The sequence below is a fragment of the Carassius carassius genome, chromosome 12 (genome assembly GCF_963082965.1).
Source record: "Carassius carassius chromosome 12, fCarCar2.1, whole genome shotgun sequence".
Classification (NCBI taxonomy): Eukaryota; Metazoa; Chordata; class Actinopteri; order Cypriniformes; family Cyprinidae; genus Carassius; species Carassius carassius.
The window spans coordinates 19211951-19333048 of record NC_081766.1 but is presented as its reverse complement, the minus strand read 5'-3'; the positions used below and the strand labels follow the sequence as shown (position 1 = coordinate 19333048).

The following is a 121098-nucleotide window of genomic DNA, read 5'->3' as shown; positions in this document are numbered from 1 at the left end:
TGTGTTCAAGAGGGAGATTTCCAGCTCAATTTCTTGTGATCGGCGTGCTTATTTTCCTCCACTGTCCCTTCAGTAATTCATGCAGTTTCTAGAAACTCTTTTTGTTTCATATCACACCGGGATCACGTTATAAGAAACAAAAAAGGGAATACATTAAGTTGCCAAAAACATCATTTATTGTCATGATTGTTGATTAAAACTAGTGTGTTTTTGTACTCTTTACAGAAACGATGAGTCAATTTTTTTTGTAACGCTGAGTATTATTAGATTGTCCAACAAAAGCTTATGTATATTTTGATCATATCATTTTTGAACTGTATTAGATGTTACCAATTGTAAAACCTGATTAACATCAACATGTACTTTGAACTCAGACTTTATGTCAGGTGCTGATGATATAGCTAACCTCTAAGACACACAAGTGTTTGTGTACGCTCACAACTCCCACCAAACACGCAGCTAGCACTCGAGCTTCCACTGTGGTCCACTTGTTTATGACATACTTGAAGCCATACATAAACAACCCAAGGAACTTGTTCTTTTACGATTCCAAGTGAATGTTGAGTTTGCATCACACCAGTCAATCATATGATTAAGAGCAAAAATGATGAAATAGTTTACCAACTGCCTTATGAAATATACATTTTATATTGTATGGTCCTTTTGAAAAATAAATTAAATAAATGCAAACTTTGTCGCTTCTTTTCCATCTTTGTAGAAACCCAAAGGCCTGTTTGAGGTCTAAGTGATGTTTGTCTGCGGTTTGACAGTTATTATTTTTCATTAAAACTAAAACAATTGAAAAAAAAAAAACATTTTCGTTGAGAAATTTTAAAAAGTAAGAAAAAACGTTATTTTTAGCTATTTGCCATAGCAACATTTCTCATTTTATTTTAGTTTGATGATGTGCTAAAATTATAAAAACTAAATTAACTTAAATAAAAAAACATGTTAATGACATAATCCATAAACTATCCAAAAAAAATCTATTTCTCCAGTGGAAAAGTCCATCCCTTGTTTTCATCTTCCATAAAAAAATAAAAATTCTCACTTGTAAACAATGCTTGACCCGTGCAGATTTCTCTCCTGATTCCACTTTTTCACCGGAGAGAGCAATTTTAATTGGAGATGACTTTGAATTTAACACATATCAATGATTTGTTTCTTAAAAACATGCAGCTTTTCACTTCACATGACAGTAACTGATGGACTGGAGTCGTGTGGTTTACTTGTGGATTTCTGCAATGTTTTTATCAGCTGTTTGAACTCTCATTCTGACAGCACCCATTCACTGCAGAGGATCCATTGGTGAGCAAGTGATGTAATGCTAAGAAACAAAGTCATCCACATGTTGGATGGCCTGAGGTTGAGTACATTTGGAGCTAAAATGTGCACTGTGGCGTTATTACGCTCAGGGCTTTTCATATCAGTCACATGGGTGCGCTGTTTCCTTTGCTATTATGTGCACTGTAGTAGATGTAAAATTCTCATTTCATCTCATCTAAATGTTCAAATGTGGATCAAAAGAAGTTGCACCATGTGACAAGTTCAAATACCAGTGATAATGTATGTGAAGTGGATATCGTTGTAGTATTGATAAAAAGGTTGTTTAGATTTATTAGGTTTGTGATTTCACAGGAATGAAGCACTCTGTTCATATTCCAGGTCATTGATCCAGAGCAATAAAGCCCTAACAGAAATCAACAGCACAGTGTGCACTGTTTATTTTGATTTCTTAGAAACCAGTACATTCAAAGTATTATAGAGAGACGAGGTCATAAATATGGCATTCCTGATGTCTTGTATAATACTGAGAACTATGAATTAAATTGTGGGGAAGTCGTGGCCTAGTGGTTAGAGAGTTTGACTCCTAACCCTAGGGTTGTGGGTTCAAATCTCGGGTTGGCAATACCACGACTGAGGTGCCCTTGAGCAAGGCATCGAACCCCCAGCTGCTCCCTGGGTGCTGCAGCATAAATGACTGCCTGCTGCTCCGGGTGTGTGTTCACAGTGTGTGTGTGTGTGTGTGTGTGTGTTCACTGCTGTGTGTGTAGGTGTGTGCACTTTGGATGGGTTAAATGCAGAGCATGAATTCTGAGTATGGGTCACCATACTTGGCTGAATGTCATGTCACTTCACTTGAAATGTCTGATCTGCCCTAAAAAAAACATTTAATATATGTATATACATAAGTATATTTCATCGCATTTATTTATTGATTTCAGGTATAACTAATGATAGGTACAGTTACAGACAAGAATCACCTGGAAATCTGCCAGTTTCACTTCTTCATGATGAAATGACAAGTTTTTGTTTTGTTTTTTCACAAAAAGCTGATTTAAATGTCAGCATACCTCAGTGACAAGTCTGACAAGTACATTGAATCAAAACCAAAACTAAAAAACGACACAAAATTACTATAAATTTAACAAAAATGTAGAAATATAAACAATTAAGATTATTAAGAACTACAATAGTAGCATCTTTAAAATAAAATCTGTTTGTTTATTATAAAAGTGAGCACTTAGTTGCTTCCAAAAATAAATAAATAACATGGAAATTGCTAGTGTGTTTTTATAAATATTTGATTATCATAAACCTCGGTATAGATGTATAACTCAATTTAATAAGACCAATGAAACAATAGAATAAAACTTAGATAAGACTCATTCCTGAGTCTAGAGGAGTCTTAATTATATAAGTGTGGCTTATATAAGTGTATAGTGTGTGTGGCAGTCAACATCTCCACACAAATCAAACAAACGGCTTCCATAACCAAAGCACTTCTTACTGGTCCCATGCTTACTAAACAAAGGACACCGTACAGGTGACTTACTGTTGTTGCAAAGTAAACCTAAATAGGGATAATGGCACCTTCTTAAAATATAAAAAACAGAGAACAGTAAAATATGAGAACAGTTTTGTGTACTGTATACACGCCTGTATACGCTGTGTGGGGAAATAGCAAGCAGGTTATTATAAAGACTATTGTTGTTGTTGTTGATGTTATTATCTTAATTAGAATTATGGCAATGTTAGGAAGAAAAGGAAGATTTAAAATGAAAATTAAATTAATTTGTGTAGCCTTTTTCCTAATTATTATCACTTCCAAACCAGCTTCAGAGACAACTGACACCCACAGTCAAGATCAAGTGAACAAGTTTAAGGTGATATTAGTAAAGAAGTTTAGAAAGATAGACACCAATATAAACTACAAGTAATAGACAAATATAAACTATAATGAAACATTTGGAAATAATATTACAATATATTTTATAAAATAAAAAGTAAAGAAACGTTTGTTTCCTTGACAAATGTTTTTAATCTTCCTCTCTTAACACACTTTGATACTCTTATACAAACCTAACAATAACTAAAACTGCAAATAAAAGCATTCATTAGATTAATGGCATATCTGCTGGCTGTATCATCAGCAATGTTAGCTTTCAGAGGCCTGAATTTGACTGATGAAAATTACTTAGTTATGTTGTCAAACTGTGTGTGTGCCTTATGTAAGCCATTCTCAACTGAAAAAGTTTGCATAGAGGGATCCTTTGAGAGAGGGCAGGAGGAGGCATATCTGTCTACATAATCATGTTTCTTTTTCTAAGTGGCTGGAAACCATGGAGACACAGGCTAAGGTGGAGGTAGTTACATAATACAGATTTCCAAAAGAGGAAATAGAACAAATTGCTAAATCATAACTCCTTTTTTTTCAATGCCTGCAATATCTTTGCATCTTTGTATCTAGGCCTATTTATTTACAACACTATAGAACTCCAAAGCATTCACTCCAACTCCAAAGTATAACACCTAGAATATTTATATAGACAGTGTCAGTTCAGGTCAGTTCTGCATTAATGAATTGCACTGTGTTCTGGTTGCTGGGGGCAAGAACTGTGCAATCCTGATTAAACTTAATAATGGCTGGTGACATACAGCCAATCACACTCACTGCATGTTCACAACAGCAACGCGTTTATTTTATATAGGCTAACTCCAGGTACAACATAATACATCTTTTAGAAACGGTTATTGAACTTGTACAGTGTCATATTATAAGCACGTGACGCCGAGCACTATTTCTCCCTCCCATCGTGCTGTCGTCATTAGTGACGCAGCACAGTTAAGCGCGCGGACTTCGGTGTCGTCTGTACATTTGGTGAACGGCGGTTCTTTGGATTCATAAATACTGTTTTTCCAAGCAGAAATGATGTTCTTCATCCTTAACAGACAAATGAAATCGGTAAGACATTTAACTTAAGTTGTGTTTTAAAATGAAAGTGGTGTTAAAGTTAGTCGAGCTCGTGAAGTGTTCCTGTTTGTGTTGTTTGAGGAGAAGCCATGCTTTATTTTCTGTTCGCAGTTTTATCTAAACGTTTGTCCTACATCTTGAGGTAACGTTAGAGCAATAAAATATTCAGTTTTATATCCAGACGACATATGGTTGTTTTGGTGAATGGCTCAAGAATCAGCTTCTAACATTAACTGCATCTCTGAAACGGATCGCTTCCACAGATTAATAGCACTTTAACCGTCCAGACCGTTTAAAACCATGACATCTTCAATTATCGTTGAAGATGTAATTTGGTTCAGGATTAAAGATGAACCAAATCTGGTTCTGTAGAACTGAAGGAATTTTTTTATTTTATGTTTTTTTATTTGCAGAACGACAGCCTCAGTCACCATTTAACTTAGCCTGTTAATTATTTGGAAAGTGAATATTTAACGTTGCTTAGGCCGTCGTTCTGCCTAAAATCTCATCTCCTTTCAGTTCCACATTGGCGTTATGGAAATTTTGGGTGAACAAATGACGCAATTTTCGTTTCGTTTAAGCTAAGGTTAACCATTTAACAATACCGCTGGCTCTTTTCACGTATTCCTAATTCATTAATCACATAAATATGTAATACCTCAGTAATTACACGATATCTTTGTCACATGACCCGCTGGCCTACGACAGACCCAGTAACGCGATGTTTATAATGGCAGACGTTTATATCTGTTATCAGTTTGGTTATGTTAGGTCACGCGTGTGTGTGTTTGTGTGTGTGTGTGTTTCAACGGGACTGGTTTGATCTAGACAGAACAGTTCCTCCTCGCGCCCCGGGTAATGTTAGCGTGTGCTGGCTCGCGCCTTCAACAAACAATAAACCCGGAAACATAAAAACCATTAGGATTGTATTTTCTTTTTACATTAAATGTAACGTTACTAGCTAAGATTTAGAAAATCAATTTGTGTTTTCTTAATAATGTTGCAATTGTTTTTCCTTACAGTTAAACAAAGTTGTTAAAAGCAATAATATTTACTGGACCAAACATAATATAGATATGAACCAAAAAATACAAGTTGGTGGTTACAATTTTGGTACAAAAAACCCAATCAGGCTTCCCACAGCCTTGAAAAATATGCATTGGGATTTTCCAGGCCTGGAAAAGACAAGGGAATTTCTGTAATCAATACAAAACTTTTAGTCAAATACAGTTGTAAAATATTTGTAGAATATATGGAAATCTAAACTTACTGGTAAACCTAAACAAATTAAAATTAGTGTGAATGCTGACTATGGCAAAATTGAACATAATAGTTTTTTTTGTGCTGGCGGTGTTGATGTTTTTGTAGAAGCCTTTTATGATTACCATGGCTGCATTTATTTGATCAAAAATGCAGTAAAAACAGTAATATTGTGAAACTATTACAATTTAAAGTGTGTTTTCTATTTTTTTGAATATGGTTTCAAATGGAATTTATCCCTGTGAATCTTCAGCAGTCATTAATGGAGTCTACAGTGTCACATGATCCATCAGAAATCATTCTAATATTCTGATTTGAAGCTCAAGAAACACAAGTATGTTTATCTTTATCTTTCTCTTCTTCAGGTCATCATGTGTAATCAAGCTTGTAGTACTTGTATTCTTTAACCGACTGAGTGACATTAGACACAATCTGTGACGGGAAGTTTGAGTTGCTGCAGCCACTGCTTCTTATCCAGAAACATCTGCGTGTCGTACCCTCTGTTAAAAAGTGTCTTAGAGCAAGATTGTTCTTCTGTTATACCTGTTTGGTAAGTGTGTCTCCAGACCAGACCTGCATGGAATCTGTGACCACAGAATTTTACAGAAATCTGTGGGGATTTCTGCAGAATTTCAGAGAGCTTTTCACATCCCCCACTCCTCACATGTTCATATTAAGCATTTAGCTAATTTAGCTTTAATATGTGTAGCATTCTCAGCTCAGTTTAACACATTTTATATCATATTTAAATCCATTTCACAGATATCCCCACCCAGTCATTGCATAACATGTGGTATAAAACACTACAGATTCCATGTGGGTCTTCTCAACATGTGCTGTGTTTGTGAGTTAGGGCTGCACGATATTGGAAAAAGCTCACATTGAGATATTTCGTTTTCTGCTATATATATTGTGATATTAAAATAAAATCACCAGATGACTCTATTAGCTCTATTTGAAAAAAATAATCTAACAGTATCAGGTACAGAAATTGAATAATCAAATGTGAAATAACACTGGATAGTCTTCACTGTATAAACTAAATCTGTGTTAAAGCTACAAAAGTGATTTTTTTTTCCTCTGTTTTGTTGTTTGATCATTATTCATGAGACAGAGCATAACAGGAACATTAAACTGCTGTGAACCAATATACTGTTACACATCCTTTTTTCTCAATTGTTTACCTTCACCTAAGCCATAAGCAACTGTGTTTAAATGTGACAATTTTCCACGTAAGTGTAATGTCAGGTACAAATAGACAAAGTGAACGGAATTCGTTGTTCATGTGCATCTGCATGGCTCTGTGTGTGAGGACAGAAAACCGTGTGTGTGCATAACAGAGCTCTATTTTGCAGCTTCTTGTGCTCAAATGGTTTAAAATCGCTTGAATGTTTAAACTGACAAAAAGACATACATTTACAAATGATGAACCTTCATTGTATGATGGTTAAATTTGGTACTTAATCCACGAATTGCCTGCGTTTCAATCCCTGGTACCTGGTCGATCTGGATTCAAGATCACAATACTAAACTTCTCACATCCTGTGATGTGAATATTGCGGATGCGCACGTCTCGATATAGATGCTGAAATTATATATCGTGCAGTTCTATTGTGAATAAAAAGCAGTCTTTTTACTGTTATTGGATTTTGCTATGTTTACCTCCTTGACTTTGATAGATCCATCAAAATGACTCCCAACGGATATTTAATATTTGAAGACGAGAGCTTCCTTGATTCTACTGTGGTCAAGATGAATGCTTTGCGTAAAAGCGGCCAGTTTTGTGATGTCAGACTACAGGTAAGACCCACCCCACACACACACCTTTGTTTCAGGAAAAATAAACATGACCATATTTTTACAAATGTGCTGTACACTAATGGTCAAAAGTAGTCATTGTTTTTGTTGTTGTTGTTGTTTTTCTTATGCTCACTTAGTTTGTATTTCTTTGATCAAAAATACATTGAAAACATTAATATTTTGAAATTATTTTTTTTATTACCATTTTCTATTTTAATATATTTTAAAATGTTATTTATTTCTGTGCCATTACTCCAGTTTTAAGAAACATGTTCTATTATCCTCAGTGTGGAAAACAGTTGTGCTGCTTAAAGAATTAGATCACTTCAAATTAAAATTTCCTGATAATTTAACACCTCCATGTCTTCAAAAATGTTTGTCTTTCTTTCCTCAGTCGAAAAAAAATAAATGTTTTTGATGGGCTTTTATGTTTTTCTGGAAAACGTACCACAGAAAAATTAATAGAAAGTTTAAAAGAACAGCATTTATTTGAATTAGAAATTATTTGTAACATAAATATTTTTACTGGCTCTTTTGATCAATTTAATGCATCCTTGCTGAATAAAGTATTACTTTCTTATACTTTTGAACTATAGATAAAGGCTACAGATCTGTACTTACAAAATACTTTATAATGGTTTTTCTGCAGGTCTGTGGACATGAGCTGATGGCCCATAAGGCTGTGCTGGCCTGCTGTAGTCCTTATCTATTTGAGATTTTCAACACTGACTCTGAGCCACCTGGTGGGGTTTCACTGGTAAAATTCGATGACCTTAACCCTGATGCTGTGGAGATCTTGCTTAACTATGCCTACACAGCCCAGTACGTATATTTATCTTTATTCCTAACATCTTTTTTTTACATATAGACCCTTTGCAACCACGTGACGATGCCATGACAGACGGCAGAATCACTGGAAGCACAAGCTTAACAGAAGTAGACAAGCGGGTAGTTTCAGTCAATTTAAAATATATAACACTAAAATTAATGGTTTCTTCTATTGAACAAGCTTACCCTTACCTTCTTCCTCTCTCCGTTTTCACGGACCCCATTAAATTGCAGAGTCTACCCACACGATCTGTACCACTATGTGGTAACAGGGTATCCCCATACACTGGTGCTGATCTCAAAACTTTTAAAAGTCTGGATGCTTACCAGTTCTTTGTAACGTTAGCTGGCTGGGTTACAGGTACGCAATGCTACGCTCACGGCGGGGGAGGTACCTCATAATGGCAAAAATAAGACATCAATCTAGGGTTTATTTTGTATTTTTAACATCTATTCTTTACTTAAGTAAAGATTTATATAACACGTAGCCTATGTTTTTAGAGGACATGTTCATTGTGGCTTCCCACTTACCATTGTTCACTGGGTGTGCCAATGCAACTTTCTAATTCAATGGATCTATAACTCTTTATACCAAGTAACGTTACCACCTCAGAAAATATTTGGCTAACCAAGTACCACCATAATGACCAATATTAAAGTACAGTAGCGTAGTAAGCCTAACTATTCAGCTACTGCTCTGCACAGTTAAAAAAACGAGGCAGTTTTATTCCATTTTATTACATGAACGAACACAAACTTGTACTTGTTTGGCTTGCTGTCCGTCCTACAGCATTGCTCTTCTGCCGTCCGTCATGGCGTTCAGAATTCGCGCGAGTAGAGTGTGACATCACGTGCAAAGGGTCTATATTTTCAACATTGATTATTTCAAGGACACACAGGTTTCATATATTCTCAAAATCTCCTGTTAACAGACTGAAGGCAGATAAAGATCTGGTTAGAGATGTGTATTCTGCAGCAAAGAGGCTCAAATTGGAGAGGGTCAAACAAGTATGTACAGTTATTTACATGGAGGTTCTCTCGTGTATACACTACTGTACAGTGCCCTGATCTCCTGAATCCTGTTTGCAGATCTGTGGAGACTACCTACTAGCAAAAATGGACTCCCAGAGTGCCATTTCATACCGCAACTTTGCTAGTTGCATGGCTGATGGGCGGCTTCTGGGAAAGATTGATGCTTTTATACAGGACCATCTTCAGGAGATCTCAGAACAGGATGACTTCCTTAAACTTCCTCGACTGAAAGTATGTAAAAATATATATATTCTATAAAAATACATAAAATATAAACGTTCATGTGAGTTAAATACGTTTTATATATGTTATTTGCATTTAATTAGTTATGATACAATATGTAATTGTGTCTGTATAGCTGGAGGTTATGCTAGAGGACAACCTGAACTTGCCAGGTAATGGCAAACTGTACTCAAAAGTGATAAGCTGGGTGCAGCACAGCCTGTGGAAGAATGGAGATCCCCTGGAGAAACTGATGGAAGAGGTCAGTATTATGGCTTTTTCTGAACCCATTCCTTTCACTTTGCTAATGTCTCCTACACTGTTCAGTGGTTGACTCAGAGTTCCCCCCTTCTCCTGCCCCCAGAGTTTTTCCCCTTAACCTTGTAAATTTTGCAGTACGTGTTCCTCAAAATACTGAAAAACTGGTATTCCAGGTGAGCCAAAGGTTAGGTCCGTTTTCCCCACTTTTCTTTCTATCCTTGTACTGTATTTAACTGAATTGTCTTTGTAACTCAACATTTTTTCTCACCAGCAGGGCATTTTGGGCTTTTGTTAATTTGATTCTAATAACTGCTCCTCCCTATTGATTTCCCCATCTCTCCTGTAGGTTTATTAATTCACATCAACAGCAGAGTTGTCCAGCCTTGAAGAAGAATGCAAAATCCCAACCATCAATCATACTTAGTCAACATACCAAAAGCCATGTGTTCCCATCTGTGCCCACTGTTCCTGAGAGCCTTGCAACTTTTTTCCAATCCCACTGTGCTGCGATCATTTGTTTAGATAACTTTTTGACCCAAAGCGAAGTTACTTCCAATAGGAATGATCTCTTCCAGCAGTTTCCACAATGATAGTGACCGTAGAAATGTGAAAGGTCATGGCTCCCTCAAGGTCCAGGCAGCACACAGTTTGTCAAAGACCTCCCTCATAGCAGCTGACTCCACTGCTTCAAGGAACAAGGCATTGCTTTGTTCTTGTTATGGAAACACCCACATGGGTCTTGTTGGTGTTTTGTTGTTGCAGGTGCAAACGCTGTACTACTCAGCAGATCACAAATTGCATGATGGGAGCCTGCTTGAGGGGCAGGCAGAGGTCTGCAGCTCTGAGGATGACCACATCCATTTTGTGCAGGTACATGACTGGTTTTCAGTCCTCCCTTTACAGTACACTGCATTCTCTGCTGTAGAATAGCATGGCTCCCATTTTAATAAGTTTCAAGTGGTTTGCTCTAAAAGGGAGTTCTGTGAACCACCACTTGTCTTAGCTGTCTGTGCACTGTGAAAGCCCCTTTAAATGGTGGCATTGGCACGGGAGGTAATGGGTGTAGCCTTTGGAAGACTGTATGCATGCAGTAGAGGTAGGCGATGAAGTTTGGGAAGGTTTAGAAGTGCCTGGTTTGGTTTTGCAGAAGAAGCCTCCTCGAGAGAGAGACGAGATGGGCTCAGGTGCCTCTGGCAGCCTCTCTCCCTCCAACAGCCAGTTCAACAAGCACGAATGGAAGTATATTGCCTCAGAGAAGACCACCAGTAAGTCTATAGACCAGCTTTTATGTCTTTCTGAAACTTTTTTTTTTTTCTTTTAAAGGTGTCTGTTGTTTTATATGAATATATTTTAATATGTAATTTATAATTAATAATTCTTATTAGTGTTTACAGTTTTTATTATTATTATTATTTTATAATGTTTTCTTGAGGTTCACTTATAATGTCAGTGTGATTTTTACATTTAAAGAATAATTTAGGAGTAATAGGCTATTTTCTATCCTGTTTTTGAGTCTCTGCAGAACGGTCTGTTTTTAAAGGTGGGGCGCATTCAAGACTTGCAAGTTAATGCCCACTGCTATGATTGGCTAAAGATTTGTTTATTAAAATAACAGATGGGGTTGCACTTTATTTTACAGTACGTGTACTAACATGTACTTATAGTGTACTTACAATGTATTTATCTAAGAAAGTTCTGGTAATACAAGGTAACTACATGGGGTAGGGTTAGGTTTAGGGGTAGGTTCAGGGTTAGTACCTAGTTATTACATAGTTATTGTAATTACTATAATAAGTACATAGTATGTACATGAGGAACAGGACTGTAAAATAAAGTGCTACCACAGATGGACTGCTGTGAAGTACTCTGAAAATAACATGGGTCATTTGGATTAAAAACCTATAAATACTCAGTTTATATCAAACATTCTGGAACAGACAATGCAGTAGTGGTAAAAAGCAGTGTTTCCCATTCATTAACTAGACTGTGGCAGCCTGTTACATAATAAACCTGTGATTTATTTATTCTTCTCATATAACCATAAGTTATTTAATGTTGTGTTTCACGCCATTGTTTTGGCAAGTATCCGTCAAACAAATTAAACCCAAAAGCGAACAATATGAATTATCAAGTATGTTTGCACTGCTTGTTTCAAAGTGAAGCGCGCACAATTGCACATGTGATCAGCTTGTGATCCGGTGTTTTCCATGTCTCAGGGCAGCATGGATTGACAACAAATCCCAACAGTAAACTGATGTTCTTCTCTATTTCTAACATCCTCCAAGCATTCGTGCAGCTTCTGACCTGAAAGAGAAATTGATTCACTACATGACGCATCAGGGCTCGCATTCGATCTAGAAATGTTAGGATCACAAGGAAGGCAATTTAAAGACTTTTATTCACAACTTACACTGCAGTGTCTTAAAATCTTGTAATGTCATCTGTACTGTTGATAGAGTAACCCTGTGTTTGCGTCTCTAGTATTTCCTCTCCACCTACTACAAGTGTGTATCAGTGGGCGGGGCTAAAGAGGCAGTGATGTAGAAGCAGGCATAAATCTTCTCCTGTGGAGGCGGGGCTTAGCCACACTATTTCGTCATAAAGTGGCACAATCAAAAACAATGCTTTTTCTGAGCTTGGTTTTAGGGCTGTAATGGTTGCCGTTCGGTGTTAGTGCACGTCACACTATTGCAAGCATAATACAAAGTTTTGTATACAAGTGTAATAACAGTTATAGCTGCAAATTGTTTTATTTAGATTATAAGTCTATTTTAATTCACAAATTACCTCAAACACCATACACAACGTTTCCTTTTAGACTGGCAGGTTTGAGTGCAGGAAAATACAGTTTATGCATTCAGCAGTTTAAATTTGTGCTGGGCAATGGACCTTGTTGGGAATGTGCCACTTGCTTGGCAGCAAAACAGTGAACCGTGTCTTCACCGGACGCTACACCGCTGCTTCGCAACAGGTTTAGTCTGCCTAGTGTCTACACACTTTGTAGAAGAGCACGCACTGCGAGCACAGTACAGTTTCCATGCTTGCTTGACTCACGCCTGGTGCTGAAGTAAGCGCGTCTGAAACGTCTCGTATTCTCAGTAGTTCTGAGACTAAATAATTTAACTTCTTGTCAAGAGAAAAGTGAGAGAAGCAGCAGTTGTGAGTGGGGTGGCCAACTCGAGCCCAGCACCTGCTTAATTGCATTAAATATTTTTAACGCTTTAAACTGAAATAGTTAATCGCCTGCGTTAACGCGCTAATTTGGACACCACTAATATATATATATATATATATATATATATATATATATATATATATATATATATATATATAATCAACACCACGTCACTGGCAGTTGTTGGTCCATTACCACTGCGGTGGTTAACATCTGCCACTGCCACAGCCCTACTTGGTTTCAATAAAAGCTGTTTTTAAACTAAGGAGAAAGATTTGAGTTTTGAAGCTTACAGGATGTTTTTATAGTTCATTGACCATATGTCAAAAGATCAAAGGAAATTTGATTTCTCAGTTCATCACCCCTTTAAAACAATTGCGCTGCTTTATATTTCTGTGGAAACTGGTATTTTTTTCTGGGTTCTTTGATTAATAAAATGGCATTCATTTATTTAATTCATTTATAAATTAATAAATTCATTTATTTTTAATGGCGTCTTCCAAATCAGCTTCACAGTTGCATATTAGCATATTAGAATGATTTATGACAGATAATGTGACACTTAAGACTGGAGCAATGGCTGCTGAAAGTTCTGTTTTGCCATTACAGAAATAAATTACTGTTTAAAATATTCAGATAAAAAGCAGTTCAATTTAAATTCTAACATTTCACAACAATACTGAATATACTGTATTTTTGATCAAACAAATGCAGCATTGGTTAGCTGAAGATACTTTTTTCTTCTTTCAAAAACATCATTAAAAATAATTACATTTTCCAAACTTTTTGCCAATAGTGTATTCGGTTTTAAAACTCAATTAGTCTTTTTTTTATTTTATATGTATGTACATATTTTTTCTTTCTTTTTTCTTTTTTTGAGTTGCATAAAGCAATTATTAAGCATGTATTAGTGTATTTATTAAATTAATTGGATGTCAGGGTGCTAAGCCTTTCTGTCTGCTCATTTCTAGACAACACATACCTGTGTCTGGCTGTTCTGAGAGGTGTGCTGTGTGTGATCTCCCTGCACGATCACACCAGTCCTCGTACTTCCCCATCTGCTACGCCATGTGTTCTGAAGAGCCCGAGCTTTGAGGCCCAACCAGAAGATCTGCAGGAGAAGCTGTTGAAGCCTATGCATTATGCTCGCTCAGGCCTGGGAACTGCTGAAATTGATGGCAAGCTCATTGCTGCAGGTATGCATGCATGCCTAGAGATTGATAAAGTGGTCCTTAAAATAAACTAAAGAGCTTAGTTGAGTTATAAGGCTAAAAATACAATAACTTATGATTAGCTTCCAATTAAAGTATGTTACTCCGCTTCATTCAGTCTATTTTGCAGATTTTTTTTACATACCATTTGGGCCTTGTGGGTTCATGCAAATTTTGCAAAACAAACATTCAGAGTGTTTATATTGGTGGAGCAAGAGAAAAACAAATATAAAACGAAAGCACCGCATATGTATCATCACATAAGATGGGAAAGAGAATCGTCATGAATGGAAATCATAAATGGAGTTAGGTGTGGAGATCTGATGTGCATATTGTTATCTGTCAAGGTGGCTATAACAGAGAAGAATGCTTGAGGACTGTGGAGTGTTATAACCCAAAGAAGGACTGCTGGACTTTCATTGCCCCCATGCGCACTCCACGAGCTCGCTTCCAGATGGCTGTCCTAATGGTAAAGAGAATACACAGTTTCTAATCCCGAAGCAGCTGTGGTGCATCTGCCGTTAAACCTAAATGAATGTTTTTCTCTCAGGGTGAACTGTACGTGATGGGTGGCTCCAACGGTCACTCAGATGAGCTGAGCTGTGGAGAGATGTATAACCCTAAGGTTGATGAGTGGATTCAAGTCCCTGAGCTCCGCACTAACCGTTGCAATGCAGGTAGGCCTTACTTCCTGCTAAACAATTTACTGAATATTTGTGATGGTTTTAAGCAAGCTTTTTCTATTCGGTCCTGAAGGCTGAAAATAAAAATAGGGCATTAAAGGGGTGAATAATCTCTCCTCCTGTTTCTTCTCAGGTGTGTGTTCTTTGCAAAACAAGCTTTTTGTGGTGGGTGGATCTGATCCATGTGGCCAAAAGGGCTTGAAGAATTGTGAATCCTTTGACCCAGTGACAAAACTGTGGACCAGCTGCGCACCCCTCAACATCAGTATGTCTATTAAATTTTATGTTCTGAAATGACTTTTGCAAAACCCTAAATGTGTGATTCACCTTGTATATTGTCTCTCTTCTGTGTTTAGGGAGGCATCAGGCAGCAGTCTGCGAGCTAAATGGATTTGTGTACGTGATTGGTGGTGCTGAGTCCTGGAACTGCTTAAACTCAGTAGAGCGCTACAACCCAGCAAACAACACATGGACCCTGGTGGCCCACATGAACTTGGCCCGTCGTGGAGCTGGTGTAGCTGTGTATGAAGGTAAAATGAGACTCGTGTTTAAATGAAAAATGCTGAAAATGTACTCAACCTTAGGCCATCCAAGATGAAGGTGAGTTTAGAGAGAACTTTAATGTTACATTACTTGCTCACCAATGAAACCTCTGCATTGAATGGGTACAGTCAGACTGAGAGTCCAAACTGCTGATGAAAACATCACAATAATCCACAAGTAATACGCATGACTCCAGTCCATCAGTCCATTTATATCCTGTAAAAAGCTATGAAAAAATGTTAGTTAACGAATATTTTTTGTCTCCGTTGATGAAATGAACACAAAAAAGTCCATCTGCCTTTGTTCTCTCGCATTAAATTTCTCCGACATATTTGTTTAGAACATTGTTCTCTCGCATTAAATTTCTCCGACATATTTGTTTAGAACATTTTGGAGCATTTTCGCTTGTAAACAGTGTTTGATCTGTGCACATTTCTCTCCCGATTGAGGCAAGACAACTGCTTCTTTGGAGGAAGCAAGATTATGGATAGGAGATTCATAACTTATCCAAAAAATGGTTAAAAACATCTTTAAAAATGAATTTATTACAAACACACAGCTTTTGTGTCACTGGAGTCTTGTGGGTTATTGTGATGTTTTTATCAGCTGTTAGGACTCTTGTTCAGATGGCACCCATTCACTGTAGAGGATCCATTGGTGAGCAAGTCATGTAATAACATTTTTTCCAAATCTGTTCCAATGAAGAAAATCATCTACATCTTGGATGGCCTGAGGATAAGTCAATTTTCAGCTAATTATATTCCGCCTGTTTATTCTGGCAGGGTTATAAAGTCTCACTGTTAGGAAAATTACTGAAGCTTGTCAGATTCAGGGCTTCGCTTCAATTAAGTAATTTCCAATTGCTTCCAGGGAAACTGTTTGTGGTCGGAGGATTTGACGGCTCTCACGCTCTGCGTTGTGTGGAGGTCTATGACCCAGCCAAGAACGAGTGGAGGATGTTGGGTAGCATGACATCAGCACGGAGCAACGCAGGGCTGGCTGTGCTGAACGGTGTGCTCTGTGCAGTCGGGGGCTTTGATGGCAATGAGTTTCTCAACACCATGGAGTTGTATGACCCAGAGATCAATGAGTGGAACCCGTTTATAGAGGCATTAAGCAAGATCTGAAGGGTGTCGGGATCTCTCCTGTCCTCAAACTGACACACATTGTAATGTGACTGTGTTTTACTGATGTGCTGAGGAGAGAGACTGATAGATGCTTATATTGGGTTGCCCAAAGCAACATAAAGCTTTTGCATATTGCATAATAACTATGTAAATATTTTTTTCTTTCTTTCTTTCTCCTTTTTTATCTTTTGCTATCAAAGCCATTACCTGGAGTGATATTTTAAGATGGTATGGTTAATGTCATGAGAACAGATTTATTCGATTGTTATAATGTGACCTGTGTCGAAGGTGCATGACACAGTGCTTAAGTTCATCATGAATTATTTGACATTGATTTAGTGTCTTGCTTATTGAAGATGAGATCTATTTATGTATAGCGGTAAAGTCTTTGACAACAGAATACTTGGCTCATCTTAAATGGAGCCAAAATGCTTCAGTGGGATTGTATCTTATCTTTTTATAGCATTTTATAAAACTTATTTAAGTGTCTAACATGTACACCTGACAAGTGTACATTCCAGTTATGAATGAATTTGTTCCGCAGACTTGTTTTTACCAAGATTCTTATCTTGTATTCTAAAAAGGCCAATGATGATAATGCCACTTTTAACACCAATTAATGTTTAATCTTATTAATTTTTGTATTTAAAACTGTTAGACCTGATTTCTTAATGATTAATGATTATTTTTGTTTTGTTTTTTGGTACAAAAAAGGTGCAAAGATTAATAAATCTTTTCAACTTTGAGTGAATTGAGTGTCAACTTTCATCCTAACATGTCACTGGCTAGATATAGATTTTGTTTTAATTGTTCTGTAGAGTAAATCATTTGTTTGATATTTTGTCTTTCCATCAAGGTTCTTAAACACATTTACTTTTAACTTTTTAAATCCATTAATTCCAAAGATTCGTATACTTGATGAGCAAATTACCATTTTTTTTCAGATCGGATACCTGTGCAGTTTAAAAAAGATTTATCCGTAGAATTTCTATACTTATGCGTGTTGACCTGATCGTCACTCTTGGGTCAAACACAATCTGTTAAATATAAATATACTTCATTTTAAAGAAAGATAACATGAAAAAAATACATAAAAACCTAATGACAAAAATAATGTTATAAATTAGGCTATTGGATAATTAAGCAGCAAATTTATTCTAGAAATATATGCTAGCACAATTTGATAATATAATATGAATACTAAACATTTGGTGAAATAACGTTATTTAGTGGGGAACAAACGAGATTGAATAAGTGTAGGACTAAATCTGGTAAAGATGTTACACATTGCTCTCTGTATTGTAAAATAGATTAATGAAAACAAGTAAATCTATTTATATATAAATATAAACTATACAATTAATATATATTTCTTTTAAATGTATACACCTTTTTCCTGACTTAAAAATGGGCACCGCCATTTGTAAATTCTATGGGTACAATAACTGAGATTTAAAACTGTTAAAAGAAATGCTCACTATCCTATCGCACAGATTTAATAAATACGCATCAGTAACTCTTTCCTTTGTGCGTTGAACTTATCTATGCGGATCTGCGCACTGGGACTCCGTGTTGTTTCAAGCTCATCATTCTGAGCACGGGATGCGCATAAGCGCTCTGAGCCGCTCTATATGGGCGCCTTTAGTATTATAATACTTTTCTGTGCAATCAAAGATTATTAAAAGTCTTTCTTGTTCTGTCCTATCTATCACATTGCTGCCTTTATTACTGTGCTATACATTTTAAAGAAACGTCTTTTAGATTTTTTACTGTATAAATGTATATACTTGTTTTTTCATGAATGTATTTTACAACAATACAAAGAGTGAAATTGTACCAGATTTTAGACTTATTCACTTTTATTTGTAAATAAAATATTTCACTATTTTATACAATTATTGTCCACCCATGATTTTTCTAGAATCTTTTGCTGCTGAATTATCCACTAACCTAGTTTATAACAGTATTTTTGTCATATAGATTATCATTATATTTTTTTCATTAAAATGAAGTTGTTTATATGTAGGAGATTGTGATTAACACAAAAGAGTGATGATCAAGTCAACAGAGAAGTATAGAAATTCTACATTGATTTAAAAAATAAAAACTGTGCTGGTATCGGATTGGATCTGTATCAGCAGATACTCATAATTTAGTTATCGGATGGGATCTGAAAAAATGGTATCGTTGCATCCCTAGTTTCAGTTCAGATGAATCCTCTTTGCTCAAGCTGCATTTGCATCCCATGGGTGAAAAAAATCCTTCTGTGACTCATTAGTAACTATGCAGACTGTCAAGAGAATGAATGTCAATATTCCAAACTACAAGCAGAAACTGAAATCAGCTAAACCAGTAAAAAGACGGTCTAATGAAGCAGAACATCGATCACTGATTGAAGTGTTTTGGAAGCAGCTGCCACCGATCTGGACGAGCTTGCAAAGACTAACATCATACATAATGTGCATCCCTACCAGGACTCATTTAACTTGCAACAGTGACAAACCATTGTTCACTACAGAACTCAGACAGCTCCATCAGGCCAAAGAAGATGCCTACAGGAATGGGGACAGATTCTTGTATAAACAGGCCAAATTGCACTGATAAATGATCAGAGGGGCTAAGAGGAACTACTCCAAAAAGCTGAGAAACCAGTTTTCTGCCAGTGACCCTGCATCAGTGTGAAAAGGACTGAAAGACATCACCAACTACAAGACAGCATCCCCCAGCACTGTAGAGAACAAACAACTAGGCGATGATTTGAATGAGTTTTATTGCAGGTTTGAAAAAGCCTGTCTCACACCCCACACCCATTCTGACCTTCTCTCTATGGATCTATTAACATCTCCAGCAACCCTCCCTCCCTCCTCCTGCACTTCAGGTCTGTGAAAATGATGCGTGGCAGGTCTTCCTGAAACAGAAGCGAAAGAAAGCAGCAGGCCCAGAGGGTGTTACACCAGCCTATCTAAAAACCTGTGCAGACCAGCTAGCCCCCATCTTCACACAGATCTTCAACAGATCACTGGAGCTGTGCAAAGTCCCTTCCTGCTTCAAACTCTCCACCATGCAAGAATTACAGAACCTCAGACACTTTGATCTTCTGAGACATACAGTAGACACACGGTGCATTAACATACAGACATCTGTTCCAACATCTCACTGAGAGAAAATGCGGGAAAACACCTCTCGCATGTGCACTGGTTCCCCCTCATCCCCTTCCCTCCCCTCAGCCATCCTTTCCTTCAGCTCACTCAGAATGGTCAATAGCAGAATATAATGTTCTACATGAATGCAAGTTATATTTACAGTCATGTTGGTGTCATTTGAATTGTCTTTGGGCGACTGGTACAATGGTCTCAATTTTACAAGTAGACTAAAAGGTGATAAAGATCCTAAGAGTTTAGAGATATTTTGCTCACTGTGGGTGTGCCCTTTCCCAGTGTCTTTCATGCAAAATGCCTTTTGCCTCACAAGGTGATAACTCTACATGATCAATGCAAATTCCAATTGTTCCGGTCTCCATCTCGGGGGATGTTTGTCTTGGTCTGAGGTATTTAAGGAAATGTTGCAAGAGGATCAGGGCGATTCTGTAGCCAGAAAGCTTGTAATATGGTCTATGTCTCGTCACTCCATATTATGTATTTTCCTGAAGTCAGAATCTTTGAGAATTTGATGTCTTATATTTATTTGATATCTCTGATATATTTATTTGATATCTCTGAATTGGCTATGTAATTGGCATAATACTTACCTGACTGATAATAAATTGTTACATTTGATTTATTCTGTCTTGCTCGGAAATTATTTTCTCAAGTAGTTTAAGTGAAGGCGTGTGTTACCGCAAATCTCCGTCCAGGGTTAGTACACACTAAATCTCAGGTTAGATGGGGCATGAGGCACATCAGGTGAGATTCTAGATTCCTGACTGCTTGACTTTAGTTAAATTGTTATGCAGTTGCTGTGGGGTGTTAGACAAAACACTATTGGAGTATTAGCATGGTTTGGTCATATTTCTTAGTACTAGTCATAACCACTGATTATTGTCTCACTATATTCAAGTTGTTATATAATTCGATTAATTATAGAGGGCTAGGTAAAACACGATTGAAATAGCATATTTCACAGTGCTAGCCATAACCTCTGATTATTGTTTGAGCTTTAACTAAGTTGTTACATAGGTGACAGTAGGGTGCTAAACAGAACCACTATTTAAAGAATGACAAGCATGAGGCGGTCTATTAAATAGTTAGTATAACCTCTGACTAATGATCCGACTGTAGAGTTTGTGATCGTGGGGTACACATACATCGGCTGGCGTGATACACCCTGAGCGACATAGATTCTTAATGAACGAGTAAATATAAAGAATTTAAAGAAGTGGGAAGTTGTGGCCTAATGGTTTGAGAGTTTGTCTCCTAACCCAAAGATTGTGGGTTCGAGTCTCAGGCTGGCAATACTACGACTGAGGTGTCCTTGAGCAAGGCACCGAACCCCCAACTGCTCCCCGGATGCCTTCCTTGGACCGAGTGTGTGGACCTTACAACCATCATCCCCATCTCAAAGAAATCGAAAATTACAAGACTAAATGTTATAGACCTGTGGCTTTAATATCAGTGTTCATGAAGTCATTTGAAAGACTGGCGCTGGCCCACCTGAAGGAGATCACTGAACCCTTGCTGGACCTCCTGCAGTTTACTTACTGAATAAACAGGTATATTGATGATACAGTCAACATGGGACTGCATTATATCCTACAACATCTGGACAGACCAGGGACTTATATGAGGATCCTGTTGGTGGACTTCAGCTCGGCCTTCAACACTATCATCCCAAACCTTTCCCTTGCACTCTTCACATTCAGCATCATGGACAGTCATTCGAGTTCCTGGGCACCACCATATCTCAGGACATGAAGTGGCAGTTCCACATAGACTCCATTATCAAGAAGTCCGAGCTGAGGAAATTCAACCTACCACAAGAGCTGCTGAAACAGTTCTTCCCTGCAGTCACTGAATCCGGCCTCTGCACTTCTATAACTGTCTGGTTCATAGATCTGCTATACTGTTATTTCCTGTTTACGTTTCCTGTTTTTGTTTTATTTATTTTCTGTGTCTTGTCACTGTCATATTATTTGTGCTGTGGAAGTTTCTCTCGCCAAAACAAATTCCTTGTATGTATAAACATACCTGACAATAAAGATCTTTCTGATTGTGATTCTGATATTCACATGATTATTGCTTTTCTTCTTTGACATACAATAGGCCTACATATATTAATATTCCAAAGAACTTCTATTCCAGTTATTTGTATTTAGAAAAAATGATTTACTAATTGGGAAATTTCTTCTTTGCTCGATGATTAAACTTGCAATCTTTTTTTAGATTTGCCCTTTTAAATAGAACACACAGAGTGATAAAACACTGTATAACTGTTAGTCATTAACTTTTCAGTTTTCTTTTTTATGAAACGTGACTCACACAATATATACTTTAAATGTGAAAGTAACAGGTTCAAAAATCATACTAAGCTCACATTAGGACAAAAAATCCATCACATCATGCTAGATTTTTTTGTGTCAGTATATAATAAGTCACATCTACACAGTAGCACAGATGTAAAGATAAGCTCTCAGAATGCTGTGTACGTGTGGTGCATGATCTGCTTGAGCATTTTCTTCAGGCTGTCATGTGATCCGCAGTGAATACAGCGTTCCTCTGATTAAGGAAGTCACACAATACATTGTAGCAACAACACACCAACAATTTTCTCAAATGATGGCATGGTGCCCAGGCACACAGATTTGGCTAAAGAGTTCCTATAACCCCCTAAACAAAGCAAAGTGTTGGAGAGGATTCACATATAGAGCACCAATCACCACAAAGCACATTTTGTACTTTCATCTCATTGGCTGAGGAGGCATACTACAGAACAGACTGACACTTCTTTGGACAACAAGATGGTTTTGTGGCTTGATCATGAAGAACATTCTTGCATGTCCTTAACAACATTAACATGTTATAAACTAAACAGTCAGTCCAGGAACATGATGCATTTCTTGAAGACAGATGGCTGCAGAGGATCAAATAGTTTAGAGAATCTTGTTTACAACAGAGAATAGTTCATCAGTAGTTTTGTGTAGATGGATTAAGAAGAAGCATTTCCTGAAGTTTCCTTTTCTAGACGCTGAGAGAAAAATGAGATCAGCAGGATGACTTTATTGGTCATAGATGCTGTATTCTTATGTTCTATAAATTCTATTCTCTATCTGTGTGTATTCATGCACACATACTTGTATTGTGGTTTGGGCATAATGATTTTTATATCAAACTAATCATCCTTTCACCCCACCCCTAAATCTAACCATCACAGAAAACCTCATAAACCATGTTTACATTGTAATACTCATGTCATTATACACATTTGTGTCCTCAAAAACCATGTAGGATACACACACACACACACACACACACACACACACACACACACACACACACACACACACACACACACACACACACACACACACACAATAAATAATCTTTCCATTGATGTATGGTTTGATAGTATATGACAATATTTTCATATATACAATTGCAATATATACAACTATTTGAAAATCTGGAATCTTGAGGGTGAAAACAAATCAAAATATTGAGAAAATCGCATACAAAGTCCTTGGCAATGCATAATACTAATTTTTGATTAAATATTAAATGGGACATGGCCAAAAGTATGCAGACGCTCAAACACAATACTGCTCATTTCATAACCATGAATAGTAATCTGTGCCTTTTCTGCCGTAGCTTCTACCCTTTTACTAAAAGGTTTTCCTCTGGATGCTGGAACATTACAGAACCATTGTTGTGCTGGAGCAGAAAATGAAATGGCCCTCTGCAACTGTTGCTATACCAAGCTGGAGCACACAATTTACTCAAACATAAATGAATGCCATCACACCGATTAAGAGGAGCAGCCAAACCTATATTGCACACAAAAAGAGGGCATCAAAACTGAAATCAAAATGTGAGAAAGCAAAGAAAAACTGCACAAAATGTTTCTGACTGCAAAAGAACTGATGCTCATGAGTTTGCCAGTGTATGGAGGCGTTAATCACAGACAGTGAATGCAGCTCCTGTTCTGTCAGTGTGTCAAAGCATGAATGTCGAATTGTTCAGCGCAGTGCGTGTGGAAAGAGCCTGACAATGTTTTCAGCCAGCTCTCCGAACACTCACTTACACTTTTTTTTTAATTTTCCTTATCTTTACATTCAGATTACGTATGCTATCCTCACTAATCTTTAAGAAATGTAATACTTCACAAGATGCTTTTAAAGTTTAAATCCATTTTCATGCTGTATTTTATAATGTTGCGATGCTTTAATTCACTTATTTTGTTCTTTGTTTTATTTTTTAGACAAAATAGTATTAGATTTTATTATTGGCCATCATTGATTTTTGATACTGATTTGAAGCACTAGCGCCATCTGCTGAAATTGTGCTGTTGTTACTCCACTTCAAATTTTTACAGATTTTCTGTCACTTTGATACATTTCTCAGATCAGAATTGAAATTCTCAAAACTACCTGTTCAATTCTCACTTCATTGTGTCACTTGTGCACATCAAAAAAGCAGTTTCTCATTTCTTTGAACAAGTTGCAAGCAAATGCTTTGGTACATCCATGCAAATGATTATTACAATTTATTTATTTATTACAATTTATTTACAATTATTACAATACAATTCTCTGTTGTTTCCTACATTATCAGTTGCTAATGTCATGTTGCTCAAAATGTATTATATAGTTTTCTGTGCAGTAGTCTTACTCCCCAAAACATCGGGTCTTTAGTTCATTGTATAAGTCATTAAATGCAAAATGGTTAATCTAGTTGTCATAAACTGCCAAGCACACTTTTTTTTTTACACATTATTATTAGACTTTTTGTCAATTTGGCATGAACTGTGCAAGTGAATCTTTACTAATGAAGAGAATGTAGATGATAAACCAATGATAAACCATTTCTCTGAAATAGCTCAAAGGTTCATCTCATGAATCTTCAGTTGGAAAGCTTATACTGTATAGACAGAGGACAACACAAGAGTTACACATTCTGAAAATTGACTTATTTTCATCTTTGTGCCCATATTTATTTTTCCATTTCTATATCACAGTGAGCTAGTTTTTTTTTGTTTTTTGTTTTTTACAGTATTATAATTTTTTGGGACAGACCACTAGTAAAAGTGTAACTGGGAATTCTATCCAGTCTCTTTCAATCAATATCCCACATACAGTAATGTGTAAATTTGTACTTTTGAAATGGATATATGGCATACATAAGCATATGGCATACTGTTCAATACAGTAACTGTCATCCAAAATGTTGCCATAGTTTACATCATAACATCTCTCCAGAGTACACTGTTATATTGACAACATTACTAAGCAATTTGACTGTCTTATCTGTAACCTATGACACAAGGACTTGTCATTCGATGGCACTGACATGTTCATTGACACAGATATTTATTTTTGTGCGATTAAATAAGGATTTTGAGCAGGAGACTGGCTTTTGCAGGTAATCCATGGTGTTTTGCTATTTGGACGAGTTGTTTTGAGAAATGCACTTACTGTTTTGCAAATTGTGAGTTTGATTCGAGAAATGTACCAAAGCGACTGAGAAAAACTGTAAAAGCAGTGTGTCATAACACAAAGTGTGACACCAGCATTTGCATACATTTTTTATTTATTTTCCAAAGAACGCTGTATACAGTTTTTTTTTCCAAACAACAACATGAACTCAAATGTATGCCAAGGAAGTCAAACTAAAATTACTTCATGCTCTAAAAAAAAATGAAGCGTCTATGAAACTATAAAAAAATGGGTCCAAATGTACAACTTCAAATGTTTTTTATGAAACGGTACTGTAATAACTGTAACAATGTTGTCAATATACATTTTTCCAGGTAGTTATTCTATAAAGTGATGTAGGTATGTACGATCTCCGAAACATCTGACGACCAACACAGTAGTACAGACTAGTGACATGATAAGCCATCACATTGTACTGGTCCAGAGTGGCAAGAGGCAGCCAGTCATGTTAGTGAAAAAATGTTGCTGCTACAGGAGTGGTGTGTCTGAAAATGCACTTACAGCTCTGCAAACGTCATTGGTCAAGTCTATATTAAAGGACCGTGCCACTGGCTACGAAAGCCACGTTCTGACAGAGTCTCTCATGAAGCACTCAGTGAGATTTCCTCATGCTGTTACGGATGCAATATCCATTTTTGTAGACTAAGATTTTGGCTTGCTGAAGGCAACATGGGAGTCGTCTTGACTCAAAAAGGACTGAACATGTAATAATGAAATGATTGTGTCAACTGAAGGGGGGGGGGGGGGGGTCGGGGGGGCAAATCCACACTGGTTTGACTTCCATGGCCCTCCCGCCCCACTCCCAATGATCAACCTCGGTCTCGTTCCCATACAAAAAGACAATAAAAAAAATCCAAGTCAAAGCAGCCACAGTTATTGAGGAGCTGGGGCTCCTGAGACCAGTTTACTCCAAATGAGGAGGAACAGCGAGAGAAAGACAAAGAAACAGGGAGAGAGAGAAGAGAGGATGAACCATCAGTCTGTCCTGGGTCAGCTCAGACCCTCGCGTCTCACTGGATTTATTTGTGCTCCTTCGTTGGAGCAAAGTATAACTCCATGGGCTTGTTGACTTTCCAGTACTTCTCGCTCACCAGCTCCAGAGAGAACGAGCCATTCAGGACCTGTGAGGGAGAAACAGCCACTGTCATGTAAGATGTCAAGATGTTAAATGTTAATCATATCACAATCTTTGTCCCAATGTTCAGAATATGATTGTTTGATAATATTGTGCAGCGGCACCAAACTTACTGTGAACTGGTTGTTTGCGGTAGGGATGTAGATGGTGTACTGTTTTTCGCTGGCTGCCTCTACATTGATGGGGCTTCCCTCTGCGTTTTTGCGCATTTCCTCCAAAGCCAATCTGACAGCCAAGTATTTGGAGAGGTGGTCCACTGTGGCATTCCCCGAAGTCTTAATGTACCTGGTAACAAATTCCACATTTAAATTAAGACTAAATAACAAAATGAACCAAAGAATCTTGTTTAAAACACAGAGCTAAAATGACGCTAAATTATTTAAGCAAACCTAATTGAAAGAACCGGCTCACCTTGTCTGCGCGGCGTCTTCTTTCTCCATCAGCGTCGGGTGAGGGCGGAACACCAGCTCGATCTCGCTGCCCCCGTCCAATGCCATGTCTCCTCCTCCGTTCTCTGTGGCATTGTCCATGTCCAGTCCAGAATCGTCTGAGGTTTTGATTCGTTTGATGCTGGGTCCGGCCTCTTGGTTACTGTGCACTGATGCATTGCTGCAGTGTGAACTGTCCCCATTGTCCTCTGCCCCACTGCCATTTTCAATCTGGTGCTTCTTCCCCCGCTGAAGTCTACAGAGCCCCATATGTTCCACAGGTGGTAACAAAAGCAGATGATGAAGAAAAGAAACAGCTAAATTAACATTCAGTCCACAAAAATGACAAAAGAAGGAGTAAAAACCTAGTACTCAAAGTCGTCAATCGTACATAACCAGCACATGACAGCCACAGATAAGAGATATAATAACACTAAACATGTCAACTAAATTCACAAAAGTTTCAGACATCTGACCTGTTCATGGCCTGGATTTTTAGGCCCTCTTCAATACTGTGGCTGAGCGCCTGCTGGTTGTTGTGCTTGCTGATGCGGGCCAACACTCTCTCCTGATGGGCTTCATACTCATCTCTGCTGGGGTAGATCTTACTGATCAGGGCGTCAAAGTTGGGGTCTGGACGGAGGGAGCGCTTAGAAACCAGCTTCTTCCTGCACGTTGGACACTCCTTATTCCTGTGAAGGTAAAGTCAAAAAAAGGCATGAACCAGAAATTGTGAGCATCTTTTCATCTCTATTGTGACATATATGGCGACGATCGTCGTGTCAGGACCACTGCCCACGTATCGACGAGGACACGAAAGGTTCAGTAGACTTTTTGCTTTAAATGAATGGCTGTTGTCATGGTGTAAAGAACAGAAACTGCTATTTGTTAATAACTGGAATCTTTTTTGGGAGCGTCCTAGGCTGTTTCGCGCTGATGGATTACACCCCAGCAGAATCGGAGCGGAGCTGCTCTCTGACAACATCTCCAGGACACTTCGCTTCATGTGACTAGTAAGACAATTCCCTAATAACTATTATGATGAGTTTTGTTCCACCCGCTTAAATGATAAAAGTACTTGTGCTGTAAAAACTATTAAGACTGTGTCTGTTCCCCGAATAGTGAGGTCAAAATATAATGTAGGATCTAGAAAAAATCTCATCGTAATTAAACCAGAAAAATGTAAAGTAAATGAACAAAAACAATTTTTAAAGTTTGGGCTCATAAATATTAGATCACTCACACCCAAAGCAGTTATTGTAAATGAAATGATCACAGAAAATAGTTTTGATGTACTCTGCTTGACTGAAACCTGGCTAAAACCAAATGATTATTTTGGTCTAAATGAGTCTACTCCACCAAACTACTGTTATAAGCATGAGCCCCGTCAGACTGGTCGTGGAGGAGGTGTTGCAACAATATATAGTGATATTCTCAATGTTACCCAGAAAACAGGATACAGGTTTAACTCTTTTGAAATACTTCTGCTAAATGTTACACTGTCAGACATGCAAAAGAAGTCTAATGTATCTCTTGCTCTGGCTACTGTGTATAGACCACCAGGGCCGTATACAGAATTCCTAAAAGAATTTGCAGATTTCCTCTCAGACCTTCTAGTTACAGTTGATAAGGCGCTAATCATGGGAGATTTTAATATTCACGTTGATAATGCAAATGATACATTAGGACTTGCGTTTACTGACCTAATAAACTCCTTTGGAGTCAAGCAAAATGTCACCGGGCCCACTCATCGTTTTAATCATACACTAGATCTAATTATATCGCATGGAATCGATCTTACTGCTATAGATATTGTACCCCAAAGTGGTGATTTTACAGACCATTTCCTTGTATCGTGCATGCTGCGTATAACTGATATTAACTATATGTCTCAGCGTTACCGTCTGGGCAGAACTATTGTTCCAGCCACCAAAGACAGATTCACAAATAACCTGCCTGATCTATCTCAACTGCTATTTGTACCCAAGAATACACATGAATTAGACAAAATTACTGACAACATGGGCACTATTTTCTCTAATACATTAGAAGCTGTTGCCCCCATCAAATTGAAAAAGGTTAGAGAAAAACGTACTGTGCCATGGTATAACAGTAATACTCACTCTCTCAAGAAAGTAACTCGTAGTCTTGAACGCAAATGGAGAAAAACTAACTTGGAAGTTTTTAAAACTGCATGGAAAAACAGTATGTCCAGCTATAGACAGGCTCTAAAAACTGCTAGGGCAGAGCATATCCACAAACTCATTGAAAATAACCAAAACAATCCAAGGTTTTTATTTAGCACAGTGGCTAAATTAACAAATTACCAGACGCCACCTGATTCAAATATTCCACCAACGTTAAATAGTAATGACTTTATGAATTTCTTCGCTGATAAAATAGATAACATTAGAAATACAATAGCAAATGTAGATTCTACAGCGTCTAACACTTCAGTTTCATCCATCGCACCCAAAGATAAACTGCAGTGCTTTACAAATATAGGACAGGAAGAGCTAAATAAACTTATCACTGTATCTAAACCAACAACATGTTTATTAGATCCTGTACCCACTAAATTACTAAAAGAGCTGTTACCTGTAGCCGAAGAACCGCTTCTCAATATCATTAACTCGTCGTTATCTTTAGGTCACGTCCCAAAACCATTCAAGCTGGTGGTTATCAAGCCTCTTATTAAGAAACCAAAACTAGATCCTAGTGTACTGGCAAATTATAGGCCTATTTCAAATCTTCCATTTATGTCTAAAATTTTTGAAAAAGTTGTGTCTGTTCAATTGAGCACCTTCCTGCATAAAAATGATCTGTATGAAGAATTTCAGTCAGGTTTTAGGCCCCACCATAGCACAGAAACTGCACTTGTTAAAATTACAAATGACCTGCTTCTTGCGTCAGATCAAGGCTGCATCTCATTTCTAGTCTTACTTGATCTTAGTTCTGCGTTCGACACCATAGATCATGACATACTCATAGATCGATTACAAAACTATACAGGTATTCAAGGGCAGGCTCTAAGATGGTTTAGATCCTACCTGTCCGATCGCTACCATTTTGTTTACTTAAATGGGGTGTCATCTCATTTATCATCAGTAAAATATGGAGTGCCACAAGGATCCGTCCTAGGTCCCCTTCTATTTTCAATATACATGTTGCCCCTTGGTAATATTATTAGAAAATACGGAATTAGCTTCCACTGTTATGCTGATGATACTCAGCTATATATTTCAACGAGACCAGATGAAACTTCCCAATTATCTAAGCTAACAGAGTGTGTTAAAAATGTAAAAGATTGGATGACAAATAATTTTCTCCAATTAAATTCGGATAAGACAGAGATATTAATTATTGGACCAAAAAACACCACACAGAATCTTGTAGATTACAATCTGCAACTAGACGGATGTACTGTTACTTCCTCTACAGTCAGAAATCTGGGTGTTATATTGGACAGCAATTTGTCTTTTGAAAATCATATTTCCAATGTTACAAAAACCGCATTCTTCCATCTTAGAAACATTGCCAAGCTACGAAACATGTTATCTGTTTCTGATGCAGAAAAGCTAGTTCATGCTTTCATGACCTCTAGACTGGACTATTGTAATGGACTTCTAGGTGGTTGTCCTGCTTCGTCAATAAACAAGCTACAGGTCGTCCAAAATGCAGCAGCTAGAGTCCTTACCAGGTCAAGAAAATATGATCATATTACCCCTATTTTACAGTCTCTGCACTGGCTACCTATTAAGTTCCGTATCAGTTACAAATTATCATTACTTACCTATAAGGCCCTAAATGGTTTAGCTCCTGCGTACCTAACTAGCCTTCAACCACGCTACAACCCATCACGCACCCTAAGGTCACAAAACGCTGGACTTTTGGTAGTTCCTAGGATAGCAAAGTCCACTAAAGGAGGTAGAGCTTTTTCACATTTGGCTCCCAAACTCTGGAATAGCCTTCCTGATAATGTTCGGGGTTCAGACACACTCTCTCTGTTTAAATCTAGATTAAAAACGCATCTCTTTCGCCAAGCATTCGAATAATGTATCTCTTAAATTGTGAGTGTAGTTGCATCTGCATTTTTATTCTTTAGCTTGGGTTAAACTAATTTTACTTTGTTGGATCAGCAGCTATGCTAATGATGTCTCTATTTTGTTTCTATGTTTTGCCACGGGATTTACATCCCGTGGTAACTAGGATTTACACAAGCTCCAGTCTGGATCCAGAACACCTGAGAAGAGATGATGCTGACCCTCAGAGGACCCCAGATGATGCTAACCTTGAATCAACAAACAGAACTAACAATTATTGCTACATGTGTAACTGCATCCTATAAATTACTATTAATTAATAATATTGATAGTTCATCATCTAGCTGACTACGTCTTGTATTATTATTATTATTATTTTTATTTTTCTAAAATCCTGTCAAACGTGCACAAACTACTAGCTACTACTAAATATTGTAGAAACATAATTTTCTGTAAAGTTGCTTTGTAACGATTTGTATTGTAAAAAGCGCTATACAAATAAACTTGAATTGAATTGAATTGAATATGTGAGTGAAAAGGCTGCTCGAAATAGAAAAACAATGTAAAGATCAAAGGACACTTTAAAAAAAAAAAAAAAACAATGATGTGAACAAATTAAATACATATGTAATATTCCATAATCCCATTTTGATTAGGTCTTCATTTCATTACTTTAATACAATCATATTACACCTGGGGAAAATGATCCAGTGATACTATTGTGTACTCTTTCACATCCCAAAGAAAATGTACAATATCACATATATAACACAAACCCACCCCGATCTGAGCGCAGTGATGATGCAGTCGGCACAGAAGCGGTGCAGGCACTCCTTGGTGGTCATGGTGTTCTTCAGCATGTCCAGGCAGATGGGACACATGAGCTCACTATGCAAGCTGCGCGGGGACACGGCGATCTCTAAACCATCCGTGATGGCCTCCTACGGGAGAACAACACCACAGAAACTGCTTTGAGGGGTCTGACACTAAACTACATATCCAAGAACCATCTCATGACAGGGTTTCACTAAGATACAGTCAGAATAGCACTTGAAGAATCAGAAGGTACCAACTGTGGACAATTACTAGTGAGTGAGTTTTCTCACCTGTGGGGTTCTCTGTAATTCATAGAGACTAAGCTCCCAAGTCTTACTGAGTGGTTGAACCCCATTCGTCTGGACCGTCGTTTGTGTCATCTTTACACACCGTGTGTCCTTCACCTCTGTGAAAAACTGCCAAAGTGAACAGAATTGACATGATGTGCAGAAACGAATATCAACATCTACTTTATTAGAGTTTTGGTGAGACACTGACTCAAAAGAAAACAATCATTGTGTATTAAAGTCAAAATTCATACATCATTAAATATGTTCTATTCTGAATTCAGACAAAACCAATTTCAAATAGCATTGTTCAGGACAAGGACAACATCAACTGACATCTGACGTCTGTCGACGTTGGTTTAAACTGAAAGATGCCACTTTATTAAGTCCATTTAGCCTCCATCTGTGTTTACTTTAATCATCAGCTCTGCAGTTATTTTTTTTTTTAATTGTTGCATTTTAGGTCATCATACTACAATAAACGACGAATCTAACACTGCAGAGCTAGCAGGCTACAATTAGCTCCTGAAGACACTTCTAACTCTTTGTGTCAATGAATACACAGCTCATCTACCTACACGAACAAAGCGTCTAATGCACGACAGTGCCTGCTCTCTAACAACAGGCAATCATTAAAGACCCCAAAACAAAATAAACGGGAGAGAAAAAATAATGCGGAAAGGTTTTATCTCCTGCGCTGTCATGAAAACGTAGAGCTAACGGCTAACTGTCTCGGCTAATCCAGATGTTGTATTTACAGGCTCCTTTAAATCAATTATGAATACATTGTCGGCGAGCTTGTACCATATAATACCCTTTGCGCTAATGTAAGCGTCAACTTCGACAACAACAAAGCATCTTATGCTGCAAAAACGCAGTTGTTTACATACTTACATCTCAATGTTGTGAACAGTCTCCTGCCAGCGCGTTCTGCCGAGCTCAATATGGCGGATTCAGTGGGCCTCAATGAACTCTGGGAAATGTAGTATTATCTGTTTAGTTGTTAACGGTTAACACTTGCTAACACTTCAGCGTGCAAAATGACATTTGGGGCACAGTTTCATTTTCTTTCAGTTCACTTGCATAAACTACACGTCATGTTCAACTTTATTACTAGTTAATATTTAAATATTATAATGTTTAAAGATAATTAAAAAAAACCTAGCCACCAGTCCAAAATGTTTCCCGAAGATGAATGGACCACAGATGGTCTTATTAGAGTGGCTTGGACGGACCCGATAGCATTGTGTTGATGTTTAACCTGATCATCCTAGAATGTTAAATTTTATTTATTGACTAGCCTTTAAGGTAGAACAAAATGGAAATCCATTTCTGCCACATAAAACAAACAAACAAACAAACAAACAAACAAAGTTGTTTTGGTTAAAAACAAAAATGTTCACATAAAAAGTAAAACATGAGATGCTAAATCAAAATATGAGATATGTCATAGGCTAATTTAAGCAGTTAAAAGTCGTAATTATGACAAAAATTTCAAATCTAAATACCCGTCAGACTTATTACATAAAAAAGTAAATAGAGATAAAAAGTCTAAATAATGAGGTACTTATGATAAAAAAAAATATTATGACTAAGTCAAAATATGAGGTATGCCATAATTATGAGATAAAAAGTAAAAATGTTATGTCAGTATCAGGATTGTTATTATTATTATTAATTTTTTTTTTAATCTGGCAATGGGTTTCCAAACACAAAACACCATGGAGATTAAAATTTTCCAAGTACATTTACTGCAAAGTTTGCCTCTAGGGGGAGTAGAGTAATAACATAAGCGTCAGAGCCCTTATAACTTGTAAACTTATTTATTTGTGTGTTTATTCATTTATTTTGGTTATTTTTATATAGAATTCATCCTGAATAGCAACACACAAAATACATGTGTGAAACTTTGCGTCGACTCTTCTTTGTGCGCATCTTTTTTAATTATTATGAGTAATTCCAACCAGAGGACGCACCCCAGCTTTATTTTCTTCGTTTTGTACTTTGTAGACGATCCCTAGAATACATTGGCTGATTAAAACAAATATGAACTAAGTTCTGTTCTACATTATAATACTTTTTAAATGAACATTTGTCTGTCATATCTTGCCAGACGGTTAAAGGCCTATAACCTACTGCCTTCTTTATGTAAAAATTTTCAAAATAACTTTTTGTTGTTGCTGCGATAATAACTGTTTTTGAGGTGTTTATTAAATACATTAAGAAACCAAGCAGTTTAACGTCAATACAGTGCTGTATAGAATGGCCTGAGCTGAGACAGAGCTGAGAGGATAAAGCGGGCGGCGCTGCAGTTTGAGGAAGTCTGAGATGCTCGAGTCACAGTTTACTCGCGCTCGTCATTACCGTTATCTGACAGTCAAAATAGGCGCTGCGCTTCAAAACCGAACCGGACAAACGGGAAAACGCCTCCGCTCGAGACCGCCGCGACAAACCACTCTGCACAATGGGAGCATCCTCATCCAGTCTGTTGGACGAGAGTAAAATAAGCTACATACGAGGTAAACGAGCTTTCATTTGGCACTATAAAGTCTGTGGACCTAACGATTGCATCTTATGTCTAATGCTGAGACCAATAACCACTAAATTGTTATGTCATAATATCAGTTATTGCAGGCAACTGAATTCCAAGAATAACCTTACCCAATAATAACTTTACGAAACACATCAAACATGGGTTTGAGAACTACTGTAGTGCAGGAAATGTCATCCGTTTAGGTTACACAGTTGATGCAGAGTGCACACCCTCCCAAACCACACGCCCACCACACCTTTAACCCACTTATGAGCTGATCATCATGCAGTAGCTGTTTAATATTTCCATTTCCACATGACTAGTCACTGCTCTGCATTTACATAAATCAATGGGGCAGGTGTGACCTAATGGTTACAGAGTCAGACTTTTAACTCAAAAGTTAGGGGTTCGAGTCTCTGTATTGGCAGGTATTGTTGGGGGGGGGGACCCCAAACTGCTCCCTGGGTGCTGCTGCAAAAAATGGATGCCCACTGCTCCGGCGGTGTGTGTATGTTCACTACTCACTGCTGTGTGTGTGCTCCTGAATAAGTTAAATGCAGAGCTCATACTCAGAGCAGAACATACTTGGCTACACATCATGTCACACAAATCACGTCAAATAATGAACCTTGTTCATTTTGTGAACCTTGTTGTAATGATACAGGTTGTAATTAAAACAATAGTTTCCAAAAATGGAAATTTCCTAAAAGTTTATGTAGGCCATCCAAGATGTAGATGAGATTTTTCTTCAACTGAAAGAATTGGAGAAATTTAGCATTACATCACTTGTTTACAAGGTCCTTTGCAGTGAATGGGTGCCGTCAGAATAACAGCGGATAAAACCATGTCTACAAATGTTCAACATCTTGTGAGGAGAAAAGCTGCATGCTTGTAATAAACAAATTCAATTAACGTCATTAATGTTTTCAACATCAAACTGGCTACAATACGACTCCTCTAACCATAATATTGCATTCTCAAGTGAAAAAGTCGCCTTGTCTGATAAAAAGTTGTCTTGGATCATTTACAAAATAAACACTGATCAAGCATTATATACAAGTGAAAACAGTACTAAACATATATGTTGGTGGATGGACTTTTTCACTGGAAGAATTATGGGCTCGTATTTTGGCCAGAAGCAATGGTTTCCAGTTAAAACGGCTTAATGATTGATTTATTTCTTCATGGACTGGGTTCGTGTGCATTACTTGAGGATGATTGTGATGTTTTAATCAACTGTTTGAACTCTCATTCTGACAGCACCCATTCACTGCAGAATTATGTGTACTATTGGTGAGCAAGTGATGTAATGTTAAATTTCTTCATATCTTTTCTGATGAAGAAAATAAACTAATCCACATCTTGGTTAGCCTAAAGGTGTGTAAATTTGAGCAAATTTTCAGTTTTGGCTAAACTGTTCCTTTAATATCTAAGAAATATCATATAAACAACAGTTGTATTGTTCTAAATATCAGCATATTCTTTTTATTTTGGTGCAAATTTAGTAACTTAGGGCCTCCTTTATGTATAAGTGTCACTAACTACTATATGACATACAATGTCCTTATTGTGTACATGTCTATAAATATTTTTACATTGTACTTACATTTAAAAATACCTGCATGTAATTACAGCTCTGTAATCACATCTATAATTACACTGTTGACCCTACCTTAACTCAATATTAAACCTAACCATACCATAAATCCTGTCCCTAACCTGACCTGTATCCCACCCGAAAAGGGTTTTGCAATATACTGTAGCATGAACACAATAAACACTCTGTACCTGACAATTATTTGTGACCCTGGACCACAAAATCAGTCTTAAGTCGCTGGGGTATATTTTCAGCAATAGCCCAAAAAAAAAAAAACATTGTATAGGTCAAAATGATAGATTTTTCTTTTATGCCAAAAATCATCAGGATATTAAGTAAATCATGTTCCATGAAGATATTTTGTACATTTCCTACCGTAAATATATCAAAACGTAATTTTTGATTAGTACTATGCTTTGCTAAGAATTAATCTGGACAATATTAAAGGCGATTTTCTCAGTATTTTGATTGTTTTGCAAACTCAGATTCAAGATTTTCAAATAGTTGTATCTTGGCCAAATATTGTCCAATCCTAATAAACCATACATCAATTACTTAGCTTTCAGATGATGTATAAATCTCAGTTTCGAAAAGCTAACACTTAAGACTGGTTTTGTGGTCCAGGGTCACATATAAGTACGGTAGGTAAAGACAGTTAATATAAAGTGGGTCTTTCTAATGTGTCTGACATGGAGACTGTAATGTAAGTATTAACAAAATTTCCATTTCATATTCATATACAAGTATGCATTCCACTGCTCTTTTGCCACACTCTCACAATCACTGATATATTACCTTTGTGAATGCACTGAAGTGTGTATGTGATTTCACTGGAATGTCACACATTCTGAGCGCATATACTGCAGAGAATGGCTTTCCTTCCCCTGATGGGGAGCACAGCTGTTCCTGCATAATGGGGATTGTTTTGCTCTTATTTCATCTGGCCAGCAGTGAACAGAAAGTATTGAACCAGAGTGGAAACTCATTCCAACATTCACTTCTCTTTATTGTTCCATCTTTTCAGCTGAATATTTAGTCCCAATTTTTTGCTGACTTAAAGCATTATGAATGCTGGATAAAAAGGTTGCTGTTAAAGTTAAAGTAGTTTGCATGGGAGCTTTGGTTTATACGTTTAAAAGTGGATTTCAAGGGAGTGTAATTGAACGAACTGCACATAGTTGTTCTAGGAACTATAATGTCCCCAGTTGCAGTGATATTAAGGATGCCTAATACAGGTGGACTGATTAAAATATTATATTATGATCAAAGGAGTATGATAGACTAATTATAAAAACTGACATTGTGACATCACATTCATGTGGTTCAGCTAGTAAATTATTAGCAGAATAAGACTCTGGGTTATAAACTGAAACAGAAAGGGCTTCAGTCTTGGAGTGAATAGCTCCCTTGTGCTACAAAAACTCAAGTTATTTGCCACGTCCTCTTGGCTTTTTTGGGGGGGGCCCTGGCATGTATTTAGTCAGTGCTGTCCAATGTATACACATGCAAGTTAAATGAGGACTCCAGGATCACTCCAGGGTCTGTGCGATGTTAGAATGCTGTATGTTTGATAACATTAGTTTTTTGTTTCATAACAGTTCATTACATGGCATTAAACGGTCATCATTAAGATGAAAACTTATTGACATCAAGCAGTAAAGGGGTGTGGGCTGACGTAACAGATGGTAAAAATCTAAACAGCTCCAGCATAAAAGCTGCACAGAATGTGTCCTTAATTATGATGCGCTATTCCCCACTCCCTCCTCCACTCAACTCCTTAAACATGTCATGGATTTTGGCGCTATCTAGGATATATATATAAACTTTGTAAAAATTTAGTTGTAAGATATGTTTATAAGTTTTTTAATACATATATTTAAATGCATGTATAGTTATTTTTGCAGGTGCGTAATCATCAAATCAGTGCATCATTTTATTTGACCAGCTAACTTTACAGTTAGAATGGCATCCTACTAACCTTTAAAATTACATTCCATAATAAAGATAATTTATTAGTCACGTATATCAGAGATTTAGCACAGTACCACTTTGTTAAAACTTGAATGTTTGTGAACTGTGACTTCACCAGTTCACCAGATTAATAGATGACGTATTGCTGATGAAATGCAGTTGGAATCCAGTTTGTGTTGCTGTTAAGTCATCACATGAACTGATATTCAGATTATTTTCATAGAAAACCTTTTTTTTTTTAAGCTGACTAGGTTATAAGAAGATTTTTAGTCCACATTCAGTGACGGCACTACTTCAAGCATGATGGACTCAGTTTTAAGCCGCCGTCTGTGCCCACTGAGGTTTATGACACCTTGCTGAGGTGTCTTATTCAACTTGAGCAAATTCTTGTGAAAGGAATCATATGACTCAATCATTCTCTGTTCCTTGTCCCCTTGCTGTTATATTGGCAGCAGGTATTAGAAGATAATTATACAAATGTGTCCAAACACCTTGAAGATATGCAGATTGCCTTATCCTTGTCTCTATTAGAACACATTCCTATCACACAATGCAGAACGCTCCTCATAAATGAGCTACAGAACCTGCCAAGATTTGTTTAATTAAAAAAAAGAACAATAATAATATGAATAATAATAAATATTAAGATTCCACCAGTAAACACCAGATTTGCTTCACTTTTTTTGGGAGAGAAAAGTCAATGGTGCGTTCTTGTGAAAATTGAAATGTGGTTTCTGATGGCTTTCAAGTGGGTTGCTAGGGTGGTTTTGAGTAATTTCTAGGTTGTTTCTAGGTAATTTCCAGGGTGTGTGTGTGTGTGTGTGTTTTAAAGGTATTCTGTGTGTTTGCTGTGGTGTTGTTTGGTGAATGTCATAGGTTGCTTGGAGTGTTTTTTTTAATGCATTGCTTTGCTCTTTCTAGGGGGTTTCGGATGATTGAGAAGTGGCTTTTAGGGTGCTCTGGGTGTTTGCTAGGGCATGTCTAGATGATTGCTAGGGTGTTCTGTTGTTGTACTGTTACTATGGGGTTTCAGGTGATTGCTGGGGTGTTGCTGGGGTGTTCTATGTGGTTTTCACTGTGTTCTCGGCTAAGGCTTTGCAAGGTGATTTCTAGGGTGTGTGAGTTGTTTTTTAAGGGAGTTTACTTGGGTGTTGCTATGTGGTTGGTAAGGTGTTCTATGCGGATGCTAGGGTGTTTTAGGTAGTCTGTATAATGTTTGTTTGTGTGGTGTTAAAAGTGATTGCTCTGGTTGTTCTATGTGTTTTTAGGGTGTTTGCTAGGGTGTTACTAGGGCATTGCTAGGGTGAGGTAGCCATTTGTTAGGGTGTTCTGTGTGTTTGCTAGGATGATTCTTGGCTGGTCGGTAAGCTATTCTAGGTTCTATATGTTTTTTAGACTGTGGTCTAGTGGTTATTTATTGGTCCTTTTTATTGATAGTTACTGATAAATCAAAAGAGCCCACCCAAATCTTTGTGAAATTTTGGCTCAGATCCTTCCTTCAGTGTATATCTCAAAGAGTGTTATCGTCCACCAGGTGAAAATCATAAATTGTGCATACAGTGTGGAACAAGAGGTTTAAGAAGTTTTGAAAAACGTGTTTTTGGGTGTGTTTATGCTGTTGGGAAGAGTATCAGTCAGTGAATCATTTTAAAGTTGGGAGGAACAAGAGCTTCATTCTGGGACCTCATCCCAAACCTCCAGAGGAGAACAGCTCAACACTGAGAGATAGTTTAAAGGGAAAGTTCACCCAAAAATGAAAATTCTATCATAAATTACTCACCCTCATGGCGTTCCAAACCCGTAAGACCTTTGTTCATCCTCGGAACACAAATTAAGATCATTTTTTGATAAGATATTTCTTTCTGACCCCACATTTGTGTGTGTGCGTGTACTGTCTGTTTTCTTTTTTAATTTTAGTCAGAACCAGCTCCTGCGTCAGCAGCATCACACGCATGCGTTGAACACGCATTGAATACTGACACAGAAGATAGATTGAATAAAGTTGTTATTTTTGTCATTGTTAAATCTGTTATTAAATCTGATTTTGTATCGCAGATTTTCGCTGTGGCCTCAGACTTATATATATTACTTGAGTGATCAGCTTGCTACATTACAGTTTGGATTCACAACTTTTAATGGTTGAAACATCCTCCCTCACAAACCCACACTGACAGAATAATATAGCTCCTACAGGAACTTCTCACATTTGCCGAACCACATGCTATTTTTTTGTTTGGACTGGAGGGATAACAGAGAGAGAGAAAGAGAGCATTCCTATCTGATATGTTAGTTATGGAGCTGCCTGTCTCCCTCGTTGGGCGTTTCAGGCTACAGATCTTTTCAGCAAGCCAAGAGGTGATGGGAAAAGCAGGCTCTTCTCTGCTAGCCATCCAAACCACTGGACTTATAAGTCAACATCAACAAGAATAATAAAAGTGGTGTTGCCTGTAAAACATTATAAAGTGCTGTAAAACAAGACAATAAAGCATAATTAGCTGGCTGTCTACAAGTAGCTTGCATTAAAAGTTCCAAAAGGGGGTTTTCAAAGCAGTGCCAAAGAACCATTTTGGGTTCCCCAAAGAACTTTTCAGTGATCAGTTCTTAAAATAACAATTTTTTTTTCATCATAATGTAAAGAAAATTATTATAAACTAAAGAACTTTTCCAAGAAAAAAACAAAAGTTTCCTTTAATGTTAAAGATTTTTCATGGAACCATTAATGCCAGTAAAGAACATTTCTTTTTGAAGAGTAATGCGCTAGAAATATATCCTACATCTTTTAACTAGGATTATATTTACAGCTTTCAGAGATACTGGTACTGAAAAATGTTGTAGTTACATGGCACAGAGAAAGCAGCAGTTCAATGCAAACACTCAGTTTACTTATAAATTCTGCATCTTACTGTCATTTTTATAAATGTCATGTTTTGGCAGCATCTCAGGGTGTAGGACATTTTGAAATATGCTGATAGAGAAAACCCTTTTTCCAGTCCCATTGTGAGGACTGTTTATACAGGGAATGCAAAGCACTATTCTTTCCATTTTCAGTTTCAGAGGGTAGATTAAATCTTTGGCCTCAGCTGAGGTGTAAAGTTTATATTGAACCTTTCGTTTGGTTTCACAGCTGCCTCGGATGTTAGCAGCACAGTTATCAGGAAATGACATCACATATAACACATAAAATATAGATGCTTTATTCTTTTTCTCACTAAGCTTTGGGTTGCATGATTGAGTGTTTGATATGTTTTTTTTTAGAAACATTGTTTTTGTTGACCTCAAGGGATTTCACATCTTTCTTTCGCTCCGCTCTTTCCTGCATCAAGGGAACACGCATATGTAGGGCTAAGGATAAGGGACATATAAAACAACAAACTAAAGTCCCAGACACCATCCTCTGTCAGGATACCAGTGATCAGGGGAGAAACTGGAGACGGGGGCTATTTAAAAACTAGTTTGTGTGTGGGGAGATGAAGGAAGTTTAAGACCAAAGTTAAAGTACAGATGTGCAATAGTCTGCAAAACAGTTTGTATTTATGAATTGCACAGGGAGACACAGATCTGCTTAATTCATAATTGGACGTAATACATTTAACATGCTGTTCACCAGTGACCATCTGCCCCCTTATATGTTGTTGTCTATGTTGACATTGATATACATATAGTTTGGTGTCTGTAAGACTGTTTTTTTTTATTTCTTGCAAGAAATTAATACTTTTATTCAGCAACCATTAAATTGATCAAAAGTGAAATTAAAGGGATAATTCACCCAAAAAATAATTACACCCTCACGTTGTTCCAAACCTGCAAGTCCTTTGTTCATCTTCAAAACATAAATTAAGATATTTTTATGAAATCCAAGAGCTTTCTGACCCTGCATAGACAGCAACAGAACTGAAATGTTTTATGGACCCAGAAAGGTTAAAAGACATTGTTAAAATAATCCATATGACATCAGTGGTTCAACCAAAATGTTATGAAGCTGAAGGAAGGTCTTACAGGTTATGACAGAGTTTTCATTTTTGGGTGAACTATCCCTTTAAGACATTTGGAATGTTTCAAAAGATTTCCATTTCAATTAATTGAACTTTCTATTCATATAAATAAGTAAATAAAAATGAAAAAAAAAAAAAAAATCCTGAAAAGAATAAATGTTTATTAAGCATCAAATCAACACATCAGAAACGATTTCGGAAGGATCATGTGATACTGAAGACTGAAGTAATGATGCTGAAAATTCAGCTTTGCCATAAATAACATATAAATCAAATATAAATAAAACCTTGGTGAGCAAGAGACTTTTAAAAACATAAAAAAGCATACTGACCCCTAACGTTACTTTCCATTTTGAGTTTCAGATGGTAATTTAAATCATTATCACCATATGATTTCATGTTTTCCTTTGTCTTTGGAGTGATAAAAGCTGTTTGTGCATACAGAAGATCTGTAAATTTACAAACATTTAAAGTCTCAAACCCAAAGAGATATTCTTTATAAAAGTGAATGCACAGCCACGCCTTCCTAAAACGGCTCATTTGAACACGCCCCCACATGTCTATGTCACGATGTGGGAGGATTTGCATAACACCGCCCAAATGGTCACACAAAGAAAGAAGGCATAACTTATATTCTCGCTGTAGTATTGTTGCCACCGGCAGCATGTCGTGGAGACGCTGTGTTTTTCGTTGCAAAAGCTAAACTACATTGTTTGATCTTCCAAAAGAGGACACAACTAGAAATTAGTGGTAAAACTTTATTTACAACATTGTTCCAGAACAGTTCAACCCAAATATTCGAGTGTATGCATCATCGTATTTTACAGAGGAATGTTTCCTGAACCTGGTAAAGGGCGTAACTTTTCTGTCACATGCTTGTGGTATTCAACCAATCACAATGCGCTGGATAGCTGGCCAATCAGGGCAGGCCACGCTTTTCAGAAAGATGAGCTTTGTAAGAATCAACGCGTTTCAGAACGACGGGGCATAGAGAAGCAACATTAATGTACAGTATGTGGAAAATAATGTGTTTTTGAATTGTTTATACACATTGCATTACTCCAGATACACAAAATAATGATGTTTTAGCAACAGCATCATATGACCCCTTTAAACCTTCCGCTTGATGTCACAGCTGCCTCGAAAGTTAGCAGCCCTTGGGTTCACAGGAAGTGACCACTTCACAAATAACACATACTATTTAATAATATTACACAATATTACTGTTTAGTTCAAAGATTTTCATGTTGTCTTCTTAATGATTACAATTAGATAGTTTTCTTCTAGAAAGACAAAAATGTTCAGGTGGAGAAAAAAGCTTTTTTCAGGTTCAGGTTTTTCCACCTGAACATTTTTGTCTTTCTAGAAGAAAACTATCTAATTGTTAATATTACTGTTTTATCATAGTTTTGATCAAATTAATGTAGCCTTGGTGAGCATAAGTGACTTTTGTTAAAAATATTGTCATTACATATAGTATATAGTATAGAACCGTATATATACTACTGTTCAAAAGTAGTATATGTAGTGTGTGTATATAACTATAATAAATGATTCAGCTTTTTCTCTCTGGTTTCTTGATTTATCTGCATCAATATATCCTGCAATTACATTGGACCTGTAATAGGCACCAATTATATTTAGCTATACCAATTACCAAGAAAGGCCCACTGCCATACAGAGATACCACTATCACTGGTAGCTGTTTGAAATCTCAGTCCAGATGAAAGGATGCTGAGGACAAACATAAAGACTGTGTATTAATTTTTCCATAAAAAAGCTTCCTGGGATGTGTATTAGATACATCCTCATTTTAATACACTTTTGCTCTCTTGTACTGTTCCTCTTTGTGGTTTAAGCCTGTAGAAGATATAACTGGCAGTGGTCATTCTTAAAACCTTCAAAATTCAGTGGATTTAGACAGTGGCACAATATCAAAATGCTAAGTGCATTATTATTAGTACTGACTGCCAGTGCTAGTGTTGTGAACATGGTAAGAGTTGTGCTCTTATCACAAGTGTGAGTTAGTGTGGTGTGTGTGTCCTCACAGGAAACCACTTTTCATGTCTGTGCCCTCCTCAGAGCAGCTGTCTCTTCTCTAACTCACTTAATACAATTCAGCTCAAGTCAATCCAATTTTATTTGTAAAGCATCTTTAAAAACAACTTTACCCCTGAAAGTCCCTGAAATCTAATACTCTAATAACAATGAAAACTCCCTTAAACAAGGGGGTGGGGGTTACAAGGAGGAAAGAAATCTGCCTCAAATAAGCAAACTTTCAGAAATTCTGTTTTAAAATAACTGGTTTTAATTTTCCTTTTGTTCAAGAAGTTACAATACGTTTTCTAAAGATGGCAATTTCTCAGCATTTGAAATGTGACACACTGTGATCCAATAAGAAGTAAGCAACAGTAATAGTGTTAGTAGAGTAGATTATTTTGCAGTATTAAATGTAAGCTTGTTTGTGTTTTGATGTAGCTTGCCTATTGCTTATTTTGAGATGTAAACAATATATTGTGTTAATTCAGTTTTTTAAGGATGATGGCAAAAGTATTCTGTTTTTTTTTTTTTGCTTGTCCTTGTCGTTTTTGTATTTCTACTTTATATGCTAGTGGGTGATAAGAATCGATTATTGTGTTTGTATAATTTCATATTCAACTTTGCTCCCTTTTAACACAGGAATTGTCACTCCAAGAAAGACAGAGTGTGTATCTTCTTTTTAATTTAATTTAATTTAATTTAATTTAATTTAATTTAATTTAATTTAATTTAATTTAATTTAATTTAATTTAATTTAATTTAATTTAATTTAATTTAATTTAATGAGAGATTTATGTGAGGAACAGGGAGACTTTAATCCGATCAGATCACTGAACAGTCAGTTATGAATAAATCGTTCAGTCCAATTTTTTAACCGGATCAAATGGTTCAAATGAACAGGGAAGATTATCCGTGACTAATGATTTCTGTTACTTTCTCACACAACTCCACAATGATGACAAGATGCCAACAAGTTTTAGCAGATGAGATCAGCGATGGTTACATGTTTACATTGGCAAAATATCATTCAGGTAAATGTTCAACATTAAAAATGAATTTTCCTCAGGCTCTCACTGAATCTAGACTCCACAACATCCCTTTTTGTAATCCCAAATCAATTGTATGATATGAGTCATTATGGTGACCATAGCTGGACCATAAATCAGTTGTATTCTTTCATTTTCTAAAGACTTAGACACTGTTTTGCAAAGCAGTGGTAATGGTTAATATAGCATGTCTAATGTGCCCTGCAAATTACATATTATGTAGCTGCTGCCAGTGGATTCATACAGACAATCAAAATTTCGGACTATTTAGTCCTTGGCAGAAAAATGTTTTTCCAAGGAAAGTCAAAGAATATTTCCCATTAAAAACTTGGAAATTGGGATCCAAGCCCAAGAGCTGTTGCAAATAAAGTTTTGAATTTAGGTTGCTCAGTGGAAAAATGCTGATCTATGCCAAGTCATTTTGGCATTGCAGTCAAGTGGTAAAGATGGCTCAGTCTTTAGGAATGAGTCACAGACTTTCTCCTCCCTCGATAAAATGCATGATCTCACTGAATTAATTTGACACCCTTCAAGACTGTAGATATTGTGATATGTGTTATTTTACAGTAAAAACTTTTATTGTACTTTGGTCATGTCATCCATTCTTAGGGGCCGTTCACATATCGTGCCTAAAAAAGCGTGGAAAACGCTAGGAGCGCTGCTTTCTCCTTCTGCAAAGCGCTCGGGCAGAAGTGCTCCTGAGTCGTCTGCCGTTGCTAAGCAACAATAACGCGCTCTCTCCATGAAGACAGCGGAAATTTCAGCAAGGGATAAATGGATTTGCAGCACAAAAAATCGCTTTCAATAGAGATCGGGATCGTTGCGTCACGTTGCAATGCATTGTGGGAATCGCGGTACGGAAGTAGATGTACTGTATAGTACGCATTAGGTAATGTTGGTCATTTGGTCATTAATTTTGATTATTTTTGGGAAAATGGTTCAGTATTGCTGTATTGTGAACTGCTGTAATCGGTCTCATGATCGACGGGGCAAACGCCTCGTGAATCATATTAGTTTTCAACATTTTCCTAACGTTACTTGGAAAAAAAACACAAGGTGTCTGAAATCACCAAGAGGCATCAGATGGCTTGGGTCGCCGCTGTACGGAGGAAAACCATCACCTTCAATAATATTATAATACATAGTTATGATGAGACATGTTGTGTATTGTCTCTCTCTCTCTCTCTCTCTCTCTCTCTCTCTCTCACACACACACACACACACACACACACATTACGTTTTCTCTAGTTTTTGGCCAGTGAGTCAGTTTAGTGTCTGTATTTTTGTTTAAAAAATTTCTTTTGACCCAATCCTGAACTTATTTTGCTTTTTGATATTTTTGTGCTGACTGTATTTACAAATTTGAACAACTTGTTTAAAAAAATAAAATAAAAAAACTTGAACGAACTTCAAAATAGGAAGTTAAGCGTCTTGTTTTGGTAAACGGTGGGTTGTGTCTGAGGTGAATGTTCGTCAATATTATACCAGATTACAGAACAACCGGATGAAAACAGTGGATATATGATAGGTGAGTAATTACTCCTGAAGTGTAACAAACCCGCATAGACAAGCTTCATAGCTCGCAGAATATGAGAAGTGTGTGTGTGTGTGTGTGTCACCACCGATGCTTGGTTAATGTTAACATTTCCTTAGTGAGAACGATTGTTTTCTCCACGTTTAATTTGCAGATCCATTTGTGAACTGCAGGTGAGCCTCCAGTGACTTTAAATTTTTTAATTGATCGGAGGTGTAAGCGCTCACTCCACAGACCTGGTAGGAGAAATTATCAGGGAAACTGAGGCTTGGTAAACTTTCATGTGTTCATAGGGATCGATTCCGCCTACAACCTCTTTTTTTTTTTAAGTAGCGTTGTTTGGCTTCATTATTAAGTTTGTCCGTATAGGTATAGGCAACTTTTTTTGTCACGTTCTATAACTTTTTCTGGAGACCTGCTATTATCTTATTACAAACCGGCTTTGCGTTGCCTCTAAAATGGCCGCCGTTACCCACAATGCACCATTCCATGACATCTACGCCCGAGCTCTATAGCTCTGCTATTAAATTTATTTCAAAATGCTAGTATTAATTATTCAATCTGTGCATTTCATTTATTACTTGTAAAAAAGATGGCTAATCTATTCAATTATTATTATTTATTTATTTACCTATTACAATTAATTTGAGATCTCTTGGGGTCCTAACAGAGACCCGATTTCGAGGGAGAACCTGATTTGTCACAAATAAGAAATGAGAAGCACCCAAAGTGACAAAAAACAGGGATTATAATAGCCATTATCGTGAATATCAAACAATATCAAATATACAACTAAATTATCCACAGTCCGTTGGCAGTGGCTGTATCCAGATATTAATAAACTAGTGCACTTGAAGAAGTAAATGAAAACGAGTGAGCAAAATCCTGTGAAGGTCTGGTCTGAGGAAGGACTATCAGACTTTCACTGCCTGTGTATTCACTTTAAGTGTACTAATAAATGTATAATATGACTGAAAACACTGTGGTTGTCCCTTCAAGTCGTGCATAACATTAGTGTAATAGGTCGATTTCGAACATAGCTTTAGGCTTAGGCGTTTAAGGCCTCTATCGCGAAAGGACACATGCACACGGTGTAAGTTACACAAATGTTCAGAAACAAGAACATTTCGATTACTTTGTTCTAAACTTGAAAGTATTAACTAACATTAACAGCAAACCTTGTGATAATTAGTATTTGGCTAACGTTAACTGTCTAACGTTAACGTTAGAATGTTGTGTTACAAACTACTATCAAACTCACCACCGATTATTTAACGTTAACGTTAGTGGTAACATTAAAACGAATATCTTCCCATTTGGGGTGAAACTTGTAGAAATACACATCTATAAGATATTGAATAAAATTGTATATCTCACCTGACTGGTTCTTGTTGGTCTTGCTCATCCTCAAAGGCTCAGAAAATGAATTGGAAAATGAGTGCGGGCTGACGGTTTAGCACGTCCTGATTTTGCTGAGTTAGATGTGTTCCTAGGTCAACATATTTTGTTGACCCTGGAACAACATTTTACTCCAAAAAATGAATTCTTGACCATATCTCTACACCTTAACCATGAGTTATCCCTAAAATCAGAGGAAATGATAGATGAATGACACTGATGTACAAGCACCAAACAGAGATTTTAAGCGTAAACTTCACAAAATCTATAAACTGGTTCTTCAAATCTGATTGGTTAATCAAAATGTTGTTCCAGGGACAACAAAGATGTTGTCCCAGGAACATGTCTCACTTGGTAAAATCAGGTTCTGCGATGGTTTAGATGACTGGTTGCCAGGTATATCCCGTGCGTTTCCGCTCTTTATGTAATTAGTGTGTTTAATAGAAAGCAAAATAATAATAATAAAAAAATATAATGGGAATTGATTTTATCTATTTACCTAGCCTATATTATTGACATCTACATCTCTACAACTACCTCCCACCCACAAAATTGTTGTCTATAATTTATGAGATTAGTTGGTTTTGTGTCAAAATATGGCAACCATAAAGATACACAATTAAAAAACACCCACATAAAACATTAAACTTTTTTTTCACTATATGCTAAATGCCTTAATATATGTGTTACCTCCTAAATTATGTATTATAAAATTCATTATAAATAAATATATAATTAATAAATAAAATTTATTGTCTGTTGGATTATTACTGTCATAAATTTAACAGTAATATAAGGATTACTGTAATTATTTTCCCACTCTATTGTTTTTTTCAAAGAATAGCATAAATTGACAACAACTGTCCTGTAAATAGTTTCTAAGACAAAGCTGGAAATACAGCAAAAATACTGCAAAAGTTATAAAATTGACAGCAACTTACTGTGAACTGTTTCTACAGTAAGCTTTCTCTGATAATACAGCAATAATACTGTGAAAACAACAGAAATCGTTTACAGTGTATACTACACTTAATATTCATAAAAATATGGCTTAATCTTGATCTCGATGGGTCTAGTCTTGATCTGGATCTGGTTCCTGAATTGTTAAGTCTTGTCTGGATTTGGGTCTTGAAGGGTCTAGTCTTGATCTGGATCTCGATGGGTCTAGTCTTGGTCTGGATCTGGTTCCTGAAGTGTCAAGTCTGGTCTTGATCTGGATCTCGATGGGTCTAGTTTTAATCTGGATCTGGTTCCTGAATTGTTAAATCTTGTCTGGATTCGGTTCTTGAAGGGTCTAGTCTTGATCTGGATCTCGGTGGGTCTAGTCTTGGTCTGGATCTGGTTCCTGTATTGTTAAATCTTGTCTGGATCTGGGTCTTGAAGGGTCTAGTCTTGGTCTGAATCTTGGTCTCAAGGGGTTAAATCATTGTTCTTGGTAGGGCTGGGCGATATGGACAAAAAGTCATATCCCGATATATTTAGGCTGAATATCGATATACGATATATATCCCGATATTTTTTCCGCAAAGTGAGAGCAAATGTTCTGTCAAAGCCAAATATGACGTCACAAGTAGTTTTATTGAAACCGGCCATTTCAGTGAACAGTTGCAAAATCAACTGAATAAATAGTAAACAGGTTTCTTCACCTGGTTCATAATTAAATGCTCAGCTGTTCAAATAACAATAAAATTAAAAAAAATAAAATAATAATACTGTATAACAATAGGACAGGAGTACCTTTTTTGAAATCAAAGCTCCATAAGGTGCACATTTAAATAAAAAAAATATCTTAAAAATAGCCTATAAAATAGGCTATTAAAATAGGCCAATCTTTTTCCTAAATAAATATATTTAAATGAGAAAAGTACAATATAAATTTTTTTTAGTTTTACAACTATAATGGCTTATTAAAATCAAAACAGATTTTATTCTCCTTTCTAACAAATCCACAGATGCAAATAACGAACATCACAAAAGAATATGACAAACCCTAGTAACTTAAGGGCAGCATTTACATATAAAGAAAGAACAAAAAGTGATCAGTTTAAGAACATTTTTTTTAAACATCAGCCTGAGGTTACCTTTTCCTTTTTGTTAACTCAATTTCTTATCTGAACAGTCTCAACCAGTTGCATAAGAAACAGATTATCAACTCAATAAACATTTCCCCCTCTTTTTTTACTTTGATAAACAGTAATGCTGTCTTGAGGTAGACATTAGAAGACAGACAAGCGTATCCTCCTTCGTTTAAAGATTTTGTGCGAGAAACACCAGCCTGTCAACAGCATCCGGCTTCAGAGATGCTCTGTGGCAGGTCACGATATTGCCACTACAGCTGAAAACCCTTTCGGAGGGTGAACTGGTAGCTGGTACCAAGAGATACTTTTTTGCCAGGTGGCTCAGAGATGGAAAGAAAACTTCATGATCCTTCCACCACTTGAGAGGATCAGTGTCACTCTCCACACTTGCGGACTGCAAGTAACTTGACAGTTCATTTTCAATAGCCTCCCTCTTGGTTGGTGCAGTGGTGGTGGCTGTGCGCTTCTTGAAGAAGCTTGCCAGTCTCTTAGCTTTTGGTGCTACTGCTGCTTCTCCATCTGCAGGCTCAGACACAGTGGGCACACATAGGCAAGGCGGTTGACAGCTGCTCTGATCAGCCAGTAGCGTCTCCACCTCCAAGACAGCTCTGTGCTTTAATGCATCGACTTTTTCACTTGGGATGTAGGTGGCCCTGAACCGAGGATCCACAAATGACGCCATCTCCAAAAGGTCAGTAGTGGCTGGGTCAGAATATTTGCTGTTGAGGTACTCAACAATGCTGGTCTTGATCGATTTACAAAGCTCGCTATCACCCTCTTCACATGCCAGGAGACTTTCGTTAAAAAGGTGCAGCACAGGTTTCACATATGATAGAGTGACGTACTCCTCACCTGATAAAGCATCAGTAAAGTCCTGGAGAGGTTTCAGGACCTTTTGGACTGCTTCTAGGACCTCTAAGTCCTGCCAGGTAGGGACAAGATGCCTGGTCTTTTTGTCATTAGACAGGACTTTGGCCAGTGCTCCTTCCTGCTCCAGGACTCTCTCTATCATCTGCTGCCTGGATCCCCAGCGTGTGGCAGACTCGGTTATGAGTTGGTGACTTGGCAGACCCAGCTGAATCTGGACTTCAGCAAGATGTCTCCTTTTCTTCCAGCTGTACGAAAAACAGCTTACAATTCTTTTGCACAAAGAAATGGCCCGGGTGACACGCTTGTCATTCATGCCATGTCCTGTCAGAATCATAAATAACTATTAAACAAATGTGCTTATGCGAGAAATTTGACTCTGGTTTCACTTTAACACATTCATACAACTAATCCAAAATCAAGCTTTAGAAATATTCTACATTAATATTATTTTCTTGTTTCATAGTTTATTTTTTTAATCAACACCAGTACTAATCATAAATATCAAATATTATATTTTTTTCTGAATTTTAATCATGTAAGTGATTTTTATGTATTATTATTTTTGTATAATTTATAAATGATGACTCTACTGTATGTACATTTACTCGTGTTCCGTTCTTGTTGTTGTTCTTAGTATTTAATATTAATGCTATTTTTTAATGCTACTTCATATTTCTACTCCACTAAAAACTCCACAATGTCTAGGCATATGTGTCAACATTAGTTTCTAGTTACTTTGCAGTTTGCTATTTTCAATCCAGAGAAAAAACTATAGTCTATCATAATAGCTAAATATATATGTTACCTTGATGATAACAACAGGCTAACCAGCATTTTAAAGTCATAATTACCTCACCTTTACCAGCTGTAACATTAAAGTGGTAAATACATCAATGCATCACTAATTCTTATCCAATAACGGAAACCTAATAAAAATGGTTCTGAAATCTACCATTCTGTTTTCATCTCCCAGTCTTGAATGGAGTGAACTGTCATGCTCATGTAAGGCTCACACGTCCTGCTCGACCACATATCGCTGGTCAACGCAAAATGGGTCACGTTAGCGAGCCGGTCAGCAAGGCTCTGTCTGATTTCAGTGTACATTTGTGGCAGTGCTTCTCGTGCAAAGTAGTTGCGACTGGGAAGCTCATATCTCGGGTCCATAGTTTTCAGTAGCTTTTGGAATCCGATTTGTGCCACAGTTGCAACGGGGACCATATCTTTAGCAATGTGGTAGGACACCGCTTTAGTTATATTACACCACTTGACACTTTTCTTTTCATAAGGCACATTGCGGGAAAATTAAGTTTGCAGTGAGCTTTGTTTCGGGGCTGGAGCTTTTTCGGGTTGTCGATGGCTTGCGGCTGGGGCTTCTGCAGCGCGCAGTTTCAAAGACTCTTCGTACTGCAGTTTGTGCCACTGTTTTAGGTGGTGAAAAAGATTTGTAGTGCTTCCACCCCTGGCTGGAACTTGTTTATTGCACTCCCTACAAATAACGTGATGTTGTTGCTCATCTGATACTTTGAATCCGAACCATCTCCAAATTACTGAGCCACTGCTTTTTCTTTTACTAACCAATTCCTCTGTGCGCTCCGCAGACGTAGTTGCTTCCTCCATGTTTGTTGAAGAGTGGCTCTGTGCCTGCACCCCCCCGCGCTGGCGCGGGGAGCAGCACAAATTTGAACTATATCGATTTATGCGATATGGGCTAATTCCATATCGCGTCTAAAAATATATCGATATATTTTTTATATCGATATATCGCCCAGCCCTAGTTCTTGGTTTTGGAAAGTCTGGTCTTGACAACACCTCTGTACTAAATTTAAATATTTGTAACTAAACATTTTTCATGAGAAAATCACAGTTAATTATTTTTAAAAAATATATGGTAACACTTTATTTTAAGGCGTCCTTGTTATACATGGTCTATGTACTTATAATTATAATAACAAATAATTATGCATAATTACATGTAAGTAACCCTAAGCCAAATCCTAACCATATAGTAAGCACATGTAGTTGATTAATATTACTCAGCACTTAAATGTATAATTACACTTTAACAAGGACACCATAAAAGAAAGTTTAACCATTTACCTTAAATGCAATATCAAATAACACACTACAGCTCAAAAATAGTTCTTAATTTGTGCTTTAGTATGATAGTCAATCCATAAAAATAAGTGTTTAGGTACATCACGAGTGCACATTCAATGCAGTTAAGCATATTTCTTTTTTACAAGGATAATCTGATCTTTCATGTGTTGTGCAGGCCGGACAGAGGCTGAGCTGAAGAACTTTAGTCCTCATTACAGACGGCAAAGCTGTGTCGCCTTCTTTTGCCACCTGAAGGATGAGGTGGAGCAGCACAGAGCAGGACAGGCCCAGCTCCTCAAACAGAAGGTGAAAGCATAGCTATCTGACACTGAGTACATCAACTTAAGTGATGATTTTTGTGCAATCTCACTTACATTATTTACTCTCACTGACACTAGTACTGTATGTTTCACTTCTAGGAGCCTCTGCAGGCCTCAGAGGTCCTGTACACGGACAACGTGCTTTACTTTGATGACAACAGAAAGTGGAGAGAGAGATTTGTTGTGGTCCGTGCCGACTATAGCTTGGAGCTACATGATAACCAGGAGGTTTTAAGTTATCTTCGATCATTTACACATAAAAGGCACTTTTTCTGACAGAACATTCTCATGATGCTGTAATATTTTATGCATCTAGTCATATACAAAGGGAACCCCTGCCCGCCACAAACTCCTGCCAACAGGGGGCACCGTGTTGACCTTAGAGGAGAAATACACTGCTTTCGTAGACAAGGCCTTTCCTGATCCTAATGGTGAGTATTTGTCTGGTTCTCCATCCTGATCTCTCTCTTCTCGTTGGAATGAGTGTTTGTGTGTCATTCAGGTTCTAAGGAAGAGCCCTCCGTTCCTGTGGTGGCAGTTCCCGCTCCATTTCCTGTGTACCTGAGTCTACCTTACAGGCGAGACTCGTACTTCTGTTTCCAGCAGGAGGAGAAGCGTGCCTGCTTCGTCTCAATCCTGAACGACTGCATTCGACATCAGAACCAAGGTACCAGATCACCACTGCCTCGGTCTCAGAGTGCACTTTTGACTTGGCATTTGTAGTCTATGATCAAATTTGTGAATTATACCCCAAGGGGAAAGATTCCTACAGAATTTCTGTTTGCTCAGTTTGAAAGTACTTCTTGAATCTGTTCTGACTAATTCTTTGTATGGCCAACCAAAAGCAACACGCTATATTACAGTAGTGAGGCTGATGAGAGGATACCTCAAGCTGCATCTGGCAACCTCTGCTCTTGCATCAGTTTACTACTGTTTTTCTGTGGTGGTCATGGTGATACACTAATAATATCCAGAATTGCAATGCTCTCTTCCTGTGTACTCGCTGCTTAGCGGTTACACTGCCTCTGCAGAGCCTTATGTGTGCAATAATCTTCTACTTCGTCACACAACTGCAAAAGACTCCACTTTCACATCTTCATGGTTCATGTAGTGGGTGAGAGGAGAGATAACCACTACACAAAGCAAAATCAAACTGATGTAAAGACCATTTTTACAATAAACATAACTGTACTCTGCTTTCATCTGCTATTGTAATTCAGATTATAAAAGACTTCGAAATAAGTCTAACAATTGAAGGTAGGCCTATCATTCCTGTTTGGGATGAGATACACACCAAAGTTTACTTGGTAACACTTTATTGTAAGGACCAATTCTTCTGCTTATTGGCATTTATATTACTAGCATATTGGCTGCTTATAAGTACTTATGAAGCACATATTAATGACATAGTGAATATGTGTTCTCTATTCTAAAGTGTTACTGTTTACTTCTGGGTTAAGGGTCAAATCATAAACCCTTATTGGGAGAAATAATCAATTATAAATTGATATCAGAAATATCAATACAGTAAATCTTGGTCAAATGAATTAGCATAAGTATAGGCCAGATAGACTTTAGTTTAGACTTTTCTGTATACTTTTCTTTATTTTAGAAGTAAAATGAAAGTGTAATCTCTTTTTATTTGTAGTTTAAATTAAGTATACTAATAGTTGAATAAGTGTCTTTTTTTGAAAGGGTATTCTTTTGAAGTTAGTTTATTTTATCTACAAACAAGATAAAAGTAGCTATTTAGAATGACACTATCTTAAAATATGTCAATAATAAATAATATATATATATATAATAATCTAAAACTATTAGAGCTATTCTCTTCCCTCTGTTATGTCTCTGCAGATTATCTGAAGAGCATGGAATGTGAGGTGCAGGCTTTCCTAAAGGCCATTCATTTTTACAGGCAGGAGAAGGGTCACTATGAATCATGGGATATGCTGGTGGGCACTGACTGTCAGGTGGGCCTCCTGGTCTCCATATTACTCACAAGCATGTTTTGAATGAGTTTCCAGAAAAGCAGAGTCCACTTGTTTTGAATGTACCAGATGAGTCATGATGAAGTGTAACGGAGTAATGCACTGTGATTAACACAGGCATCAGACTGTGGTCAGCAGGCTGCTGGAGTCGGGACAGAGCTGCCGCTCAGGGATTTAGGAGGGTCATGCTGATAACATCCTCAATGGACTGTCATTTCATGCTTGACTGAAAGTTTTAAATGCATGCTTTTGTAACCAACATTTAAAATATGTTAGATAAATTATAAATAGGCAGAATTATTGAAATGATAATTTAATATTTAAAAATTTACATATTTTATTTAATAACTTGTTTAATAAGGTGATACTACAGAAGGACATGATCATCAGAAAAAAATAAGACAAATGTTATTGCTATAGGAAAAATGTTATTTCAATATTTTTGCGTTCCCCTAAGAAACTTAGTACTCGCTCACAAAACGTTTGTTTACTCATTACCTTTCTCATTGTCGTTGATTTGAAGCAAAAGCAAAGGAACTTATAAGTTACATTACTTTAATAAAGCAATTGAAACACTTTAAAAATTTTTAAATAGGGTTATTGTAACCTAATACTTTTTTCCAAAGTAAAAAAAAAGTGACGTGACATACAGCCAAGTATGGTGACCCATACTCAGAATTTGTGCTCTGCATTTAACCCATCCGAAGTGCACACACACAGCAGTGAACACACACACACACCGTGAACACACACCCGGAGCAGTGGGCAGCCATTTATGCTGCGGCGCCCGGGGAGCAGTTGGGGGTTCAGTGCCTTGCTCAAGGGCACCTCAGTCGTGGTATTGCCAGCCTGAGTCTCGAACCCACAACCCTAGGGTTAGGAGTCAAACTCTAACCACTAGGCCACGACTTCCCTAACCTTCTTAACACTGCCTTTAAATTAGCACGCACTTTTGTGTTCCCTCAAGAAACTTTGCATTGCCTCGCAAAACTCTTGCATAACTTCCCTAGTGAGCACCACAAAATATTGATGTGTTGTTCCTTACAAAAATTCAGACCAAAGCTCCTGTTGTTATAAATCTTTAGATCACATCAGGGTCTTTCACAGGATGTCCTGTAGCTAGCTACTTAAGGAAACACCTCTGCCTTCCTTTAACTATTGTTAAGTCTAATTTTGAATGCTAATTTAGTGGACAAGGTGTTGTTGTTTAAGAAAACTGAATACAGGCACAAAAAAAACTATTTTACAATTAGTCACTATCACAAAACAAACCCTGACAAGTTAATGAGGTAATGTACTTAATGTTCATCTTCTTAACAAATAAATAAATAACATATTGTTACATAAATTATGATATTATATCACGCCACCATTCATCTTGATCATTATTAATAAGAATAAATGTTTCTTGAGCACAAAAAAAAAAAAATCAGCATATTACAAATGATTTCTTACTGTAAAAAAATGTAGCCTTGAGCACAAGACACTTCGTTCAGACACATTACAAAATCAAATACTCAAACTTTTGAATGGTATTGTATAATACTGTATAAAATAGTGTATATACTGTTTATTATTATATCATAAAAAAACAGTTTGGTCAGTTATTTAGCTGTCATTTTACAAATATGGCATAATAACGGACTCAACTGCCACGTCTGTGTGTGGTGGTTCTGTCTGTTGAAGACTGCTTTATTGCTATGACATTACAACAACTCAGTGATTCAACACTGCTGTTCCTCCATGAGTCAGTGCCATGTGGGTGTTTTGGGTCTTGACTCAGTCTGGTATCATCTTCAGTAGTGACTCCCTCTGCCTCTCTGCAGGTGCTGGCTAACCTAGTGATGGAGGAGCTGCTGCCATCACTGCAGACCGAGCTGTTGCCCAAGCTGAAGGGAAAGAAGCCGGAGAGGAAGAGGGTGTGGTTTGTGGTCAGTGAGATCAGCCTCTGCTCCTCCTGTTTATTCTTAGAACTTTGACACGTTGTGTGTTAAATGTCACACTCAGGCAACAATTTTGCTGGTCCATTCTGTATAATAATTTATACCATGAAAAATAATTCTCTTTCATGGCCTGTGCCAGTTGGAAAAGGCCACTGCTCTAAAAAGGGACTATTAGGCAACAACAAAACAAAGGCAGCTCTATGTTCATGATGAAGTGGGTTTATGATGGCCATATTTAAGGTGTGAATGTGTTTTCTATTTTTTTCCTTGCGTGGTTAGACTGTGGAAGCGACGTACGAGCTTGTTCATGAGCAACTGCGAGAAGGTTTGGAGAGTTTGAAGAACGAGTGCAGAGAAGCCACCAAACAGCAGGAGGCACTCATTCGCTCAGACATGGACCAGATCATCAACTCGCAAACATTCCTGGAAACTAAACTGCAAGGTACGAGCAGAAAGTCATAGAGCAGATTTATTTATTTAAAGAATCTTACCAACACCAAACTTTTGACTCGGATAATTACCGTATTTTTCGGACTATAAGTCGCACCTAAGTATAAGTCGCATCAGTCCAAAAAATAAGTCATGACGAGGAAAAAAACATATATAAGTCACACCGGACTATAAGTCGCATTTATTTAGAACCAAGAACCAAGAGAAAACATTACTGTCTACAGCCACGAGAGGGCGCTCTGTCTTCAGTGGTAGACTACAGGAGCACTGAGCAGTATAGAGTTTCTATGCAGCATTTTTTCTCTTGGTTCATGTCAAATTAATTTTGATAAATAAGTCGCACCTGACTTAAGTCGCAGGACCAACCAAACTATGAAAAAAGTGCGACTTATAGTCCGGAAAATACGGTAAAAAACAAACAAACATATTAACTCAAAGCATTTCAAGTGAAAGCAGACTTAGGGGGAATAATATCATTGCTTTATTATTTATCAGTTTTATTGAATAATATTCTCCTTTATATGCTACTTATTCTTTTTGATGTTATGAATAATATGTTTAAAACTAATCTAGAGAGTGGTAACTACATTACAATTTTGTGAAATGAGTAAAATCTTTTCTAAATTATTCAACTAATGAACTCGGACTTCTTTACCATGATAAAATCTTGTTTAATGGCCACCAGTGGGAGTGGAAGCATATGGCCAAATTAAATATAATTACAATTTTATTAATATATTGAAATATTCTTATGCATGTAAATGTAGTAAATGAGACATACCAAATATTTTTGGTTGGTATTTTGACTCACTTTCTGTCTGTGTTAAGCTCTTGTATCAGAGCCAGCCGTGAAATACTGTTCAGAGAGCGTGGCTCCATACCTGACCTCAATCCTGGAGGAGCTGATGGGTCCGATCAGCGCAGGCTTCCAGGCCATGAGGCTGCTGTTGGAGGACGAGCTGACCCGAATCTGCAAGGATTTCCCTCAGGGGGGAGTCACGGATGAACTTCAGAGTGTAAGAGAGTGCAGGACATTTACAAATAATACAACACTCTGCCACATGTGCTTAAATTGAATATTTATCATGTAGCCAAGGCTACATTGCACAACCCTTGAAGCAAATCAGGTTTTCCCTTTGAGAGCAAAGTGAAGTGTTGGACAGCAGAGCTGACGTAATTAAATCATGTTGGAACAAGGATCATCTGAACTCAGACTGCCTTGAGGTCTCATGAGTCATGTCTGTCCGTTTGCAGGCTTTGCAGCAGCTGGGACGTGACCGGATGGAGGACTGTTACCAGCACGTGAACGTCCTGAAGGAACAGCTCCAGGAACTCCACAACCGCTTCAAGTTCTCCAACTCGACACGAGTAGTTCACGGCACCCAGAGTCAAATGCAGCAGGTGGGCGTCATCTGCAGCTTTTAGAGTGACTGGGCGTTGGTAGGCTTTTAGACGCTTTATGTAATGAAATAGTTCATCTGGCCTTCTGACTCAAGTGTAATTGCATCTTTTTCAGAACTTAGAAATTACTCCTGGAATCATAAATGTCATATAGACTGCTCCACCAAAAATGAAGTCAATGGAGAGAATTGCCTCATCTTGTCATGAACTTTGGTTCCCTCTACAGGTCAAGGGAATATAAATGAACTGAGGCATGCCTGTTGTTTCTTCCACTCTTTTTAGTTGATGGAGAATGCCGTGCACACATTTGAGCTCCTGCTTCAGTCTGCCTTAAAGGATAAACCTGACAAACAGGCCTCAGTCACGGAGAAAGCCAAGCTCCGTGTTCTCAAGGTTGGCTTTGCCCACATTTACAAAGCGTAGACATTAAGCAGTACACCATCTTAACATTAGAATAATTCGAATAAATGTGACATAATCATTATGGAAACATTTGCTTTTTTAGCAATTTGACTATGACAGCAGCACAATAAGGAAGAAGATTTTCCAGGAGGCCCTGGTTGACATCACTCTGCCAGCCATCAAGAGAAACCTGGCGCCTGCCTGCAAAACTGTAAGCACTATTCAGTTTTCTTTTGGAAACTACAGTTATTCTATCAAGCTCTGTTTCTTATTAAATGAATGACTTCATTAACTAAAAAGAACCAACCAATTAAAGTCAATTAGTAAACTTTTACTGCACTGTAAACACTATTATTAAACTCTTTCAGGCTACTTTTATATGGTATTCTGTCCACGTTTGGGTTTCTGTCCTTGCTGAGAGTATTATGATGTGTTTGTGCCTGTTAATGCATTTGGTAATGTTCAGCCTGTCATGATTTAGTTAGATCTTATTGCACAAATGTAGTGGAGAAAATTTGTGTGAAACTTTTTTCTCTTTTTGCAGGAGCTTCAGAATTTCGAACAGTTCGTCTTTGCTGATTACACAAACTTCGTTCAAGTGGAGAATGTCTATGAGAACATACTGCTCAACCTTCTGAATAATGAAGTTAACAAAGGTACAGTAAACCTTTTTAGCTGTTTGTTTTTGAGTGTTTGAGACACATAACTTATTCGTCTATGTTTTTGCTGCACAGTGGTGAAGGAGGCAGCCAGTCTGAAGAAGAACAACCTGTTTGCTGACAGTACTGACCTGCAGTGTGTTAGTCAAAGCAGCCTGGCTGACAGCCGCACGCCGCCCCTCTCTGCCCCCTCCAGCCCACCACGAAGACCAGCCTCTGTGACTCTCTCTCTACAAGCAGAGCAGAAGATCACCTCTCGATCAGGAGGATCCGTCAGTGAAGACACCCCTCAGATACATGATGCTTCAGTCATTCCCACAGTGACGATTACAGTGTCTTCTCCAGAATCTGTGGAACCTGCATCACCATTACATGTTTCTGAAACAACTCAACCAGATGTCCCACCAACATCACCCATTCCAGAGGTCTCAGAGACTGACGTTTCCTCAACCAAACCAGAAACCACCTCCACTGCAGAAGATTCATCTGCTTCACAACCAGAGACACCTTCTATGACAGCGAAGGATGAAGTTACAGAGGGATCGTCGGTTAGTACAGACCGAGCAGTCTATCTCAACTCAACAGCTGAAGAAACTCTCGTTTCTCCCGTTATCGCCTCTGAAACTCTACATTTGGAAGCAGATGAAGAAAGTGAAGGCGCAAGTCCTCCTAAATCTGAAGTCGAAGAGGAATGTGTCCATGTTGTCCAACCTGACGTTAACACTGAAGTTCTCCCAGACGTATGTGTTGAAGACAATGCTGTGGATAACAAGGCGTGTGAGGGAGCGCCTTCTAGTGATGAGGATAGAAACGAAACGCAAGATGGTCCTGCCCTGGATGCTTCTCCTCCTCTAGACTCAGTTCCAGAGGGTCCGGCAGGGGTCGCTGTTGTTTTAACATCAGAGCCGGGGAACCAGAGCGGCGCTGAGAGCACGGATTCACCGGAGGAGACCGCGGACAGTGTGCAGGCTATCAGAGATCTCATCATGGAGGTCATCGAGGTGGAGGACACAGTGAGACCTTGTACTGAAAACAAGCCTTAAATTGCTCTGAGTGATGATGCCATGTTTTTATCAACTATCCTGTATGTTTCCATGTAATATTTCATATTTTTAGTTGCAGCATTTTATACACATTTACTGTTTTTAATAATAATCCAATTGTTGACATTGTTTTGAATTTTTTTAAATATTTTGACTGGCATGAAAAACCAAGTGCCTATGTATTCAGTCTTTTTGTTAAAAAACAAACAAACAAACAAAAAAAACTATATACATATATATATATATATATATTGAGATGGCTGTTTGTACTTGCAGTTTTTGTTCTTTTTCAATACTTAAATTTAATGGTGAACAATATTTTTTAATTGTGAGAAATTAGAGGACAAAAATTAGAAGCTCTACATTTCTAGATGGTACACAAATGTTGCTGGACTGACTAATTTATTAATGTATATTACTAGTCTGTACAGACAACTTATTCTTCATGGTGAATAAAAGAAGATTGTGCTTATCACTAAACAATTATTTTGTACCATGCTGTAGAGACACAGTACATTTGTACATATGATTATAACAGTGAGAGTCTGTTAAATAAATGTACACAAAAAAGAGACAGTTCATCAGTGCATCATTTTAATTCTTAAAGCTCAGTTCACATTAATCTATCGAAGCCATTTCTTCCACTGAATAAAAAATAAAAAAGGTAATTGTGACTTTTTATCTCACAATTCAGACTTTTTTCTGACTCGCAATTGTGTTATAAAGTCAGAATTGTAAGATATAAACTTGCAATTCTGAGAAAATTTCAGCCCCCCTCTCAAAAAAAAAAAAAAAAATATTGTGAATTTATATCTTGCAATTCTGACTTTATAACTCACAATTGCGAGTTTATATCACGCTATTCTGTGAATGTCTTGTAAGATAAAAAGTCGCAATAACCTTTTTTATTTTTTATTCAGTGGTGGAAACGGGCTTCCATATTAATCGGTCAAACTCACAGGATCATTATAGCAGCAAACGCAAGATGTTGAGAGGCACAAGATAGCTAGAGTGATCTAGCTACATTATCAAGAAGCTGCTAATGCAGTTTATGCATTTATGCGGTCAACTCTGGTCGATGAGAATAGGATAAATCCGTCAATCAGTAACATTTTAACTGATTATTATTTAGTGAATATGAAGATGAGAACATAGTCATTCATGTTCAGTGAATATACTTTAGATTATTAAAGTGCACTCCCTGAAACCTAAAAAAAGGTGTACAAAATAAAGACTATTCTGAAAACTAAATCTAACTCTAGTCATTAGTAACTCAGTTTTCTTGGTGGAAGCATGAAGCAAATTAAATTGTACTCTGTATGTGTCTCTCTAAGATCGTAAGAAGTCTTCAATCCAAATTAAGTCAACTGAACAGCAGCACTTTCTTCATAAATAATAATACATTATATTAGATAATGTAATGTACACAAATCATCGGTTAAGCGTGATAACATGTTATGCTTAATGGATTATTTGTGCACATTCAAACAGTAAGAAAACTCAATTTATAAACATTTGAATATAAAATAGCATTTTGCATTCATATTTGAATGTACATGAACTATTGATCTTTTCCTTAATGAATAATTAAAAGTTATTATAAAGCATCACCAAGCATTTTACTGGGGTCTTGCTATTAATCCTGCTTTTAAATCCAAGGGTGGGCTAACATTTTCTGGAAGAGATTGGTTGGTTTGAAGCATTTGAGTTTTGTAGGAGAAAAAGTTGTCTTGTAGTGACTGGTTAGATGCTTTTATGCAGAAGCTCTATCTGGTGGAGCTGTAGCTGTGGAAGAAAGGCTCAACAGGACGAAAGTCATAGGAAGTGGCAGGACGGAAGTCATAGGCAGTGTCAGGACGTCCGTCGGCTCCATTACTGAGGAAACAGATGTGAATCAAGTGAGCATAAACTGTTACTGTTAACATGTTTCCTCTAAGAGGCACTAGATGGCCTTCTTCCATACATATTATCAGGAGAGATGGGAGAAACATCATTCAGCTTTTGTATTGTCATTGACATTAATTCACCAAGGCCTGCTTTCACAGACAGGGCTTAGTTTAAACTAGGATTAAGCCATAGTTCAATTAGGACAAACTGAATGCACTAACAATATACTTGAATAAGAACAAGATGGAACTAGATAAAAAAGTTTGTCAAGACAAACTTTAAGTTGGCTTGAGAAAGCCTGACCAGAAAGTTTGAAAATGTGAAAAGTTTAAAGTTTAAAAAGATTTAAAGGTTTTAAAAGTTTAAAAAAGAAAGTGATTAAAATATTGCTACCATTACAAGCAAGTGACTACCATGTCATTAGCAGGATTAGCAAAGTTGTTAGCATGTTGCTAGCATGATTAGCAAGTGACTAGCATGTAGTTAGCATGATTAACAAGGTATCTAGCATGTCACTAGCATGATTAGCAAATGACTAGCATGTCGCCAGCATGATAAGGAAGTTACTATCATGTTTCTAACATGATTAGCATGTTGCTAGCATGTCTCTAGCATGTTTCTAAAATGATTAGCATGCGACTAGCATGTTGCTAGCATGTTTCTATCATGATTAGCATGTTGCTAGCATGTTGTTAGCATGACTAGCATGTTGCTAGCATGATTTTAGCATGATTAGCATGTTGCTAACATGACTAGCATGAGACTAGCATGTTGCTAGCATGATTTTAGCATGATTAGCATGTTGTTATAGATAGATAGATAGATAGATAGATAGATAGATAGATAGATAGATAGATAGATAGATAGAAACAGTCCGATAGATAGATAGATAGATAGATAGATAGATAGATAGATAGATAGATAGATAGATAGATAGATAGATAGAATAGTCAGATAGATAGATAGATAGATAGAAATAGTCAGATAGATCGATTGGAAATATTAGATAGATAGATAGATAGATAGATAGATAGATAGATAGATAGATAGATAGATAGATAGATAGATAGATAGATAGATAGATAGATAGATAGATAGATAGATAGAAACAGTCAGATAGATAGATAGATAGATAGATAGATAGATAGATAGATAGATAGATAGATAGATAAGAAATATTAGATAGATAGATAGATAGATAGATAGATAGATAGATAGATAGATAGATTAGAAATATTAGATGGGTTTGAATGAGTTTAAATTGATTAGAAATAGTTCATAGCAGTGAAGCTGGATTAAGTCCAATGGGATTTGGAGCTTGGCTCATCTGAACATCCTGTCAATGAAAGTCTATGGGATTTTTATAATTTTTAATATTCATTTGAATGAAAATCATAAGTTAGAAAAGATATTTTCTTATAGTTGCTAGCATGATTAGCATGTTGCTATCATGTTTCTAGTATGTTGCTAGCATGTTTCTAGCATGATTAGCATGTTGCTAGTATGTTTCTAACATGTTTATAGCATGATTATCATGCTACTAGCATGTTGCCGGCATGATTAGCATGTTGTTAGCTTGTTTCTAGCATGATTAGCATGTTGCTAGCATGTCTCTAGCATGATTAACATGTTACTAGCATGTTTCTAGCATGATTAGCAAGTGACTAGCATGTTTGTAGCATGTTTGTAGCATGATTAGCAAGTGACTAGCATGTCGTTATCATGTTACTAACATGATTAGCATGTTGCTAGCATGTTTCTAGAATGATTAGCATGTTGCTAGTATGTCGCTAGCATTTCTCTAGCATGATTTGCATGTTGCTAGCATGTTTCTAGCATAATTAGCATGTTGCTATCATGTCACTAGCATGATTAGCAAGTAACTAGCATGTCGCTAGCATGTTTGTAGCATGATTACCAAGTGACTAGCATGTCGCTAGCATGTTACTAACATGATCCTAGCATGTTTCTAGCATGATTAGCATTTTGCTAGCATGTTGCTAGCATTATTATCAAGTGACTAGCATGTTTGTAGCATGATTATCAAGTGAACTAGCATGTTCCTAGGATGATTATCATGTTGCTAGCATGTTTCTAGCATGATTAGCATGTTGCTAGCATGTCGCTAGCATGTTGCTAGTATGATTAGCAAGTGACTAGCATGTCGTTAGCATGTTACTAGCATGTTGCTAGCATGTTTCATGTATGATTAGCATATTGCTAACATGATTAGCATGTTGCTAGCATGTTTCTAGCATGATTAGCATGTTGCTGGTATGTCGCTAACATGTCTCTATCATGATTAGCATGTTTTCTAGCATGATTAGCAAGTGACTAACATGTCGCTAGCATGTTTGTAGCATGATTAGCAAGTGACTAGCATGTCGTTGACATGTTACTAGCATGTTCCTAGCATGTTTCTAGCATGATTAGCATGTTGCTAACATGTTTCTAGCATGATTAGCATGTTGCTAGCATGATGAACATGTTTGCTAGCATGTTTCTAGCATGATTAGCATGTTGTTAGTATGTCGCTAACATGTTTCTAGCATGATTAGCATGTTGCTAGCATGTCGCTAGCATGATAAGCATGTTGCTAGCAGGTTTCTAGCATGATTAGCATGTTACTAGCATGTTTCTAGCATGATTAGCATGTTGCTAGCATGTTTCTAGCATGATTAGCATGTTGCTAGCATGAACATGTTGCTAGCATATTTCTAGCATGATTAGCATGTTGTTAGTATGTTGCTACCATTTTTCTAGCATGATTAGCATGACTAACATGTTGTTAACATGATTAGCAAGTGACTAGCATGTTTGTAGCATGATCAGCAAGTGACTAGCATGTCGCTAGCATTTTACTAGCATGTTTGTAGCATGATTAGCATGTTGCTAGCATGTTTCTAGCATGATTAGCATGTTGTTAGTATGTTGCTAACATGTTTCTAGCATGGTTATCATGCGACTAGCATGTTGCTTGCATGTTTCTAGTATGATTAGCATGTTGCTAGCATGTCGCTAGCATAATTTTATCATGATTAGTATGCGACTAACATGTTGCTAGCATGATTAGCATGTGACTAGCATGTCGCTAACTTGATCAGCAAAGTTATTAGCATGTTGCTAGCATGACTAGCATGTCTCTAGCATGTAGTTAGCATGACTAGCAAGTGACTAGCATGTTTCTATGCTAATCCAGGTAAAACCAGTTGATGCAGTTAGAAACCAGCTAAGACCAGCGTCACAGTGGCTAAAACCACTTTAAAACCATGTTAAAAGCATGTTTCTAACCTTATTATCAAGTTACTAACATGTTGTTAACATGTTTCTATGATAATCCAGCTAAAATCAGTTGATTCAGTAAAGAAAACCAGCTAAAACCAGCTAAGACCACATAAGGCCAGCGTGACAGTGGCTGTTTAGCAAGTGACTAGCATGTCGTTAGCATGTTGCTAGCATGTTTCTAGCATGATTAGCATGTTGCTAGCATGTTGCTAGCATGATGAACATGTTGCTAGCATGTTTCTAGCATGATTAGCATGTTGTTAGTGTTGCTAACATTGTTCTAGCATGATTAGCATGTTGTTAGCATGATTAGCATATTGCTAGCATGATTAGCATGTTGCTAGCATGTTTCTAGCATGATTATCATGCGACTAGCATGTTCCTAGCATGATTAGCATGTTTCTAGCATGATTAGCCTTTTTGCTAGCATGTCGCTAGCATTTTGCTAGCATGATTAGCCTTTTTGCTAACATGTCGCTAGCATGATTAGCATGTTGCTAGCATGTTTCTAGCATGATTAGCATGTTGGTTGTATGTTGCTAACATGTTGCTAGCATGATTCGCATGTTGATAGCATGTTTCTAGCATGATAAGCATGTTGCTAGTATGTCGCTAACATGTTTCTAGCATGATTATCATGCGACTAGCATGTTGCTTGCATGTTTCTAGTATGATTAGCATGTTGCTAGCATGTTTTTAGCATGATTAGTATGCAACTTAATAAGTTTAAGACGGATTTCAGTAAGTTGGCTTTCTCAAGCCAACTTAATTAACAAACAAAACCGAGATGAACTCAACAATAAAAACAGCCAAAGGCATAAAAAATAACAAAAATAAAGTATAAAAAAAAAATGAAAAAAGCTTCCCTAAAAACATTTACATGTCCAAAATACCGCAGTATAGTATGTGCCACATATTGTCCCATGCAATTCCAAGATTTTAACCAGTGTAAGCTTTTAACATACTGCATGCTATTGGCCACTGGCAGGAAATATTCTGTGACTGTGACATACAAAATATTCATGTAAATCTGAAGAGTCAGTGTTTTTATAAAAACATACTAAGACTGAACAAAATCAACAGTGATGTTTCATTTTACTCAATGTGCAGAAGTGAGTTAAAACAGCAGAGGTGTGCACCTCCACACGCATTTTACCCTCCTTCAGGATGCACAGAGGCAAAAAAGTTCTGCAGTTTTTAGAAAAATACTGTCCGTTGGCTCTGTCTTCCTCTCTCTAAACTAGGGATGGGACGATAACCGGTTTTATTGATAACCGTGATAAAATGTGCTGAAGGTTAGTAATATCGTTTAAAAATGAATTATCATTAAAACCGTGTTTGATTATCGCGGTTTTAATAACTCACTATTAAATCATGTCCAGCCAGCAACAGTCTGACGCAAGCGCAGCGCACAATGTTTTTTTGTTTTTTTTCGAGAAGGAATGGCGAAAGTCAGTGACTTTTCTATGCTTTTCTATGCTTCTACACTTTTCATTGTAAGGAAGGAAATGCCACAGAATTTAATCTTTCTTTAAATTAAGTGCATAGAGTTGCTTGTTTTATTAGTTGTTTGTTGATTATTAAATATAAAACTTGCTGAAATGTTTTCAGTGTGAGCATCAACTATTTTTGAACACTTTCATCTCGTTTCAACAAAACCGTGATAATATTGATAATCGTGATAATTTTAGTCACTATAATCGTGATATTAAATTTTCATACCGTCCCATCCCTACTCTAAACTAACAGGTTCAAGCTTACATCCTTTAAATTATGAGCTGTTTGCCTTGCCCCTATGTGCCCACATTACATTGTGCTGTTTTTAGCCTCGTATGACCTCCAGTAATCAAACACAGCTCCTCTTAGCTCACGCACTCTTAACACTCTGCTGTCTAAAATATGTTGTTTTCCTATTGGCATGTCAGATCTGTCAGACTGAATCTGAGCAGCAGGTAAAAGGGATTCCTCTTGGGGGCCACCTGTAGGTGCTCTAAGCCTCTGTTTTTGACTAAATTCCTTGAAAGCAAGTTCTTTAGAAAGAAATGCACGCTTCCAGAGTTCATGGTAATCATCTACAGAGCGAGAGCTTTTATTGTGCCGAGAATTTATAGCGGTGCGTTATCGGAGTTCATTTTGCGCTTCAACTTGGTATCATCACGTCATTAATTACAGGATGATATTAACACCCAAAATTGAATTCACAGTCTGATAAGAAAATTCGTATTTATGTGAATATAGTCTACGATTTATGGCCTGTGATTCGTAGCGAGCACATTCCTGTCCAATTATGAGGCAGCCTGTCACCTCTTCCTGCACGGGGCTCCAAAACAGGGCAATAAAAAACTGAGTGGGGATGGGATTGACAGCTCATAGGGAGCAAGGTCAGCCCTGAAGTTCTAGGAGGGGAAACGGCCAAAGGTGTTCATAAAAAAAAGACCTTGTTAACCAGACATTGTTTCATAGCTCAGAAGAGTGTGTTTGTACAGGAAACGGGTCTCGGCTCTTTTATAAAAGGACATTCCTCCTCCTTTTTTCTCCAAGTTGTTCTCCATCCTGTGCTTTGATCTCCCGTTCCTGTCACTTCTCCGGTTACATGCCCCACCTTGGCTGTGTCAAATCAACAGCACCCCCTTTTTCCCCTTTCTTCATCCCTTTTTTCTATTTTCCTCCTGCGTTCTCGTTCAAGCTCCCCAAGGCTTTAGGGACACACAGTGCCACACGGCTTGACTAAAGGTGGATTTGTCAGTCTGATGCGTGCACACAACAGACAACCACAGAGAACTGGTTTTCCTCGGGGACATCAGAAGTCTGTCGGCAGACAGTGTGTCCCGCTGGATTTGGGCATTTTGAACAATCAGCAATTGTTCAAAAAACAAAACAAAAACATCAACAAAAAAAACACTATGCATACATTATACACATTATGTTCAATATTCAAAGTGGTGTCACTTTTGTCTTAAACATTTGGAGTCAGTATGATTTTTATATTTTGTAAAAGTTTTTATGTAGTATTGAATTAAAAAAATTAATTCATAAAATTCATAAATTCATTTATTTTAATATGTAATTTATTCCGATGATAGCAAAGCTGAATTTTCAGCATCATTACTCACATGATCCTTCAGAAATAATTCATAACATGCTGATTCGATGCTCAAGAGACATTTCTTATTATTATCAATGTTGAAAACAGATGTGCTGCTAAATATATTTTTGCATACATACATACATACATATATAGGATTCTTTGAAGAAAGTTTAAAAGAAGCAATTATTTAAAATGGAAATCTTTTTAAAATAATAAATGTTTTTATAGACACTTTTTCACAACTTAATGTGTCCTTGCTGGAAATTAATTATAATAAAAGTATTATTTTCTTATTCTAAGTCATACTCAAATACAATAACACATAATTTCTGCCATACAAACAATGCAAATTACTTTAGTTAAGCAATCTTGGTTTTATTTATATATACATTTAAGAATGAAACTTAAACTTTCTGATAATGCTGTGCTATTTTATTACTTCTATACCAAGCAACCCTACATGGGAATCCTGATAGACCACTTGAATTCATCAAATACCTGTCTCTCAGGTTGGCATGTGAAGTAAACAACTCCTAAAGGCCTGCGTTCACACATATCGCTTCACAAGTGTCTTAAGTAAAGGCTGAAACTCTATTTGATTATTATTGTAACCTCTGTCACTCAAAGCTGCCCACTCAAATTAATCCATTCATCCCAGGACCCTAATGTTGCCCCCCAACCCTCAGTGTATATTTGAAATGTATCGCTTTACAAAGAGCTGCTGGAGAGCTCGCCCCTCCATCTGGATCCCTGCTTCTCTCCTCATCCACATGACCACCCGTCGGCACTCAGCGCCCCCAGCCGTCAGTCTGCAAAGTACCCAGATCCCCACCCAGCCAAAACAAACAGGCCAACGAGGAGCACATTCTCCATACAAAGCACACGTCCAGTGAAATAGATGGCATCAAGTATGCACTATCAGGGCAAGTGTAGACTACAAGAGTATGTATGTACTATCAGAGCTGCATATCGAACACAAGTGGGGGATCCGTTTCCTCACAGATCAGCTCTTTGGCAGGCTGAGAGAGTCAAAGTGAGCACTGAATTGGATGGAGAGGTGAAATGTTATTTCATCTGTATTCGTGTGTCTGTGTGTGTGTTTGTAGAGGAATGTGAACAATATATCTGGCTGCATGGGACTTAAAAGGAATGTTTATTATTGGGCCAAAAGAATGTCGCTGCAGAGAGCAAGAAAACGTCAGAGTATAGAGCCTGGTGCTTTGTTGGCCAGCTGTGATCATACTGTCCAAATGATTAAAAGAAAAGTACAAAAGCTGCTAAAATTGTTTAATGTAGAAGATTTGCTGTTTTAAGAACACCTAAAAACCAGTCTTATTATATAAAATATCATGAACACATCAGCAGTGTTTCATATGCCAGTGCTATTATCAAGGTTTCTTAAAAAAATTAAAAATAAAATAAAAAACTGATAAAAAAACTTATATATATATATATATAAAACCTTAAATAGGATATTTTTTCTAAAACACACTGTTTGGTATCATAGGGTACGTAAAAAAATATGAACTACTGCTCCGCAATCATAGCCTAAAACAGCTACTGTACGAATGCAAACAGCCTGACAAGCTTGAGAAAGACAATCCAAATCTGTTTGACTTTCTTTTTTCTGTGCAACGTTAAAGAAGATATTTTGAGAAATGTAAAGAAACATTCTTCAAAATATCTTCTGTGTTCCGCAGAAGAAAAAAAAAAGTCACATAGGTTTGGAAAGACAAAATTGAGCATGAGTGACGCATGATGACAGAATTTAATTTTCAGGTCAAGTACCCCTTTAAGATTTCTTTATGTAAATAAGGCTTAACTTAATCATTAGGCATTGATATGTAAACCATATATTAATGAGCATCAATGTTGTGACATCATTAATGTGATATCATTATCATTACAAGGGAGTGTGATGCGTTTCTATGTTATGAAACTTACAATAAATTTGGTCTTTTTTTTCAGTTTTTGGTGAAAAACTGCCTTCATTCATTATTAGCACTGTCAATTCAGTATGTTAACTGACTGAGATTAATTATAGATGGTTCAATCATTTTCTTAGAAAAATCATTTTTTATATATAATTCTTTTAGTTGAAATTGCCAGCACTATTAATTAACAAAATACAGTCAAAACAAAAATCTTTTCACACATGTATATAACGCAAGGAACGCTGACGAGGGTAACAGTGTTGAAGTCTCCATTCTGAGAGTGGAACTGGCTGTAGAAGTCTGGACTGAGGCCTTGCTCAGGGGGCATCATACCGTCTGCACACACACACACACACACACACACAGTACATAGAGCAAACAAACATATGAGACAGTGACCCAGCAGAGCCACTTCCACCCAGCCACTCACCTCATCTATCTTCCTGACAACCTCTCACTACGACAATCCTTTGATGACACCAACTCCAGCATCACAATCCCCATGCAAAAGTCTGGAAATCTAAATGTAAGGCTTTAACTTTCTGTGTCTGTCAAGTTGTGGCAGAGCATGTCAAGCAAGTGGTGTTAGCAGACAAGTGGTCTCAGCCATGTTCCTCCGTGGGGTATTTGGGGTGTAATCTGTGGTTTCTAACCAGCGCTGTAGAAGATATCGGGCTGCTCCAGGGCGTCCGGGTAGTCTCCATACAGGTAGGGATCGGCGTCCTCCATCTGTCTGCTTTCCACCATCTCAAGCCACTGTGAGTTATGCCAGCGAAACTTCTCACTTTGGATCTTCTTTCCCCACCCTTCATCGTACTCCTTTGTAGAACACACACAAACATGTATATTTATTCACCGGAGATGTGTTACTACCCTCTAACCAAAATTATTACACGCAGCTGTGCAAATTCATCCATTTCAACTTGTCAAAACAGCGCTGCCACTCAGTATCTCAGTGCCAGCTCAACTTGAACTCTCCACAAGAGATTTCCAGTGAATATCTGAGCGAGAGGGTCAGGCCTGGCAATCTACCATTTACCGCTGCACAGACTTCTAACACCATCTGAAGAAGATTGATTTCATTCCACAATGAGGGCTTCTGTCTGAGCAGGGTTTTCCCTATAGGCTGTTGCCGCTGATGGTGCCACAGAGAAACAGAGCTCTGGCTGAATCCAGTGAGGTCAGTTATTAAAGGTGCAGAGCCCACAGACACAGCGCCTCGCCCACAGAGCCATGCTTTCTGCCCAGTGCATGTCAAGTGTGCCACTTTGTTTACGTCAGCCTCCATCTTAAAGGTGAAGGTGAAAAGGTGAAGTGACATTCAGCCAAGTATGGTGACCCATACTCAGAATTCATGCTCTGCATTTAACCCATCCAAAGTGCACACACACACTGTGAACACACACCCGGAGCAGTGGGCAGCCATTTATGTTGCAGCGCCCGGGGAGCAGCTGGGGGTTCGATGCCTTGCACAAGGGCACCTATGACGTGGTATTGCCAACCCGAGATTCGAACCCACAACCCTAGGGTTAGGAGTAAAACTCTCTAACCACTAGGCCACGACTTCCCCATTAGAACAGGAACCTGTTCTAATAAAACTGAATGAAGTGTGACTACATAATCAGACCTCGGTTATTTAGGTGTATAACAAATACGAATCAATCAATTCACATATACACTACTGTTCAAAAGTTTAGGGTTGGTATGATTGCAGCTGTAAAGAGTCATTCTTTAAACCCTTTTGCAAGGAGCTTAAAGTTAACATGAAATCAAAACTGACTGTTGCACATTTGTCCAAATAAAAAAATGACTTGGCTTCTTTGGCTGACATCGCACACTCATATTTTTCAAACCACAAGACCATTTTCCAATCAATTGCTGATGGATAAAAGTCCTACCTTACTTTTTTTTAGTTGAATATCCTGCTTCAGCATCACATTATAGAAGCAAAATGTGTAGCAAATGTTAGCCTTTAACTTATAAGTTCATGTGGGCGTTTCTCATGAATGCCTTAAGTTTAGCCAGCTCTGATAATATCCAGTATTCGGTAAAGAGAGCATAATTTTGCCATGACTAACCTTACAAGAATCTGTTTTCACTACATTTTAAACAATATAAATATACTTGTGTAGATCATTCCCTGAAAAGATTTTTTTATTTTTTTTACATTGCGTGATGTTTTGGGTATATTACTTGAAAAAAGAAAATGTCACACAGCTTTGGAGTTACAGGGTGGGTAAATTATGACAAAGTTTTTATGGGGTGTACTATCCCTTTAAGAAAATGAGCTTTGTTAAATGCTTAAACTTAAACTAGACAAAGCATTTCACTTTTTTTTATTAGTGTAGCATTAGCTCTGTAGGCTGAGGCAACGGAGGGGTCTGCTGGAGCTCAGAGCTCAGAGCTCAAGGCCAGCTCTCTGTCCCAGGGTCTAAAGGGCCACAGAGGCGTCCTGCCGCTGCCTGCTCCGCTGAATGAAAATATGGATTAATCAGCCGAGGCCCCCTGTGGCAGAACCTGAGTAAATAAGCCCTGTTTCTCTTTTCTCTGCTCTGTCCATTCATCATGTGGACAGCAGTGCAGAGCTGCGCGGGAGCCCGGGGCTAGAAGCCCGCTGCAAAGCCCAGAGGGCCAGTGAGAGTACACATTCACACAAACCTGCACCCACGATTTTAAAAGGAATACTTCAGCCAAAAGAGAGCATTCTATCATCATTTAATACCTTTGGATGAACTATCCCTTCACTACTCCATTACTAGAACATTCCTAGCAGTGGACTATCAAAAAAAAAAAGTAAAAAAAAATTCCCAAAACTGCCAAAATTGTTTCCTTTCTGAAGGTATAATCATTTACCAAGATAATCTGAATTAATCAATTAATTAAGCTTGAGATGGCGCAATGCAATATATAAACATTTTACAATTTATACTTATTTATAAAACTTACTTTGAAATGACCTTATGTGGAAAAAAGCCTTTTTCATAGAACGGCTGATGAAAATGTACATCCGCATACTTGATATCAATGTCAAACATGTCAGTCTGCTGAGCCAGAGCTATACATCTGCACTTTCTCTGTCACCACGGATACAAACCAGATCCCACACGCACGCTTTCATGTGGCCGAGGCTTAACGAGCAGGCTAATAAAGTGAATGAAACACTTCCCCAAACAATCCTGCCTCTTAAGGGTTCACCACCAATTACTGCTATCTAATGTCAGTGAGTGAGCATTAACTGCAAAGATCTTATCGGCACTGTAAACACACATGGTCAGCGTTGAGCAAGAACACACACACAGATACACACACACACACTGAAGTCTCTGATTTGGATTTGAGTGCACATATGTAGTGGGGTATTTTGTGGAAACTTACGGCAATAATGTCCAGAGTGTTGTCACAAACCTGCCGGATCTCCGCATTTTTGTCATGCATAAGGTCGATGAGGTAGGCTGGGGCCTCTTTGAGATACAGTTAAGGAGTTCACAATTCAGTTAAATTATTGTAATTGTGTCGCCTCAATTACCATTATTACAAGTTTCAATAAGTGAAAAATATTTGCATCTACATCTAAGAGAATAGTCTTGATATTTTATCATGCCATGTAAAAACCTGCATTGTCTGCATTTGAGTCCCACTGGTCTGGTCTTAGGCAGTCTGATATTGGTCTTGTATTGGTATTTTACTGTAAAATGTCTTGTCAAGCAACCTTAAAAAAGTGCTTTGTGACGGAACATCAAAAATAGCATTTAATATGTCTGAAATCAATCAACCTGTTACAGTGCAGTCAAACTTTGTCTTTTTTTCTCCATCTGTCTAGATGTGAAAATAATCAATACTGCAGCTAAATGTAAGATCAAATTAAGACTGAAGGACTCAACAGTATCAACGCAGCTGTGAACACATTTACAAAACTTCTGCACAGATAAACATACACAGAAAGGATACGAGTGTCCTTAATGATGACATCTCTGGTGGCCTGTTGGAAGACCATCTGGTAGAAAACATAGATGATCTGACACACTAATTCATCGTCTTCCTGTTGGGCTGATAACAGCAATACAACCAGATCAAGAACATTCACGAAATAAATCATTTTGCTTCATCCGAAGGATTTAATCAATAATGTTTCCTCACAGACATATTATTATATGATGGCACAATTGTGTCCTTATCATGAGAATATCTGCACATCAGCATTAAGCTGTAATGCGATACGGCAAACCAACAAACATACACACTCCATTGCAGCTGCGCAGGCATTTCCTATCCAATGGTGCCTGTTCATGTGAGCTGACGTTCAAAACCTCCTCCGGTGGACCATGTTTATGTATGAAGGCTCTCGTGAGAAGCTGCCATTTGGGGAAAGTATCAACTTTTCCTCTGAAATGATACAGAAAGCTCCTATGGAGAACTGTGCAGTTGTAGCTGCCCCCTCCTAACTTTAATAAAAGCCTTTATTTCAATTTCGATCTGGCTCAGAACGCTCTCGTCCCTGGGGTCGAAATTCCTCCAGAAGAATGATAGCAAAGAGGCTAGCTGCTCCATGGGACCAGAAACTGAATACCGCTACAGCAAGGAGCTGTACAAGCTTTGCACAAGCTACAAATAACATCACAGAGAACATGTCAGCACCTCTTCAGATGAGAAAGAGCCATTGAACGAGTATATGAACACAAGTGCTGAAACGTTGTGTATAAATAAAACAATACCCAAGCATCTGTCAATGCGGCGTTGCCACATAATGCTTATCGCGGGGAAAACAAACGTCAGATTTGTTATTGCATTGTTGTGTTCAAAGTTATAAAATATTATATGTCAAGCAGTGCAAAAACATTTCAGATGTTGAATTTCATGTAATTGTGTCTGGAGCGGGAAAAAATAGGCCAATTTTTCTCTTTGAGAGGAGCTGTATATGTTGGGACGGACGGTTGCTATTGGCCTATTGGCTATCCACCTCTTTGGCCCCTTAAACGTTTATTCTTTTCATGGCAAGGAAGAGCCCCGCCATCAAGCATTTATTGAAATCAGGGCTCACATTGAGCAGAACCAGCAAATCTGATGCATGCCATGAACCTGGTGCTTTCCTGTTCCTGAAAACACTGTCACTTTCCAGCACATAATGCATAAAGCGAGAACCAGCCCTCCGTGTCCCACGCAGCCATGGGCTGTTTATTTATTCTGATTTATTCCAATTTAATATTAGTTTAGTCTAAATAAACTCTTCAAAACTCATTTCATCAGATCACATTAGGGAAAACAAAGCATGCCAAATTGAAATCTGGTACTTGAGTGGCTACAGACACGCAAAGCACGAGGGCAGCTGTTGCGATGCGGCCAAACAAAAGTAGAAATCAAAACAGCACTGATCTTTTCTTCTGGAAATTATTTTTATGGCTAGCGATAATGAAAAAGTTTTTACGTTGAGAGGGTTTGAAGATCCGGCTGTTTCTTTACGCACTCATGCTCTGGCTCAATGAATGAATGTGTTTAAATGTTGGGCATTTAGCAGCTCAATAAGACCAGGAATGATGCCAGACTTAGCCAGCATGACGGCACAGGAGTCGTCCATTGACACCGTACCCATAATGATCACCACCTCCAGCATCAGGTCATCCTCTACTGAGCCTGAAACAGAGGTCAAAGGTCAAATCTGAAAATCATAATGAAAAATGGTATTTCGTACTACTCCAATAAGGAATGCCAATGGATGGCTTACAACCAAAAGTTGGGCTGTTTTTTCACACAATATTGGATAACAAGAGAAAAATGACCAAAATCTTGTAAAGTTTGTGATCTAACATCTACATAAGCATTTTACTATATGCAGCAGGCTGCATATTAGCTTTCCATTTCAAATATACCCTGAAACACCTACACAAGGCTTTACCTGGTTTGAGGTGGTCTTTGAGGTAGGGCATCAGGTTGTACTATTTCAGCAGGAGCTCCCAGTCCAGGTCAGGTATGGTGAGGTTTGCCATTGTACCCAAGCACTCAATAACAAACTCTTCATCGCCCTCCCGCTTGATCCGAGCAGCCAGATCACCCACATAGTCCTGAAGGATAAATGACAAAATATCTTTAGGTGTTTGTTCATTTAGCACCATTTCAATTTTGCTTCATGAAATTACGAATTAAAAAAAATTTGGGGCTATCAGATATATAAAAGAATAATAAGTTGTAATTATTATAATTACCGGCCACACTATGTATTTTTGATTGATGATTAAAAGTCTAAGTCAATTCAACAATGCCAAATGATGCTTTTATGTTTTAAAAGTTTATAATGTGTAACTTGTGGCTCTTAATTGAATGGCAGGATATTGTATTTACACTGAAGAGCTGTTTCGGAGGTCCATCGTGCTGTGAGATGTTCCTGATCATTTTCATCAGCAGCGGGTCCTTTAGTTTGAGTGCTCTTTTCATCAGCATCTTCAATCCATTACCTGCAGAGCAAAACACAAATAACCATGTCACCCAGAGACTGATCAGACGTTTGAGCAGATTTCATGTATTATTTATTACAGAAGAGCAACAGTTGTTGCTGATGTGTGAAAGCATGCTTTATTACATGTAAACAGAGATGTATTGACAGTGTTGCTCAGCGTTGCATGTTATTCCAGGAGAAATGGATTCAGGCTCCTACCCTCACAGATAGTCTGAGCGTTAGTTTTATTAGCAGCCAGGTTGATGCAGAACGAAATGAGTTCTGTGTCGATTCTCTCTTCACCATTATCAAAGAGCATTGGCATGAGCTGCTCACACAGAAACAAACAGGAAAAAATATCAGAAACTCTGGGGTTTCCAATCTTTCTTTACTGCTGAAAACAGGGCACCAAAAACAGTTTTTACTTTTTACAGAGGCAACAGCAAATGCATTTAAATCACAACTGCTGGAAGCAGTGTACTAGATGCTTGAAAACTCACACTGATTAACATGATGGCACAACTTAGACCCTTTTAGACCGGTTTATTCATTTCAGTTCACTTATACTGCATGCCATGCTTCAGGTTCACCTCTAAACTTTTATGTTTCCAAATGTAAAGTAGCAAAGAATCAGGAAATCAATATTTTATTAAATAAGATTATCTACTGTAAGTATAATTCTTATGATGAATATTATTTATTATAATTTATGTTAGAGTTATAGTGCTATTATTTTTGTTACAATTAAATGTTAATTGTAATTTAAAAATAAATTCACTAATAATAAAGAGTACTATTTACTATTACTATTAACAACAACAACCTTAATCTGGGCTGACACTTGTCTGACAGACAAGTATCTTAAAAAAAGCTTAATCTAATGTGAAGCCTGGAATAGTTTGTCAGATCAGGGCACATTTGTGGTTTCCAAATGTCCTCAGAGAGTGATATCACAATGGCCCTACTGAAGCACATTTCAAAACTGAGGAGCATTGCATGTGGAGCATCGTGCAACAATCAGAGGGAAAACAAAAGAAAAAAAACAAATGATGAAAGAGGCAGTTCCTGACAGGGAGAAGTATTAGTGCTGTCAGTGTTGGCGAAAGGATTGCTATTTGTGATTTTGTTCAAAAGCCAGAGAGAGTTGAGAAAATATCCCACAGTCCGCTTCAATCAGGTCAATGCTGCAGCTGAGAACAGCCCAATAAGATAGACTTGGCAGGCCTATCTTTAGGAGATTGGATTCAGCATGTGTGGATAAAAAGAGGGATAAGGACATGAACAGATGAAGAGAGAGGTGCTCCATAGGCCGCAATGGGTACAGGCCGTGGTGTGGGCCAGTTGGATGTTGAACAGGAAGGAACAAACAGACCAACGCAGGCCTGTGAAGAGGCAGCAGTAAGCAATCAGGCCTTTCCCATATTGAGTATCACACAACCTGGTCCCAGGCCTCCAAATCACACAGTCTAGACTCACTGGCACCTGCTTGCTCCTATTTACCAGCAATGGGAGGCCCTCCCTCGTACCCCTGAGTCATCCCCTCCCTCCCACCTCCGTCTCTGAGCTCTCCATGGTTTCATAGCTCCATAAGCCCTGCAAGCATTTCTTCACACACACACACACACACACACACACACACACACACACACACACACACACACACACACACACACACACACACACACACACACACACACACACACACACACACACACACACACACACACACACACACACACACACACACACACACACACACACACGCCTAACAGCTTTGAGTAATTATAGCAAGACCTCTTTGTGGCAGAGGAATGGGTCCAATGCAGGGCCCCTTCTCGCCAGTTCAGAACCCAGAGCAGTGAGGCCGTTTGATCTAAATCCTAAACCCTCCCTTAAAGAAGAGGGTGCAGTCTAACTGCCAGCACAGACCTGAGGGACCCCAGATCCACAGACACAAATGGAAACACGGATGAAGCTATCGATATAGAGTCAGGGGAGTCTTCAAAAAGAGAAAGAAAAAGAAAGGACAAACAAACTAAAGAACGAATGAAGGAACGAACAAATGAATAAACAAACGCAAGAACCCAAGAACAAAAGAAAGAACGAATGAAGGAACGAACAAATGAATAAACAAACGCAAGAACCCAAGAACAAAAGAATGAACATAATAACAAAGGAAAGAAAAGACAGAAAGAAACAGAAGAATGAAAGAACTAAAGAAAAAAGGAACAAAAGCATGAACAACTGAAAGACAGAACAAATGAAAGAAATAAAGAGCAAATGTATTAAAGAAAGAAATGAATAAACAAATAAAAAAGAATGTATAAACAAATGAAAGAACAAATAAAACAAATGAGAGGATTAAAAGAAAAAGTGTAAGAAATAAAAACATGAGCAAGTGAAAGAAAGAAAGAAAGAAAGAAAGAAAAGCATAGCACACCTCCCCAAGGAGTCCCACAGCTATTCTGACATCATGCCCTGACCGTCTCCAGGCGGATTGGCAGAAAAATTAGGTTGAGGAATTTAACTTTTCTTTTTTTTTTTTTTTTTTTTTTTTTTTTTACAAGCATCTGGTAGACATTTTCACCCAATTAGAGAAGACAAGCATTTTAAAGATGACAACGCTCGGGCAGAAGTTGTTTCAAAGAAATTGTACCCAGGCAATTGCTGGTGACCCCACAGAGGCCCCCTCCAATTAAATTAGCTCTGTTATCTCATTAATGCCATCTGAGAGAAAGGCAGTGCTGCAATTAGCCCACTTTACAGCATAAGGTGAGGTGCACACATGATACAGTGCATACATGACACACCACAGCAGCAAAAACAGGTTCGAAATAGCATAATACAACATACCTTTTAGTACTTGTGCAGTACAATATAGATTAGATAGATAGATAGATAGATAGATAGATAGATAGATAGATAGATAGATAGATAGATAGATAGATAGATAGATATAGTAAGCCTTATGTTCAGAACACAGGATAAGTATATACTGCTTTACTTACAATTTTTTTAATTGTTAATCAAAACTATAATAATATAATTTTTGTAATTTTAAACTTACAAAAAAGACAAACAAATTTCTTAAAAGTTTAATTAGTATCACCACAGAAAGCATTTTGACCTGCCTGACCCTAACCCACATAAAGAGCTTTTATAATCTACATTAATAACTAATAATTCACTTGATGATAAAAAACAACAACAATGAATTTGAGCTGAAACACAAGGACACATTTTCTATGTGTATTTATGATTTGATTTGAACAAAAACAGTGCATCCTTGTGTCACGGCTGACAAAAGAGCATAAGCTGCCTGGCGTTTAGCTGATATTCTCCAAAATGGCACTAGGCTGATGCAGAGAGATACAGAGGAGACAAATTGTTTAATTAAGTCATTATTTTTATTTTCTTCATGTACAAAAATTATTCTCATTGCTTTATAACGTTACGGTTGAACCACTGATGGCAGATGGACTATTCTGATGATGTCTTTCATACTTTTCTTTGACTTTGACAGTGTAATTTACTTGGCAGTTAATGGGGTCATATGATGCTTTTTTAAAGATCATTATTGGTGTATTTGGTGTAACAGAATATGTTGACATGCTTTAATATTCAAAAAACACATTATTTATTTTTTAAATACTGTATATTATTGTAGGTCCTCTAAAATACAAAAATACAAGTTTGTTTGGCAGGGTCCCCCTGCTAAGATTCGCCTTCCAGTGGATAAATATCATGTTAACGGTGTTGAAGTCAGATGGCCTTATAAAGACTAACTTTTTATGTTTTTGACTTTCACATCTGGGGTCAGTCCATCTATCTCTGTTTTCCATGTTTGTGGAGTAAGTCTATGTAAACTATGTTTACATGCCTTTTTAAGAATGGTGGGTGCTGGAGTTTCATATGATATGTGTTCGGCCAATCAACGTAGACTTACATCACTGGCAGTTCCTATTGTGCTAGTTAAACTCTTCTCAGAAGTAGGAGCTAATTTAGTCCCCTAAAAAAGAATTCATATGAATAAAACTGTGTCCAGTCCTGCAGTTTGAAAAAACCAAAAGGCATGTATGCCAAAAGTTACAGGAACATGAAAATGTTCGACCGGTGCGAAAGGCTCATTACATTACTTCATTACTGAAAAACGTCATCTGATTACAGTAACATGTCACTATGATAAGAGAAGGGAATGATGTGTGTGTCCTGGCAGGAAATCCTTCCTATTCCTGTTAACAATTAATTTTGGTTTGCTTTCTTTTAAAACGATAGTTCACCCCAAAGTAAAAAAAAAAATCGTTCATCATTTACTAACCCTCATTTTCTTCCAAACCTATTTGACTTTCTTTCTCCTGTGGAACATAAAATAATATTTTTTGAAGATTATTGTTAACCAAATAATTTCAGTTTCCACTGAATTCCAATGAAGTGTTTATCGATCTAATAGGAGTTGATGGAAACCGAATGCATTTAATTACTAGAAATCTTCTAAATATCTTCTTTTACTGCGTTTATGTTTCAAAGAAGAGAAAAATAAGTTTTGTAATGATATGAGGCTGAGGGTAAGTTGACAGAATTGTCATTTTTTGTATCCATTTAATATTATTTAATATAATTTGTTTGGTCATTTGTTATGTTTCTTTATATCATAACCTCTATATTTCAAAAAATAACCAACAGAATAATCAATTATCAAAAGCCCCAATCTAAATCAAAAGTGAATAGAGTGAAGAAGATGCTGACCTGAGGAATGCAGTCTGTATACGCGAACATGGATTTAGATCTGTCATCCACACTGATGTGATAGAGGAGAAAAAACCTTCAGAGAGATTCACAACGCATGTAAACTTTTCAAGCGCTATTGAAATTGATCAGTCGCGGTCAGTTAGGTAATGTATTTATACTGGCTAGTGCTGAGAGCGAGTCATTTATCACGGAGATTATAGAGAAGAGCATGTGGGGTATGCATTTACAATCCAAACTCCGTAGATACACACGCACCACACACACTCACACTTCTCCCAACAAACACTCTCATTAATAACACTTCTTTCCTAATGCTGATACTCCCCTGTGAGACAGGAAACACTCAGATAGAGCAATGCCATAATCAGTCATTATAAGTCTAACTGAGGCAGTCGGGACCCAAGACACCCTAAAGAACACATTATCACATCGGTGATTAGAAGCAGATGTGACCGCTGGGGATATCAGGATAAAAAAGGAAGAGAGAGTGAGGGAAAGCTGAGTAGGTAAAGAAGAGGTTTGCTTTGTTTGTTTAATTGGGGACACAGGAGGAGGCATATAGTGACATTAATATGCGAGGGCCATCCTGGGCGGGCCCTCGGTGGCCGGAACATGTGCTTCTCGTTAGCCTTACCTCAGAGTAAGCGGAGACAGCACTTTACGACGGCAGCCGGGCAGCCTCTTAAACTCAGCCCTAACTGTTGAAGCGTAAATGGCTAACACATTGAAAAAAACACACATTTAAGCCCTTAGATGTAATCACCAGAAGGATTTACAAGGCAAGTGTCATTCGAGCTGGTCAGAAAACGGACATGCATGTCATATGATGCATTAAATTACTAGAAATATTGTGGTGGATGCCTGACAGAAATGCAGGAAAAGTGCTGTTGGATTGTTGTGAACGACTGAAAATGAAAACAGACTCAAAGAGGAATTATTCTCCTACGACATGACTAGCTGAACTCATAAGAACTGGGTAAATGTGTTCGGCTTCACTTGATTCAGGGTTTCTGATAGAAATGGCCATCATTTAAGCCAAACCTCCATCATCTGCACCTGCACCAGCTTCTTCTGCCAAAGCTGGTTTTCAGTTTCAGTGTAACTGTATATTTTTCAGCTTGTAAAGACGATTATTCTTATGTAGATCATATGCTGGTTTTCAAACATTTCAACATTGCTGATTTTCCAACGCAAATCCTTGGATGCAACCTTATATAGTCTCTTTCTAGATTGAAGATAAGAGTGCATAATACACTTTTAAAGATCACTTTCATTTGAAACCTTACATATATAATTTTTCCATTAACCTCACTCTGCAACTGCAAGTTTTCGCTCATTATGTGCTGGGCCAATCTACTGCGAATCTACTGCTTTAAGAAAGTAACTTGGATTAGATGTGCAAAGAGTTGGTCTACAAGCTTTTCTAAATTAGGGGTTTTCAAACAGGTCCAGGGACACCTATTAAGAAGATGGTGGAGAGTGCACATAAAATTAAAGAGGAAAAAGAAAATGATTTTCCAAAATGTATTTTTAGGTTTTTTAAAGTTGCCTTAAAAATTTAAGGAAATGTATTTAACATTATAATTTTTTTTACGAATTTTACACTATTACCATCTCTTTTTTCAACTTTTAAAAAGTTTCTATTCATCAAAAGAATTCAAATATATATATATATATATATATATATATATATATATATATATATATATATATATATATATATATATATATATATATATATATATATATATATATATATAGTGGTTGGTTTCCACTAAAATATTCAGCAGCACAGCTGTTAAAATGTTTCTTGAGCTCAAATCAGCATGTTAGAATAATTACTGAAGAATCATGTGACACTGAAATATAAATGGATGCGGTTCTGCCCTCACAGGAATATATTAAAATTTGAACATATTAAAATAGAAATCCCTTATTATAAATTTTAATAATACTTAACAATATTACTATTTTACTGCATTTTTGAATGAAATGCAGTAGGGATGTGATGAGATCTTGTGGCACCAGTTGGATAGACTGAGACGATATCCTCGCAAAACAATTTGCAGTGTTTATATATTAGCTAAGCAATTAATCCTTTTGAAGATTGCGATCTCGATTCAAACATTCACACAATCTTATTCTTGAATGACAACGATTCATCGTTTCATATCGCGAGCGTCAGTGGAGCGTGAGAAGCACGTTTTGTTGCTACCCATGTTAATGAATCATTCATGCTGCTGCTGATCCAGAGAAAGAAACACATCCACACATTATTTCTGTGTTAGACATTTAAATAACAGAAGTACTGGAATAAATGTTTACAGTTTGAGTATAAATACTTATCTAAAAAAAAGTAATTGTCATTGAATCATTCATTAAGGAGATTCTAACTGTGAAACGTGGCTTTATGTATTGAGATTTATTTATTTTTTTTAAAAACTTAAGCAATGAACATTTTGTATATAAAATACAAAATGTGTATATAAATATGTGTATATTGTAAATATGTGTATTCTCAATATTTTCAGTTGTGTGTCTCGTCTCATGGGATAAGTGTCAAACCTCTATAATGCAGTCTTGGTCAGAATAAAACATGAAATACATGAAAAAAAACCTTACACCTGAATGGTAAGATATGTACAGATATAATGATCACTATTTCTGCAGAATTTCAAACTGAGGGTTTTAGGCAGTCTCTTTTGTAAAACTACTGTTGTGAAGAATCCTTGGCATCAAAAAGTTTGAAAACAGTAAATAAACCCTGCTGTGAACCACAGTGCAATTCAATTACAGTGGAGAGATGGTCCAGTCTCATTAATATGAATGTTAAAAGAGAGTTACCCAGCAGATCAGTGAGTTTAGGTAGTAAACCCATATGCACCGAGAACAAGACGAGCCAGCTTCTCTACTTCTCTACAGTGTCCATTTCAGCCTGTTACAAACAAAGGCACAAGTGAAATACACATTACACATCTTAAATTAGATGTTGAAATACACAGCTACACAAAATGACTTCATCTTTTAACGGCTTAGTCTGAAGAAACAAACAGAATCATCTTCTATTCTCAGCTGCTCCTACAATAGCCAGAGTTTTTTTTCTTTGTCCAACATGTGTTTTTATGTACAACATGATGAAAGATTTTCAAAGCCAAAAGTCTATTTCTTTTATCTACAACAAGGATTTGGTAAAGGGATACAGGGAAGAAAACAACTTCAATAGTCAATCTTGATAAATGCACATTCAGAGCCAGAGTAGATTAATTCCAGGTGCACTTAGAGTGGAGCAGTGTAGGACAACCAGCAATGACAGAGACTTCCCCCGTCATTCTCCAGGACACCTTAAAGATGCAGCTTTATGCTTAAATAAAATGCATCATATTTATATTATATCTAAATATACTGGTCAAAAGTTTGGAATAATTAACATTTATATAGATATTTTTTAAAGTCTCTTCTGCTCACCAATGCTGCATTTATTTGATAAAAAATACAGTAAAAACAGTTATATTGTGAAATATTATTACCATTTACTATTAAACTGTTTTAATATATTTTAAATATAATTTATTCCTTCAGATCAAGGCCGAATTTTTAGCATCATTACTCCAGTTTTCAGTGTCACATGATCCTTCAAAAATGCTGAATTTAAAATTTACCAATTATTATTGGTGCTCAATTAAACATAATGGTTCTTCTTATTATTGTTGTTGCTTAAAACAGCTCTTGCTGCTTAACTTTTTTGTGGGAACAGTGATATATATATATATATATATATATATATATATATATATATATATATATATATATATATACTATACTATACTATAGCTAGAAAGAACAGAATTTGAAGTCAAAATCCTTTGGTAACATTATAAATGTCTTTACTGTCTCTTTTGATGAATTTAATTATATATATATATATATATATTATATATTAATTATATATATATATGTAAATTTATTAATACCTATCCCATTTGAATGGCAGTGAATCACCGTTTCCACAAAAATACAAAGCAGCAAAAAGTGTAACATAATGGTAACAAAACCAAATCAGCTTATCAGAATGATTTCTGAAGGATCATGTGACACTGAAGACTGGAGTAATGATGCTGACAATTCACAAGAATATGTTACATTTTAAAATAGATTCAAATGGAATACAGTTATAAAAGTTATGTTAGATAGTTATAATATTCCACAATATTACCAGTACTGTTTTTAATTTATTTATTTTATCAAATAAATGCAGCTCTGGTGAGCATAAGCGACTTCCTGTAAAAACATTCAAAAAAACGTAATTATTCCAAACTTTTGGCCAGCAGTGTTTAATGATTTTATAACTCATGAAATTGTATTTCAAAGCTTCTGATGATGTGTTTGACACACCGTGTCATTCTTGTTCTCCAAGAAGATGCTGAGCTTTTTGAGGAAGGAGACCACCAGCACCAGCAGCTCCTCATTGTCCCTCTCTAGACACTTGACCAGCAGGTGCACAATGTTCTTGTTCCTCATCTTGAGCTCTGTGTGGGTGTCCTCAGACAGATTCAACAGCAGGTAGAACGCAACTAGAGCCATGGGGAGGAAGAGGAATACATAAACAAGGCCTCGTGGATGATTCCTACTAAACTGTGCCACATAAAACATTTCACTTCCTGTACCTCGCAGCAGCTGCTCCTGTTTGTCCAGGAGGCTTTGGTATTTCTTAAGGGTTTTCTCATGCTCCTTCTGCAATCTTTGGTTTCCAGGGTCCTCGTCATGTGGATATGTTAAAGAATATTTGAGTTAATCACATTTTTTTTGTGCTATTAATTTTTGGATTGAAAAGAGAGTGACAAAAAGGATATAAGACTTGCTCTTCTTCTTTAACTCATCCTGCCACAGGTCATATTTCTTCAGCTCATGCTCGATGATATTCATGCACAGCTTGCCAATCCTATAGTGTGTAATGAGTCCATGGAACTGTGAGAAACTGCAGGAAGAACACGAGTGGTGAGGGTCTGTCCTCCCCCGACCTCTCCTGGCACATTCTGCCAGACACTGATGTATGCGATGCAATCTGAGAACTAGACAATGGCTGGTATGTAGAGACACCAAGACGGACATGCCAGATGAATTTCATACTCTAGTCCTGATTAGTACATAAACAGAACTGAAAGATCGGGCCAAACAACTCATCATACATTTCAAATACATCCTTCAAACGACAAAGTCATTCTAGCTTGTGAAAAAAAAATTCCACATTATCCGTCTAAAAATGAGAGCCAAGGAAAACCATCAAATGAGAGCACACACTTTAATAGCTCAAATAAATGCTGACAGCTATCTCATTGAAAACAGGAACCTGATCAGCATTATCTAAAGACGTTTTGAGAGCAGATCCCAGTTTTCTTAAAGGGATCATCGGATGCCCATTTTCCACAAGCTGATATGATTCTTTAGGGTCTTAATGACAAGTCTGTAACATTGTTTGGTTAAGATTTCTCAAACACCTTTTTACCCCGTTTAAAAAAGCTCTTTTCATAGCAAGCCGTTTTGTAGCATTTTCCTTTAAATGTTAATGAGCTCTGCTGACCCCGCCCCTTTCTTCAGAGCTGCTCTCAGAGAGACTGTTTACTTTAGCCACATTCATGGTGAAACTTGCTAATTAGCACATAATTAGGCAAGGTGATTCATAAAGATTCATAAAAAAAAAACTTATACTCACTATTTCTGTCGGTGAAGTTGGAATCAGTAGGTGATTTAAAGCCTGATTTAAAGTGATTGTTTTGAAATGTAATTTTGAAGCATTAAATTTGTTATTTGAAGCTGTGTTTCGATGGCCGCAGTGGTGATTCTACAAGGGGTTAAATTTGTAAAGACGCCACTTCTTAAAGAGAGTTCACCATGCCGACAGCACATTAAAGATCAGCACACTAAAATCCTCCTCGAACACTTTCTACCTGATTCTATTTCAGGACCTTTAAAGTTTTAAAAAACAGGCTCATTTTCCATATCCCCTAGAGTTAATCAGTTAAGTTTTATCATTTTTGAATCCATTCAGCCGATCTCCGGGTCTGGCGGTAGCACTTTTAGCTTAGCTAGCATAGATCATTGAATCTGATTAAAATGTAAGCATCTGGCTCAAAAATAGTCTCAGCCTCAGAAGTCATGCCCATGGACCATTGGCTAACCGTCTAAAGCATTTGAGACACAAAAGTGGGAACACTTCAGGAGTATCAAAGTCGTCATCGGATTGGTTGAATTCTACAGGATTTCCACGAAACGTGTGTCTCGTTCTTTAATGTTCTGCCTGAAAACAAAGATACCGTGGCACCAAACCCCCTCACGAAAGAAGAAATGCATAGTGTTTACAACTGTGATGATGAGCTCTTATCAGGATCAACTGCACCTGCACCCATGGTACGGCAGTAAAGTTCCTTGATTATTACACCGGAATGAAAATATCTGCGATGTACAGAAGAGTCAAGTTTTAAATAGGAAAAATATAGAAACTCTTTGGTCATTTTTGAGCATGATGCTAATGGTCTAATTAGATTCAATGATCTATGCTAAGCTAAGCTAAAAGTGCTACTTCCAGACCCGGAGATCGGCTGAATGGATTCGAAAACGGTAAAAATTCATCTTTTTAGCTCTAAGGGAGTTGGAAAATGAGCCTATTTTCGAAAAAAAAGTGGAGTTCTCCTTTAAGGCACCACAACAAAAATGAATATGGCTGTTGACAAAAAGCCCGAATAAACTGTACCAAAATTGTGTACCTTGAGAAGCAGAAGAAGATGTAGATGATAGTAGTTGCTAGCTCCACACTGTGCTTCCAGTCCTCTCTCAGTACCTGGACCAGAGCCATTATGTAGGAGCTCCTCCAGGTTCTCAGGGATATGAGCCAGATGGAGGATCAGAGTGGAGCCTCTAATCTTCTCAGGGATGCTCTCATACAACAGCTCAATGTAATCATCAATTTTATTAATGTTGGCCTCCTCATCAATCTGGAAACATAGTATCATGGTAATGCATCAACTTTTTATAAAACTAATGTCAATTAAAGCTCCCAATCAACTAAAATATTTACGTTTGCCAAATTTCAAGTCAACTCTATTTTTATATCCCTTGTCACAATACACGTTGTTTTAAAGCAGCTGTACAGAAAAACCTGATGCTAATAATTTCTTTATATCTTCCTGCCTTATAGCTGCATTTAGCAGATTACAGCTGGTCGATAATATATAGTTTAAATTTTTCAATGAATCAAGCAATCAAGCAGTTGCGATATGCTATATAATATATATGATTATATATATTATATATATATGGGTGGTGCTAGCGCAGTGGATAAGACACATGTCTTTGGTGTGAGAGACCCGGGTTCGAATCCACTGTGAGACACCAATGTGTCCCTGAGCAAGACACTTAACCCCTAGTTGCTCCAGAGGTGTGCGACCTCTGACATATGTGGCAATTGTAAGTCGCTTTGGATAAAAGCGTCAGCTAAGTGAATAAATGTAAATGTAATGTAAATATAACATTGTATGCAAGTATACTGTATATATGTGGATAAAGCTGGACATACTTACAGTAAATAACCACATTTATATAAACAGGTGGGAGATAATATATTCACATTTTGCAATGAAATTAAAAATGAGCAGTTGGTAAAGCTGATGAACTACATGTAAACCAATTGGCTGATAATATAGTTTACATTTTTCAACTATATAACAATCAAACAGTTGAGATTTGCTATAGTTTATCAGAGTTAACACATTCCAGAAGGTAAGTAATAGGACTGTAATGTAAACATACAGACCTCCATTGTTATTAACATTTCTTTCAAAGAAATAGTTATACTCGTGAGTGAAATTTCATATGTTGAGCTTCAATAATGATTAAATTACACTAAACAAAGACTGCATATTACTTTTAATGTACCATCTGGGTTTGGTTTATGCATCATTTGGAAAGAAAAAGACACTTGAACTGTGGATCAGTTTCTATCTGGTTTGAATTAGTTGGTAAAAATCAGACACAACAGAATTAATCTGTTATCATGTCAAATTAGAAATAGGCGTTAAACATAAAAAATTATCATAATTCAACATGTTTCATTAATCACATATGTTACATTTACTTTCTCAGCTCTAAGTACACATAAAATGTGTATCTTAAAATATGCTTACTTCCATTCCTTCAAATGGCAGAAGTTCTCTGGGTTTCGATGGTTTCTTTTCTTTCTCCTCCACTAAGCACAGACAACATGAAATAACATTAAATGTGAAAGTGAAAGTGACGAAAGTGACGTGACATTCAGCCAAGTATGGTGACCCATACTCAGAATTTGTGCTCTGCATTTAACCCATCCAAAGTGCACACACACAGAGCAGTGAACACACACACTGTGAACACACACCCGGAGCAGTGGGCAGCCATTTATGCTGCGGTGCCTAGGGAGCAGTTGGGGGTTCGATGCCTTGCTCAAGGGCACCTAAGTCGTGGTACTGAGGGTGGAGAGAGCACTGTACATGCACTCCCCCCACCCACGATTCCTGCCTTTCGATTGGGAGTCCGACTCTCTAACCACTAGGCCACGACTTCCCTACAATGTGATTTGATTGTGATTTGATACATACAAATTAATAGATAAACATTACTAAATCAAAAAGATTTGTGAGTTTCTCATATAAAATTCTACATTGGGAGATTTGTTTTAAAGAGATTTTTTTATTTACTGCTGGGCTTCTTTCGGTTCTGTAAATACAGCAGCAGATGTTTCACCTTCGCCAGCTTTGATGGATGAATGACTTCACACTGTTCCACCACCTTCCTGGCCAGGGAGGAAATATCAGTGCTGGCATTCAGACTCCTCAGCCGGATGCTAAAGAAAAAACAAGACACAAATAAAAAAAAAAGAAAGAAAAGAAAAATTACAATGGAGAATATATGTGTGTGAACATGCTGTGTACGGGTTTACAGCTTATCTCTGCTTACATTTTCTAGCACTCTTTCTTCTCCTCATGCCTGACATTGCCTGTCTCTCTTAAAATGGATGCTTCCACTTCATAGTACACCACTAGAGCCTTTTCTGTTGGATTCACATCTAGGGGAGAACCGGGGCGAAAGTAACGTGGGACGAAAGTAACAAAGCGATTTTCTCAGAGCCTATTACTGCATTTGCATTCCCAGCTATGACGGTATATTCAGCATTCAATCCTTGATGGAGATGAGAAATATCACGTGATTTCCTCATCATTTCCCGCAGTTAGGTCGGTAAAACTGTTTTCGAGTACAAAAAGTTAATTATTGAAGCAGTAATTTTTTTTAATTAGTTGTGTTGTTTTTTTTGTTTCATGTGTCACAGTAATGATCAATCTACAGGTTATTTAATGCTTTAACACATCCTAAAGTTTGCATTATCAAAGTTTTTAGTATAAAAGTAGATCAGGTTTAAATGCCAGGAGTTCCTGTCGGGACGAAAGTAACAGTTGTTACTTTTGTCCCGCTACAGTGACAAGAAGTATTTGTTTTGTTCCGGTACATGCTATTCTGTGAATTTCTGTGTCTTGCATCATTTATTAAAATGATTATGTCATATTATACCAAAAGAATATGTCTGAGTGAGGGTCAGAAAGACAAACAGTGGTCTGGTTTTATCCAGATGTTTATGAGAGAGCGTTTCTGGACATAGAGGAACATCTGGGCAGCTCTTACCTTGCATTTACCTTAGTTATATTTAGGTTTTAGCCATACCTTAGCTTTTACACCTCCAGCTATGAATTTGCAGTGTTTCCAGATGTTTTAATGCACATTTTGAATTTATGCATAAAAACAACTGGATGGAAACATGAATAGGCATGTTTAGAATTTATATTATGCCAATGTAATTTAATTATTATATTGTTCATTCTGTTGAAAAAATGTTTTATAAAAATACACTGAAATAATAATAAAAAATAATAATAAGAAAATTAAGTTTGTACAGTCGGGTTTTGAGACATTTGATGAAACTTAAATTTAAAATAAAAATATAAATATAAATATGTAATTTAATAATTTTTTTTGCAAAAATAAAATACAGAATATGTTTGCAGTAACATATTAACAAGGTCATAGTCAGGTATACTTAATAAAAATAAGAGTAACAGAAAATAAATCTAGCTTATATTGTTGTGTTACTTTTAACCCACCTGTGTGTTACTTTCGTCCCAACCAATGGGGTCAAAAGTAACAATGTGCAACCTATGTTCAAATTGAAATTATACTGAAGCCTTTCTACATTTCTACAAAATACCACCTGGTATTGATAGACCACACTTATGAGTTACTGGCCACAGCAGAAATATATCTCTGTCTACAACATTATCTTTAAAAATGATGTTTTTCTGAAAAATGGTACTTTCGCCCCTGCTCTACCCTATATCACCAGTCCTACATTTCCTAATAGACACAGGAAAGATCAAGATTGGATGTGACTGTGAGTTGCATCAAACACTGACAGTGTCTCAAAACCCCTACAGTGAGCTGCCAAACCTAAACAGCATTTTTGGGCAACGCAAGAGCGTTCATCATAGGTGCAGAACACCAGGAAACCCGCTCAATCATGGGACCCGAATGTCTATCTGAGCTGGGACCATAGAGTTGAGACATGGTTACAGTAGGCCTATGCCAGCGGGTGAATTTGACTCAGATTTCCGTTACGATACAAATAAATATAATAAAATAATTCGTCGAAAATAAAACCGGTGAGGGTAACTCACAGATTATAGTATACACATGATATATGCAGTGCCTCTCCTTTAATAAATGGAAATAATGGACTTTAATCGACTCGTTTAAGTTAAATTTTAAATGTACCATTGCAAATACTGCGACTCGTCCGGCTGCATTTTATTCCGTTCATGTGAAGACGCGAGACGTCGGTTTGGCTGCTGTTCAGGTTGTTGACATGAATGAGAATCAAAGCATCTCTCATCTGCACCGCACTGATCCGCTGTTCACAATCACATCTGATGGGTCGAGCTTGAGGGACCGACACCTGAGCTGAGAGCGCGCGCGCGTGCTCGCCATCTGGAGGACGGGAGTAGACCGAGTACTGTAAGTCCAAGGTTTGCGACCGCCGCAGTGTCTCTTTTAAAAATGTCTTGTCATAATAATAATATAATTGTATAGTGTTTCCAGATTAATTTTTGGAATAAAAAGGCTGTCTCTAAAGAAGTTAATTACATGTTTTAGGCTACATCTCATCTTAAAATCTTACAACTTATTTACAACAGACAAGCATTACTTCATATGGAACTCACATTTATTTGTTTGTTTCTTTATGAATTTTTGATAAGGAAAATAAGTGGTAAATAAACAACTTTGTCTAACATTTACCTTGCAAAAAGTTAACAAACATGCATTTCATACATACATATTTATTTATTTATTTTTGATAAGATAATTAGATGGTAAATAAACAGCTTTGTCTAACATAGTTTTACAGTAAGCTAAATGGTAATGTTTCCATAAGAAAACATACATATTTCTTCATAATGAATATAGATTGTGGTATTGATTATATAACTGCAGTAATTCATTTATTTAAAATATTGTATAGTAGGGAGTATTATGGATGGATTTTTATTCTGTAAAATTTGAATCCTCTTTGTTGGCATTGTTGATTTTAAAGCTGTCCCACTGCAGAATTCTCATATCCTGCTGATCTTCCCAGCTCTTCTCTAAACTCCAAAACAGGATGACAGATTATATTAGTTTTGTCTGGCAACCAATCCAAAACACATAGGTGAATGTTAAAAGGGAATACTTAAGTTTCCCTGCTACAGTTACACAAACAGTGTTGCTGTATTACTATTGGACAGTGTTTCAAAATCCAAGTCACCAGATGTTTAGAATATATTTATGAGCAATATTCAATTATGCTGTACCATAAGCATCAGCCATTATCACTTTCATGCTGATCTTCATTTCAACAGTGAAAAACAATTGAATGTGTATCTGTAATGTTTGAGAATAGTGAAAACTATATGTCATCAGCACTGGGTGGCCTATATAAAGTGGTGTTACTAAACTCTATGGCACAGTACAGTGGATATACTCCCTGCATGAGTTCCCACAGATTCAGTATAGTGACCTTTAACAGGTATACAACACTAAAATGATCTACGCTGGCTCACACATGTGAGTCATAGTATTACCCAAAACCAGTTTCCCATAATTAAATGTTTTCATTTCTCATAATGAATCATCCAGTTGGATCCATGTACAAGTCAGCCATTGAAGGCTGGCCAACATTTTTGGGGGGATATTTTCAGGTTACATTCTTTTTTATTATTGTTTTTTATATGAATTGCACAGTCAGGACTAAACTTTTTTATAAAGTAAGTTAGTAAACAAAATACTAATGTCTTCATGAAACAACAAACATTGAAAAAGACAATGCTGGCCCTTGAAAGCACGTCAGCCTCTTTTTTTTTTTATAATTTCAGGTCAAAGACTTCACTCATGAGATACCTTTAAAGTGTATATATAAGTTTAAAGTTCCACTCATGAGGTACTTTTTTCTTCTTCAGATGTTTATTTCAGAACATGTATTTCTTGTCTTTTCATAAGACAAGAGACACTGAAACAGTGTTTACCTTGAATGCTGGCCAGTGTTTTAGGGATATTTTCAGGTGTAAGTTGTAATCACATTATACCTTTTCTCATTTTTACAGATGCATCAGAGTCAGGGCTCAACTTTTAATGATTTCACTGGCTTCTCATGTTTTGAGGATTCACTCTATATCATGCCAATATCACATGGAGTGCCCTCTCTGCTTACGGCCATTTACTAAGGCACATTTTTGTCCCACCACGAAACACGAAGCTTGTTTCCCCGGCCCACCCTGCAAACCACCTTCTGACACATTAGAGCTGTCTAACACGCACTGCAGCAGTAACAGTAAAGTAAAACAGTAATCCAACTAATTTGAAACATATCAGCGTGATTTACGGGCAAAGCTGTGAAATATGACTATAATAATGGTTACAAATGGCTCCACTGCTGTCTGTCTGAGAAACACAGAAGATCTCAAGGGCTTATGAAAAAGGCGGCCCATTCGGTATATTACTGGCAACGCATTTGTAATCAATAAAATGTGAAAATGACTGTGGTGTGACTGTTATGGTTATTGCAGACTGAACTGCTGATGAAGTTGCTGTCGTGTGGTTCTGTTGTAACTAAGCTGAAGGTACTTACATGTGTCAGACTGTGGGATGTGTGTGGTGCCAGTGGGCTGACTGGATTGGTGCAGCCCTACATTTACGAGCCAGCTTGTTTGTGTCAGTACTTCATAACAGTGTGATTTTACTGTTGACAATTTGTGTCAATAAGGTATTTAGCTATATTTAGAGATTTTACTGTCTTGACAGATTGAAAAAAAAAATCGGGACACTGATCCCAAATGGAACACATTTTTTATTTAAAAAAGAGCCGCTTAATTATATCGGCTGAACTTGTTAAAATTGTGCCCAGAACATTGAGGGAATGTTTTTCAAACTACTGTGTGACCTTCAAGGTCATTACACTCACTTCAGAAGTCATTAGACTTCAGTAGCTACTTGACACTCGTTCAGTCCTCTGGCTTCCCTCTCATGTTTTATGCACATGCCTTGTATGACCTGTAAGTGAGCAGCACTCCATGCACGTCTGACACCAATAATATGCATAAGGTAACAGAACTAAATGGGATCAAAAACAGGAGCCCTCATACTACATCACCACACAAATCATTCATACACTGTACACTAAAAATGATTTATTGAAATTGTAAATAAAACAAAAGGGCTTTTCATACTGCGCTTAACCCTGGGTTATTGTTGCTCTAAACTAGGGTAAGTACCACTTTTTTTTACCCTGGGTTAAAAAGACTGCTTTTGCAGTAACCAAACAGTTGATGGTGGCTATTGACTTCCATTGTATATTATACTCTTTGGTTGGCCACATTGTTTAAAATATCTTCTTTTGTGCTCAACAGTTGAAAGAAATCCATAGGTTAGGTACAACTTGAGGGTGAGTACATGATAACAAAAATTTCATTTTTAGTTGAACTATTCCTTTTAAAACACCCAGGATTATTGTTAACCCTGGGTAAATTATAAGCAGTGAGAAATGTGAGGCAAGAGAACCCAGGATTCAGTGTACTGAGGGTTTCGACTGACCCAGGGTAAATAATTTCAAGTGTGAAAAGTCAGGATGTTTTTTGAAGTATGTTTTACCTGAAAATACCCTTTCAGTTTTTTATTTCAGTGTGCTTTATTCAGCATGTGTTCTTTTTTTTTGTAATTGTTCATGAAATTTACTAGCAATTTCAGATTTCCACATTTGTTTTTTAGTGTATTGTCATTTTAGAAAGTCTCTTTGATTTTTCTATTATAATAACTGTTGAAATGTAAGTCTTCGTAGGACACATTTCACTGTAACCTCCTGAGGCGGCTCCTTCTGAAAACAATTAACTGAAGGGCTGCTTAGCATGGAGGCTCCCCTTGAGTCTTTTAAGCGCCGTGGCCAAGTCCATCATTAATCAGAAGAAAAAACATGGCCACTGATCATACTTCTGTGTGCAGATTTATGTCGCCGCTGATGTGGAATGAAGATGGGAAGAGTTTCACAACGTGCGTCTACTCCAGAAAGAGTTAAGGAATGTTGTTCATTGTCACATGACGTGGGAGAAGACAGGCAATATTCCACACCCCCTCCCTGTCGGGTGCACATCTTGCCCACAGATGTGGTGATACCACAAACACTTCAAAGTGCCTCCCCTCAGACCAACTGATATTCTGACGCCAACTGTAAATGTCCTGAGTGGAAAATATGAAACATTTTAAATGGCTCTGGAGGAACTCAATGGAAGAAGCACTTCCATTGTGTCTTTGTAAAAGTTGAACAAAGGACTGTTCTCATTCTCTCTGAAAGTGAATAAGGCCTCAGTTACAGACAAAAATAACATTGGCTATCTGTATTTACAAGGATAAAAAGATTCTTGGGCATGTAAGCTGTTATGTTATATTTTGGATTTGGGATACTTTTAAGAGTCAAATGCTTTTGTACCAATAATATACTGTTCAATACCATGTCTTTGAAAAAGTCTCTTATGCTCACCAAGACTGCATAGAGTAATATTATAAAATTAAAATGTATTCTTTTGATGGCAATGCTGAATTTTCAGCAGCCATTACTCCAGTCTTCACTGTAACATGATCCTTGAAAATGATTCTAATATGCTGATTTTTATTTTATTTTTTTAATTATTATGAATGGTGAAAACAGTTGTGCTGCTTAATATTTTAGCAGAAATTGTGGAATTCTTTTTAATTAATAGTTCAAATAAAATAAAAGTTCAAAAGAACAGCATTTAATTGAAATAGAAATCTTTTGAAACATAAATAATGCCTAGATTGTCACTTTCGCTTAAATCATTGATGAATAAATCTTACTGAACTTAAAAGTTTTTGAAAAATAGTGTATAGTGCATCACAGGTATATCAAATAAAAGGTAAAAAGACATGAAACAATGTAAAAAAAATGTATGTTGAAGTTGATTAAATATTTGTAATAATAATTTTAATTAAATTTTTTTTTTAAAGTAATTATGTAAAATGACATTTTTATTTTAAATTAAACATTTTAAAATTAATTAATGAATTTTTCCCTCTAAATGTTTTATTTGTCACCTCTGCTTCAAACGGTAAGCATGCATGCAAGTACAATATTACCTCTTAAAAGGTCCTCATGGTACAGACAGCAATATTTTGACCTCAGCCAGACAACAACAATTCAGAGGCCACAATAAGAGTAAGAGAAACCGCACCACAAACCAGCAGGAAGTTCAGCATATTCAGTTCATCTGAGTACCGAATGATGCATCAGTCACTGTCATAGTCTAGACAGCCAGTCATCCTCAATGTATTCCAGTGCTCAAGACTGTAAAGCTGAGTATTAGAACTGTCATGATGCTTCAGATTATAGTGCTATGAGACACATTCAACTAGCACAAGCTGTTTGATCTGAACTGCTTTACAAATTTTCTAAATAAGGTTTCTAAATAATGAGCTAAACTGTGACTATCTACCAGATCAACAAAAACTGAAAAAATGACAGTTAAACTAGCACATGTTCTTTTAATTTAACGTGTAGAGAAACTCGCACCTGATCTTGTTGGGAGATCCAGCCATGATAGATGTATACGTTAATAGGGAGTGTGTTTAGAGTGAACGTTATGACACCCCTTAAGTGGCCTGCTGGCATTGTACTAGTTCACAGTTGACAGGCTCAGAGAGTTCAGCTCCATATGGAACATATATCACTCCATCTTCCTGCTGCTGCTGCACTTATTAAACTCACTTTAACACATGGCAAGTCTCACATACACTCTCACACTCTTACTCTTTATGGTGAGCTCCATATATTTCACTGGCCCTGGCTTATGCAGGAGGATTTGATTAGTGTTAGATGCTGAAATCTGTCATCTTTTCAAGCTTAGCCATAAAGATATTTTTAATTTCTCACTAGACTTTACTGGCTACATGCTTGGCATGCAAGGGACAGAATGCATGCAAACTCTAAACAGCCAGAACTGTTTTCTTATTGTTTTATGATGTTGTATTATTAAAGGTTACATGTTTCAAATTGAGAATGTAAAAATAAATAAATGTATACAATATTATGATTATAAGGAAAATAGGATGGTATTAGTAACAGATACACATATTTGAACTCTCAAAAGTTTGTGGTTGGTAAGATTTTACTGATAAAATTTATTTTATTATTTGCTTAGCGAGGATGCGTTAAATTGATCAAGAGTGGCATTTATAATGTTACAAAGTATTTCTGTTTCAAATAAATGCTGTTTTTAAAAAACTAATATTCATCAAAAAATCCTGAAAAATATCACAGTTTAATATTGAGCAGAACTGATGTCTTCAACATCAGGAAGGATCATGTGACACTGAAGAGTGGAGAAATGACTTGCTGAAAAATAATTAAAAAGGAATAAGTAACATTTTATTAATAATTTACACATAATATATTAAAATAGAAAACAGTTATTTTAAAATGTACAAATATTTCACAATATTGCTGTTTAAAATGCAGCCTTGGTGAGCATAAGAGGCTTCCTTCAATAACATAAAAAAAAGTAGTACCTCCCCCAAACTTTTGAATGTCAAATATGATGGTATGTACAGTAATCATGGTGCATAGGAAACACCAAATCAAATGGCAAAAATATAGTATACAAAGCATTAGATGGTTACAAATTTATTCCAATAATTGATTACTGTAAAAATACCAATCAATTGATTTGAACTGTATACACAAGAATGAAAGGCATTTTACTCTCTTGCTAAGATAGGTTTAAAATATTTTATGCAAATCAGTGCGCAAAACAATGATCTGCAATGTAATGATTTGCACTAACAAAACCAAAGACTTGTAATTGATCTTTTGGTTATGAAGAGAAACTACCTCACAAATGGCCCTTCCCGCTTAATCAACAAAAGTATGTTTTAGTTTGATTGGTTGGTACTCATTCACACACACACACACACACACACACACACACACACACACACACACACACACACACACACACACACACACACACACACACACACACACACACACAACATTGAATGTTTGAACGGAATTTTGTGAATGTACCAGTCATAAAACAGAAGAATGGAACATGTTAATTCAAACAACATGTTTATTGCAGGCTTTGACAGATACACGTGGATAGCAGGTGGGTGATTGGTCAACAGAGCAACAGTCTTATCTTAGCAGGTTTGGAGGAACTGGTGTTGGTGTAGGTGAGCCGGATCCGGAGGTCGGATTCAGATGAAGGTGAGTCCATGCAGGTTATTGGTCAGGTAGGAATAACGAGACCAGACAACAGTGAACTGAGGTGAGCGGTTTATATATTCTGTGCTGATTGGATGTGACAGTTGCAGGTGATCAGAACTCTGACTGTGAACGAGTGAGTGGGCAGAGTGTACTGTAAGGGTCTGGTGCTGTGGATGTTGTTACCGTACCCAAAATGGCTACAGGGACATTTAATGAACAAGTATTGAGTTATTCATGAACCGGTTTGTGTCATAATTTAGTCATAGTCATCATACAGTATATCAACAGAGCACGAAGAGTACAAATTAATGTCAGTCCGGGACACCTGTGGCCAGTGCAGAAATGCAGTGCTGTTTTATTTGGACCTATTTTACAGCTCTTTGAAGCAAGGTTTTTAAAAAACATGGCATATTATGAAATCTCGGTTTGGGTTAAATGACTCATTTATTAATAGCTGTGGCCACATTTCAACAGTTTAAACCACATCCTGTTCTGTGAATAAGCTGATGAAAATGTGCAAAACAGGATACAGGACTTTCTACATATCTTATAAACAACAACAGACATTATGAACACTCTCATGCCAAATACCTAAAAGCAACACCTCTGCTGTAATGTATTTTAGGCTATAGAAAATGTAACATTAGTGAGAAAATTGCTTTTAGGTTGACCACATGAGGCCGATATTAGATATCATAAATGATACTCAAAAGAGCACATAAACTATTTTAAGCCCAGAGTGAATTGGAGAAATTGGAAATGTTCAGCCACACATAGTGGGTTGCTGTGTTTGCCAGCACTCTCTCGCTGATGGCAATATTGTTGTAATCTCAACCAGATGTTCATTAATGGCTTTTTAAGAGATCTCAGGGAGCGAGGTGGAGAAGCGGCCCAGATCCACGCTCTGATCTCGGGCTCTCTTGCGCCATGCCAAGGGCCCTGAGCTCCACAATAATACATATCATCTGACAGCTCGGCTCCCTAGCAACCGGCCTGTTTACATGGACAACACTCACCACAGGGAGGCTATTTGCAGGCTTTCCTTGCAAAAACATATCTTTCCCTACAATTATGAAAAATGATATATGAAAAAGCAGTTAAGTATAGAGTTTACTGTAAAAGGCCAAAAAAGACTTTGATTTTCTTCACTTCATGTGTCTTTTTATACATGGAACCTCATAAATGAGGCTTAATGAATTTGATTTATCACTTATCTTACTCAAAAATCATTTTAAACATATTTTTACGGTTAAAGCCTTTAACCTTAGATACCTAATTAAATTAAATACATTTATCAGCTAGACTTCATTAGTGTTAGGGATTGTTTGGCAGGGACTCTTTCTGCAGGTTATATCATTACACCAGTAGGTGGCGTTTTTTACTGAGTTATTGACTTTTTTATTCAAACGATCCGTTCAAAACACTGATTCATTTAGGAACAAACATGTGACTGGCTGTGTCCAAAATCACCCCATATGCACTTAATTAGGCCACTTTTTGAGGGGACAGATGGTGTCTGAAACCATAGTGGGCATTATGGTGTGCACTATTTCAATCCCATGCACTCATTCATGGGATCATGCACTCATTCAATCCCACACTGCACTACAAAAATAAGTGTGAAACCAATGTACATTCTATGGCTAGAGTATACCCATAATGCACTGTGAGTGTTGTGCCAACTAAATTGCCACATCTTGGCAGAAGGTGGAGCCTGCAGCTTAATCATCCAGCCATCCATTTTACAAACTGCTGGTCCAATGTGGGCACAGCGTAATAACATACAGGTATACATTTATTTTTAATTGATTATTAAATAGTTGGATTTTTATACATGCTAGTTTCAATGACAGAGTTCAAAATGAATATTTTCATTACTACTGGAGCTACTTCTGATTATTAAACAACAAACTCAGACTATGCAAAAGTGTCAAGCCCTGCTCAGAGTCCGAATTTGCTTACTCATTTTAATTAACTCTTCAGCTGGACTATTTTAGTGCACTAATGTAGGGAATAGTGAATTAGGTTATATGAGGCAATTTCGAACACAGCATCTGTCTTTGTGAGTCATTGAATCTTTCATTTAACCAATTAGTTGAAAAATGTTAATTCTTTAAGGAGCTAAACAAGTGAGTCAATTGCTGAATTTGAAACTGTGTGCTAACATACTCCTCATACTAATTCTGTTATAAAGTAAGTAGTAGTAAGAGTAGCATGCAGTTTCAAATTTAGCAAAAAAGTCATTCACTTAACTGATTAGTTCAAAAACACTGATTCACACTGACTAAACACTCAATGTACCTTCAGAAAACACTTCACAGTATTGATGTAAGAAACAAATTTTGAATCACACTTTGAACCATGAAAAAAATATGTTATATATAGTATACATGAATGTAATATAGACGTACATTTGTCACTGTCCTGTGACCTACGTCAGTTGAGCCATTTCACTGCCAATTCACAAATCCGCTTCCATGGACTCATGGGATAGTAGAGTGTCCATCAGATGCACACTTCAGAATCTAGTCTGAAAGAGTAGTCTATCCAGGACTTTTTGCCTATTGTTTTATGAATACTGTGAATTCATACTACCGTGCTCACATACTGTTTTTCACCTGCTATATATTAGGGAATTATGGATGCAGATGACTTAACAAAGCACTGTTTGCTGAAATCATGTGAATTGGCTAGTTTGATAAATGCTATGAGCATAAACTAAAGATTTGTATATGTTTTTAATGTTTTAAAAGCAGCCATCATTATATGCAAAGGCTTCCTTCTTTTACTGTGCTTTGAACTTTTTTCATTGGTGAAACAAAAATACACATTTATGGTAATATTGCATGTAAAATGATGCTCAGTGTAATGCCTTTACTGAACTGCTATTTTGATGAGGGGAGGGGGGGTGTTTTTTTTGCTGTTCTGGATATGGCTGACTATAATCACTTAACATACCTTCAGCGAACAGTAAGCAGCGCCTTCTACACTCCAAACCTGTCTGTTACTTTTTTTTCTTCAGGTTTCTTCAGAATCTCAGAGCTTTGCACAGGTTTATAGGTTTTGCAGTGCCAGAGTTCACTCTATTTGCTCCTCATGTGCACAGACTGCCAGCTCTAGTATGGTGTTGTTGAGTCACTCTCAATGGTTTTGATCAACAGAACACCATGTACTTCCTTTGTTCCCTAATACAAACCAAACATGCAAACAACTGTGCATTGTTATGTGAGGGATGAGGTTTACATGCATTCCTAGTTAAATCTGGTCTTTTAAAAATGATTCCCATCTAAATTTAGAACTTTCTCAGATCTGCTCAGAATAAAATCCACCACTTTCAATTTTTCAACAAACAACACGTCAAACCTCAGGCAAATTGCACATAATTGAACAACAAAATTGGACTATTAGCGTTGCATGATTCGGATTGTTTGTGAATGGCAGAGCTATATAAGAAACACGACAAGTGGTTGCAATCATTTCTAAAGTAATAAAGCTGCAGATCTCAAGAATGCAGGTATTTCTCCTCCATCATATTCTAAATATATTTGATGCTGCAGACAGCCACGATGCTGCTTTGTTCGGCCCTACCAGGCATGACAGGAGGCATTTATGTCAGAGAGTTGTATTTGATGCCAAACTTGAAATGATTTCCATCGTCTCGGCTGCCAGAGGCTGCTTCAGGCCTCCTTTTATTCTCCTGGTTTGTAGTGGGCATTGCAACAATTACGCGACTGTAATGCTAATGGTTGGTTTATAATGGACGTTGTGCTGTTCCCTACAGATTTGGGATCCCAATAGACTGAGATTACCTAAGCGAACCTCAGCACAGATGGGCAGTAGAGAAGTCCAATCGGTAACAGATGTGAGCCCCCTGAAATACTGGCTTGGATACCACAGATATAGGCCCTCAAGGCCATCACAATATTAACTACAAAAGTAACGCATGTTATCATGGGTCTAATAACACTTAATTATTAGAACTGCATAAAGAATCTTGTAAAAACAATGTTTTGAAAGCAAATGAATGGCAAGACTACATTTTAATATTCAGTGCACATCAGGTGTGCCTATGTGACAAACTGGGTTGTGTATTTTTGAGGCCGCAGTCGTGTCTAATAAACATATGGTAAAGCATAATAAACCAGGGAGTATGCCTATGAACGTTTGTCCTAAAGCACCTAAGGTGAGTCCTTACACTCAGTTACAGTACCTCTGTAAACACCCCACAGCACACCTTCTCTCTCTTTCTCTCTATATATGTGGCTGAGAGACTCACACAGTTGTAATCAGCCCATATCTGGGCAAGAGTTTATATACTGGCCCAAAGGAAAACAAAAGGACATTTTGAGCTTAACTAAATAAATAACCCTGTCCTCCACTTAAACTAATGGATTTGGCCAATATTTGCTTTTTCTGATACTTACACTTGGGGTGGCATGTTAATGACGTTAGAAATGTGAGACAAGCACAGCGATGTTGTTGCGGAAGTTATCCTGCTTTTTCAGACAATTTCACAGTCAAAAAATGGCTGTTGTCTATTTTCAATAATGTAGTGAAGTACAGTATGAACAACTCAGAATGAAATCACTTTCAAACTTAGCATGCTAAAATTTGACTTAAATACAATGTAAAATTTGTGCAAGTAAATCTTTGCTCTCAGAAAAAATTCCAAGTCACTTGGATGATTATTGATATCTTATTATTTCTGTTACTAATGTTCATCGTCTGGTTGACTACGTCTTGTATACATTTTTGTGAAAAATCCTGTCATATGCACATAAACACTCTCGGTTACTAAAGTAACCTCAGTTTCTCAAGAATACTGAAGCCCAAAAAATTCTCATTAATTTTGAATCAATTTAAAGCCCATTGGTGCCCAAATAGACCTAGTCAAGACACCTCGAGTGCCTATTGGACGCTCTGCAGCAACTGCTGTAACCTATCGAAGGACTGCTCATGACGTAGGCACCAATGAGGGTGCAGGTGCCCGTGCACATCACGTCCCGGCAAAATGGGCGTGGCTTATGTCTATATAAACTGAGTCCAGATAGGTTACTTTTCGGTTTTTCATTGATGAAGCGAAAAACAGAACGTAGCACAAGCACGGCAGGGTTACGCAACACTCGTTCCCTCATCTAGAGAGAACCGAGGTTATGTTAGTAGAGAATCCTCTCATGTTGTGTAAGCTAGGTTATGCTACAGGAACCCAATGTAAAATGCTGTGCATGTGTAGTAACATCCATGCATACATTCCCCAGGGCATGTGCCTGAGGTTTACAAAATAGTGGGTAAATCCAGACCAGCAACGTGGGTCCAAGAATATAATATGACCATCTAAGGACAAATGTGCTTATCACAGTATGACAGTCAGATCTGTTAGGCGTAGCTCCATGCTATCAGCACGCTCATAAAACACTTTTTGCACGACACTGAGTCCGACAAATCAGTGGATATACACCTAGACTGACAACAGCTTAGCTTGACTGTCTGAAAACAGCAGACTGTTCAACATATATCCTCAGCGCCGTGACTGAGCAGAGGAGGTTCGCATCGTCCTCGCTCTCAGATCTTGGAAGAGCTGACAGTGAAATGACTTGTGCCCTGAATGGAGTGGAAGGCACTTTGGGGACATAACCGTGTCTCGGTTTGAGAATGACTTTAGAGTCATTAGGTCCAAACTCGATACACGCAGCACTCACAGAGAGGGCATACAGGTTGCCCACTCACTTGACCAAGGCGAGAGCCACAAGGAAAACGGTCTTAAATGAAAGATACCGCAGATCCACGGACTGCAGCGGTTCGAAAGGGGCGCCCTTCATAGCATCCAGGATTGTGGAGAGGTCCCAGTGTGGAACCAGAGAGGGCCGTGGAGGGTTTAATCTCCTAACACCTCTCAGGAAACGAATGAAGAGATCGTTCCTTCCCAGTGACTGGCCAGGAATAGGTTTGTCAAACATTGCTATGGCAGCCACGTACACTTTGAGTGTGGAAGGGTACCTGCCCTTCTCCAACAGCTCATGAAGGAAGGAGAGGATCTCCACAACACTACAGCGTTGTGGGTCTATGTCCCGACCCAAGCACCAGCCGGAAAACACTGACCACTTTGAGGCATAAAGCCTTCTAGTAGAAGGCGCTCTCGACTGTGCAATAGTTTCCTCTCTCTGGGAGGTCCGCAGGTACCTGTTGATGGCCCAGACGTGCAGGGCCCATAGGGCCAAATCGCGCCCCTGGCCTGAGAGAGGGGATCCCTCCTCACCGGAATTGGCCACGGGGGTCGTACTCGCTAGCTGCATCAGCTCTGGGAACAAAACCTGGTTCTTCCAGAATGGCGCCACTAGGAGCACAGAGCAGTCGCCCTCCCTGATTCACTTGATCACATGTGGTAACAGTGCGACCGGAGGAAACGCATAAAGGGGGCGCTGGGCCATACATGGGCCAGTGCATCCCTCTCTTTGGTGAAAAACACCAGGCAGTGCACGTTCTCTGGTGAGATCGACTTCCGCTCTGCCAAAGGTGTCCCATAGTAACTGGACTACCTGGGAGTGTAGGAACCATTTCCCTGGGGGTACATTGTCTCTGGACAGCATGTCTGGGCCCACATTTTGACATCCTGGCATGTGAGCTGATCTCAGCGAGACCAGGTTGTGCTGCGACCACACAAGGAGGCGTTCCGTCAGTGTGTGGAGGCTCCGTGATCTGAGACCGCCCTGGTGGTTTATGTAAGAAACCATGTTGTCCGTACGGATTAAGACATTGTGGCCCTTTAAGCAGGGGAGGAAATATCCCAAAGCCTTCTCAACCGCTTTCATCTCCAGACAGTTTAAGTGTAAGCACCCCTCCTGGGCTGCCCACAGGCCGAATACCGGCCTGCCCCCGTAGAGGGCGCACCAACCTTAGTTGGAGGTGTCTGTCGAGATTACTTTTCGGTACGAGATCATCCCCAAACGCACACCTGACTGATACCAGTCTGCCACCTTCCAGGGCTCCAGTGCTGCCACACAGTTCTGAGTCACCCTGAGGCAAATAGCGTCAGATGTCCAAGCTCGACACGGGACCCGTGTTTTCAGCCAGTGCTGCAGAGGGCACATGTAAAGCAACCCTAGTTGGAGCACTGTCGAGGCCGAAGGCATAAGGCCCAGCACCCTCTGAAAATTCTTGAGAGGAAAAATGCTGCCGGCCCTGAAAACCACTGCTGAGTGTTGTATTCACAGCGTGTGCTCTGACGTGAGTCGCGCTGTCATCGATACAGAGTCCAAATCTGTCCCCAGAAACAAGATTTTCTGACTGGGAGACAGTGAGCTCTTGGTCCAATTGATTTGGAGAACCAAATCCTTTAAATGACTGAGTAATAAATCCATGCACTTGGTGAACGTATGAAGTGCCAAAGATAGACCGAACGGCAGGACGGTGTACTGATAGCTCTGGCCCTCGGAGGTGAATCGCAAGAAAGGCCTGTGATGGGGCATTATTTGAATCTGAAAATAGGCATCTTTCAGATCCACTGAGATAAACCAGTCTCTCTGACGTATCTGCGTGAGAATCTGTCTGGTCGTGAGCATTTTGAAGGATCACTGCATGAGGGCTTTGTTCAAACGTCTGAGATCTAGGATGGTTCTGAGACTGCCATCCTTCTTTGGGACGAGGAAATATCTGCCATAGAAACCTGCATCACTCTGAATCGGCGGAATGGTTTCTATAGCACCCCTTCACAGCAGTTTCGCAATCTCAGCACGAAGTAGATGAGCTACTTCCTGTTTCACCGTGGTTTCGACCCAGGCTCAAAAGCACAGGGGTCGGCGAGCGACCTGCAGCGAATAGCCTCGTTTTTTAGTGTTTATTACCCAATCTGACACATCTGGAATCATTTCCCATGCTTTTATGCTTAAAGCTAGAGGAAGAATGGTATCTGGGTTCTAGCCGATGTGTGAGTGCCGCGCATAGCATACAGTGTTTGCTTGTGGGCGCGCACTCAAGGAGGCACGCGCACTCTCTGCATACAGACCACATCTCTTGTCTACAGATGGGTTTTTTGCACACAGAACACATCTCACGTTTATTGATGGGGGCTCTAAGTGAGTGGGTGTCACAGAGCCACCTGTGTTTGTAAGTAGGGGTGAACACTGTACAGCGGTCACATTTCCTACATCCAAAACACACACGGCGTGAGCCGGTTTCATTGATATTGGCCGTGAATGAGTGTGTTACACTGAACGGGCCATGCTTATGTGTAGGGGTGAGCACTGGGGCGTGGGCACATTTCCTACATTTGCAACACCTTCGGCATGAGCTGGAAAAACAGACATAATGCTCTTTTGAGATTTATTTGTGCGGCCATGAAAACGGCCTTTGGGTACAGGCGAGCGGGTTGTGTAACGGGCTCGTTGGCTGTAAAATACACTTCTCCAGTCACCTCTGCTGAGGGAACTGAGAGAGTGGAATGCTCTATCTTTAATGGCGGTCCGGCCAAAGTGAGACTTGACCATCTTCGTTTTCCTAGTGTGGTCAGGAAGACTTTGAGGGCTCAGGTTTTAGCGATATCTTCTGCCTGGGTCCCCGAGGGGGAGGTGGTCTGTAGCGGCTAGAAGAGCGTGAGCGCTGTTGAATATTCCTGCACTGTAACGCTGGTGTGGGAGGTGATGGCGGCACTGTATTCCGGCTGGGCGGCTGCTTTTTGAAGCGACCCGTCGCAGAACTAGAATGCTTCTGCAAGAAGTGTCGCATGGCCACCAAAGTCTTCTGCACCTCTGAGTACTTCTCCGCAAAGCCCTTGACCGCCGGACCGAAAAGACCGGCAGTAGACACCGGCTCATCGAGAAATGTGGCTCTCTCGGACTCCTTCATGTCGGACAGCGTCAACCACAAATGTCTCTCAGTCACAGTAAGGGATGCCATACTCCTGCCAATAGCCTGAGCGGGAGAATTGGTGGCTCATAGAGCTAAGTCCATAGCACCTCTTAGGTCCGTAAAACTCTCAGGGTTCAGGCCCGCCTCATCCATTTTGCAGAGAAGGTTGGCCTGATGCACTTGTTGGCCTGATGCACCTCCATTGTATGAAGCGCTGACGAGGCTTGGAAGGCGGCGGTGTTAGCGCGACCGGAGTTGTCCGGCAGGCTTTTGAAGGCAGCGATGGCTTAGAGCGCCATCCACAGGTGTGTTGCTACCAGCTCCTTGACGGCAGGAATGGGGAGGTAGCCTTTGTCCTTCATGCCGTCCACGTGGGAGAGCGTCGAAGATACTTGGCGCCTTCCAGCTTTAAGTCAGCTCCTCATGGAGTTCCGGCAGGAAGGGAGTGGGCCTTGTGTGAGGTGTCAAACTTCGCCCGGGCAGCCATCCAACCTGCTGGGCATGGGTTCCTCAGGCAGAGACCAATCGAGGCTGAGGTCTTCGACAGCGTGGGTGAGAAGGCGGTGGACCTCCGCGTCGAAGCTTGACCGCACACCGCTCGACTCTTGTGTGGAAGGGGTGGGGTCCGGGAAAGAGCCCAACCAACCTTCGCTCTCAGAAGCTAGAAGAGAGCAGCTGTCCTCTTCTGCATTGTCCCCATCGGACTCTAGATGCACTGCGGGGGGCTGGCCCGCCATGATCGAACATGGGGAGTTAGCTGGCATTAGAGCACTCTCAGGAATTCTCTGTGAATGGCACTTTTTACGGCGTGGCACAGAAGAGAGAAGTGGAAGGGGGGGGGGGGGGGGTCCACCTCAAAAGAGGCTAGACGAGCCCGAAGGGTCGATATAGGCATGCGGACCACGTGCTTTCCAAGGGCGGCTGCCCAGAATACTACTTCTGGGCAGCCGCCCTTGGAAAGCACGTGGTCCGCATGATTTCTTCCAAGGCAGGAAACTCACAGAATGTGGCAGTCCCTGTCGCTGAGGGAGGCTCTGCACGAGACGCACTTAGAGAAACGAGGCATTTGCAACAAAGCCTAGGCTTTTTCAGAAGGAGTGTGTCGTGGGGCGAACACACACACATACACATACACAAGCAAATGCGTGAAATGATATAGGGGCCAGTTAGCGCAGCAGGAATGGTGGCTGAAGCGGTGAGGATAAGGCCGGCTTCTGTATGCGAGGCAGATGGCTCGTGCCGCTGAAAAGGCTTTTCGACGGTGCAGGCTTCTCCGGAGAACATCGATGTGATGTGAGCACTTCGCTGAAGAGATGAAAAATCGAAGAGTAACCTATCTGGACTCAGCTCATATAGACATAAGCCACGCCCATTTTGGCGGGAAATGACGTGCACGGTCGCCCGCGCCCTCATTGGTGCCTACGTCAAGAGCAGTCCTTCGATAGGTTACAGCAGTTGCTGCAGAGCGACCAATAGGCACGCGAGGTGTCTCGCCTAGGTCTGCTTGGGCAGCAATGCGCTTTAAATTAATGCAAAATTAAGGATAATTTTTTGGCGTCAGTATCATCGAGAAAAAGGGATTTTCCAGTAGTGTAAGCTAGCTTATGCAACACGAGAGGACTCTTGTAAGAGAACTGACCGTCACCACTTATAAGCTGCACTCGTAAGAATAGGACGCTAGATAAATGCTATGGCAACATTAAAGATGCATATGCTGCCAGAATTAACCCCCCCCCCTCTCGAACTCGGATCGTAACATCATCCACCTGATCCCCACTTTTAAGTGTGCCATTAAAAAAAGCAAACCCGTCACAAAAATTGTCAGTGTGTTCCAGGATGAGAGTAAGGAGAAGCTGAGTGGATGCTTTCTGGCCACAGATTGGGATGTCTTTTATCGGGACAACGATATCGACAATATTGCGGAAACAATAACGGGGTACATCCATTTTTGTGTTGATACTGTTGTGCCGAAAAAGACGATTATTATATATCCTAATAACAAAGACTACATAACACCTGAAATTAAACATCTGATCAAGAGGAAAAAGAAAGCATTTCGGAATAATGATTTGATGGAACTGAGATCAATACAAAAAGTCCTGAGGAGGGAACTGAAGAGGGCGGGAAAGGAACACGGTAAACGAGTTAGGGAAGCCTTTTTAACGAATAACCCCCCCAAAAATTGTGGGACACGGTGAAAGATATGACTAATATGAAATCTAGTATGAGGGAATTAAATATGGAGAATGACTTTAATAAGGCTAATGATCTTAACATCTTTTATAAACTTTTTGACTTGAATTGTGAAACAAATGTGACCTGCTGCAAAGAGTTATCTATGTCAATACCATGTGACCCAACAAAGGATAGAATAATAATTAACCCGAAAGATGTCACTGCAGTTTTAAAAAACTGAATAATAAGGCTAGTGGACCTGATGGAATTTCATCTTTTATTTTGAAAACATTCTCGGATGAGCTAACTCTGGCTTGGTGCCGATTATTTCAATTTTCTGTGGATACATGTATTATTCCAACTATCTGGAAGAAATCAATTGTCATTCCGTTGCCCAAAAAATCATGCCCACAGCAAAATGATGACTATAGACCAGTAGCGTTGACATCTATAGTGATGAAGTCTTTAGAGCATATAATGGTTAGTAAATTAAGGAGTGAGGTACAGCATCTTTTGGACCCGTACCAATTTGTCTATAATAATGGCAGGGGTACTGATGATGCTTTAATTACAACTGTACATTCCATCTTAAAGCACTTGGAAAATCCATCAGATTATGTTCGTTTATTATTTATGGATTTTAGCTCTGCATTTAATTGTATTCTTCCGCAGATAATGTTAAGTAGACTACAGCAGATGGAAGTGAACCCCTTCATTATTAAATGGTATGGTTCTTTCTTGACAGAAAGGAATCAGCAGGTGAGAGTTAACTCCACTCTTTCTGATATGATTAGTGTAAGTACAGGTGCCCCTCAGGGCTGTGTAAGTTCGCCCTTACTTTTTATATCATATACAAATGAATGCAGAACTATCGGTAGGAATAATTTTATTATAAAATTTTCAGATGATACGGCCATACTTAGTTTACTCTACAACAAATCAGACATTGGTATTTACATACAGGAGATAGAGGAGATGGTTAAGTGGTGCAATAAGCATAACTTGCTCCTTAATGTTAATAAAACCAAAGAAATGATTTTTGACCCTAGGTCTATAGGCGATCAAAGCCCTATTATATTTGAAGGAGTACCGATTGAACAAGTAACAACATATAAATATTTAGGAATTCAATTAGACAAACAGTTACAGTGGTCAAATCAAGTCGAGTATGTTTCCTCAAGAATATGTCAGCGTCTATATTTCTTGAGGAAACTTAGAGTTCATGGTGTTGACAAGGATATTATGTTACTATTTTATAAGGCATGGTATGGTATGGTAGCTTGGTTTGGTAACCTGTCAGTTAAACTAAAATCACAGCTCCAAACATTGATTAAAAGGGCGGGAAAAATAATTAGACGAGTGCCACCGACCACTCTTAATGAGCTTTTTGAGGAGACGGTGAGGAAACAAAGTTTAAAAATGACTAACGATCCGAATAATGTCCTCTACAGTGAGTAGGAGATGATGCCCTCAGGAAGAAGGTACAGGTTACCAAACTGTAGACTGAATAGGTTTAAATTTTCATTTGTACCACTTTCTATTAAAATATTGAATAAGAACAAATAAGGGGTGTGGGTGTGGGTGTGGTGTATTTGGTTTGACACTCTCTGTGTCTGATTAAGATGACTGATGAGCTAGACTCATCATCTGTTGATTGCTTATGTCTCGGGCTGTTATTGTGAAGTTCAGTAAAAAGAATGCACTCGCGAGAGTTACACAGTCTCATGGTGTGTTATTAAATATATAGATAGAACATAAAGGACACTAGAACACAACATGGTGTCAGAAGTGAAAGTGGTGTAAGTACCGCGAGCAGTTTTGTTGACGCGAACTGATTACCGCAAGCTTAAATTGACTGTTTACATGTAACGTAACGGCCGACGGACATGGAACAGTTCAAGCCGCTTTCGCCACTATTGCTGACGGGCAATCTAGCGGAAAATTGGCGGAGATGGGAGCAGCGTTTTCAGCTGTACATGACTGCTACGGGAGCGAATGATAAGCAAGAGCAGGTTAAAATTGCTATTTTGCTTCACACCATTGGAGAGGAGGCGTTAGAAGTGTATAATACACTCTCCATACATCTCGTAGATGAAGAAAATGAGACGATGGAAGACGTGCTCACAGCATTCAGAGACTATTGCAGCCCACAAAAAAACGTTGTGTTTGAGAGGCATCAATTCTGGTCTCACCCCATGGCAGATGGTATTTCAGTGGACAGATTCATCACAGAGCTAAAACAAAAAAGCAAAGACTGTGAGTTTGGCCCAGGTGAGAATGACATGCTTAGAGATAAGCTGGTTTTTAGCATAACAAACCCTTCTCTCAAAGAAAGATTACTTCGTGAAAATGATTTGTCATTACACAGAGCAATTGAGATATGCAGGGCTACTGAGTTAGCTAAAACACAGATACAGGCAATGCAAAATACTGCTGCTGTCCAAGACACTCAAGTAAATGCTATAGAAAAAATGTCACAACAGAGAAAACCTGGTCAAAGGTGTAAAAGTTATACGAAACCAGCAACACGAAACTGTCGCAGATGTGGAAAGAGTCATGAGGCACGACAATGCCCAGCCTTCGGAGCAGTATGTCATAAGTGCGGCAAAGGTAATCATTTTGCCAAGGTATGCCACGCAGCTAGTCAAAATGATAGCAGATCAAAGACAGTGCACGAAATAGTGAATGAAATTGATTCCATGTACATTGGCACGTTAAGTCACGCACAAGTGCATGAGATGGAACAGATAAAGGACAGTGCATGGTACACGACAGCTACCATCCGGGGCATAGTGATAAGATTCAAACTGGACACAGGCGCAGAGGCAAACGTGTTACCTTTGTCCATTGTCCAGAAAATCCCCGGTCCCGTTAAGCCACAGCCAACATCAACAGTGTTGATAGCATTTGAGGGAACCCGCTCCACACCAAAAGGTGTTGTGACCCTGAAATGCAAGACCCAAAAAGCCACAGCCACATTACAGTTCTATGTGTCCGATCAATCAGACATGCCGATCCTGGGCAGAGCAGCATGTGAGGAGCTGCAACTAGTGAAAAGAATTGAGTTGCTGGCGAAAAAGTCGGTGTCAACCAAAGATGAGCTGGTCAAGATGCATCCATCAGTCTTTACTGGGTTAGGTGAGTTCCCTGGCGTCCATCATATACATGTTGACCCTACAGTAACACCGGTGATCCATGGATGCAGAAATATTCCACTTTCTGTTCATGATAAGCTGAAAGAAACACTTAAAGATCTTGTGCAAAGAGGTGTTATATCCCCTGTTACAGAGCCCACTGAATGGGTAAACAGCCTCGTTATCACGGAGAAGAAAAACGGTACACTGAGGGTATGTTTGGATCCTCGTGACCTGAACAAAGCCATAAAACGGCAGCACTATTCCATTCCCACTCCTGAGGATGTATGCAGTAACCTGGCTGGAAAGTCTATCTTCACAATTCTCGATGAAAAAGATGGATACTGGCAGATCAAATTGGATGAGCCGTCCTCAAAACTGTGCACTTTCAATTCGCCATGGGGCAGATATCATTTTCTGAGACTCCCGTTCGGGGTCAAATCTGCGAGTGAGGTGTTCCAACAGAAAAACTGTGAGACTTTTGGTGACATACAAGGAGTACACATCATTGCCGATGACATGATCATTGCAGCCTCATCAGAGCAAGAGCATGATGAAATCCTTAGTAAGGTCATTGAGAGAGCAAAAACGGCTAAGGTGAGGTTTAACAGTGATAAAATCCAGTTCAAGGTCAATACTGTGACATACATGGGACACATCATCACAGCGGATGGCCTGCGACCTCATGATGCAAAAGTGAAAGCGATCATTGACATGCCACCCCCAGTGGATAAGCAAGGCCTGCAATGTCTACTCGGCATGACTAAGTACTTAGCTCAGTATATTCCGAATGAAGCGTCACTCACAGCGCCTCTAAGACAATTGCTGAGGAAGGATGCTGCATGGCAGTGGAATCCACATCATAGCACAGCTTTAGTAAGCTTGAAATCTGCTCTCACACGATCGCCTGTTCTACGGTTCTATGATCACAAAAAACCTCTAACAATACAGGCTGACTCATCAAAAGATGGCTTGGGAGCTTGTCTTTTGCAAAAAGGACACCCTGTGTGCTATGCATCACGAGCACTCACCGACACTGAGCAAAGATATGCTCAAATAGAGAAAGAGCTGCTCGCCATAGTCTTCGCAGCAAGGAAGTTTCATCAGTACATATATGGCAAGGCAGTGACAGTGCAATCAGATCATAAGCCCCTTGAGAACATCATGCAGAAACAGCTGTGCAAGGCCCCAGCACGGTTGCAGCGAATGCTCTTACAACTACAAAAGTATGATCTGAACATTGTATATACACCGGGCAAGCACATGCACATTCTTGATACACTATCCCGTGCCACTGTAAGCAGGGAGGCTGATGATGGCGAAGAGCTCTATGACGAGAAAGTTGTGCATGGTTTAGAGGCTACAGATGCACTGAGTCCACAGACACTCCAACAATTGAAGGAGGCCACTGCAGCAGACCAAGTGTTGCAAGATCTGCATGAGAAGGTAGAGACTGGCTGGCCACAGAAAAGACGCGGTGTGAAAGTTAGCCTACACAGCTTCTGGCCAATGCGGCACAATATCAGCGTGCAGAACGGCATTGTGATGGTAGGAGACAAGTTAATCATACCTCAGAGCTTCAAAAATGTCATCTTAGAAAAGCTACACATAGCTCACCAAGGTATCCAGAGAACAAAGGCCAAAGCTAGAAAATCCCTGTACTGGCCTGGAATGGCACGAGACATAGTGATGATGGTGGAGAAATGCGCGCCATGCCAACAACTCCAGCCATTACATCAAAAAGAGCCACTCATCAACCATGACGTTCCAGAACTCCCGTGGATGAAAGTTGGAGCAGACATCTTTGAGCTGAGAGGTCAGTCTTATCTATTGCTAGTGGACTATTTGACAAAATATCCAGAGGTACTGAATTTACCAGACAAATCAGCCCACTCAGTAATACAAAAGATGAAATCAGTCTTTGCCAGACACGGTATCCCGAAAGAATTAGTGTGTGACAACGTACCATTTGCCAGCTATGAGATGAAGTCCTTTGCGGCATCATGGGACTTTAAGCTCACATTTTCCAGTCCAGGATACCCTCAGTCCAACGGACTTGCTGAAAGAGCAATAAAGACTGTCAAACATGCATTGAAGAAAGCAATACAAACTGGCACAGACCCACATCTAGTGCTGCTATCACTAAGAAATACACCAGTGACAGGCCTGAATGAATCTCCTGCACAAATGCTGATGGGCAGAGTCCTGCGGAGTACACTCCCATGCTCTAGTGCTGTGCTTCAACAGTCGACCCCACAACATATACACAAGAGACTGGAGGACTTGCAATCTCGAATGCGGTATCAGTACAACCGTAATGCCAAAACACTACCTAAGCTTGTTCCAGGATCCACAGTACATATGCAGACGAGACGTGGATGGGAGCCTGCAGTGGTAGTTCACAAGAGAGATGAACCTCGGTCTTATACTGTGCAAACGCCAGCAGGAAAGACATTCAGGAGAAATAGACGCCACTTGAGGAAGGTCCATCAGAGTCTGTTTAAAGATGTTGATCCTGATGAGCATTTTGAGGAGACTTCCACTCAGACACCCCCACCTGCAAACCAATCACCTGTGAGTTCTCCGGTGAGAGTGGAAGAGCAGCCAACAAGCCGTACTAGGAGTGGTAGAGAAGTAAAACGGCCAACTAAATATGATGATTATCTTGTTGACGTAAAAAAAAATGTTGAAAATGACTATTGATGTTACTGTGAACGTTTATAAGGTGTTTTGTTTAGTTAAATTAGTCAAATGTTTCTGTTTGATAGATTTGAACATGTACATGGGGAGATTTGAGTGAACCTATCTGAATATAACTGTTAAGTTGTAGTTTTGTAAAAAAGGGGGATGTGGTGTATTTGGTTTGACACTTTCTGTGTCTGATTAAGATGACTGATGAGCTAGACTCATCATCTGTTGATTGCTTATGTCTCGGGCTGTTATTGTGAAGTTCAGTAAAAAGAATCCACTCGCGAGAGATACACAGTCTCATGGTGTGTTATTAAATATATAGATAAAACATAAAGGACACTAGAACACAACAGTGGGTTGGTGGTAAATTATGTGCAGGGGATGTATGTTGTGTTATATGTATATTGTGTGCATCTGTTATCCCGAATGCCCAAGACAAATTTCTCCATCAGGAGACAATAAAGGCAAATCAAATCAAATCAAAGCTACTACTAAATATTTTAGAAACATAATTTTCTGTAAAGTTGCTTTGTAATGATTTGTATTTTAAAAAGCCCTATACAAATAAAAATAAACTTGAATTGAATTGAATTGAATTGAATGATTATTGATATGACTGAATTTTGACAAACAATGGTAAATGCAACCGCACCTTAGAGGAAAAACAATGATACCAATGCTATTTAATTAGTTTAAGTTAAACATCTAAAATGAAGCAAGGCTATACGAGTACACTGTAAATAATTCAACTTAAATTTTTTCATACAATGTGATTAAATTATCAAATGAAGAAAAAATTGACAGTACATATTACGTTACTTATTGGGATAAATGTATCATTGCATCACCTGCTCAGCAATGATCCTCTGCAGAATGTCGAGTTCAAATAGCTGATAAAACCATCAAAATAATAAACAAATAACCCACACAACTCCAGTCCACGAATTTACATCTTGTGAAGTCAATAGATGCATATTATAATAAACAAATCCATCAAGACATTTTTAAGTTCAAACCATTGCTTCCAGCTAACCTAGTAGTCCTCAATCAATAATCTTGCTTTCTGCATTGAAAAAGTTATCTCGTCTGAATCAGGAGAGAAATATGCACAGATCAAACACCATTTACAAGCGAAAACAGTCCAAAACAGTTCTAAGAAATACAGAATTTTATTGTTTTTATTACAAATACAAATTTATTCAGACAACTTCAACATTTCACACATTATCACTGTTTATTCACTATAGTGTAGTGCGCAAACTTTATAATCATTGGGAAATTGCTGTTACTTGTTTCTTGCACCGGCAATGATTGTGTGAATGTGGAGAGTTCAGGACCCGGAAGGGAGAGAAGAGTGAGTTAGTTAGGCTGGTGCGGCTGTAAACAGTTGTTCTGCATTCTAATTAAAAATGAATACATGGAACTTATCTTGTCTGTAATTCTTCAGACATTACTCTGGTGTCAGAAGTGGGATGTCGGAGCATGAATTGGAACACATCCTGCACATTCTGAGTGGTCTCATGGAGGAGATGCGAGACAAAGTGCGGATCCGAAGTGGGGAAAGGCACACATGCAGGTTTTGAGCTGATGAGGAAGTGCCATCCTTCCATAACTGAAAAGGAGGTGAATAGGGTTGAGTCTGGTCCAGTGCAGGTACATGTTAAGCTGCCCAGGTATGATGGATCTGTGCCACCTGAGCCTTATTTTGGGCAAGTGAAGCTGGCAGTCTGGCGGCCTGGGTGGAGTAAAGAAGATTCAGTGCCTTAACTGACACTAGCACTGGAACAGCCAACATTACAAGTGCTGCTTGATTTCACTCCGGCAGAACACAAAGACTATGTGACTCTTACAGGGGCACATGGACAGTGGTTCGTGGCACGTCAGACAGCAGAGCAAAAATGGGAGCAACTGGCCAGTAGACAGAGGAAAAAAGGGGAGAGTCTGGGTCCTTTGGCTGCCAATGTGCAGCGAGGATACACAAAGTGCGCTAAAGCTGCACAGGAGAAGCTGGCTTTCTGCACATTCCTCTAAGCCATGCTTCCAGTGAAGCTGAGTCAGTATGTTTGATTATCTGTTCCCTGAACCTCGAGCACTGATGACCGAAGACTGTATTCCTGATGGCCCGAGCAGCAGGCCCCTTTTATCACCCTCCAGTCCGAGTACGCCAAGGCGAGCATGCTGATGTCGACAGTTCTGAAGGGATAAGTCGTGTGGGGGATCTTATGCAACAATACGAGGATAGGAAGCAACTCTGAACTGGTGAAGATGCTCTATTCAATGGGACCCATGCTACCATTGCATGGAGTGGGGGCATGTGGCCTGTGATTGTCCCACCACTGCACCCTTGCCTCGAAAGTCTGCAGTTCTGGGAAACCAGGAGTGAGCAGTTGGGTGGAGGGACGGCCGCTCCAACTACAATCTACATCCCTACATGGGAAATGTTCACTAGTAGGTCAAACACAGGGTTTGTAGGTGTACTCTGTTCTAAACAGGCATTCCAGCAGAGCCCTCATCAATAATGGGTCCACTATTTCCATTGTCCAGCCAGGAACCCTGCGTGGAACAGAAAGGTCAATGCCAACTGGGTGGTCAGCCACTATAATAAAGATGAGAATTAGGGATGTCCAGATCCGATCACGTGATCGGAAATCGGGCCCGATCGCGTGGTTTCAGACTTGATCGGAATCGGACGTTACCTCCCGATCAGGACTCGGATATATATATATATATATATATATATATATATATATATATATATATATATATATATATATATATATATATATATATATTCTCATTCATTTTTAACACATCTTTTGTTATGCGGTGGCACAGAGTTAGACCCTTATGACTCAACACAGAAACAGCGACGCGTGCGGCATGACATCACTTTGATTTCAAGAGCTGGTGTGAATAAATATAGATATAAACTCAAAGAGACATGATAGTTTGCGCATGACCTGATATTTCATTCGGACTCAGGATACAGCGAGATGAACATCACAGAGCAAGAGCACTAAACTCTCATGCAGTGTGTGTTTCATTCATACTCGAAGCCGGAGCGCGCTCTCGCGCTGATATCAGGATATTCCTAATATGGACAAAAGTATCCAGCTATGCTGTGGTGCGCTCAGGAAAACAGAAACTTATGCAAACACGAAGACGTTAATATACGATCACGACAATAAATTGTTCTTCAAGTCATATCCAGTAGGTGATAAATAAAGTATGAACAATGCAGTGCTGATTGACATAGTATTTAATGGTAACTGGGGAGCAGGTGGCCCTTTAAAAGAGGAAGGCGCCTACAGGTGAAAGTTGGGACAAGTATTTTGCACTCTTAGGCCGAGTAAGGGGGCAAGCAGCTGGGCAGAATAGTCCAGCACTCACATTAAAAGCTTATCCGGGGGATGACAGCACCATGCTGGCCCAGTTCACTGCAACATCAAAAGAGAATCTACAGGCCGTTCAGGAGGTGTGGAAATGGAGCAGTGAAGCACTTACTCGCAGCCAGCATCAACAAATGCGGGACATGCTTAAATACAACCAGGATATCTTGACTGTGGATGAACAGGGCTAGTATAGCCTGAAAGGTGTGGCCTAATGCCTAGAGAGTCAGACTCGTAACCCAAAAGGTTGCGGGTTCGAGGCTCGTACCGACAGGGATTGTCAGTGGGGGGAGTGAATGTACAGCGCTCTCTCCCACCTTCAATACCAAATGCAGGGCACTAATTCTGAGTATGAGTCATCATACTTGATGTATGAAAGTGATCATGTCACTTTTATTGATACCAGCACAACTTCTCCCATCCGCTTTGAACCACACCAGTTAGCATTGGCCAAACAGACCGCACCAGAGCAAAAGATCCAGCAGATGGAAAGAGCTGGAGAAAT

General features: G+C 38.3%; 3 protein-coding genes and 1 pseudogene across 3 annotated transcripts; 2 read left to right on the top strand and 2 right to left on the bottom strand.

Moving 5' to 3' along the window:
- Positions 1 to 4093: 4093 nt before the first annotated feature.
- Positions 4094 to 17143, top strand: LOC132155053 (influenza virus NS1A-binding protein homolog B-like). Its single transcript, XM_059563825.1, has 15 exons — positions 4094 to 4246; positions 5881 to 6065; positions 7195 to 7315; positions 7965 to 8137; positions 9076 to 9151; positions 9233 to 9406; positions 9534 to 9659; positions 10421 to 10528; positions 10806 to 10923; positions 13805 to 14029; positions 14392 to 14513; positions 14595 to 14721; positions 14861 to 14992; positions 15084 to 15257; positions 16141 to 17143. Exons 3-15 carry the CDS (start codon positions 7205 to 7207, stop codon positions 16395 to 16397), a joined length of 1923 nt encoding a protein of 640 aa, XP_059419808.1. The 5' UTR covers positions 4094 to 4246; positions 5881 to 6065; positions 7195 to 7204; the 3' UTR covers positions 16398 to 17143.
- A 7974-nt stretch (positions 17144 to 25117) lies between these two features.
- On the bottom strand, positions 25118 to 32767 carry LOC132155052 (E3 ubiquitin-protein ligase RING2-like). The gene is made up of 7 exons (XM_059563824.1): positions 32645 to 32767; positions 31754 to 31879; positions 31428 to 31588; positions 27081 to 27296; positions 26588 to 26860; positions 26290 to 26461; positions 25118 to 26162 (listed from the first exon to the last, which is right to left on the bottom strand). The coding sequence occupies exons 2-7, from the start codon at positions 31841 to 31843 to the stop codon at positions 26061 to 26063; spliced, it is 1014 nt and encodes a 337-aa protein (XP_059419807.1). The 5' UTR covers positions 31844 to 31879; positions 32645 to 32767; the 3' UTR covers positions 25118 to 26060.
- Positions 32768 to 34070: 1303 nt separating this feature from the next.
- Positions 34071 to 61112, top strand: LOC132155051 (protein Niban 1-like). Its single transcript, XM_059563823.1, has 14 exons — positions 34071 to 34269; positions 53082 to 53212; positions 53326 to 53454; positions 53543 to 53657; positions 53729 to 53893; positions 55081 to 55196; positions 57041 to 57145; positions 57437 to 57599; positions 58436 to 58623; positions 58862 to 59008; positions 59291 to 59401; positions 59514 to 59621; positions 59955 to 60066; positions 60145 to 61112. Exons 1-14 carry the CDS (start codon positions 34215 to 34217, stop codon positions 61110 to 61112), a joined length of 2613 nt encoding a protein of 870 aa, XP_059419806.1. The 5' UTR covers positions 34071 to 34214.
- Positions 61113 to 68965: 7853 nt separating this feature from the next.
- On the bottom strand, positions 68966 to 106653 carry LOC132154343 (kinesin-associated protein 3-like; annotated as a pseudogene).
- Positions 106654 to 121098: the final 14445 nt, after the last annotated feature.

Bases quoted from the DNA above. Each gene is read 5' to 3' on its own strand.
- LOC132155052 (XM_059563824.1), bottom strand. From the start codon at position 31,843: ATGACACAAACGACGGTCCAGACGAATGGGGTTCAACCACTCAGTAAG. The intron at 27,297-31,427 runs GTGGGTTTGTGT...TTACCTTCACAG, and splicing joins ATCACTGCGCTCAGATCGGG to GAATAAGGAGTGTCCAACGT. The intron at 26,861-27,080 runs GTCAGATGTCTG...GGGGCTCTGTAG, and splicing joins AAAATCCAGGCCATGAACAG to ACTTCAGCGGGGGAAGAAGC.
- LOC132155053 (XM_059563825.1), top strand. From the start codon at position 7,205: ATGACTCCCAACGGATATTTAATATTTGAAGACGAGAGCTTCCTTGAT. The intron at 8,138-9,075 runs GTACGTATATTT...TCCTGTTAACAG, and splicing joins AACTATGCCTACACAGCCCA to ACTGAAGGCAGATAAAGATC. The intron at 14,722-14,860 runs GTAGGCCTTACT...GTTTCTTCTCAG, and splicing joins CACTAACCGTTGCAATGCAG to GTGTGTGTTCTTTGCAAAAC.
- LOC132155051 (XM_059563823.1), top strand. From the start codon at position 34,215: ATGGGAGCATCCTCATCCAGTCTGTTGGACGAGAGTAAAATAAGCTAC. The intron at 55,197-57,040 runs GTGGGCCTCCTG...GCCTCTCTGCAG, and splicing joins TGGTGGGCACTGACTGTCAG to GTGCTGGCTAACCTAGTGAT. The intron at 58,624-58,861 runs GTAAGAGAGTGC...GTCCGTTTGCAG, and splicing joins TCACGGATGAACTTCAGAGT to GCTTTGCAGCAGCTGGGACG.